The sequence below is a fragment of the Arachis hypogaea genome, chromosome 7, assembly GCF_003086295.3.
Source record: "Arachis hypogaea cultivar Tifrunner chromosome 7, arahy.Tifrunner.gnm2.J5K5, whole genome shotgun sequence".
NCBI lineage: Eukaryota > Viridiplantae > Streptophyta > Magnoliopsida > Fabales > Fabaceae > Arachis > Arachis hypogaea.
Genome location: NC_092042.1, coordinates 415,608 through 531,409, shown reverse-complemented (window position 1 = coordinate 531,409; position 115,802 = coordinate 415,608). Strand labels below are relative to the sequence as shown.

The following is a 115,802-nucleotide window of genomic DNA, read 5'->3' as shown; positions in this document are numbered from 1 at the left end:
AGGCAGTCAGGAGTTTCTTGAGTCATGCAGGATTTTATAGAAGATTTATAAAAGATTTTTCAAAAATTGTTAAACCTCTAAGCAACCTGTTGGTTGCTGATGTTCCTTTTGTCTTTGATTCTGATTGTTTGCATGCTTTTGAAACTCTAAAATCAAACCTTACCTCTGCTCCCATTATAGCTCCCCTGACTGGGATCTACCATTTGAATTAATGTGTGATGCTAGTGACTTTGCTATAGGAGCTGTTTTAGGACAGAGGCATGGTAAGCTTGTACATGTCATTTATTATGCCAGCCATGTGTTAAATGATGTCCAAAAGAATTACACAACTAAAGAAAAGGAATTATTAGCTGTTGTGTATGCTGTTGATAAGTTTAGGTCCTATTTACTTGGTTCTAAGGTTATTATTTATACTGACCATGCTGCTTTGAAGTATCTTCTAACCAAACAGGATTCTAAACCAAGATTAATCAGATGGGTGTTGCTCCTTCAGGAGTTTGATATTTCCAGACAAATAATTGTTCCTCAGTCAGAGGCAGACATATGGGTTTGCAGACTTGCAAATTATAGTGAATTTATCCCAGGGAGTACAGTAGGCAACAAGTGAAGAAGCTATTGACTGATGCAAATTACTACATTTGGAGGAACCATACCTTTTTAAAGGTGTTCAGATGGAATCATCCGTAAGATGTGTCAGATGAGAAAAATGCAGATTCTTGGCTGTCATGGTTCGAGTAGGAGGCACTGGTGGTGAAAGGACAGCTACAAGGCTTCAGAGCGGGTTTCTATAGCCGACTCTTTCAAGGACTCAAGAATTGTGAAGCACTGTGGCAGATGTGAAAAAGCTGTAAATCTCTGTAAACCATAAATGCCAATAGGGGATTCTTGAGGTTGAGTTGTTTGATGTGTGGGGTATTGATTTCATGGGAACCTTTTCACCTCACTTCAAAACTATATTCTAGTGGCGTTGACTATGTGTCCAGTGGGTGGAAGCTGTGGCTTTGCCCAATGATAAAAGTGGTAATGAGTTTCTTAGAGATATATCTTTAGCCGGTTGGTGTCCCAAGAACTCATAGTGATTGGAGGAAGCCATTTTGCACAGTAAGCTGGACTCTCTTTTGAGAGCTATGGAGTCGTCATAAAGTGGCAACCTATCACCCTCAGCAAGTGGACAGGTTGAGTTTCCAACAGGAAATTAAGAGATTCTAGAGAAGACCGTCAGTGTTCAAGAAAGGATGGTCTAGGAAGTTGATGATGCTCTCTGGATACCGGACAGCGTAAAGATCCATTGGCATGTCCTTACCAGTTGGTCTATGGCAGCGTATGCCAGTTGAGATGGAGCATAAAGCTTACTGGGCAATCAGGTACCTGAACCTTGATTCAGAAGCTGCAGGAATTAAGTGAATGCTTCGGTTGAATGAGCTTGATGAATTCAAATACTCAGCTATGACAATGCCAAGCTCTATAAGGAGAGAAATAAGATATTGCATGACAAGAAGATAGCCATTAGAGTCTTTGAGCTAGGACAGAGAGTGCTTCTGTATAATTCAAGGCTCAAATTCTTTCCGGGAAGCTGAAATCTCGGTGGTCAGGACCATTTGTAGTTACCAGAGATTCACCATATGGTCATGTGGAAATACAGGAGAGAATTATGACAGGAAATTCACAGTGAATGCCAGAAGTTGAAGCACTATCTTGGAGGCGAGATTGATCGCCAGAGGTCCACTCATCTGCTGAACTAGCAGAACTGACCGTCCAAGCTAGTGACGTTAAAGAAGCGCTTGTCGGGAGGCAACCCGATAATTTCGTATCCTTAGTTATTTTTTGTAGTAGTAGTTTTCCTACCTATTTGATTCCATTGAGTTCTTGCTAATTTTCTGATCATGCAGCTATCTTAAAACAGGAGCCGGATACTAACCTAAAAAAAAAATTAAAATTACAGAGAGTTGCGAGGGAGTGGCGCTGAATAGTGCTTTGGCACAAATTGATCCACGCGACCGCGTCGCTGACGCGTCGCGTCATGTAGGAAAACTGCCTCCCACGCGTCCGCGTCGCTCACGCAACGCGTGACCTCAAATCGACGTAAAATGGTGTATGGCAGTAGTTTAGCTGGAGTAGCACTGGAACCATGCTAGGAGCACAATTCACTCCACGGGTCGCGTCGTTTTTCATATAGGCCATCCACGCGACCGCATCACCCACAATTTTGGCAGATTGGGTTTTTTAACCAGAAGTCGTGCTGGCACGTGGCTGCCTTCGCGCGAATTGCACAAAAAATAGGCACGCGGACGCGTGCATGATGCGATCGCATCACTTTAATAGCGCGCTAACCGCGCAAACGCGTGACCCACGCGTCCGCTGTTGCTTGCGCCCACACTAGTTCCGCCCAGTCTTCTTTCTCTCTCTCCCACTCCTAATTTTCTCTTATTATTTTATCCTCTTCTTTTTCTTTCTTCATAATAACTTATATCTTTCTATTTTCAAGTTCTTCTTTGCTTAAGGACAAGGAAACCTTTAAGTTTGGTGTTGACGCTTCGCTTAAAGGTTTTCTGTTTATTCCTATGGCACCAAAAGGGAGGTGATCATCTTCACTGAGGAGCACAACCTGAAGAATAAAACGACCGCTAGGATAACTAAGATGGTTGAGTTCCTTTCATTTTTTATTCCTCCCCTCTTTTTCTATGATATGTTCCGGTTTCTGCTATTTTGCTTTGTTTGTTGCATGATCCTTTATTAGTTAGAATCCTAGGACTAGTTTAGTATTCTTTTTAATTGCTTTAATCCGAAAAGATGTTTCATGTACCACTTACTGAACTTGAATCTAAAAAAAAGAAAAGAAGTGATGTATTGCATGGAAAATTGAGTTAATTTTAAGAATAGTCTTATTTACTTAATGTGGTGGTATTAATTGTAATTCTGAATGCATGACATGAACAGTGCATATTTGAATTTGAATCAGAGAATGTTGAGTACAAGAAACAGGATTTAGAGAATTATATGGCTTCTCTGAAAATAAAAAAATTTAATCTTGAAGCAAAAAGAACAGCAAACATATATATATATATATATATTATATATATATATATATATTAATAAATAAAAGCAAGGTCCAAGGCTCTGAGCATCAATGACTAGGGAGGTCAAACATGATTAAAGCTCAAAGAGTTGTTTCCCTAGTCATATGCTTGTGGTGTGATTGTGTCAAGTAATTCTTGAGACAGAACACTTAAAGTCGAGATCAATTGCATTCAACAAGAGTATGCCAAAGGCTTTGAGCACCACTATCTGGGAGTAACTGAAAGAAAAATCAGAACTCAAAGAGAGTTCCCCAGTTAAGTGCTTGTGGTGTTTCTGTGTCAAGTCACTCTTGAGACAAAACATTTAAAGTCACGGCTAGGCTCAAGGTGCAAAGCACTAAAGAAAAATAAATTAAAGTAAATTTTGCTGTGTTCAAGGATTAAACTGAAAAATAAAAGATCAGAGAATTTATAATATTATATGGATTCTAATTCCGAATGACAATAACATTCTTCTGATTCAAAGGAAAGTGAGATGCCAAAACTATTCAGGATTACAGTTATAAACCCCACTATAAAAAGAGACACGAGCTTAATCGAACTCTCATTCTCATGCAAATTCACATCCTAAGCCTATATTAGTTTTGGTTGCTTGAGGACAAGCAACAGTTCAAGTTTGGTGTTGTGATGCGTGAACATCTTGTCTATCTTTTCCTAGTGAATTTGCATCTAATTTGTTGAGTTTAATTCAGAATTAATTAGATTTTAGCCACTATGGATGCTATTTTGAGTTTTGTGCAATTTTATTTATTTTAGGTAGCATTCGGATGGATTGATGAAGTTTCTGCAGAGAAAGAGAAGAAACCAAAGAGATGACCAGCGAAGACCGACGCGGACGCGTGGCTCACGCGATCACGCAGAATGGAGAGATCGCAATGACGCGATCGCGTGCTTGACACGAACGCGTAGACTGGAATCTGCGCAAACCACGCGAACGCGTAGACGACGCGGACGCGTCACATGCGCCACGTGCAGAAAATGCAAAAAAACGCTGGGGGTAATTTCTGGGTTGTTTTAACTCAGTTTTCAGCCCAGAAAACACAGATTAGAAGTTGTAGAATGGACAGAACAAGTGGTCTCCACCCATCAACTGAAGACTTGTTAAATAATTCTAATTTAAATTCAAATCTTATCTTTTAGGAAATGAGATGATTATTTTTAATTTTAGATAATTAGATTTTTAATTTATTAGGATTAATATAAAAGGAATGCCAACAGGGTTATTCCAGAACAACATTATTCCATTCCAATTTACAATCCTAATTTTCTACTCTGAATCATGAGCAACTAATCCTCCATTATTAAAGTTAGGAGCTCTGTCTATTTGTATGGATTGATTTTATTACTTTTTCTATTTTAATTCATGTATAGATTTATGATTTAAGAATTGTTTTCGCTCTTCATCTTATGAATTTGGGTGGAACGGAAGTATGACCCTCTTTCTATTTGAGTTCTTATAAAACTTAGAACAGCTCTTTACTTGAACAACAGCTTGAAAACATATTCTCTTAAATTTTAATTATCTGAATTTAACAGGATACATGACATATAATCCGTTTATTTCTTGGGTAATTAGAGTTTTTGTGGCATATAAACTAGAAATTGATTATCACCCTCTAATTGGAATTAATTGACCAAGGAATTGGTAGTTAATGAATTTTAGAGGAGACTAGAAAGGTCTAAGAATTAGGGTCTAGTCACATACAGTTTGCCATAAATTAAATCTTGCATAATTAGAATAGTTAGTAAGAAAAGTCAATCCAAAAAATAGATAACTCTAAAATCTTAATTGTTTTCTTCCATATTTTCTTCCCAATTTATTTACTTACCTTCCTTCAATATTCTTTATATTGTTTAATATCTTTATTATTGCACAAACATTATTTTCTGTTTGTCTAACTAAGCCTATCAAACACTATTGTTGCTTAATCCATCAATTCTCGTGGGATCGACCCTTACTCACGTAAGGTATTACTTGGTACGACCTGGTGCACTTGCCGGTTAGTAGTGTGGGTTGTAAAAACCGCATCAGGAACCGACCAAGAAATATCTGGATAGGTTCAATGATGAATGCTTGGAGATTGACGGCCTAACCGACTCGGTGGCCAGTTTATGTTTGACAAATGGGTTACTGAACGAAGATTTCAGAAAGCACCTTACCACAAAGCCCGTGTGGACGATGCAAGAAATTCAAAATGTGGCTAGGGAGTATATCAACGATGAGGAAGTTAGCCAAGTCATGGCAGCCAACAAGTGACAGCCCCTATAACCATTCTCGTCATCCCGGTAGCGGGGAAAGGCCGAAAAAGCAGTCCAAAGACGGGGCACCAGCTAAAGCCTTCAAGCCGATCCCCGGGTGGGGAAGTTTACTAACTACACTCCCCTGATAGCCCCGATCATCGAAGTCTACCAATAGATTGCCGACAAAGGCATCCTGTCGAAGCCCCGACAACTTAAGGATAGGACTGGAGGGAACAAAAACCTCTACTACGACTACCACAAGAGCTTTGATCACAAGTCCCAAGATTGTTTTGATTTGAAAGATGCTCTGGAGTAGGCAATCCGGGAAGGTAAGCTGGCAGAATTTTCCCACCTCATAAGGGAGCCCAGGAGGCGGGATCGTGACCGATCCGGCGACGACAGGAGCCGCGCTGTGAGGCAGAGACAGGAACCCGAGGAGGACAATGAGCGTGACCTCACTATTGTAAACATTGTAGTCGGTAGAGACAAAGTTTTGGCATGTAGGAAAGACGCCAAAGTTTTGGCTGTGTCATCATCTAGTTCCGTGCCTCCCTCCAGGAGGGTACCGTCAATATCATTCGGACCTGATGACCAATGGTTTGACGACTTGCCGGAGAACCCTCCCATGGTGATCACAGCCAGGGTGGGAACTGGCCTAGTAAAGCAAATTCTGGTAGACACTGGAGCTGATTCGAACATCATGTTCCGTAACGTGTTTGATGCTTTGGGCCTCCGTGACACCGACCTAAAGACCCACTAACACGGTGTTGTTGGGTTAGGTGATAACTTTATCAAACCTTATGGGATAGTCTCCTTGCCAATATCCATAGGAGGTGGACGAGGGAAGAGGTCAGTAAAGGCGGAGTTCGTGGTCCTAAGAGACTCCATGGCTACAACCTCATCTTGGGAAGAAAAACTATCAATGAGTTCGGAGCAGTGATTTGTACAAAGCTATTGATGATGAAGTTTGTTGCTGATGATGGGTTAGTTGGATCCATCAGGGGAGATTTGGAAACGGCAGTCGCATGCGACAACGCCAGTTTCTCCCTAAGAAAGAAATCCAAAGAGGCATCCAGGGTCTTCCTAGCCGATCTAGACGCCAAGGTCGACGACAAGCCCATGCCAGAACCTGAAGGGGACCTCAAGAAGTTCAGGGTTGGCGATTTGGAAGAAAAGTTCACCTTCGTGAACAAAAACCTCCCTCATGACTTGAAAGAACAAGTGGTCGAGATGATCCGGGCAAATGGCGACCTGTTCACCTGGACACCAGCCGACATGCTGGGGATTGACCCCCAATTCATGTCTCACCACCTAGTTGTGAAGGCAGAAGCTAAACAAGTGGCACAAAGGAGGAGAAAAATATCCCAGGAAAAAGCTGACGAGGTCGCCAGGCAAACGGCCAGTCTACTGGAAGCGGGGTTCATCCAAGAATTGGACTACTCGACTTGGCTGGGGAACGTAGTCCTCATCAAAAAAGCCAATGGGAAATGCAGAATGTGTGTGGATTATTCCGATCTCAATAAAGTCTGCCCCACGGATTCCTTCCCCCTCCTCAACATTGATGCCTTAGTGGACGCGGCCGCGGGGTATCGGTTTCTGAGTTTCATGGACGCATACTCTGGCTACAACCAGATAATGATGCACCGACCAGACGAGGAAAAAACGGCGTTCATAATGCCGGGGGTACGTACTGCTATAGGGTGATGCCGTTTGGACTGAAAAACACGGGAGCTACTTATCAAAGGCTGATGAATAAGGTGTTTAGTGATCTTATCGGCGAAATGGTGGAAGTATACGTAGATGACATTTTGGTGAAGACCACCCAGGCCGAAGCACTCATTAGCGATTTGGAAACCGTGTTCGCTTCTCTTCGGTGACACAGGATGAGGCTCAACCCTCTTAAATGCGTATTCGCCATGGAAGCCAGGAAGTTCTTAGGCTTCATGATAACCCAGAGAGAAGTGGAAGCCAACCTGGAGAAATGTGAAGCAATTTTGCAGATGAAGAGCCCGGGATGCGTAAAGGACGTACAGAGACTAACGGGAAGGCTCACGGCACTATCCCATTTCCTCGGTGCATCGGCCACCAGGGCTTTGCCGTTCTTCAACTTAATAAAAAAGGGATAGTGTTCGAATTGACCCCAGCGTGCGAGGAAGTCTTCAATCACTTCAAAAACATAATCTCAGCACCACCTGTCAGCAAACCCAGAAATGGAGAGGCACTATACTTGTACTTAGCAGTAATCGAGGAGGCTCTGGAAATTGTCCTGGTACGGGAAGAAGGGAAGATCCAGCAGCCGGTCTACTTTGTGAGCAAGGCACTACAAGGAGCAGAGTTGAGATACAGTAAGCTGGAGAAGCTGGTGTATGCGCTCCTGACCTCCTTCCGCAGGCTATGACAATACTTCCAAGGGCACCAAATAATCGTCAGGACGGACCAGGCGATCCGCCAGGTACTATAAAAAACCCGACCTAGCGTGCAAGATGATGACCTGGGCAATCGAACTGTCTCAGTATGATCTACAGTAGGATCCTGGACATGCAATCAAGGCCCAAGCAATGGCCGACTTTCTAGTCGAAGTGACGGGAAACCCCTCTGGGACACCAAACACTCGGTGGAAGCTCCATGTGGATGGAGCCTCCAACCAAACGTTCGGAGAAGTGGGTATAATTCTGGAGAGCCCAACCGGAGTCGTGTACGAGCAAACAATCAAATTTGAGTTCCCGGTGTCCAAAAACCAGGTGAAGTATGAGGCCTTCCTTGGCTGCCTACTCTTGGCAAGGAAGGTCGGGGCCACTAGAGCAAAAGTATGCAGTGACTCTCAGGTCATCACATTGCAGATTAACAAAATGTATTAAGCTAGGGACTCGCTGCTTCAAAAATACTTGGAGAAGGTCAAAAAGGTAAGTGATAAGTTTGACGAGGTCACGGTACAGCACGTTCCAAGGGAGAGAAACACATGGGCTGATCTCCTATCAAAACTGGTGAGCACAAAGCCAGGAATGGGTAACCGATCTCTCATTCAAGGTTTGACGAAAGAGCCCACAGTAACATTGCATATAACCCGGGCGGATGACTCCCCCTCATGGATGGACCCGATCAGCGACTTCCTGGAAAATGGTAAACTCCCTAGTGATGAAAAGATGGCGAAGGCACTGAGAAGGGAAGCGGCTAAGTATACAATAATACAAGGCCATCTGTTTAAGAAAAGGCTCAACCAACCTTTATTGTAGTGCCTACGCCCCGACCAAACGGACTACGTGTTAAGCGAAGTCCACGAGGGGTGTTGCGGCCACCACATCGGAGGGAAAGCCTTGGCTCGAAAACTCGTCAGGGCCGGTTACTACTGGCCCTCAATGATGGCAGATTCCAAAGAGTTCGTGAAGAGATGCAGAAGATGCCAGGAGAATGCCAACTTTCATAAAGCACCGGCGGCTGAACTGAGCCTACTGATGGCCTCTCGACCATTCTCTCAATGGGGAGTTGACCTGTTAGGGCTTTTCTCGGTCAGACCTGGGCAGGTCAAGTACCTCATTGTCGCCATTGACTACTATACCAAGTGGGTGGAAGCCGAGCCATTGGCCTGCATATTCTCGGAAAATTGCCGAAAGTTCATGTGGAGACAAGTAATAGCCAGGTTTGGAATCCCAGAGGTCATCATCTTGGACAACGGGACACAGTTTGCTGACAAAAAATTCGGAGAATTTCTTGTCGGCTTAGGCATAAAGCAGAAGTTCTCGTCCGTTGAGCACCCCCAGGCCAAGTCGAGGCAGCCAACAAGGTCATCTTACAAGGCCTCAAAAAGCGACTTGACTAGAAGAAGGGAGCCTGGATAGACGAGCTAGCATCGGTCCTCTGGTCCTATCACACAATGCAGCAGTCATCTACTGGGGAGACGTCCTTCCGGCTCACTTACAGGGTGGACGCAATAATACTAGTAGAGATTGGGGAACCGAGTCCACGACTACTCTTGGGAGGAGTCAACGAAGCCGTGGAGAAGGACTTGGTAGATGAAACTAGGAAAATGGCCCACTTATCAGAGACTACGTTGAAACAAAGGATGGCCTTGCGTTACAATGCCAGAGTATTAAAAAGAGAGTTTGAGCCAAACAACCTAGTCTTGCGACGCAATGACGTGGGTCTCCCGACACCTGGGGAAAGAAAGTTGGCGGGAAATTGGGAAGGCTCATACATGATAAAGGAAGTGGTCGGCACCGGGGCCTATAAGCTGGAACGACTGGATGGCAAGGAGGTTCCCAGAACATGGAACGCGAGAAAACTAAGAAGGTTCTACTCCTAAAGGCCGAAGTACACCCGAGGGCAGGCGATGTGCCGTTTTAGTAAGCCCCGTTTCGTTTCATGTTGCATTACCTCCCATTAGTTGTTTCATTTCATGTTTATTTGCATTTCATCATGATATAATCGTGTTTAGGCTACGCTAGTTATCTCCTTTTTTCATTTCATATTTCAATATTATTCAAATTATTCAAATTACTTTACCAAGTAAAGGTAACCAATTCCATAACGACACGGCATCCTGGGATTGATCACCCCGGGAACCACTGAAGTTGTAAGCGCTACAACAAATGGCTGTTAAATAAGGCCAAGTTCCAAGCACTCAAACAAAAAAGCCACAATCTGGCTTTGTTAATTACCAACGAAACGATAAACAAGTGCAAGCAAATAGTTAATTACCAATAAAATGGTAAGCAAACACAGCCAGCAAATCCTTAAAATGGTAAACAAGCAATTTGTTATCTACCGACAAAACGGTAAAACAAGTTCGCTAAAACTACTCAAGTGTTCAAAGATCTACACAAATTACAAAAATCCAAACAAAATACAACAAGTGAGGTTACATCACTTATTCGGGATATTGACGATCTTGCCATCCTTAATGGTTTTAAAAATGCTGACAGCCGAGTTATCAAAATCGTGAGCTAACAGCTTCACTTGAGCCTTGATCGCTTCCTCGGTCACCAGGATGGCATTCTTACCTTGCTTCACGGTCTCTTTATACTTTTTCTTTAGCTCAACAGCCTCAGTCTTGGCAGCGATCACCGACGAGAGGGCCTCATCACGCTCTTTTTCGAGTTTCTTCACCTGACCTTGAGCAGCATTAAGTTGGCTTTCCAGAGTAAGCTCTCGCTCAGTGAGCCACACAACCATCTCGTCGGAGGTCTTAACCTTCTCTTCGGAAGCAGCCAACTGAGCCTGCAGTGATTTCACCTCAAGTTTGTACTTCTCATTGACGCTGACACATGATTGAAGCTTGTTTTCCATATTCCGAGCTCCCGCCAAGACGGGCTCCGCCTTCCTCGCTATAGTAGCTGCCCAGAGCAAGGTGCGGTACACCCACTTAGCTTGAGAGGCAAGATCCCCGCCAAGGAAGAAGTCCTCTGTGCCAGGTAGGAGATGGAAATCAATGAAGCTACTTGCATCAAAGTTCTTCTCCATCACTGTGAGGACCCTCTCAGGGCTGGAGGATGGTTTCCTCTTCCTCGGATTCTCGACGACGATAACCTCAGGTCCTCCACCCTCCGTCTCAACCTCTAGTCGGGGACTCAGACCAGAGCTGGTCCCAGCCACCTCTCCTTGTGTAGGCTGAGATTGGGCGTCAGCCTCGACAACAGAAGGGGGAGGCACCTCGTTAGTACGGGTGGCAGAGTCATCATCGCTACCCCCAAACAGAAATGTGTTGAATAAAGCATCAAGTTTAACCTGCTCGCCAGCCATTGATACTGAAACAACGCACCAAAGCTTGTTAGTCGGTAAAATGGTTAATAAAATAAAAAACAAAACAAAACAACAACATGAGCAAACAACCAAACGACCACATACTTATATAACTCCTAGCCACATATTGATCACCCATGAGGAGTGATAAACCACTATTTTATGATTTATCTTGTGCTCAATTGAGTGTTTTTATCAATTCTTCACCCACTTATTCATAAGATTTGCATGGTTTTATAATTCCTTCCTTATTCTATGATATATGTGAAAACATGTTTCCTATGCCTTAAAAAATTTTATTTTAATTATTCTTTATTACCATTTGATGCCGTGATCTGTGTGTTAAGTAATTTCAGGTTTCATAGGGTAGGAATGGCTTAGAAGACAGAAAGAAAACACGCAAAAATAGAAGGAACGCACAAAATGGAGTTTTGAAGAAAATGGCAGCGACGCGCACGCATGGAATTGACCCATTGAAACACAGAGAAAAAGTTAGGGAATATAATTAATTTTTTGCCACCTCATTCCTATTATATTTAACTAGTAGTGTATCCTGTCACGCATAAATAGTATATTTCTTTCATAGGCACCACTTAAATAAAGATCCTAAAAACAACTTTATCTAAAGACGCCTACGTGGCAAAACCTAAGCCATACATTCTAAAGTCACACTTTTAACTACATAACACTTAAAACCATAGCATAAAAAGTGTCACCTAATGGAAAAAAGTAAATTAGAAGATTTAAGAGAAGAAATAATTAATTTATCAAAATTAATAGATCAAAAACTAATGATTCTAAGTTCTAACTAATGTTAATTGTAATGACACCGAATTCTTAAAATCAATCCAAAATGATTTTTCTCAAAATCTTTATTTTACTATAAGTTTTATTGAAGGACTTCAAAAACCTGAAAAAACTTATACTTCACATGGAATTTCTAAAAAATGCTACCATGGAAATGATTTCCCACATCTCTATCACACTTTTAACCCACAATTAAATTCTATAGTAGATATGCTTGAAGAAATTTTAGTATTCATAAAATTTCAAAGAAATAAGGAAAAAGAGAATCCCAAAGAAGAAAACATTCAAAATATAGTCAACATAACGAAACTAAAAGTAAAACCACCATTGAAATTATGAATATCGAAGAAAAATTAGAAGAAGTTACAATGCTTTTTAAACAATTAAAAATGGCTCAAGAAAATAACATTATGGAACAAGAATTTCAAATAGAAGAAGAATTAGTAAATTCTGAAAATATAGAAAATGAAAAACATATCCTAGACTATTCAAGTGATGAAGAACCAGCAATTCCAATATAAGTGAAAAATGAAGCCGAAACATCTAAGGATAATCAATCTCAATTTAAATGGGAAACAGGTTTTGAAAATTATGCTTTTAAAAAGGGATTTATAAATAAAAATTTAAAATATACAAAAATACCATCAAAGTACGTTCCTAAAATTCAGGAAACGGAAGAAGAAAGAATGCTCGATTTAGACTGTAAAAAGAATGAAAAAGAAATTTTCGAGAACTGGTTGAACTCCTTCTTATTAGAAGCCTTTATTAATCCAAAACTTAGTGAATTATCTGGAGGAGATATCTGGAATTATATAGGGTTTCATACTAAAGGAACTGTAAGAGATTTTATGACATCAATAGAAAACCAAATAATAGATGAATTAGCAACAAAAATAATAGTTTATGATAAAATATTATAGATCATAGACAAGAAGTCTATAATAAAGAATATCAAGAAGCAAAAAATCATTTAGCTAATATTCAAATACATGATTTATGTAACGTGAAATCTTATATATGTGAATATAGAATACATTATTATAAACTAAAAGAAGAAGATAAAAACCATTATCTTAATATGTATATAACAAAACTTCTATACCCTGCTAATGAATTTATAATGGGAAGATTTATAAGAGAAATAAATAGAGGAACAATTGAAAATAATTTTGGCGGAGCAACCTCTGCAATAAGAGAGGAAATAAAAGAACGTTGTAAGCAAGAAGGAACTCAAAAAAGATTTGAAAACATAATTAGAATTTGCTGTCAGGATCATGAAGAAATACCTCAAAAATATGGTCTTAATAAAAATTTTCAAAGAAAAAGAAAATATCAATTTAGAAAAAAAATACTATCCAAATTGGAGAAAAAAGAGGTATTTTAGAAAAAGAAATAGCAATAAAAACAAAAAATAAAAAAATAACTATTGCCCAAAAAAAAAATTGTAAATGTTGGTATTGCCAGGAAGAAGGATACTATGCAAATGAATGTCCAAAAAAGAAGGATAAAAAAGATCTTACCAAACAATTAGAAATTGCTAAGTCTTGTTTCATGGAACCATTAGAAGAATCAGATGATAATTTAGACTATATTTTTGAATATGTCTCAGAAACAGACTCAGAGACTGAGTAATAATGCCACTTTTATTACTATAAAAATAACAAAAAAGTTTATAAATGCTTTCATAGATTCTGGAGCAACACAATGCTTTGCTAGTACAAATATAAAACTTGATTGGAAAAAATTAAAGAAACCATTAAGAGTTAGAATAGCTGACAAATCAATACATAAAATTGACCAAAAAGCAGAAATAGTTGAAATATTTATTCAAAATTATAGATTCATTGTTCCATCCATATATATGTTAGATTCTGGGATGGATTTTATCATAGGAAATAACTTCTTAAAGCTATATCATCCATTCATTCAAGAATTAACATATATAGTTTTAAAAGCTCCACACGATTCTTCAATAAATCAAAAATCAAAACGTATAAAGATACCAACTACTACCATAGATAAGATTTTAAAATTTAAAATATTTTCTATATTAGAAACATGTTATTTAAATATATATTTTCAGATAAATATCCCAAAAAATAATCTTGAAATAAAAGTAGAAGAACTTTTGGATGAAATTTGCGCTGAAAATCCTTTAGATATTAAAAATACAAATAAAGAATTAGTAAGCATTAAATTAAAAGATCCTACAAAAGAAATAAATGTTCCAAATAAAATTCCTTATTCCGCAAGAGATAGAGAAAAGTTCTCATTAGAATATAAAGATCTTTTAGAAAAAGGAATTATAAGATTAAGCAAAAGTCCTCGTGCGACTCCAGCCTTTTATGTCGAAAACAATAATGAAATTAAAAGGGGAAAACGAAGAATGGTAATTAATTATAAGAAAATGAATGAAGCAACTGTTGGTGATGCTCATAAACTTCCAAGAAAAGATTCTATTTTAGAAAAAATCAAAGGAGCAACTTGGTTTTCATCTCTTGATGCAAAATCAGGATATTGGCAACTTCGTTTAGACGAAGAAACAAAGAAATTAACTGCTTTTACTTGCCCAACAAAAGAATCAACAAGTGTATTGCTCTATGAATGGAATGTTTTACCATTCGGATTAAAACAAGTCCCAGGTATCTATCAAAGATTTATGGAAGAAAATATAAAAGAGTTGAATGAATTTATCTTAGTTTACATTGATGATATATTAATTTTTACAAAACAGAATAAAGAAGATCATCATCAAAAATTACTAATAGTTTTAGAAAGATGTAAAGAAAAAAGATTAGTTCTTAGCAAAAAGAAAGCAAAAATAGCAAGACAAGAAATAGAGTTTCTTGGGTTAATTTTATCCACTCAAGGAAAGCTAAAACTTCAACCAAATATTTTAGAGAAGGTAAATTTATTTCCTAATAAAATAGAAGATAGAAAATAATTACAAAGATTTTTAGGATATATAAATTATATTTCTGATCAAGGATTTTTAAAGAATATAACAGAATACACTAAAAACTTATTTCCAAAAATAAGTACTAAAAAAGAATAGAAATGGGAAGAAAAAGATAGTATGCAAATTCAAAGAGTCAAAGAATTATGTGAAAAGCTTCCGGAACTTTATATTCCAGAAGAAAATGACTACTTAATAGTAGAAACAGATGCTTCAGACATAACCTGGTCAGGATGTCTAAAAGCTAAGAAAGCTATAAAAAGTTGGGAACAAGAAAAAGAATCACTAGATTCTAAATATTCTCCAAAGGAATTACTTTGCAGGTATATTTCAGGGATTTTTACACCAACAGAGCATAGATATACTACTCATGAAAAGAAAACTCTAGCAGCAATTAAATCTCTTAAGAAATAGAAAATTGATTTACTACCCAAAGAATTTACATTAAGGACAGATTCTAGTTACCTAACAGGTTTCATTCGATACAATTTAAAAGTTGATTATAATCATGGGCGACTGGCAAGATGGCAATTATTTTTGTTACAATATCCAATAAAAATTGAATATATTAAGGGTAACAAAAATGTTATTGCAGATACATTAACAAGAGAATGGAGTTCGTTTACAACGCATTAAATCAAGAAATACAAAAATATCAGCAAGAACTTGAAGAATGCAAGCATTGTCAGCAAATAAGGACACAGATCCAATCCCTCAAGAAGGCCATTAAAACAATAAAATCAACACAACAAGCAAAACCATCAGAGTTCAGCCAGCTAAGCATGGTGGACAAATCAGGTGAAGAAAAAATTTCAGAAAATAAAACAATTGCTGAAATTATTAAAAAATCCACACAAGATAAAAAATATTATGTAATTTATAATGGCCCCATGAAAGGAGTATATGATGCCTGGGAAAAAGCAGCACCATTCACACATCAATCAAAGATAATTCACAAAGGAGGATTTTTAACACTGGCAGAGGCAAAGGAATCCTTCAGGGAATATGAAGCTCTTCATCCAGAACAAACCCTAAAAAGAGCAGATAAAGCTCCAATTCAAACCCAGAGAACATGAATAATAAGAAGCATTCCTACAAGGGCTGAAATCAAGGAAAAGAAAAGGGTCTGTAGATCAAATCTCAGAGAAACCCTTAATATAGTCCTGAATTGGACTGAAGAAAAAAGGGCAAGTTTGGGATACTATCCTATTGCCAAAGAACAGCTAACAAAGCTGGTTATTTTTCCAGAAGCTTCCCCATCTAACACTTATCAATTTTTTCAGTATGGATTAATTGATACAATTTTAATTTTTAATGATTTAAAAATTATTAGTGAGTTTCCTGCAGGATTTGTTGATGCAGTAAAGAGATTTAAAAATATGATTGACAATGTAAATCCAAGGGATATATCCCTAAAATTTACAAATAGTCAACCTATTTTTAATGAAGAAGAAGAATGCTTAGTTCCAGCACACCAAGTAGTATTTATGTCTGTCTTCCCACGAAACTTTCAACCAATTGATCAAATTCAATATTTACCAATCTACAGTCATGAAGGAATACTAGCCAGCACATTAGCAAGGGTCTTTGAAAGAACTCAAAAAATAACAAGGGAATCTCACACAAGAATTAATTATAAAAGCAGAAATACTCTGCTTGTGTCCAGTAAAAGAAATGAAATTGAAGAAAGAGAGATGAGACTCTTGGTAGAATTTGAATCTGCATTCTACAATTTATTCGGGCTCTTAGAAAAGCTCCCTGAAGGGATAAAAAGGAATCTCTGCTATTTGATAAAAGACAGAGAAGACCACAAGTGCCAGCTATGTGTCTCAGAAATATCTGAAGAAAGCAATAATGAAATAAAATCCACCCACATGATAAAAGAAGAGGACAGCACATCCACCCACATGATAAAAGAAGAGGACAGTACATCCACCCATATGATAAAAGAAGAGGACAGTGCATCTGAAGCATCCCTCAACATTATTGTATAATGACGTAAGCGCTTAGGTCATAGAGCACCAACAATGTAGCTGGTGCAAAAACAATGACATAAGCAATGACGTCATAAGAAGGGTAAGGATGGGAATTGTCCATCAAACCCAACCATTATAAATAGAGTGCTTAGGCAAATGTAAAAGCATCAGAAAACAGAAAGCAGAAGGCTAAGAGTACTCATATGCTAGGAGAGCAAGGAGGAAGCTGCCAAGGCGATTCTGTAGTCTGACAAAAGAATTTTCTTAGGAAAAAATAATTTTAAACTCCCCTCTGGAGTTAATATTTACAATCTCTCCTCTGGAGATAAAAACACCTTATATAAAATATACTAAATAAAGGAAGTTTTTCTCCAGAAAAGGTACGTCTTTGTTCTAATCTCTTAGTTATGAATTATTTAGAAAGCTTAGAATTAACGGAAGAATCTGATTATTATAGATTAACTGCTTTATTAGATAATGAAAAACAGGCTATTCTAAAAACAGAACTAAATCTCAAATCAAATGAAAATTTTAATAAACAAAATCTGTTAAAAGAAGTTTTTAGTAGAAAAAATATAATATATTATGGAAAAATTCAACTTGAAGCCCCTGTAAAAATAAAATCTGCTAATGGAGAACTTGAAATAGTTTTGATAAATGATGAAGAATTAAGTAAACAAATTGAGAAAATTAAGAATCAACTGAAAAGATCTAAAATTGGATGGATCCATATTAGTACCATACAAATTTTAATCAAATCTACATATATGAAAGGAATTAATTCACCAATAAGTTTAGCAATCTGTGACAAAAGAATTACTGATGACTCAATAGATCAAATAATTGGGATTGTTCATAGAAATTTGGCAAATGTAAATGTTAAATTTAATGCCCATCTTGGAAATGCTATACCTTTATCAACTGAAAATCTTGGTAGATCTATAAGTTTAGCTTATAAATTCCATAGAAAAAGTTTAATGGAACAAGATGATGAACCATTTTCAATTACATATGCAATAAATTATGCTTTAACAAATAGCCATCATAGTATAATATTTAAAAATAGAGAAAGAATTTATGTTGATGAATTATTTCAAAAAATCGTAAAAACAGAAATACCAAAATATAAAGCTATTGAAAATCCAGTTCTATTATTAAAAGAACCATCAAAAAGATCGGTTTCATCAAATTTTCAAATAAGAGAATCTAAAATCAATAGTCCCTTAAGTTTATCTAAATTAAAAATTAAAGAAGAAGACTCTGAAATAAAAGAACTAACAAAAAAGGTTGAAAAATTAAATAAAACTCTAAATATTAAATTATGACAATAAATAAGGAAGAAATATATGTAACTTATCAAGATAAGAAACAAGAGCTCTTTGAAAGAGAGAATCGTTTGAATTATTTGCAGTTTTCTGAAATAAATCAAAGAGCATTTAAGGCTCTAAAAATAATCTATAACAAGCTGAAAAAAGAAGTTGAAGAGCTAGAAAAATTAATAGAATCTCTAGAAAATAGTCACGAATCGATGATAGAATTTGCAGAAATTCTAAAATAAATAATGCTAAACAAAACTATTTTTAGAATAAGATTACCTAATTTATGAAGCATAAAAAGACTAAGAAACCAGAAAATAAAATAAAAAGGATAAGAACGAAAAAATTAAAAAATAAAATAAAGGAGTATAAAAAAGAATTAAATAATCTTCAGGTCAAAATTGATGATCTTATAATAAAAAAGATAGAAATAAGAATAAATATAAACAAGTTGGAACTAAATTTAGGAAATTTATAAATGTCTGAAAAATCATATTACGATTTAAAGGAATTAAAGCTGTTGAAAGAAAAGATGGAAAATGAAATTGAAAAATTAGGAAGATATTTAGAAGTAAGAGAAAGTGTAGAAATAAAAGAAGTCTTTGAGGATTTAAGAAATTATATAAAAGAAAAAGACAAACAGATAAAAGATTTTACATATAATAATTCATGTAAAAAAGAATATTATAATTATGATAGAAATTAGAACAGAATTAAAAAATTATAAATATGAAATTAGAATTATAAATATACATCAAGGACTAGTAATAAATTTTTTTTTTTTTTGGTTTCCCACGGTATCCCCCAACCCGACAGGTCAAGGACTAATCCGTCGCGGTACTGAGCTCCATTTAAGGGTTTGCCGCTGGCCAATGGGTTGCTGCATGCACAAGGCGGGATTCGAACCCCCGACACTTGCTTAAGCGGACTAGTGAGCTAACCACTAGACCAACCCAACTTGGTTAGGACTAGTAATAAATAATCATATAACAAATACAAGAGAAATTGTAGAAATAGTCAATACTTTAGATTATGAAGTTGCAAATTATTTTTATCAAAATCCTTTGAATAGGGCACCACCAAGACAAATTATAAACTTATTCGAATCAAAATATGAAGAGTTAGTAGAAATTTCAAAAGAAGAATTAAAAGAAAAGTCGAATTTGAAAAATTGGTATCAAAGCCAAGTTAACGATTAAAGGTAACACTTTCTCTTTAAACAACACTTTTAACAATACGCTTTTAAATCAATAACAACCATAAAATAAAAAACATCTTTACAAAAAGATGAAATTGACAACTTCATCGTAGTATCTCCTACTTTCATTGTATGTAAAATATTAAAATTATAGTATATTAATAATTAAAAAAAGTTGAAGTAGCAAATATTTAAAAAGAGGAAAATTATGATTCCAACAATATAATAATGGATGGAATAAAGGTTAAGAGGCACATGCATATCGGATGGGTGTGATATATATGCGGGGACATGGATATTGTTCTACAAATAGGGCGTTGCTTAGAAGTAGTTGGTATAGACTAAGGAGAAAGAAAAAGAAAAATGTAATACTCACTTAAAATGCCATTTTAGGATACTTTGATTATCAACAATATTTCTTTTATTCAATTGGCAATTTTACTATGGTGGTACAGGATGATTAGCAGAGCATATAAAAGTTGGACTGCCTCGAAACATGTTTCATTTTGTCAGGTTTATCTATTCTTTATTGGCTTCTTGACAAAAATCATATCATAATTTTTTTTTTCATACCACATAGAAGAAGTGACAAAAAATTTGTTGTCTAAACTTTTTCGATGCTTCAGCAGTCAATTTTTGGTTGGATATTATTTTTTAATTTATCAAATGTATTTATTAATAGTTATTTTTCTACTTTTTATCCTTTATCACTTTATAACTTTATATTGATAAATCATATAATCTTATATAATAAATATTTTTTTAATTTCATAAAAAAATTGTATTTTAACTAGCATTAAAAGTGATTTGTACTAGAATAATAGTTATTCATGACTTACGCACAAAATTAAGGCGAATAGTAATATATTATAACGATAATTTAATAATATAAATATGTATGTTTTATTTTTTATTTTTTTATCAATCACTTTAAGAATAAAAGATATTTATTCTTTAAATTAATTTTCGAACAAAATTTTTAATCAAATTTGTATTTCAAAAATTTTAAATTAATCACATTAGTTTTTTAATCCTAATTAATGGCTAACATGACAAATTTATAAAATTAGATGAAATTAACACAAAATTAAAAGATTTTAATTCCTCAAAATCTCTCTAATTTGGGACTGATTTGATTTAATTGGATAAATTTATCAACTTGACAACAATTAGAATTGCTAAGTGTGTCTTGTGATCAATATGATATTATTTAATATGCCGTATTAGCAAATTTTGAAACCATAAGCAATAAAAATAACAAGAATTAATGTGATTAACTTAAAATTTTTGAAAAACGAATTTAATTAAAACATCTTTAGAAAACCAATTTGAACAATGAATAATTTTTTAAAGACGAATTTGACTATTTACAAAGTAATGCATATATTAAAAACTAAGTAAATAAAATCGAACCCATTATTTTCTACAAGGTCTACTAGGCTATCACCAACTAGTCTAGACTTTGGAGATAAGTGTTTTTTATCTTTTAGCAACAATAGGGGGATTAAATTGAGCCTGAGCCAAAATAGTGTAATGTCTGCCTCCTATACTTCAAACCTATCAAACGACTCGCCTGAGCTCTCCGGTTACCAGAGCATATTTACGGTGCTGGGATAAGATTGGTGCTACTTGAACTGCACTTAGAATTGATGCCATGTCCTTGTTAGGGTGTTCCTGTTGTTGTATAGATTCAAGCAGAATTGTCTGCAAGATTTGCAGGGGATCCCCGTGGCTCACAACCAAAATGGCACAACTGCAGGATATGGCAAGAAAACGTAAAAGCTGATAGAATACGGAGGAGGACAACACATATATATACAATTCTCGAGAAGAAAAGTACTAATTTGTAACTGTCCAATTAGATCACAATTAAGAAAGTGTATTGGCATTTCAAAGTGTGTCTTAAGTCTTTTGGCAGCAACTAGGGAATATGCTCAGGGATCCAATAGATTTGTTGTTGAACTTATATTATATGCGCTACAAAATTCATGAATAGTGTAAGACTTCCTAATGAAGATTAAGATAGGAGTCATTACCCTTCATATTCTGACTCCATAATTGTCACCGCTCTTGTAAGTCTACAGGCAACATCCTTGACACTTTCTCCTCCTTCTGGCCCAACAAGTGGATCCTTTTCATCCATTTCCCAAATCTCTGCATACTATTGATGATGGAAACAAGTAATCAATGAGTTGCTTTGGCGCACCAGAATATCTAAACGGACCAAAATAGCGCTCACGGAGATCTTCCACCACCTGCATAGTAAAATGGACTTCAAGTGTCAACTGATAAATCAAAACAGATGGACGTGAAAGAGAATAAAAGAAAGATTATAACTGAGGGCTAAAAACATTATGAAGCAGGCAATGAAATTAAACAGCCTTCCCCGCATAAATTGGACCTGAGTGGCTAACCTTGCACTGGGGGCCTTCAAAAGGAAGATTGAGCGCAGCTGCAACAACTTGAGCCGTGTGTTTTGTTCTTGAAAATGGAGAATAGCAAATGCGTACATTGGCAAGTGGTATATTATTTGCTTCCAGCTCCTGTCCACATGAATTAGACTTAGACTAGTTGTAATTTAATGCATATGGGGTAGTGTGGAATTTTCGAAATAGAATCGGATCAAATAATAAAGCAATGATAAAAATGAAATTGAATGGCAGGGTACTACTGCAGACCTACCAACCTGTTGGAAAAGTTTTGCAGCAACGTGTGCTTGTTCAATTCCCTCGGTAGCCAATTGGAATTCAGGGCGCGTACCGTTTTCTTGCGATGAGAAGAATCATTCTAACTAACAACTTAACCACTACTCGTGCCATAAAACTATATTAATCCATTTATTGGTCGTAAATACACAAATTTTCTCCAAAAAAATTATGTCCGGTTAAATTTTACTCAATCTGATCAGATCTTACTGAATATGGTTAGCTAATTAGCTTGTCTGTTCAACCAAACCTGTCAACCATTTATTTTTTAATTTTATTTTTTTTTATTTATCCTTTTGGCATTTATAAGCTCTTAATTGAAGTAAATTGTTTTTAAACTATAAAATTTAGGTATACAATAAAATCAGGCTATTTTTTTAGTGATAGAGAATGAGTTGTACTCAACTATAGATTAATAGTGTGTTTCTTATCAATATAGAGATTTTTTTTTTAAATTCTAAATTGTAAATCTAAATTCTAAAGCTTAGATTTGGCTAGCATGAAAAGATCGAATGTCCAATTTGTAACAAGAATTTAATTTTGGAAAAAATAAAATTGAGTCTTCGATTTGTGAAAAAAATTATAAGTAGATTTTGTGAAAAAAAAATTATAAAATTTAAAAAACTTAAATTGGAGAGTTCGATTCGTGGTTTTCTAAATCTAACCTTTCGATTTATTTATAATCATCTTCTATGTCTAAAAATAACACACTCAATTTATAAAAATTAAAAAACAATAAAATCAACTATTGAATAGCTTTTCTCACCACTAGATATTAAACGTATCAGAAGCAGTATTGTTACACACATTTGATAGTATTGTTACACACATTTGACTATGGGTTACACCTAATTTTGAATAATCGCCAGGCAAAGGCGAGTTTGTACATATGCCCTCTGATCAGTAAAAATACTCACATATTTTGTTATAACCTTCAAATGTATCGTCTAGTGTCTTTAGTTTTCCCCTTGATAATGCACGCACTGCAACAAATAAGACGGAAACTAAAGAATTTGGAAAAAAAAGAAAGAAAAAAGATCATTGAGTACCTCTCTTAAATGGAGATCACGTTCCTTCTTGCTTTCGAATAGGTTTCCACAGCAGCAAGAAAATTTACAGTCCTCGTGCTTCTTTCGAGCGTGCCTCTTCAATTCGTTTGGATGATTAAAAATCGCTCCACCCTTGCAATGAACGCACATAAAGCGCTCTTGCAAGGGCCTTGAGCTGGCTTCTTGAACAAAAACACACTAATATAGAATATTAAAGAAGAGTCATTGAAATTTTATAGAGGTAAATGAGGTAAAAATTAAAGAACTGTACCTGATTCTGATGAAATTTAAGGTTTTTGTTATTTTTGAATCCGTTTCCACACAGTTCGCAAACAACAACACATTTTTTGTGCTTCAGCTTTGAATGGGAAACCAATTTGATTTTACTTGCAAAAGACTCTTCACAGTTAGTGCAGGGATACATTGTTTCTTCTTCCATATGTTCTTCAATTTGAAAGAGTTGAAAAGAAACAGATTAAATTGGAGGCACAGATCAACATTTCACAACTGAGAAAAGTTTTCAGAAAGTTACCGATTGCAATTCGGATTCGGATGGTGCAGTGATTAAAGCCGATCGTACCAAAAGCTATGAAGAGAGATGGAAGGAGAAGAAAAAATGACGTTTGAAATTCGAAGAAGTGAAGAAAAGCATGTTGAGTTTGTTACTCTGGGTTTTATACTCTAACGAATTCTGCTTAGCTGGCATATCACTAACAACACATCGATAAAATTGGCGTTAGTGCAACTCTTTCTCACACTTTAAAATTGGCGGTTTCTTCTTAAGGTGATTTCTATGGTGGCTTTTCTCTTATGGTGACTATGGTGACTAAATTAAATCAACCAATGCAATGTTGGCATGTGGCATATTTAGCACAAATGGAAGGCAGGCTTTGACATGGTTGACCATGATAAATTAGCTAATAAAAAAAAGTGAAAAAAGGTAAAATTTTTGAATATTAATTAAGAGTAATAAACAAATAATAAATCATCCCAGAAAAATGTAATAAATTGAAAAATACAAAAAATAGAAAGATTGGTTCAGAAGGTTCCACAACATTCAAAAATCATCAAAGGTAGGCTGAAAAGCCTTCCATATTTCTCCACCGCGAAAGTCACGGTTTTCTCAACTTGTTTCTCGTCTCTAATAAGCTAATGAAACTTGCAACTGAGTTCATTTTGAACATCCGCTGCATTTACAAATGCACCGTTTTCCACAAATACCCTCACTGCTTTTTTTTTTTGTCATGGCCTTCATGAAGACATGCCTAAATGAAAATCTGGACCTGATGAGAACACGCCCCTTCTTCCTCATCAATCCGCCGAAGACGCTGATGAGCTGCCGCTGTTCTTTCAGACACTTCTAACTGCCACTTCTTCCAGTGGCTCCAAGTCCCAACATACGGTGCTTCGAGTTTCAGTAAAAGAGCATACGCATTCATTTTCTGCTGGTACGGTGCTCCACCATGATGATGCTTCTTATCCAATAGAACATCAAGACTTTTATTTAAAAAAGAAACAAAAATTATTTTTCGGATGTAAAATTACATAAATACCTTCCCAGCAAACTTACTAAAGTTACTGTATTTATCTTTAATTGCATATTCCTCAGCGACGTCGTTTCGCTCATTCCTAGAGAATTCTTTGGGCCAGATGTTATGATGTTATTGGTGGGTCAAAACATGGCCACCGTTAGTCACCGGTATCCAGGCACCAGAGAACTCACCTTCTTATATCATTTCTTTTCTTCTTTTCCCCCCCTCATGCATTAGTCTGTTCGCGTTTTTTTATGTTTTGGTTAACTCTTGCCATTTATTTCATTTTAAATGTAACTAATATCTTTTTTTTTTCTTTCTTATAAAAAAAAAATACCACTGTAAGTCTTCGTTTTTTCTTTTTCCTTTTTGTTTTGTTTTAAAAAAATATAGTTAACTAGGGACGATAATCAAACCATCAGATGTGTAAGACATTTTTGCGCTACTATTTTTACTTTTATGTGCCTTTTAAAAATTAAAAGATTTATTGGTTTATTTAAATACTTTATAATGTTATTGTTATTGATTTGCTTCTGATTTGGATATCAGCTGTTTTGTTAAGTAATTAGCGTGTTTAGTTTCTGTGAAGTGGGTTGGGCAACACCAATCTCACAAGATGTCACAGCTACCATAATCTTCAATAAGATGCACTTCTGCATTTTTCGCGCTCCAATGGCATTCTTTGATTCCACTCCAAGCAGCCGAATTCTTAATAGAGTATGTCATGCTCATCTACAAATCCATTCAGTTTTTCCTATTTTGTGATATAGTTAGCTTCAATTTCGACAGCTATGCAATAGAACGCGTTTGACATTTTCTGTTTCTGACTGGTCTGGTCTGTTCTGTTCTCATGTAGGCTTCTACTGATCAAAGTTCAGTGGACACTGAGGTTCCTTATCAGTTTGCTTCATTTGTTTTTCCACTGATACAACTTGTGGGAATTATAGCAGTGATGTCTCAAGCTGCATGGCAAGTTTTTATTGTCTTTATACCTGTGATTGCAATCAGCATTTGGTATCAGGTATTAATTAGACCTTAATGATAATAACAATAAAGAGACACATTATGTACCAAGAATTGAATCTTTTATATTATTCTTCTTTTTTGAATCATAACATATTTGGCTCATACTTCTTTTATATTATTAGTTTCATATTCTTTTCCTGAAATCTAGACTGCTGATCAAAGCTTCTGATGGTTGATGTACCAGAAATTGTTTCAGAAAAGTTCTGAAGGATTGGTGCTTTGCATACTCTAACTAAGCGCGATAGCTCTCGAGCTGGTGGTAAGTAATATTGCTGCAACATTATAAGGTTGTAATGTTCTAGTTAAATATGATCCTATGATATCATGAAATATAGTCTAGTTTTTGGAAATTAGTTCAACTAATACCTGATACCAAATGCTGATTGCTATCACAGGTATAAAAACAATAAAAACTTGCCATGCAGATTGAGACATCACTGCTATAACTCCCAAAAGTTGGATCAAGAGAAAGGCAAATGAAGCAGCTAGATAAGGAATGTTTGTGTCTACTGCACTTTGATCAGTAGAAACCTGCATTAGAACAGAACAGCAAGAAACAAGAAGTGTCAAAGCCTCAAAGGCATTGTATTGCATAGTTTCTGCAAACAACAAAATAGATGAAGACGACATACTCTATTTAGAATTCGGCCACTTGGAGTGGAATCAAAGAATGACATTGGTGCGCGAAAGATGCAGAAGTGCATCTTATTGCAGATTATGGTAGCTGTCTTATATACAGCAGTGGCAAGAAGTGTTGTCCTTGCAAGAATGCAGAAAGAACTTCCAATGGCCAAAGCAACATAGACAGCTATAAGAGTTGTTTCCAAAACAGGTGGCTCCACATCTTCTGAGATTGGTGTTGCCCAAGCCATCCAATAGTTGCTACCAATTTGGAGAACTTGGAAGAGAATATGAGCCAATAGCATGAAAGGAACAAGAGCACCTCCATATGCCATAGTGATAAATTGCCAATACACTGAAAATCCAACTCTACCTCTCTCTCTTTCTTCTTCTTGAACAAGTTGGCCTTTTGCCTCATCACCTTTGTTATCAATTTTACCATTTTGCTCATCTTTCTTTTCCTCTTCTTTCTCTCCACCCCGAGAAACAGGAACATCTAAATCTTGTTCCAAGGTACTTATTTCATTGGATACTATTCCTTCATCTATTGAATCAAGTGTAGACAAAGCTTTTTTATGTGCACCAACAAGTTCCATAAAATCAGTTCCATTGTTAAGAAGATCAGCATACTTTCCACAATGAGTAATCTTCCCATCTTTCATCACCTATACCAACAAGGCATAATAACATCATCTTATTAATTTTTTTTTTAATTGATGGCAATTAACTATGATAAATACTCACCAATATAAGGTCAGCAGCAGCTAAGAACTCAACTTCATGAGTAACATAAATTACTGTCTTTGATCTTAAAAGGCCTAGTAAACATTCCTGTCATACACAAAAGACATTGAAAATGTTAACTATTTAGCATTATACAAGTTCTGGATATGAGTCTAATAAGACTAATTATAATAAAAAGGCTCTGTTTTGTTCTGTTTTTGCTTCGGCATTTAACCTTATCCTATGTCTCTTTAATTACTTCTATTGGTATAGAAGTGGTTGGTCAGAAGAAGAGCTCGTGACTCTTTTGGATTTGGCACTCAAAGCTCTTGCTTGGGGTGTTGTTGGTGTTTGCTTACAAAAAGCTTTCTTCTTCTTCTTCAGTTCAGGTGATAGAAGATTTCCATTACTCTTTAGAACTTGGTGTGTCTTCTACCTGTTTGTTTTTTGTTATTGTTTTGTAGTAGACATTGTTCTTGTGTATGAAAAACATGTGGCTTTACCTGCTCAGTACTTAGTTTCTGATGTAGTTTCAGCTTGTGTGGGTTTATTCTTCTGTTACTTTGTGTGTTTTGTGAGGAATGAGTGTGAATTTAGCACTCTTGAGGAGACTCTATTGAATGGTGATGCCCATGTTAGTGATAATAAGAAAGGGGCTGAAACTGTTACCCCTTATTCAAATGCTGGAATTTTCAGCATTCTTACATTCTCTTGGGTTGGTCCTGATGAGTTTGGAAACTCTTATTTAATTTTGATGATGAACAAACATTATTAAAATATTTAAATACAAAATTATTAATTTGATCTTAACTCATATTTGCTTAATTAATAATTTTGTTGTGCAGATTTTATGTTGGGCCGAAAAATGAATTTTTGGTTTAAGCCCAACAATCAGCCTTGATGCATGGTTTATAATAAATGGCTGAATTTTTATTGATGGCCAAGCTCAATGTTGTTACAACCAAGCCCATGGTTAATTTTCTCATGCTTGATCCGAAACAAAATTCATCAGGAAAACAAATGTTATCTAATTGGGCCAGATTTAACTTCAATGCTACAAACCCAAATCCTATTAGTGACGAATGGTTCCAAACTTGGTCCGAAACCAAGATAAAATGAAAGCAAAATGCTTCCAACGGATCCAAGCTCTTAACCATGTGATGGATTTCAAAATCTATTACATCGGAATCAACATCCTACGTAGTACGCGTCAACATCATGGGACACGGTGGTTGTGGAGGGTGGGCATGGGGAAGGGAGTAGAGTGTGTTAGGATAAGCGATGGAGTGGAGAGGGATGAGGATGAGGCAAGGAGATGAGGGGCAGCGTAGGTGGTGGTGGAAGAGGGAGTCAAGGGCAGGAGGTGGTTGGGGTTGGAGGTGGCTGATATGTGGAAGGATTAGGGCTCATAATGTGAAAGATTGGGGACTTGGGAGAAACGACATCATTTTGGGGGTGGGAGGACTAATATGTCCTGTTTTAAAAAATTACACGTTTTGGTGTGAGAGGACTAATATGTCCTGTTTTGAAAAGCTACATGCCACGTGTGCTTCCGTAATGGCCAGGTCAGTGCCACGGGAGCCACGTCAACATTTTCCGTTAAGTCTAACGGAGTCACTTCAATGGAAGGGTCAATTTGTCCGCGTTTTGGAAGGGTCAGAGACATGAATATATTTTCCAATCCTTAAGGACGAAAATGTCCGCGAAAAAAAAAGTCAGGAACCTATTTGTCCTTTACTCTTATTTTAATTTTTTGTTAAAAATATATAACTATTTCTTTTAGAACTTGTAAAATATTTGTAACTTACTTATTCAACTTATATTTGACTATGTTAGGCTTGCTATAGGATTATTTTCTTGAGCGCCGATCATGACTCTTTTTAGGCCGTGACACTAAAATTTTGTCAAGTAAACAATACTGCTGACATAGCATTAATAGGAGAAGAAAAATGTCTTAAAATTAAAAGTAATGTGGATAAACTTATGTATCTATTTTTATATATTAAAAATAGATTATCTCGTAAATTCTAACCCATCCATGACGCTATTTTCATATGTAGTTTCCAATTCCATTCATTGCATGCATGGACCTCTCGATGGTGCTTCTTTTGTCTTGGACGTCTTTTATATTAATTTCCACATAACATTTTTGTATTATATATTGACTTAGATTTCAGCTTATATAATTAGGTGTGCGGATGGTTATTCTAATATTAAGATTTAGATGGGTAATTTGAAAGTGTAGTGTATTTTAATTTGATTAGTGATTGTTCATATTGTTTAAAAAAATTATTGATTACCCATTATAATAACCCCGTCTTAATTTGTTCTTTTGGCCTTGGAAGAAGCACAGCAAACAAACATATAACTATTAACGTGAATTCATGGACAAAACGCTTGGTCAGTCAACCTAACTGAGGTTATCCACAAAATGTCTTGTATATATTATGGAAAATAAAAATTTTTCCCACAGAGAATTATTTTTAAATGGAAAATAAAAATTTTTCCCACAGAGAATTATTTTTAAATGAAAAATAAACACACATTTTCATTAACTAATTTTATAACAAAACTAGGTTTAGCAGTAAGTCAAGCCAATTTATAAACGAGTTTGAGATCGACTTATTAACCGTTCCATAAGTTAAATTCATGATTAAAGTATAACAGAAATTGATGGTAAAAATGCATCAAGATAAGTTCATATTTTCATTTCATGATTAAAGTATAACAGAAATGCTCATTCAAACTTATGAAAAGAACTTGCATTATTATATTGTTAACATGAAATCTTATATCATGGATTGCTTGGGGAATGGGGAAGACTTGGGATTGCGTTGTTGAAGGGCTGGGGAAAAAATGTTCATTTTGAAATAGTCTTTGGCATATATTGTTGATTATGACGAAGCTATGATGTATATATAAAGAAATGTTTGTCTATTATATTGAGTTAATATAATGACTGATAGAAATAGCCATATACATAACCACGTCAAAAATCTGCTAAAGAAGTAAAATATTGTACATATAAATGTTAAATACCATGCAACACACATCTCCTTGAAATAAACTTGACCAAGTTCCTTCCGGATAAAAGTTTAACTTTAGGTCTACTATTTCAATTATTATATGAAGCTAATCAATGGTTTAAGCAATAATGGTTTCTAAAATTTGATGATTGGAGTAAATATAAAATACCATTATGGCTTTATCCAAGGCCGGCCATGATAGAACAACATTTAATTGTACTGTAGGTTTAATTAATAGTACTCTAATTTGACAAGCACATATATACATCTGAGTATGACGTTAGAAGAAAACTTAGAATATGATTTGGTCTTTGGTATTGATAGATTGGGATATAGTATGAATATTTTTTGGTAGGTGTAGCTTTTAATATAGAAATTAGGCATATGGTTGTAATTCCAATTTGGGCATAAATACATGGATCATGATTCATTGATTCTTAGCAAAACCATCAAGCAATAATTAATAACTAATCATGTTGGTGGTTCTTAGAGTGGTGGTGTGTGTTCATATGTTTTTGTTATTTCACTTTGCATGTTTGTCTTCAGATTCATGTCATTCCTATGAAAGTTCTGCTTTACTTCAGTTCAAGACCCAACTCATTACAAACACTACCTTTTATGAGAATACATATTATGAGTATGTGTGCCCCAATCTTTATCCAAAGATGAGGACATGGGATAATGGAACAGATTGTTGTTCATGGATGGGTGTCACGTGCCACTCTGTGTCTGGTCACGTGATTGGCCTTGATCTCAGTTGCAGTGGGCTTGTAGGTAATATCCATCCTAACAGCACTCTTTTTCACCTTACTCATCTCCATACACTTAGTCTTGCTTACAATCACTTGATCTCTCTGGGAACTTTGGTTTGATGTCGAAAGAAACCACTTGGAAGAGAATCTTGCAAAATGCAACTGCTTTAAGAGAGATTGTATTGGATGATACAGACATGTCTTCCATTAGTGCAACAGCAAGTCCTTTGTCTTTGATTGCTAACATGTCTTCCTCTTTGGTTACTGCTCTTAGCCTTGCCAATACTGGAATAAGGGGACATGTGACAAGTCACATACTCTGTTTACCCAATCTTCAAAAGCTCTATCTAGGTGGCAATGAAGACATTCAAATTTATCTTCCAAAGTTGAATTGTAGCACATCTCTTCTGAGTGTCTTGGATCTTTCATTGTGTCAATTCCCAGGATCACAAATCCCTTCTTCCTTTTCTAACCTCACACATTTAACTTCTTTGTACTTGTCTGCAAGTGAATTAAATGCTCTCAAATCTTCAACATCTGACTCACTTGGACCTTTCAGACAATAGATTTAGTGGTCAATTTCCAAACGTACTTGGTCAATTAACCAGATTAAAAACACTCAATCTTGGAAGTAACAATCTAGGAGGGAAGTTGTTGTTATCTTCACTAGCTAACTTAACTCAAATTTCCCACTTGGATTTTCTGATAATAAGTTTCAGGGGCCTCTACCTAACAAAATAATAGGTTTTTCAAGTTTGATTAGATTGCTTTTAAGTGATAACATGTTGAATGAAACAATTCCATCTTGGTGTTTCTCCTTACCATTTTTAACATTCTTAGATCTATCAGATAATCTGTTTACAGGGCATATAAGTGCAATCTCATCCCATTCTTTACAGTATCTAGATTTATGCAGGAATAAGCTACAAGGAAATGTTCCAAAATCAATGTTTAACCTTGTCAACCTCACAGAGTTATGTTTGTCAAGCAAGTGGAGTGGTTCCCTCTACTTTTCACTTTTCTCCAAGCTTCAAAACCTTAAAGCTCTTTCTCTTTCAGGTTTTAATTCATTGTTATTAGCTTCTGAAACCAATGTAAGTTACCAGTTCACCAACTTGTTATCATTGCAGTTGCTACAGGTTGATTTAACTAATATTTCCAAAATCTTGTGGAAATTTCCAAAGTTGCAAACTCTCGTTTTGTCAGAAAACAAACTTGAAGGAAATGTGCCCAAATGGATACATGATATACATTCATTAGAGCGTTTGAAACTATCACAAAACCAATTGTCATCAATAGGCCAATTCCCATGGTATCAACTTAAATACCTTGATCTTAGTTTCAATCTGCTAACCGATGACAATATTTCCTTTATCTGCAATGCAACTTCTCTCCAGATTGTCAACCTGTCACACAATAAGTTTAAAGATACCATTCCACAATGCCTTGCCAATTCACCAGATCTTCAGGATTTGGATTTACCGATGAATAAATTTCATGGTACTTTACCAAGTACATTTTCAAGGGATCTCATTTCATTAAATCTCAATGGGAACCAATTGGAAGGACATTTGCCTAGATCTCTATCCAACTGCAAAGATTTGATAGATTTGAATCTTGGCAACAATCAAATTGAGGATACATTTCCAAACTGGCTTCAAAGTTTACCGTATTTGGAAATATTAGTTTTACAATCCAATAAATTGTATGGGCCGATTGTCAGCTTGAAAACTAAAGATATGTTTCCCCATTTACTTATTTTTGATATCTCATCCAATCATTTTAGTGGTCAATTACCAAAAGTCTACATAAAAAGTTTTCAAGCTATGAAGAGTGTTGTTGGAGTGCAAACAAGTTTTTATTACATCAAAAGTAGTTATGTCTTTATAACAAAGGAAATTGAGATAGAATACCATGAGTCTATGACTGCAACAATGAAAGGGCTTAGAACCAATTTTGAGAAAATTCCAGAATTTCTTGTAAGTATTGATTTATCAAGTAACAGATTTGAAGGAGAGATTCCAGATGATTTTGGGGAGCTTCATCGACTCATAGGCCTCAATCTTTCTCATAACAATCTCAATGGTCCTATTCCTCACTCTCTGGGAAATTTGTCAAACCTCGAATCATTGGACCTCTCCTCAAATATGCTTACAGGGAAAATTCCTGATGAATTGACCAATCTGATCTCTCTTGAAGTCTTGAATCTTTCCAGTAACCATCTTGAGGGATCAATACCTCGAGGGAAACAGTTTGATACATTTTCAAATGATTCCTATGAGGAAAACATGGGGCTATGTGGATTTCCATTGTCAATTCAATGCAACAACAATGTCCCTCAACAGCAATATCCATCTTCTGAGGCTGAAGACAAGTTTGGATTTGGTTGGAAACCAGTGGCAATAGGATATGCATGTGGAATGGTATTTGGAATTGGCTTGGGATGCTGTGTTTTTCTCAATTGGAAAACCTCAATGGCTTGTGATCATCTTTGGAGGCAAAAGAATTAAAAGGAGGAGCCGTGGAAACCGGCGTGCAAGAACAACTTAGTGGCCACAACTTCTGCATGAGAAATCTGTTTCAGGTTTTTGTTGTAACATAAATGTGCAATAATTAAGTTTGTATGCTATGCTGCTGTGTCCTTTTATATTTCGTTTGAGGCTTTAATTTGGTTGTTTCTGTTTCTGTCTTTTTATATTTTTAAGTCTATTGTTACATATATATGATGCTGCAAGTAAATTATGATATTTTTCTTTTTTTCATGCATATCTAACAACACTCATTGATTTTGCTTCATTCTACTGGTTAGTGTTCCAACTTCTAACCAAGCACACATTTGTCAATATCTTAAGAAATCTATTTCTCTGTTGAATTTAAACTTGGCCATAAAGACTCAAAACAGAGAAGATTATTGTTATAAAAACAGATATATTATAGTGATGAGAAGTTGAAGAAAAAAGCAAAGTAAGAAGCAGTTTTTGCAATAAAGCTAGGTTCTGCCTTCTTATTGATTTAGAAGAGGGTGCTTGACTTTTAAATAAAACAAAAATAGATTGGAACTCTTATTTAATGTTGATCCATCTAGATTTTTCATTTTCATGAATCTAAAAAATGGAATTTCAGATTGTACAACTAATCACTATTACTTTCTCGATAACTATAATTAATAAAATTGGACACTGGACATAAAAGCCCAATGTTAAATACATCACACGTGCAATTATGATGTTCTTGATTCCTATCATCTCAGTTTCTTGTGCACTAATCCAAGGTTTGATCTATTTAAGCACTTTGTGGCAGCATGTCATAACTCACATCTGTTTTAAAAAATAGAAAATAAATAAATAAATCATTTTCTAAGGCATAAGAAGAGCAAAGTATTGATGCTTGATCAAGCGACTGCATCAGTTGATACTGCTACAGACAATTTGATACAACAAACTCTTAGATTACATTTCGCCGACTCAACAGTCATAACCATTGCACATAGAATCACTTCTGTTCTTGACAGTGATATGGTTTTGCTTCTTCATCAAGGTAAGAACTAACAAATACCAATTATTCATAATTAAACTCTATTGTATCTTATTGATTACCACATTTTCTGATTTTTTCATTGTAAATTAATTTGATGCAGGATTAATTGAGGAATATGATTCACCTTCAAAATTGCTAGAGGATAGATCATCATCTTTTGCTCAACTTGTTGCAGAGTATACAATGAGGTCTAAATCCACTTTTGAGAAATCTGCTGATCACTGATTGAAAAAAGGTGCAAAATACCAAAACTTAGAAATTTCTTGACAATGACGAAAATTCAGGGGGAATTACAATCTAACTAGTAGAGTAGTAGTGCTCATGATTCTTCTGTCATTCAAAAGTTGTGATAGAAAAGTGTATTTAGTAAAACGGAAATATTTGGTAACCAAACATAATTAGCCAAAAAGTTCTTAAGCTTAATTTTTGTCGTACATATTCATTATTGTTAGAATTTGGTTGAATTAGTCCCACATTGCTTAGGATAGCAAATGGAGTGGGTGACCTAGACTATAAATATGAGGCTAAGTTCTCCATTTGTTTTTGCACCAGTTGAAAACACTTTAAGCTTGTACCTGATTTTTCTTTTCCTCTATACTCTTTGATTAGAGAGTGTTGTGAGGTGTAGTTAGATATTTGCTTTGAGAGAGTGTGGGTGTACTGGGGTGCCTGTGTTAGAGAGAAAGAAGTCTATGCGTTGTAACAATTTTCACATAGTGATATTCTCTGGTTGTCGTTTGACAACCGCCGTGGTTTTTTCTCCGGTAATTAGAGTTTCCACGTTAAATTCTTGTGTTGTGATTGTGTCTATTTTATTTCTCTGTCAAAGGTGTTTTCTCAAGGGGGAATGGTGTCTTATTCCCAACAAGTGGTATCAGAGCTTCGGTTCGGTGGGATTTATTCTTAGTATGCTCTGTGGTTGCAGACTAGTCTGACCTTCCACATCAGAAAAGAATTTTGTCCTGTGGCTTGAGGTTGTAGCTTGAGGTTGATCTTTGGTTGCTGTTGTTGTTGCTGGAAGGCAGTGTGACACTGTGAGAGTGCAGTTTGGATAGGTTCTGGCTAAGGAAAGACTTGGTATTTAAGTGTGTCCATTGTGACCCACCTCTCTTTCCTGGGGACCCTTCCTAGTGCACGGTCTACAGTTGAGTTATACTATTCCAGTATACGGTTGCAACAATGTCAGGATATTCAAGTGCTGTGAAGCTTGAAATAGAGAAATTTGATGGAAGAATCAATTTTGGCTTGTGGCAAATACAAGTCAAGGATGTGTTGATACAATCAGGTTTGCACAAGGCGTTGAAGGAGAAGATCTCTGGTTGCTCTCTCTGTGAGAGAAGATGATGTTCTCTAGAAGACAAGAAGTATCCTCATGGTATTACCACACTGCCATGGATAAGGATAAGTTGTGGCAATCGGGTCCACAATTGCACACGGGCATTGGTTGGCGTTGAGATGCAAGGTGTGTGGCGGAGTTAGGTCGATGGCTGAAGAACTTCCAGGAAAAGCCAATTTGGAAGTTACACCATGAATTTTCAGCAAGGTTTCGATCTATACCAAGGCGAAATGCTTGGAGTGATCTAATTCCAAGTGAGTATACTTTCATGGTGGAGTATGATAGTTCTCTGAACTATGATTGTCGGTATAGACAATGTCAGCAAAGAATTATCGGTGTTGACAATGGAAGCTGAAGATGTGTGACTATTTCAATCAAGGTGGAGATTGTTAGAATTTGGTTGAATTAGTCCCACATTGCTTAGGATAGCAAATGGAGTGGGTGGCCTGGGCTATAAATATGAGGCTAAGTTCTCCATTTGTTTTTGCACCAGTCGGAAACACTTTAAGCTTGTATCTGATTTTTCTTTTCTTCTATACTCTTTGATTAGAGAGTGTTGTGAGGTGTAGTTAGATATTTGCTTTGAGAGAGTGTGGGTGTACTGGGATGCCGGTGTTAGAGAGAAAAAAGTCTATGTGTTGTAACAATTTTCACATAGTGATATTCTCTGGTTGTCGTTTGACAACGGCCGTGGTTTTTTCTCCGGTAATTGGAGTTTCCACGTTAAATTCTTATGTTGTGATTATGTCTATTTTATTTCTCTGTCAAAAATGTTTTTTCAAAGAGGAATGGTGTCTTATTCTCAGCAATTATATGTTTTTTTTTTTTTCAAAACAAATTGCATTGAATAGATACTCTCACTCCAACTCTTTTTCTCCTTTGACTCATTCAAAGACTAAAATGAAATCTTTTTCTAACCCATCCATAACGCTATGTATTTTTATATGTAGTTTCCATTCATTGCATGCATGGATCTCTTTTGTCCTATGCCCATTAATTTTCACATATAACATTTTTGTATTATACATTGAGTTAGGTTTCAGCTTGTATTATAATAATAATATTACCGTCTTATATAATTTATTCCTTAGTCTTTGGAAGAAACACAGGAAACAAACATACAACTATTAACGTGAATTCATGGACAAAACGCTCATTCAGTCAACTAAATTAGATTAGCCACAAAATGTCTTCTATATATTATGAAAAATTATCTTCTCATTTATTTTATTCTTCTTTCTCCCCATATTTCAAAATATAAATCTTTCCCATTAAGACAAACTTGTGTTTTAAAATGAAAGAAGCATATTTTTTATTAACTAATTTTATAACAAGACTTATTTCTTTGCGAAAAACAAACTTAGTTAGTTGAGTAATTAATTTACACGTTTATTTAAGTAAGTGTTTGGGGTTTAAGTCACGTCTTATGTATGCAACAATTTATTGGCTAATCAAAAATCTTTAAACAAAATTTTGATAGTCTATTGGGATGTGAGATACTGTGAAAAATATAAATTGTTATTAAGAATATAGATTTGGTAGTCTCTTATCTAATTATGTGATAACTTTGTGAATTAAAATTTAAATAATATATTAAATTAATAAAATATCATATTGTAAATATAAGAGTAAATATAGTTGCATAAAAAAGTCTGAAAATTATGTAATTATTAAAAAAAATAAAAAAATTTAATCTACTCTTGTCATCTCGCTAACAGAAAATGTATCAATTTCTTCTCCTCCAAGTCCATCATCTGCAAACACCATAGCTTCAAGTCCATCATCCTATGTATCTTTATTCTTCTTCTTCAATATAACGCAAAGAACCAAGAACGGCTAAGCTAGTGAGTAAATAAGCCACCAAAGACAAATGATAAGTAGATTTAGGTTTTGATTTTTTAATTATTTTATTTTTAAATTTTGATTTGTTTTGATTTTAAAATATTTTAAAATTAAAAACAGAAAATCGGTTAATCGGGCCATAAAATCACAAAATCAATTGCAGATTTGCAGCCAACAAAAAGATTCGTCTCATGAACATCTAAATCGGGTCGGATTTGTTCGGATTCGTGACCGCTTTATCAAAATTCTGCACTGCAACACGCCGTCGATACGCTTGTTTGACGTATCCACCGCATGTCGGTATCGGATTCGCGTCCGACACGGATACGCTGGCACCATGAGCAAATCCGTGTTTCATAGATGTTAAATAAGGGAATTAGTTTTTTATGTTAGTACCGATTTGTTTGTTCAGCCCAAGACAAAAAAAAAATAATAACAGTAATAAATAAATTTAATTTACTTGATAACTTTTGATAGTATATTAACTGCACTTCTTACTTTATCTAAAGTGCACTAGCTTTTGCTATGCGCCTTTGAATTCAAATTTCACTTAGTGAAACGCATGTATGATGTGCTTAGTGCTCACAATATTAATAATTTAATGGGAAAACTATTCTAAAGGACCGTTAGGAAGATTTAATTATTAAAAAGGATCTCTAATACCAAAATTAGTAAGAAAGACCAAATCTTTTTATAATATTTAAGAAAGTGAACCAAATCTTTTATAATAAGGAGATAAATCTTTTTATAAAAAACCCTCTTGTCATGAAGGGTGCCCTTGAAACTTAGCCCATACTGCTGAAGAGGCAAATCCACCTTCCACTCCTCCATGATTTCATAGTCTCCTTTGGTGTAGCGTGGATAGTGAAGATGCATTTGAAACTCTAAACAAATAGTAGGATACTCTTGTTGGGTCAATCCTTCTTCAATAGTTTTGTCAATAGGGTAGTACCCCAAAACATGGCAAGCTGAGTGAACAAGCCATCTAAGAGTCATTTAGACAATGTAATCTTAGAGACAGTAGTGCTCCAATTTTTGTTTCAGGTGAATCTTATACATATTAAACATGTTTATATATAGGTGCACTGTGCACAACAATAGCGTATACATGAAATAATTTTGGACAAAATTAATAAAAAAATATTAAGATATTTGAATATTCATTCATACTCTTGCTAATAATTGAATGGTAGACATTTATTATTTGATTATTTTTTATTAATTATTTATTTATTTTTATTTATTTTTTTTGTTTTTGTGATCTTTATCTAACGAGAAAAAAAGACAAAAGATCATAAAAGTTACTAAAATTTTAGAAAAAATAAAAATTGTTAATATAAATATTATAAAAAATAAATAAATAAATAGTTAAGAATTAATATTTTAATAATTAAATCTTTCTAACGATCTTTTACAGTAATTTTTTTTAAATTAATTAACTAATTAATCTCAAGTGAATATTCATACATATCTATATAATGTTGAGAATCAAACAGCATATATTAAAGATTATAAAAAATAATTAAGGATATATTTATCTCCTTATAAAAAGATTTGATTCTTCTTCTTAAATATTATAAAAAGATTTGGTCCTTCTTACTAATTTTGGTATTAAAGGTCTTTTTTAATAATTAAATCTTCTTAACGGTCCTTTAGAATAATTTTTCCTAATTTAATATTATATTATTGAAGTAAGTTTAAGCCTTAACCAGTTGCCTAAGCCTAAAAGTCAGCTACTTCTCATACACATCATGTTTGTTTGCCTTTTTCATATGCATGGACATCGTTATACTTTAGCATTACCACATATTAAACTCATTCATATAGGCCACATTTATTCAATTCAATCTATGCATATTTAATATGCATGGCAAATTTTGTGGTGCCTATAATTTTAATGTCAAAATTGTCAAACTTATTTTTTGTGATAAATTTTAAATATTAAAAAATTATTTATTTTTATATTTTTTAATTTAAATATTAATTTTTATCTCTTTTTAATAAGTTAGATAAGTATATACGAAGAACATCGCATGCACCATTTAATATTTCATACACTAACTTTGGACTTTATTTCCGTCTTTTTTTGTTCGACAGCACGGTTAGCAACTTAGCATAGAGCAAAAATTGTGATACCAAAAACTATAACAGCGTGCACTTGCTAAGCCCAAGTTAAGCCCAAACATTGCATAGCCGAGCCCATCAAGCGTCTCATCTTTTCCATACCTATTATGAACTTATGATATCTCTCTTCCTTTGCAACCCAGTAAGCCCCTACACTAAGTCTATGTTTGGTTAGAAAGAAAGAAATAGAAAGAAAAGAAAAGAAAAAAAAAAAGTTGAATGGATTTTTATTTTTTTTAGATGTGTTTGGAGGAAAGAAAAATAAGAAGAAAAAAAATATTATAAAAAGATAATTTTATTCTTATAATATAAAATACATTAAAAAAATGAAGAAGTAATATTGGAAGTGATGAGAGAAAAAAAAAATTTCCTTTCTTTTCTTTCTAACATTTGAGAGAAAAAAAATTGATAGATCCCATCAGTTTATTTCTATCCCTTTTCTTTTCTTTTTAATTTCTCTTCACAACCAAACAATGAAAAATAATCATTTTTCTTCCTCTTTTCTTTCTTCCTTTTTCTTTCCTTTCATTTTCTCTTCAAACAAACATAGCATAAGGTTTCGACGAGCATGTGTGAAATTTAGAAAAGAGGAAACCACCAAAAATTACGTTGAATTATCAAATTGTTGATAAAAACTAGTGTATGTTTTCGTATCCTGCACGGGATAATATATAAAATTATATAAAATTTTTTATTAAAATTTAAATGAAAATTATATATATATATATATATATATATATATATATATTAATTATTAGTATTAATATTTATTTTAATCAATTTGAATTGATTAAATGGTCATCTTATTTGTCCGTTTAAAAAGTATTTAGAGTTCGAATCTCGTCTAGTGTGTATAATAATTCATTAGTTAGTAATAAATAGAGCATCAATATGTGGTGAATTAGTCCTCGGTTTGCCGAGTTAGAAAATCCGTAGAAAAAAAAATTGTATTTGTCTTTAAAATAGATTAATTTTTCATTAATAACAATACTTATGGACTTTTGTCTTTGTTAAAATTTACTTGGGACAATTTTATTTGTTGGTATCATATTCATTCTTGAAGTCAAAACAATATGATCAACATTGTTATTTGTTAAAACTTCCCATTTTATGAAATGAATTTTAAATTTTTAAATTTATAAACCTATGTCATTACAAAAGTTATTAGATCGATTAATATTTTTTGGTAACATGGTGCACCGAAACACCATCGTTAAGTATTAGTTAGTGTGAAGAGAAATTAATAACAACTTTTGTTATTCAATATATAATTTATTCTATTGAAAGATAAATTAATATTTCCTAAACTTGTAAATACATTTTCTTCTAATTTCTTACATAATTTTATTTGACAATATTTATCATTAAAAAATAACGAATGACCATACTATCTTAAAATATATATGATGTACAAAGTAATTTCTTATCTTGAAATTAATTTTAGTTAGTGAGATAAAATTTAAAGTATTTTTTTATTTTCTTACTCAAATTTAAATTTAAATTTAAATTTGATTAACAACTCATCTTTTTTTAATTTCAATAAAAAAATTAATTAGTTAGATACAAAATATTCATCATTTAATAATTTCAATCATTTAAATTTTAATTATAAAAAATTGGGTTAAAATTAATTATAAACTTAATATCCAATGTATTGATTTTTTTTTGACAAAATTAATGTATAATGTATTGAGAATTGATTTATTATCCAAAATTTTTTTATAAACTTTGTAATATGTAAAAATAGTGATCTTATTTTTTATTATTATTTAAAAAATTATTTATAATTTTTTAATTATGTAATTAACTTAATTAATAACCTTTATTATTGTTTTTATATTAAAAGATATCAATTTATACTATTTATATATTTTTTCACTACTAATAAATAAATAAGTATTTGTACTATTATATTTATTGTCCTAGATGATGACTTAAATTATTTATTTTGTATGTTAAATTTATTAAATATTAAGATGAAAAAATTATTCAATAAATTATATAAATAATTATTACAGAAAAAAAATATATATATCATATATAATAATCCTTGATATATATATATATATATAAATAATGTGAGTAATTATTGTTATTTTCACTTTTTCGTTACATTAGAAAATAATATTTAAAACTAAAAAGAGATAATTAATTTTTTAATTTGAATTAAAAATGTCTTATAATATATCTAACTTTTACGTATATTAAGTGTTATAATATTAAATAGTATAGTATTTTCTATAACAATGACTCAAAATATTAATCTAAAATATATTTGGGCCTAATAAGACCTCAATGCAAGCAAGATCAACTAAAATTTATTGTTAAGGTGCCTAATCCGACTTAGTTTCATTACCTTAAAGGCCGAATGCAGATGAAGTCCATGCGTCCTCTCTTAAATCGGCTCAGATTGGATCTCCGTTGTTAGTTAGATATGGTAATGAGTACTTAGGGGAGAGTGAGAAGCCCCCTTCCCATCTCTTACTCCTATTTAAAAAAAAAAATCCACATTCTTTCTTCGTCATTGCAAGTTCCTGTTTAATTACCGCTTAGGGAATGCAGATCTCCTCGGGTATCTACAAATATTCTTTGAAATTTAAAAAAAAATTTAACACAAAAAGACATAATATAATAATCATAAAATAATCAATTCATCAATATAATTTAACATAATTTATAACATATTCGTTATGAAAAATAATATTTCAAAAGGAGAAAACATAAAAACATATTCCAACATAATAACATATCATAATTTTTTAGGACGATACTGAACGACGTAGTGACAGACTTGAGAGGCAGAGAAAGTGAGTTAGAGAGAGAGGATCGAGGCTGAGAATGAGTTTGAAAGAAAAAGGAATAATTCGAATTGAAGGCAGAAATTAGGGTTACTAAATTCAAGAAATGGATTTATGTATAAATAAATTAGGATAAATTAATAATTTTATATTCGCGCATATTTAATAGGTTTCATGGGGCGAATACTTATGTCTGTGTCTCCATTAGAGGTGGCAAACGAAAAAGTCCACCCTGTCTTACCAAAAACCCACCATCTGGTAGGTTGGCCCACCCCACCCCACCTCACCTAGTAAGACGATCTTGAATTTCTCTCCCGCTCCCCTAATGGTAGGCTGACGGGTTGGCGGATTCTCCCCTTTTTTATAAACCATTAAATATTAAATAATATATATAATTTCACAACAATTTCAATAAATTTTTAATTTCTAAAAATATTAAAAAATTATAATTTTTAAATTCACACACATTAAAGTCTTTATAATTATAAATATGTAATAAACATAATTATAAACCAAATTTTTTGAAACAAAATAATAAAATCAATATTGTCCAAAACAAAACAAATATTGTCCAAAATATATAATTAAACATCTTCAAGTTTATAATCATTCAACCATAAAATATAATCCAAAATATAACTTAGAACATCTTCAATTATCATCTTTATCCTCTTGTAGATCAATAACATCATAGAAATTTATAAAAAAAAATTGCCCTGACAAAATAAAAGTTTGGCCCAGTGGAAAAGTCTGCCCCGCCCCGCCAAAGCTCATTTATTAGGCGGTGTAGGGTAGGCGAATTTTTTAAGTTTGGCGGTTTCAAATTTCCAGCCCAAGTCGCCTTTTTTTTGGCTGATTATGCGGGCCAACCTGACGGATGTCGGCCCGTTTGCTATTTCTATAAGAATCTATTCTATTATTAATATATATTTAATAATTTACTTCTAATTTTTAATTATAGTAAAAATGTAAGATATGATACCAAAAAAACGGTTAAAGCGACATAAATTTTTTACTAATAAAAAAATATATCTTTTTTTTTCATTTTTTAGACACGTATCTATTCTTTTAAGTTATACATTTTAATTTATATAAATTAATGTCAATTAAATATACAAAAATATACTAATTAATAAAGAAATAAAATTTAAGATAAACATGTCCTGAACAAATTGAAATAAAATAAAGACTTTTAATTATGATCATTAATTATAATTACATATATTTACTTCAAGATTTATACTTCGAAAATTCAGTATATTAATATTTTGTATTTTTATTTCTTAATTTTAGACTATCACAAATATTAGTTACTCTCTAATAATGACAATGCTTAAAAAAAAAACATAATTAAATAATCTTAAAATTATATAATAATTTTCAAAAAACAAAAAAATATACAATTACCTAAAATATAATATTTGTGTAGTAACTGAAATTTAATTTCTAATATAAAAGTAACATATAATATCATTTCATAATCAAATAAGTGTTTAATCAAATAATTTAATATTTATATAATAATATGACAAAATAAATTAAAGTTTGAGTTTAACCAGAGCAAGTGCTCAAGTTTAAATTTTCATAAATTAATTTATTTTTGTTAAAGTGAATTTTGCAATAAAAAATTCATAAAAAATTTATATATTAAAGTAGAAAATAATTTATTTATAAATTCAAAATTAAAAAAAATATTCTTAAAAGTTGAATATGCAGATAAAAAAATAAACTATAACTTGCAAAAATTATCTCTAAAATTTATTACAATAAATAATAAAACTGTAAAAATCATGTATCTATATAAATTAAATTATATTAAATTATAGGATATTTAGATATTTAATCAATCTAATTAATTAGTTTGTAATTGATTTGATTTAATCATTTAAAAAGATTTGAATAACCCCTTTTTAGAAATATTACAATCTAAATAATATAGATTGAAGATTAGAAAAATATAACTAAATTATATAATACAACATAAGATTTCTAAAAATTTGTTTTATAGCAGATCTGATGTCAAGATATTTATCATCATTTGTGGTATAATCTAATTTCACAATTATTTAAACATTGTTTTTTATGAAAAAATTGCATTATTTATTTTGAACAAAAATATTTACTTACTATTATAATTTAAATAGAATATAAAATAGATATAAACCAATTTCTTTTAATAATTACTCAGTCACAAATATCCATCAAGGACATGAGATTTAAGAGCATATAAAGTAAATATAATACCTACAATTTTTATAAATTAAACAGAACATATAATAATAAAAAAATAATTAAATCCAAAAAAGTTATAGAACACCTATTATACACTACAACGGTTAGTATTGAGAAAGTTTTAACCATTTATTCTTTTTATTGGCTCCCTTTTTATATACTCTACACTTCATCTACGAATATGTTAAGGATTAAATTTATGCTTCAAACTTTTAAAATCCTATATATTCTTACCAAATACAATATTATTATGCCTTTTTTTTCTTTATAGAAACCATTGAGTGGAAGAACCGTTGATAAGAAAATGAGGTTCTCTTATAATATGTCTGACTTTTTATGATAATAAAATAAAAATAAAAAGTATGAAATAATATTGTGTATATTTAAGTTAATTTTAATCTTTTTTAATAACCAGATTTGTCATAATAATGTAATTGATAACAGTTAATACGGATTGGATATGTTTTAAGTATGCTATACATTTTATGATTTTGTACGAAATAATATTAATTTTAATTTATATATTTATTATTGGATATTAAAAAAAAGTATTTGTATTATTAGCATCTTTCAAATCTTTCTCAACTCTGACCGTGATTAGGCCTAAAAGATCACCTACCTCGTTGGAAATAAATGTAATCCAATCAATTTTCATCTGATAGTACTATACATTCACATAATCATAGGAGAATTAACTTTAGCGAAATAACAATATGGTATTTAGTTACCACATGAGTATTTTTATATATAGAATTATCAATCAATTATGTATGGCTTCTGATAAAAATAATATATTCAATATGAATATTATTTGTTATGTCAAAGATAACAAATTGGCAAAGACAATTAATTATAATGGATATATTCATTTTAAAAAATATTTTTCTATGTAATACTATAATAAAAAATATCATGGTCACCCTGAATTATTACAGGTTCAACTTCCATCGATAGTGGTAGAATGCCTAAATTGAGCCATCTTCAAGACTATAATATTTGTCAAACAAACACTTAATGAAACACCATCCATACCTTCTCATTTTGAGTACATTTATAAATAAAAAAAGAGTTAAAATAGGAAAAGCGATAAAAATGATGATTTTTATAATTTTGTGTGACTATCTATTTAAAGAAGACCATAAGACCATGATTGTCTACCAAAATTAATTTTATTTATTGCATTTAATTTGAATAAGTAAAAAATCATCTTATTTTAGTTTGGTCCTTAATTCACATGATTTAAATTTAGCTCAATATATATTATTTAATTTGATTTAATTATTAGTGAAAAAATTTTGAGAACCTATTTTATTCATAGATTTATTATTTGAATGATTAATTAATCTAATTAATTAATTAATTAATATAGATAATTATTATAATTAATTTGGTTTAATAAATTAAAAAATACTAAGAGAACATTAAAAAAATAAATTAAAAAATACTACCAAATCAAATTGATATAAATTATAATAAATTATGTGATATTTAAATATCTAATCAAATTAATTAGTTGATATAGTTAATTTATCATAATAAGTTGTATTTAATGAGTTAAAAGAAACAAATCGCTAAAGAGTCTCATAAGCATGTCACGTCAACTCCATTATTAAGTGCAGAAATCTGATTTTTATATAAGAATAGATAATAAATAAAATATATGAGAATATAATATGTGACATATTTTAATTATAAAATTGGTATTATATAATAGATTTTTTCTGAATCCCTATTCCTTGTTTGTTGCTAATTTTTACGTAATTACTTAATATATAATTTTCTCCTATAAAACTATCAACTCCTTAATATTATGATTTAATTAATAAGAATGATGATATTAATATTTTTACATAAGTCTTGTTATTATTTATAATTAGGAAATAGCCATAAATAAATTTATTTCCTTAATGAATGTTAATTTTATTATCAAATTCTATATTACCTTTAAAATTTTAGCGTAATTGAGTCTAATTTCTATATTTTAAAATGAATTTACTCAAAAAATTAATATGTAAATCACATTATTATTACAAAATTACCTTTTTAACATAATTAGTGGTGCTTGTTTGAACCATTAAATTTAGCTTCTAATGATATTAACGTCAACCTATTTTATTATCTTGTACCTTTAAAGAATTTACACCACTAACATAAAAGTATAACAATTAAAAAAAAAATTATTACAATGGAAATATTCATTTTAACAAATATTCTTCTATCTAATGCTATAAACAAATACACTGGGCACTTTGAACTACTACAGGTCAACTTTCATTCGCAGTAATAGAATGCCTAAATTGAGATATACAAACAATCAATAACACACTCATCCGTACTTTTTTTATTTTGGATATATTTATACATAAAAGAAATTATACATAAAGAAACAAAGAAGAAGAAAAGAAGAGTTGAAATAGCAAGAGCGATACAAATCACAATTTTTATAATTTTGTGTGGCCATCTATATATAGTAGACCAGACAACTATGATTATCTAACAAAATTAATTTGTATTTATTGCACTTAACTTGAATAAGTAAGAAATTATCTTATTTTAATTTAGTCCTTAATTCACATTATTTAAATTTAGCTCAATATATATGATTTAATTTGATTTGATTATTAGTTGAAAATATCTCAATTGTCTATTTTATTCATAGATTTATTATTTTATTGATTAATAAATTAATTAAATTAATTAATTAGTACACATAATAAATTTAGTTTAATAAATTAAAAGAAATAATTAAAAATACTAACAAAATATTAAAATAAATAAATTAAAAAATACTACTAAATCAAGTTGATATAAATTATAATAAATTATACAATATTTAAATATCTAATCAAATCAATTAGTTGATATAATTAGTTTATCGTAATAACTTATATTTAATGAGTTAAAAGAAATAAATTGGGAAACACTCTCGGAAGCATGCCACATCAGCTTCATCATTAAATGCAGAAATCTGATTTTTATATAATAGAATAGATAGATAGATAAATAGATATTATTCAAATTTGTTAACAATAAAAATAATCTAAAATAGGATAAGATAAATATATATATATATATATATATATATATATATTCAAAAGACTTTAGTTATAAAATTTTGATCGGTTATTTTCCAAGTATAATAATAAAAAAAAAAAAAGATCATTTTAAAGGAAAGTACATATGATACCGTGCTAGGAACCCATCCAACGTGTGGACTTAGAATTGGAGAGATGAGGTGCACCGCCCAATGAAAGGGTGACACATAAGAAATACCTAAACTAGCTGAACGACGACGTTTTCAGTTCAACTTAACAGTAACACGACACTTCACAACTCCGAGGTAGAATCGCAAGCTCAACGTTGTTGCCTCTCTCAAACAGAGACTAAAATCCTTCTTCTCTCTCTCTCTCTCTCTCTCTCTCTCTAAGGTATCTCGCTTTTTTCAACCCTCTCTCTTTTAAATGTATTTATATTTATTGTAGATTGGTGTTTTTGAAATCAAATTAGGATTATGAACTGATTGAAGGGAACTTGATTGTTGGATGCAGATGGGGTTATGGCATGTAATGGTGTTGGCGCTAATTATGGCGTTTTGGAACCTAAAGGGTTCAGAAGGGATCCGATTCGTTATAGACAGGGAAGAGTGCTTCTCCCACGATGTGAAATACGAGGGTGACACCGTTCATGTTTCCTTCGTTGTTATTAAGGCTGATTCTCCCTGGCATTACGGTAACGACGGTGTTGATCTCGTGGTATGTTTCTTTTACTACCTTAATGTTTCTTAGGCATCAACTTCTCATTCGAATTCTCTCTAGTTTAGGGTTCTATTGGAACACATAGTCACTCATCACTAATGCTTTCTCTTAACTATGCCTGTTGATCCTAGTTAGCAGTTGATTTTGAGGGACTCAAACACTTTAACTTACTTTTATTAAGCAAATAAGGCATACTTTAGAGCATTATGTGTTGGACTTTTGATGTTAGATGGTGTATATTCTGGTAGCTATATATGTTTTATAGGGTTTGAATCTTGTTACATATACCATAATGTTTGAATTTTCAGATAAAGGGACCTTCTGGTGAACAAATTCATGATTACCGTGACAAGATCAGTGAAAAGTTTGAGTTTGTGGCTCACAAATCAGGTGTCCACAAATTCTGCTTCAACAACAAGTCTCCTTATCACGAAACCATCGATTTCGATGTACATGTAGGACACTTCTCTTACTTTGAGCAACATGCCAAGGATGGTAAGTGCTCCTGCTATTAGGTTCACTCATTTTTACTTGTTAGTTGTAAAAAGGGATTTGTCATGGAAACTGCTGTGATTCCTTGCAGAACATTTCAACCCTTTGCTGGAGCAGATACAAAAGTTGGAGGAAGCTCTTTACAACATTCAGTTTGAACAGCATTGGTTGGAGGCACAGACTGACCGCCAAGCAATAGGTATTGTTTTCATTTTTATATCAAAAGATATCGCGCATTTTCAGTATATAACAAGCTTTGTAATTCCATTCAACAATCAAACCATAGAATAGACCACATTGTTATTTAGGCTAATGAATGAATGAGAACCACATTAGTTTTGCTCTTTCTGTTCCCTCCTATGTTTATATCCATATGGCATCGATTCAACGATGTACTAGAAAGTGATCGCGAAAGATAATAATATTAACAACCCACATTTGTTGGTGCAAGATATCATGTTCCCTGATGTTTCTTATTGGAATGCAGTGAATGATGCAATGAGCAGAAGAGCAGTACACAAAGCAATTTTTGAATCAGCAGCACTAATTGGGGCAAGTGCACTACAAGTCTACCTTCTGCAGCGATTATTTGAACGAAAGCTTGGAACCTCCAGAGTTTAAAAAACTAAGATAGGATATATCGTTTTGGACCCTGTAATATTAGAAATGAACACCTTTTATTTTGTTTCATCTTATGGATATTTCTATTTCTAGATATTCACTTCCTCTTAATACTTTGGAAACATGTTATTTATTTTTATCAATACAGTAGATTCTTTGCAAAATTACAAATGACAATCATGGATGCTCCCTTCCAATACACAATAGTACTCTAATCTCTGTTCATCACTTGCTACTCACTTTCAGTCTTGAGGTGTTAGTTATTTGAACATTTGTTCTCTCCAGAGTTGTTTCAGAATGATATTTTCATCCTGAAACTACTGTTAGTAATCAAATACTTTTCAACCTTTTTAATGCAGAAACAGATATTATTGTTATTGAAATAGTAATAACCAAATGAATAACATTCAACAAGTAGTGTAACAATTGGAAATGGAAACTGATGAGAGGTTTATTGATAACAATAAATAAGGTTACACACACCAACAAGTATTGAACAGATACGATATTATTGATTTGTTCTTATTGGTATTATATTATCTCTCAACCATAATATGCAGAGATCATGATACTCTTATTCAGAAGAGTTTATGCAGCACAACCATTTTCTATTCTGCAAGGGGAAAGAAAAAGTTGAAAGAAGTGAGAGTTAATGAAAGAAAGGAGATGAATGAGAGTATAGATAGGGAAGAAAACATACAGGATGGGGCTTTCCAAGAACAACATGATGAGGGGGTTTGGGAGAAGAGAGGGATTTGGGAGCAGTAGCAGCCTTCTTCTCGTTCCTTGCTTTGTTGAAGATAACAGTGAAACCATCGGCAGATGCAGGGTCGTTCACATCCCATTCTCCGAACTTGGGCAATGCCCTTCCACCTTCCTCTGAATCCTGGATATCAAATGTTTATCAATTGGATCATCAAAACAACACCACAAGAATAAGATCAAAGGGATAGATAGCGTACCGCCATGCGTGAAAAATCTTGAAAGGAAGAAGAGGAGATTGACAAGAAATTGTTATTGGGTAGTGGGTACCGTATACTATTAGTATTAGGATACCCTCCACACACTTTCCAGCTATTAAGTACCCTGTCTTTGGAGGGTCGAAACTAAACTTGTAACCACAGAAGATGTCCTCCGTGTGACAAAGTACCCTGTCTTTGGAGGGTTGGAGTACCACGTAGGGTATTTTTGTCGCACAGAAGACATTTTGCGTGGGTACAAGTTTAGTTTCGATCTAGTGTGAGTACATATGTCAGTGTTTTCATCTTTTATAGATACAAATGGTTATTTATTCTTTTATCCACCAATAAAATTTTAAGATGAGATGTATTACTTTCGTCACGGTTTGGCTTAATTAAAAAGGTGTTTTGATGATTCGCGATGGAAGGAACATATGCGTTGCTTAAACAGAAATGAGGTTTGTTCCCCACATTGACATTGACCGGTTATTGAATTGGGAGAGACGGATCCATGTGATAAGATTTTCATTTTAATTATGGCCGATGTTCAAAAGCGTTACATACATAAATGAAAGTTGATTGAAAAGAGAGAGAATTAAAGGAATGTGAGATGTTACGTTATTGGATCTCAAAATACAACATACAAAGAAACAAGTACAATTATGAATAATAGTTACACCAAAACCAATAGTTTGAGTGTGCAACTTAACAAGCAAGCACAACACAAAGAAAAGAATGACGGATTATCAAACGTTGGCAGAAGCATTGTCTGGCTTGAAGTAAGGCGGAGGAACTGCACCGGCAGCGGCACCGGGGGGTGGAGTAGGCATCCCATAGACTTGAGGATTGGTCTGGACATCACGCCTTCCCCTGTGCCTTCCGAAGAAGTAACATCCAAAGCCAAGAATGAAGCAGAACAGAATAAGAGGCAGAGAAATCACCACCACCATACCCATTGTGTTACTATGTCTTCCTTCAACAACAGCTGGATACGCATATAGAATTATAGAGTAGTGAGAGTATTTATTCAGCTACACGCTGGCATCGATCCCCTTAACGTTCAAGTTTCTAACGGTCGCCTCTTCTTTGTCCCCACCATCCTATAAACAAATATGTTCCCTTTCTCTAATTCGCATTGTTTAACACTTCCTTCACTTTATCACTTATAGCTTCTACCCATCCACCTGCACCGAATCATATTCCCTTGCATTTATCATTTTCTATCCTACTTAGTATTTACTTTTCTTTTATTTTCGGAAACAGAACTACTCTACTATACTTCATGTGAACTCTACTAGCCTTTACAGTTTAAAATTTATGTAAATTGACTCGTCAAGCTTTTTTCAATTCTCAATTTGATTTAAACTAAACATAATATATTCTTTCATCTTTAAGCCATATAAACTCGATATTCATATCCTAAACCTAAACTATCTTAGATACATGCAAAGTTCAATTTTTACATCTTTCTAAATACTAAAGTATACATAACTTTTAATTTTTAAGAGGAATGTATTGTTTGGGCTAACTTCATCAGCTCAAATACAAGATAAATCATATTTTTTTCTCTCTTCACCAATGGCATAGCCAAAAGATTAAAACAAATGAAAATAAAAACATATTTACTACACATATTTGCTACGTTTACTTGGAAATTAAAATGGACTGAAAACTTTACTACTATTTAGGAAACCCTTTCTCATCCGTGCCTAAGCGATTTGACTCAACAGTTTTTCAGGTTAAGAATTAAGATAAACCATCAAGAATTTATAACTTTTCTCCCTCATTTGTTTATGTGGTTATGTCCATCCCGTTCCCGTCCGTGATTAGGACATCGTTTTGAATATCTTTTGATATTAGAGCTTCGTACGAGTTTCCGAGTAGCATTAGTTACCAAGTATGATAGTAGATAACTAGAACAAATTACTACACTCATCAGCCATTTCAGTTCCAAACACATTCATAAGAAGCAGAAGCATCTATTTAATCTTAGGTATGAAGAATGATCAATCTAAAGCAAGATACACCAGAAACTTATTGCAGGAAAACAAAAAATGTAGATAACGTTGCTCCCTATTCTACTATGCCACAAACAACTTAAATTTCACACAACAAACATTTCTTTAGCTAAATTTCGCTCCACTCTATGCTTTGTGTTCTGGTGGTCAGTTTGAAACTTGCGTGTACCCTTGCTAAAGAGGAAGTAATAGTTTGTAGAACTATGCTCAAATGCTGGCTCTAAAAGGACATATACTGAACCTGCAAAATGGTTTATAGAAGCTCCACAACAAGGGCGGATCCACCACCACCTCCATTGCAAATGCCACCAACTCCGTATTTCCCATTTTTCTGCTTCAGTACCTGCATGCAGAGTGCATTTAGACCAACTGAGTTCTGAAAAACAATATCAAATGAAGTTATAAACAGAAGCATACCCCCAAAAGTGTCACCAGAATACGGGCACCACTGCAACCTAGAGGATGACCCAAAGCCACAGCTCCACCGTGAACATTTATCTTGTCCTGCAAAATAATAGTTACTTGAGCGACTGCAAGAAACATTTAGAGTTGGCTACAATGAAGGCAAATTATGGACTACAATGTATCATCTTCGACACTGTAAAGAGGGTGTGCTACAAAGACGTGAAAGAATTACTATCTTAACATTATAACAAGGGGTAATAAGTAATAACTCACCGAAGGAATCCCAAGAAGCTTCTGATTTGCAAGAGCCACAACCTAAACCCAACAACGTGAAGAATTAAATTTAAAGCAACAAGAGTTGGTAAGCATAATAAGATTGAATACAGTCATGAAATCCTACCGAGAAGGCTTCATTGATTTCGTAAAAATCAATTTGTGATGCCTCCAACCCCGCTCTTGAAATAGCTTTGGGAATTGCAAGGGCAGGAGCTGTTGTAAACAACTCTGGTGCCTGCACAGATCAACCTCATATGAGCATTAAGTTATACTCGTAATATACAAAATACAACAAGAGACAAAGTAAATACCACAAGTTTTTGGCCAAAAGGTCTAGTTCATATTTACAAATATTTTTTTTTTATGTACCTGAGCAGCATCAGCATATCCAGCGACCTTTGCAATAACTTGAAGCCCAAGCTTCAGTGCCTTCTCTCCACTAACCAAAACTAATGCAGCAGCACCATCACTGTAAGCAAGAGCAATCGCATTTTTATTAGGAATCAAGGCTCAAATCATACTAGAGCTTTCAAGAAACGTATGTGATATTTCAGTTAAATAGTTAATAGCAACTGGTAGCTTAAGCTAGGGAAAAAATCAAGTTTTAGCAGATTAATACTCAAGGAAGCATATAATATTAAACAAGTCATTATTACAACTTTGTAACAGGCTTCAAGCTTCAAACAGTAGTGTCCAATGGAATAACTTGTGGTTCAAAGATGATATAGGCAGAAAAATTGTCTATATCAGTTTCTGGTTCCTTTATATTCCCTACTATATCACCTGAGTCTAAATGGCAATCAAATCATTACAGTAAACTTTCCTGAAGATAATGGATTTTTTCCCAAAATATAATTGGCAAGGAACCCAAATCATAGTACGTATAGGAAATAAAGCAGGAAAGAGTTCAAGAAAGAATTCAGATAATAATATTAACCTTATGCTGGAGGCATTTCCAGGGGTGACAGAACCTCCACTCTCCTTGAAACTTGGTCTGAGTTTGCGTAACTTGTCAGCATCAAACTGGCATCATAAGAGGAAATAAATAACGATATATTGGTTTACATTCAAATGAATATTGACGAAATTAATGACTAGATAATTAAATAGATTAGCAGCTAGAATGAACATGGACAGAATGTGTTCTGTATGCGAGATAAAACAAAACTACAAATTCCAACCCTGACTTCTCTTGATGAATTGTTCACATGCATATCACTCTGCTTAGAAACCCTATATTCTTCTAACAAGCTTTTAATGACAGGAAAATAGGAATTGTTTGCAGATACAAATATATCTACAGACATGTATTTCATAAGTTCCTATCAGTATACAAGGAATATTACCATAGCTCAAGTAATTTGGATAATTACCTTTCCTGGTCCTTCATCCTTATCGACAAGGGTTGATGGTTTCCCCCTTCCACCAGGGACTTCAACTGGAACAATTTCCCATGTAAAGGCACCACTTTGTTGGGAAGCAATTGCCCGTTCAAAACTCTGAACTGCATGGTTATCCTGAGGAAAAGACAAAGCCATCAGAACAAATAGAAAAGGCTCCTATAATTATGACCTGATGAAACCTGTCTGAAGAGTGATCGGCTATAAATTACCATTTCCTCTCTTGTTATTGAATGGTTCTCTGCACAGAGTTCGGCACAGGATCCCATGTGAACATCCTTATAGACATCCCATAAACCATCCTTTATCATCCCGTCAACAACTGTATCATGTCCAAGGCGGGATCCTTTCCTGAATTTACAGTATTGAATCAGTTGAATCCAGAGGCAAGAAAATTCGAATAAAAAGGCAATAGGTAGTACCTTGCTTCTGTCAAATACTTAGGTGCATTAGACATGCTTTCCATACCACCAGCGACAACAACATCGTTTAAGCCTAATTGAATACTCTGTGCAGCAAGCATTACAGCTGCAATAGGCAGAAGGATCTTTTTAATATCCATGTTGTTTTGTCTTTGCATGTAGTTTAGACAGGGAAAGGAGAGCACAGAGACAAAGAAACAAACAGAATGCATGCACCTTTCATTCCGGAGGCACAAACTTTGTTGACAGCGGTGCAGACAACTGAATTGGGTATTCCTGCTCCTAAGGCTGCTTGTCTTGCAGGAGCTTGCCCCACATTAGCACTAATAACATTCCCAAAGAAGACTTCTTCCACAAGTGATGGATCTACATTGGCCCTTTTCAGAGCACCTACACATGTGTTGTTCCAATTCAGTTTCTAACAAGACAGATATAGAGAGAGAGGTTTTCGTTGCTACTTACCTTGAATAGCAATCGAGCCAAGCTTGGTGGCAGAGAAAGAAGAGAGGTTACCAACAAAGGCGCCCATTGGTGTGCGAGCAACACCAACAATGCAAACATCTACACAGAGGAACCATATTCAATCAAATTCAGATCTCTCCATTATATCTATCAATCAATCAATATATAACTTAAACAGAGGCTGACCTCTGGCTTTTATAGACTCTGCAGATGCGGGAGCCATTTTTGATTGAACTGGAATATGCAACTGATAACATAAAGAGAAGAAAAAATAAATATGAATTTTTGTTTTGCGCAGATCTAATCCGATCTGATCTGAGCTAAAGAGGAATGGATGGATGGGTTACCTTAGTCAGTTAGGGGGAAGAAAGAAACAGACGAGTGTTCAAGCGCACAGCATGTCCCGGATTCTGCTCTCTCTCTCTCTCTCACATTATATATACATGGCACTTCCCTCAGCTGTATCAGCCACCGCACGAGGTACACGCACATTCCTACCTCTATTTCATTTTTCATTTTATATTCACACACTTTTCATGCCCAATCACTAGTAAATTAGATTATTTTTTTTACATTCCCGTATAACTAGGAACATTTTGCCATAATGAATACTAATTCGTTTTATAAAAGAGGTTCAGAAATATAAATAAATAAATAATGCAAAGTCATGTGCATGCACGAGCATAATTCCAATCAGATTTGTGATTTACACATCTAATCTAACTATTTCTAGCCCGTGAAGGAGGAGATTATTTTCTTAATAATTTACAATAATCTTTATATGACTAGCCGGCTGCTATATAGGATGGTCCTTTTCCTTTGGAGTCTGCTATGTTTATATATCATGTCATATAATCATGTCATATTAATTCATATGCGTAGCCAATTACTCTTTATTTATTAGCTTTTAGTGAATTAGTTAAACGCAAAGGTAGTTGGAGATGGTTGGACGTATCAACATTTTTAAAATATCTAATCTAATTTTTTTTAAGAGTAAACAAACTTAACACACTAAGTGAAATATATAAGACACAAAACTAAAGTAATATTTATGTCATTTTCGGCATAGTCATTAACAATATGGGTTACTTTTGCACCATTTCTTAGAACAACAAAATGATTTAGCAATACAATCCACTATATTTTATGACTTGTTCTGAAAAATTAACTCGTTCCTACACAGCCAAATATTTCATATAACTGAGAAAAACCTTACTAACTATGTTTTCTGTGCGTCTTTTTCTCAAAGGCATTGTTCTCCAGCTCTTAAAGTACTCTTTTATGGACCTTGGAATGCTCCATATACGATCCACATAAGTAATCCACACGCACCACACTTGCTATGCATATTCACATGTAACAAACAGATGTTCTACAGTTTCAATTTCCTTTTTATACATAATACAGATATTATCACTTTGTTCAATGATACCCAATCTACTCAGTCAATCATTTGTATTAACTCGACCTACAAGTACAAACCAAGTAAACAACTCTACTCGAGGGGCACTAATCCTTTCCAGATTCTATTTGTAAACTTGTAGCTGAGAATATCTTCCGTCACCGTCTGTACCTGCAACACCTGCATAAATGAGTTAGTAGTATAAACGTCTTCCTTATCAAATTTTCACATCACTCTATCTTGTGCGCCTTCTATCAATCTCACAGCTTGCAAGATATCTAGAAGTTGGTTCAAACTGTCAGTCTCCCATTGGCGGAGTTCCCTCCTCCACTGAAAGTTTCATACCCACTCTATCCCATCCTAAAATTCATAGTCCCCAATCACGGATCATTTGTTATTTGAAATCAAGTAGAGCCTTGAAAAGGAGTCTTTTAGCTTTTCCGACTGCAGCCAAGTATTTTCCCAAAATCTGGTTGATCTGCCATCACCTACTTCCATAGCCAAACCGTCAATCATCTTTTGTTTGACATGTTGCTCTTTAATTTGCAAGTGACAAATATCTCTCCACGGACTTCTTTTTGCTGATATAGTTTGAGTAGATAATAACTGTCCAGGATTCAGATTATTGTATGAGCACACAACCTTCTTCCACAAAAGGCAATCCTCCTTAGAAAATCTCCACCACAACTTAAACAATAAAGCGGTATTACGAATCATCCATCTCCCACACCCAGCCCTCATAGTTTCTTCGGTGCCTGTATCAATTCCCACTTTACAAGAGCCATCCTAGGGCGCCCATCATTCTTCCCCCAAAAGAACCTCCTTTGCAATGAAATTATTTTTTTGCCATCGCAGCCGGCATTTTATACAAACTCAAATAGTAAGTAGACAGACTATTGATCACTGACTTGATGATGACCAACTTCTATGCTCTACTGAGCACCTTTGCTTTCCACAAACTAAGTTTCTCCTCTACTTTATCTATTACTGGCTTCCATGTTTTAACTAGCCTCGGGTTTGCTCCTAGCTCAATGCCCAGGTACTTCACTGGTAGACTCGCCGCCTAGCACCCTAATAATTTGCACATTCGACCAATCCACCCCTGACTACAATTCATCGATATCAAACTAGACTTATCAAAGTTAATACTCAACTCGGACATCACTTCAAAGCACCTCAACAGTCTCTTGTCATTTCTGACTGTCTCTTCCTCCGGCAAACAGAACAATATAGTGTCATCAGCAAATTGAAGATGTGATAGTTCTATATTATCCTTATCGACTAAGAGAGGGGTTATTCTCCTATTTCTTACCGCCTCCCCGATCATCCTGTTCAATACATCTACAACCAGCATGAATAGAAATGGTGATAACGGGTCACCTTGCCTGAGCCTCCTTTCCATTTTAAATGGTTTTGATGGTGTCCCGTTAACCATTATGGAGATAAATGCTGATCTAATGCATTCAGTGATCCATGCCCTCCATCTTATACCAAATCCCATCTTTTCTAGCACCATATCAACAAAGTTCCATTTGACTCTGTCATAGGCTTTCTGAAAGTCCAGTTTGATGATTGTCGATGCCTTCTTCTTCAGTTTTAGCCATTATACAGTCTCACATGCTATTAGCGCTCCATCATGTATCCTTCTTTCCTTTGACAAATGCACTCTGTGATTCCCCAACTAACCCTGGCATTACACGCCTCATCCTTCTTGTCAACACTTTTGATATGACCTTGTAGACGCACCCAACCATACTGATTGGTCTAAGATCCTTTATCTCCATTGTGCCCACAAACTTCGCTACTCAGGTAACATTGGAGTCTGTTGGTAACCTTGTTGTCTCAAAGAAATTCATCACAACTTTAATAAATTTCACTCCAATCTCATTCCAACACTTTTTTATGAAGTTCATGTTATATCTATCATTTTTCGGAGTCTTAGATGATTCACATTCCCAAACTGCATCATTTACTTTCTCCTTTAACGGTAACACCTCTAGTGCTTGAGCTTCCTCTAATTCTAACCGATTTATTAGGCCGTCTCAAAAACTGATGTTTGGCAAGGCTTCCTGGTAGTATAGATTTTTATAGAAATTTCTGATGGCTACGTTGATTTTTGTATGATTCCTTACTAATTTTTTATCAATCACTAAAGAATCAATCCAATTGTTTTAGTCTAATTAAACCTGATAAAGACTTGGTGTTGGTTATATGAACTGGTCCTGTGAGTAACAGAAGTATAAGACTCTAGATAAGTTTTAAGGTTAAAAAAAAATAATACAAGTAAGAATAAAATAAAATAAAATGAAATGGGAAAAGAAAACGGCCATATTCGTTGCACCAAATGGAAACTTCGCAATCTTAACCTTTTTGGAAGGGCAAACTTGATTTGGCATCATTCTCATTTCCAAAAAGCCCAATAACCTTTAAATTGATGCCCAATTTTAGTCTCCGTTTGGGTCTTGTAATGCCATTTGTTCATCCAATATTTCCGTATATCGTCAGGACAAGCATGAATTTGTACACGTTATCTTTCCGTATAGCTGTCAAGGATTAATTTTTGCACACAATTTGTGCCAGTCTTTTGTGTTATAAAGGTAAAAAGGGTAAATCAACACATGCTGGGATGATGTCCGTTTATTTGACGAAGCACACGATTATGGGATCATTTATGAGTAACTCTTGAGAATAGTACTAAACATAACTCGTCCTAAGATATAGAATTAACAACTAACATATTTGGAACTGTGTTTATTTTATTTATATAAAAAAGTCTATAATTTATGTTTCACAACTCTATCTAAAAATTATATTTGACTAAACAAATATTGTCTGGATTATATTATTCAACATCACGTTTATATAAAAAAATTATTGAAAAAGGCATCTATTTATCTAAATCATAATTACATTGTTTAAACACTCTTTAGGATATAGCTATTTTTTTAAAAATAGAAAATAAAACAGGATTATCATTTATCGTACATGAGAGATTTGTCTATAATTTTTTTCTACAATACCATTTAGGATACATAATTCATGAAAAAAAATATGTTTCGCTTTCTTTATTATTGCTTAGAGAATAATATATTTATGATCTTGTTTAATCTCGTTTAATATTATTATTGTTAACGTTATTATTATTATCATATTTATTTTATAAAACGTGAATTAATAACCAATTTTTTTCAATATTTAAATATTTATAATGAATAATAAAAAATATTTAATATTTAATATTTTCATATTATTTTTTTATACGCTTTGCTATATGTATAAAAAAAAATTTATTATTCTCCTAAGCCATACATCTTCCTCCAGTACTTTAAATTTCTGGATTCTTTGCTATTTATTACCCTTTTTAGAAATAAGAAACTAAACTGGAAAAAAAATTTGTGTATTATTGAGTGTAATCAACTTGTTTGAAATGATACAATATAAAAGGGTATTTATAGGTGCTAAGAGAATCGTAATAATAAAGACGTAATATTCTATAATAAATATTCAGATATACTAAATAACTCTAATTGATTCTAATTATATTCTAACATCCTCCTCAAACTCAAGTGACAACTTGAGTTTGAAACATATTTAAAACAACGAAATAAAAAAATGCATAAACTAATAGAACGGATGCAGACGAAATTGTCGAAAGAAAGCGCAGACGGAACTGCTGCTGTCGGAAGGAAGCGCAGATGGAACTGCCGCTGTCTGAAAGAATCGCAGATGGAACTGCCGCTGTCTGAAGGAATCGCAGATGTAACTGCCGCTGTCTGAAGGAAGCGCAGATAGAACCGCCGCTGTCTGAAAGAAGCGCAGATGGAACTGCCGGAAAGAAGCGCAAATGAGAAGGAAACAAAAACGAAACCGCCGAACGGGAAAGCAGACGGAACTGCAGGACGGGAAAGCAGACGGAACTGTCGGACGAGAACGCAGACGGAACTACCGCAAGAATGGCCGAAAAACTGCTGAAAAGATGGCGAACTGCTGGAAAAAAAAGCATTGACAAAAAAGAAGGGAAAAAAATGGCACAAAAAAAAATATGGTGATTTCACTAGAAGAAAAACAACCTATCCTCCTCAAGGAGGATACCATGGCTCTGATACCATGTTAGAAATAAGAAACTAAACTGTAGGAAGGATTTGTGTATTATTGAGTTTAATCAAGTTGTCTGGAATGATACAATATAAAAGAGTATTTATAGGTACTAAGAGAATCGTAATAATAAAGACGTAATATTTTATAATAAATATTCAGATATACTAAATAATTCTCATTGATCCTAATTATATTTTAACAACCCTAATAAATTGATATTCCAGCTTCAGCGAACCTTAAATTCTTCTAGTAATGCTATACCAAGACTAAAAAAATAATGAGAATTTATCTTGTTTAATATTTATTAATTGTTAAAGATAATTTTAATTATTAAAATTAATTAATAAAAACTAAAAAAATTAGTGTGCATTATTTTAGGTTAATTATTTTTTGGATACACTATGTTTTCGAAATTTCTCAAAATCCAAAAGATCATTACTAACACATAAAAACTTAATTTCAACATGAATCCATTGCGCCTCTTCCTATGCACCGTATGGGACAGAGACACAGAGTGCTATCAAACCCACTCCAATCTACTGTTACAACGCATTAAATGCTACGATTTGCCTATTCAATATGGGCTTGGAGAATGTTACTTCTTCACTAATTTGAGTAATGATGAGGTATTACTTTAGGAAATATCAACTGTCAAGACTTCATTATTGCCACTGTTACGAGAAACATTCAGCTGACAGGTTAAGCTATGACATGATGGTGGTGCTAATCATTCAGGTGCATCAATTACGCATATTTTACCACTTAAAATACAAACCATCTTTTTTAAACATTGTACGAAAGCAAACTTGCAAAAACAACTGAGTTCCATATTAAAATCATAACCATCACCAACAGTCATTTTAATTACTCTCACAGAACTATCATTAATTTGGCACTAAGTATGACATCAAATAAATTATTTTATTCAATAAATTATTGACAAAATATTTTATTTACTTATTCAATTTACGTTATTTATTGACATAATAATTTATTTTCTTATTTTAATGTGTCTTAATTATCCTTCACTTAATCAATAACTATGAAGAAACACGAACTATATAAATCTCAAAATCCTAGTCGAATGATTTGTAACCAGTAACATATTTAAACGGAATAGCATCATAGTGATAGGCATTACGTGAACAAAATAAATCACAAAGAAAGAAGATACATAAAAAAGATTTACCAAAAGAAAGAAACATGTCGGTAGAGGTTAATTATGTGTGAAATACACTATATGAAATTCTCAATACAATCGCAAGAACACGGGAAAGATTAACAAACATATATTACAAAAATATTTAATATGATAAAGCAAACGTAATGCTATTTTTCGTATGGCATATGAAAAGAAAACTGGTTGCTCTGGAAATAGACCTCTTGCACACTTTATTACAAAAATTTAGATTAACATATTAAGTAATTAAATTCAAGAATATTACGATTGATTCTTATTGTTTTATGAGTTGATCTTGTCTTTTTATGTAATTTAAATAAAAAAATATTTTTTTTGTCCGAATAAATTTAGAAGTATTTTTTTATATATAAATTATTTTTAAAAAATATATCTAAATATTAAATAGGGATCTGCTACACATATAAGTAAAAAAAGCTTACAAGCCTTACAAGTTAACTCAGCCCAATAATTTGTCCACGCGCACTCACTTCCTTTGAATGGAGTGTCAACCCATGTGTGTCACTCAAACGGTTACTCTTTGGAATAAGCGCTCGTCATGGCTAACTCTTCCTCTTCTCCTTCAAACAAAACACAAATCACAAAGTTTCGAGCAACATTCCAAACTGAAGAGACATTATTCAAGGTCGAACTCGTCGCGAAGATAAAACTCTCCATCAACAATCTCCAGAAAAAACGAAAAAATATTATTCAAGATTCGTTACTATTTTACTCATCTTGTACATTTTTCACATTTTTGTTTCTGATTTCGAAATCGAAGAACTAGGTTTTACTGTTCTTCCATGTTCTTCTAGGTTTTACTGATTTTCTTGTTCTAAATCTCATATCACTGTTTTTACTGTTTTTCTTATTCTAGGTTTTACTCTTCTTGTAAGCTCCTCTAGGTTTTATTGTTCTTCAAAGTGGTTCTAGGTTTTACTGTTCTTCTTGTTATAGTTCTTCTCGTAACTGATTTTTCGCTGTATATTGCTTAATTTGTTGGGTGTATATGGAGTAATTTGTATGGGTGTATATGGCGTAATGTGTTGGATGTATATGATTGATTGTTGGGTGTATATGGCGTAATTTGTTGGGTGTATATTCCTGAACCCATATCATGTAATATAATCAACTGTTGCAACTGTCCTAATATTGATTGTCCTTGGGTGTATATTGCTTGACATTGTAATATTGCTTGAACTTGTATATTTATCCATGTTTTAGTGAATTAAACATAATTTTAAACTTATCTAATTAAATACTTATGAAATTGGTTTGGGTGTATGTACCTGATCTAAGTTTTTATCGTTCATCTTGTTCTAGCTTTTACAGTTCTTCTTGTTCTAGTTCTTCTCCTAACTAATTTTTGTGTGTATATTGCGTAATTTGTTGGGTGTATATGGCGTAATGTGTTGGGTGTATATGGTTGATTGTTGGGTGTATATGGCGTAATTTGTTGGGTGTATATTTCTGAACTCATATAATTTAATATAGTCAACTGTTGCAAATGTTCTAATACTGCTTGTCCTTGGCTGTATATTGCTTGACATTGTAATATTGCTTGAGCTTGTATATTTATCGATGTTTGACTCAATTGAACATCATTTTGAACTGATCTCATCAAATACTTATGAAATCGGTTTGTGTGTATCTGGTTGATCTATGAGTGTATCTGACTGATATCCATGGGTGTATTTTTCATTGCAGTAAAAATGGAAGGCAAAAAACAAGCTAAAAAAAATGTAAGAACAAATATATGTCTTCTATTCCATGAAATGAATCAAGACAAAACTGAAGCCATTAGCGGAAGTCATGCAATAAGACTGTCTAGACTATCCTTATTGTTATTGAGTCCATTTTGTCAGATAGATTCTAATGATATTGACACTGATTACTGTAACTATTATATACTCTTGTAAGAAATTGAACACATGCTGTAAATATATTTGATCCAATTATAAGTAAATTTTTTTCCATAATTAAACTTTCTCTGATGTATTGAAAATGTCTGATTTACAGGTACTATAATATGAAGGAAAACATCAAACCAAATATACACCCATAACCTGACATTTTACACCCAAAGAATGTTGATTAGACACCCAAACATCTATTCCCCTGATGATTTATCCCCAAAAATCCTAAACCATAAATCCTAAACACTACACCTAAAACCTAAATCCTAAACACTAAATCCTAAACACTAAACCCTAAACCCTAAACACTAAACCCTAAACCCTAAAAACCTAAACCATAAACCCTAAACCCTAAAAACCTAAACCATAAACCATAAAAACCTAAACCCTAAACCCTAAACACTAAACATTAAAAACCTAAAACCTAAACCCTAAACTCTAAAAACCTAAATCCTAAACCCTAAACCCTAAACACTAAACTCTAAACCCTAAACCCTACAAACATAAATCCTAAACCCTAAACCCTAAACCCTAAACCATAAATCCTAAAAACCTAAACACTAAACCCTAAATCACTCAACCTATTATACACCCAAATCATTAATTTTTACACTCATAAAATCTCATTTTACACCCAAGAAAAGTTAAATATACACCAGACTCTATCCTCTGATACTTTATCCTTAAACCCTAAGCCCCTAAACCCTTAAACCCTTAAACCCTATACCAAAATAAAAAAAACAAACAATAATTTATAACATAAACAGCAGATTCTGAAATATATATATATATATATATCAAACACAAGAAAATTCAGAAATACACTCAAGAAAACTATGGTTTACACCCATATTCTGTAATTATACACCCAAAAAACTATCCACTGCTGCTGGTTCCCTGAACTGATAATTCATAACACGTCCTTGATATTGGCTGGAATTTGGATGTACCACTGATACAACATGAAAGATGTTTAACTGGATATAATAAACCTGCAGCCTTGGCATAGTGCTTATAAAATTTTGCAGCATCTTCAAGGTTTTTAAAAGTCATTCCTACCTTGGGAACAAGTTGCTCATCAACAACAGAGAGAGACTGCAAAATACAACATGTTGAAAACAAGAAAATACTATAGAATTTCTGCACCTCATAAAAAAAAATAACAATCAAACTAACATACACCAAAGGACTCCTGATATACACCCGAACGACAACAAGTCAATTAAAACTAACAAGAAAAACCATAAACTGTAAATACACCCAAAACTCCATAAAAATACACCCAAAAAGTTCTGATCTACACCCGAGCGTTTGCTATAAATTGCAGATAATTAATCAAAACTAATACATTAGATTCAATCCACAGATTATGTTCACGCATTAATTTCACAGTCTAGCTTCACGAATTATTCAGCTAGACAATCAAAATTAACTGAAACTAAATCAAACCTCAGGAACTTCGTTCGATTCAAATTCAAAATCCACTTCGCTGTGATTGAGCTGACAATCTGAGATTGAATCCACTTCGCCGTGATTGCGCTAACAATCTGAGGTTGAATCATCCATTATCTTCAAAAGGACTTCAAAATTTGATTTCAGAAACCAGAAAATCAAAATAAAACGAAACTAGCGTTACAGTTCGCAAAACTCAGGCGAATGACGAAGACCAAAGAAGTGATAAACGCAGAAGAAAGAAGGATCCAAAAGACCAGGGGAGAACGCGAGAAGGAGAACGAAGAAACTTGGCAAGAGATTCGAAGAAGGTAAGGAAATCTTTTGAAGATTGGAAGAGAGATATTCGCGCGTTAATTGATTTTGATTGAAACTAAAGTCTGTTATATAACGCGTGACTTGTATATATAAATTGGAGCGCGTTTAGGGTTTTAATAAGTTCCACACTTGTAAAATTTATAAATGCTAATGACTTGTATGCTAAGATTAATTCTATTAAATAACTTTTTTATTAAAAAATCTAAAATATTAACAAGTTAACATTTTTGTTTTTAAAACTCAATTCAAATTGACTCTAATTATTCTGATTAACAACCGATTTAGTGTGGGATATGGCTATATGCATTGTTTATATAAACAAGTTGTGTCATTTATTTCTTATAACTGGTTCGATTTAATATTTTCTTTACAACAAATTCGTTGACATATATTATATTCAATTGTGTTATAGCATAGTAGCCAATGAATTATAACTCAAATAGTATAATCTCTCCATACTCATTTAAAAAGTCGCGAGTTCAAGTTTTTCATAGGTACTTATACCTACGAGACACAATTAGTTTCACCTCTATATTTTCAAATTTTACAACAAATTTTTTATTTTTATAAATTAAATAATATAATAATTATCGAAATAAATAATTTTAAAAATATTTACTGAAATAAATATCTCTCTTATCTCGTTTATACTGTAAATGAGATAATTTTGCATGTATCTCAATTACAGTATAAACGAGATAAGAGAAAAATATGCAACATGTATATATCTTGTTTCCAGTGTAAATGAGATACATGTATTTTTTAAAAAAAAATTTGAAAATAATAAAAAATATTAATAATATCAATAATATAAATTTTTAGCATGTAATTAGTACATTAAAAAGTTGATAGAAGAGATTAAAATGGATATATTTGATCAATTTTAGTCCATTTTAAATTATAGGGATTAACATGTTTATTTGAAAACCATTAAATGCCCACTGTTAATACAGTTACCTCTCTTTTAACTACCCACTATTTAAAAATTTAAAATATAATTTAAATACAAGTGATTTATTTAATGATCTAGTTAATGCATGTCACTACTCTATTGGTATATAATATGAAATATTTTTACTTAAATTATATTTCAAATTTTTATGAATTCCTATACAACAAATAAAATTTTATGTACTCTCATACAACAAACGAAAAAAATAGATGAATATAAAAGAAACAAATATATTTGTAACTATCCATTATCAACAGTGGTCAGCACATTTGTTTTCTTCCATATTCACTCATTCCTTTTGTTTTTTGTACGGGAGTACATATAAATTAAATTTTATTTGTTGCATGGGAGTACATAATAATTTAAAATATAATTTAAATAAATTTTATACATTCACTCTTTTTTATTATTAATTGATCAAACATATCTATTTTAAAAAATTTTAGATTAAATTATGACTCAATTGAATTGATTTAAATTTTAAATTTTAAATTTAATTCTTCTCGTTTCACCTAGAACTAGTCGCACTTCAAGAATGGACAACCAAACCAACCTGCTGCCGCTGGCAGCTGTATCCGTGCTGTAACTGTGATAAATTTTTTCAGGACAGGATGCCTTTTATAGCAGGTAGAAATGGAACGGCATACAAGATTGAATCACTCTAAATATGAGATAATCTGCTATCCCTGTGCTAAAAATCTAATATTGTGGAGTTGTTACTTAATGGGTCTAATAATGTGATAACTGCTTTTTAGTGAGTTTGTTTAGAAAAATTTGGAGAGAAATTCTTATGCTCATCTGGATTGGCACGTAATTATTTAATTTTATAAGATAAGTCTATTAGGAGAGCAAAATACGTACTCTCCACATACTCCTGATATAGCATGTGTGTATTTAATTTTAACTAGATTCTAATTTATAGTTTTATTTGAGCCGAATTATAGGCAACAGATGGATTAAGAGAAAAGATCTCATTATTCACTAATCAGAAGTAATTCTTTTATTTTCTTTTCCTTATCTGAAAATTTTTTCTAACATTTCCCTTCTTTTATTTTATTTTGTTAGTTCAGAGACTGGTACTAAAATTTCTGTCTCTGTCTCTAAAATTTCAGTATTTCAGTACTTCCAAAAAGTAGGGACACAGGGGACTAAAATTTTTAGAGATGGAGACTGAAACTTTAATAACATTTTATACCTAAAATAGTTTCATTTCAATTAATTAATTCCAATTTTACCCTTTGTGCAAATTAAATTAGAGTTTCATTCTTGTTTCAATTCCTGTCTCTCATTTTGCACCAAACAGAATACTGAGATTTATTTCAATCCCTGTCTCTTAGTCTCTGTCTCTCAGTCTCTGTCTTTCCGTCTCTGTCTCTCCACCAAACGCTACGTAAGGTCTTGTGCGGTAGACATATAAGGTCTTGTGCGGTGACTGGTAATTTGTTTGAGAAGGCAAAAAAATCTTAGTCTTTATCAGCGTGAAGTACTTTTTTTTATTTTTTTATTTTTTTCTTTCTTTCGATGATTGAAAGTTTTATTTGCTAATTTCTTCTCTTTCTCTCACTTTTTAATTTAGGTATGAAAGAAAAAATAGTGTAAGATATAGTTATGGAGTATATTGATGCTTTACGCAACTGTGGTGTTAGAAGTTAAAATCAGACAGTGGACCGTTCGATTTTTTTATATACAAATCGGATCCTCTGATTTATGTTAAAAAATTTAAAAAATTTTGAGTACATAAATCGGACCTTTCGATTTGTGTACTCCAAATTTTTTTAATTTTTTAAACACTAATTGAAGAATCTGAGATGTGTACTCCAAATTTTTAAAATTTTTAATTTGTGTACCTTTTACAATTTTTAAAAACATCTAAAATTATAATGATAAAGTATATCAACATCTCACTTTTATATTTAAATTTTTTAACCTCTTTCTTTTAGTGTTTTCATTATAGATTGTAAGAATTTCAAAGTAAGAGCTACTACTAAAGATTCATAAGTTTTGGGTATATAATTGAGTAGGTAGAAAGGTAATTTATTCTTGTCATATAATCTTGGGCATATAATTACTTAATTAGGAACATTTTACCATAATGAATATTAATACGTTTTATAAATGTGGTTAGACTTTGGTGAACATGAACATTGAGCAAGTAGTCTAGGGTATGTGACACATCTAATCTAACTATTTCCAGCCCGTGAAGCAGGAAATTATTTTCTTAATAATTTGCAATAATTTTTATATGATCAGTCGGCTGCTATATAATATGGTTCTTTCCTTTTGGGGTTTACTATGTTATATATATCATGTCATATTAATTCATCTGCGTAGCCATGTACTCCTTGTTTATTAGCTTTTAGTGAATTAGTTAAAACAAAAGTAGTTGGGAATGATTGGACGTATCAACATTTTCAAAACATCTAATCTAGTTAAACTTGAAGTGGATTTGATAGTTTCAGAACGTTTAGACTATTAAATAGTCTATAATAAAATATATTTTTTAAATTTTTTAATAACTGTCAAATAGTCCTTATCTAATTTTAATTACAAATTAATTTTTTATAAAATTATATAATTATAAAATTTATTTTTTATTTTATAAATCATTATTTTATCATTCATCTATCATGTTTATTAATAATAAAAAACTAAAACAATAACAAATTAGATCTTTCATTAATCGTAATAAATATTTTGCAATCTTAATCGATCATAATTTTATCATTGATCCATTACATACGTATTGGATTGGGAAAATCATGTTTGTTAGAAATTCAATCTATTGGAATTGATACACAATCGATTGAATTTTGTAAGGCTTGTGGGGTTTTTCCTATTCAATCGATTGGTCATATTACCCAATCGATTGAAATCATCAAAGCTATCTGGGTTTAGTTAATTCAATCGATTGAGTTACGCTATTACTTATTAGAATGATATATGAAAGTTTAATCGATTGGTATGATAATACAATCGATTAAGTTTGTACGCGACTAATGGTATTTTCTAGTTCAATCGAAAGTTTTTTCCTGCATTCAATCGATTGGTATGATAACACAATAATCGATTAAATTTTTATATGCGCTCTATATTAAGCCTCTTAACCATCCGTGTTTAGCCTTGCTCCCCTTTTTAAATTTTACAACTTCATTTCTGCATAACCTCTCTTCTCTCTCTAAATCCACAAAACTTCTCTCTTCTTCTTCTCCAATCTCAACAATATCCACTCCGAACTACATACATATTATTAATCCTCATCCAAATCCTTATAAAACCCACCGAAGTAATATTCCAAAATGGCCAGAACTAAAAATGCAAAAAGAGCTGGGATTGAGGATGAAAGTTCTGCATTCAGCAATTTATAACCTTAATATTAAAGAAAAGATAAGATTAGAGTATCTAAATCAAAATAAAAACTTAAAAATTGAAGATAGAATTTTAAAGATAAGATAGATGGATAATAAAATAATAATTTATAAACATGAGTAGTGTTCTGTCCGAGATACCCAGGCCGACCTCCTAGCGATCCGAGCTTTTAGTAATTTCAGATTGGTAGTGCTGCTATTCGTCGGGGCGAGGTATAGGTCGGCTCTCTTTCAAAACAATGCGGGTGGAACACCTGCAAAAGAATCTCCGACGCTCAAGTCAGAAGAGGTATTCAAGTAAACCGCAAATAAAGTAAAAGAAAGAAGAATTAGTGATATTGTGTTGTGCTTATGTGTGTTTTACTCTGTTGCTTCGGTGTTGTTTATATAGATAGAGAGGCCGTTGTGCTCAGCATCTGATATCTTGTACTCTTCCGCAGATCTCTCCGTGGTTAGTTTTTAGAATCTTTTCTGTTATTGGATGATCTGTTTCCTGATTCCTAGCTTTTGTGGTAGCCGTTGTGTTTGTTTGGGCCGAGGTTTATGGTCCACATCACAGCCCCTAAACTTGACCTGTTAAAGAAAAAGAGGGGGAGGAAGGAAACGGGTCGAGCTTCGGAACTATCTTGGCCCTAAAACTTTGTTAGACTATATTGGGTGGTTCCTCAGCCCCCAAGCTGGGCCTGTTTCCTTTTAGTGTTTGTTTTTATTTGATATGTTATTTTATTTATGTTTCATTTGTTTATTTATTTGTTTATTATTATTATCATGTTTCCTAGTTTTTCGCACCTGTAACACTTAATGGACATGACCGTGGCACTTTCCTCTATGTATCCCTGACCGCTTGATCTAGCTCCTTTGATTTTGAAATTAAATGTTGAATGGTTATTATTTTTCAAGTCTATTTCTTGTCAATGAACCGTTTTTGTCATATTAAATTTTTGTGGTGGTTTAGTGGACTCCTTGCCAAAAACTGAAGTCCCTTTGTGTTAAGAAGAAAATGAGCAGAAAAGGTTAGTCTATTTGACTAATGTCTAGTTTCTTTTTGCTGAATCCATTCTTTGCATGCGTTACTGTAAATGGAGAAAACTCAAGTCATTGTTAGCGAGAGCGATCCGTATAGTTGGGTGCATGAAAATGTTAGGTGTCACTCTTCTTACTTTAATGATGTGGAGTCAGTAGGGGTTCTTGGTTCTAACATGTGGGTTAGGGAAGGGAGTGAAGTTAAAATTGAGGTGCTTCCGTGTGGGGTTGATGATCGTGTTTGTGAAAAAATTTGTGACTGGTCCTATTTCTATGTTTATAGTTGTGTTCTTACAGAGCTTGGAGTTAGGTTTCCTTTTACCGATTTTCAATGTGGTGTATTGCGTTGGTTGAACTGTGCTCCATCACAGTTACACCCTAATTCCTGGGGTTTTGTTAGAGCGTTCGAGGTGTTAATGGATTTTCTGGAGCAGGCTCCTTCTCTGAGGGTTTTTTTTCTCTATTTCAAGCTAAGGGTGTTCGTAGGGGTTTGTGGGTTAACCTAAGTAGTCATCCTGGTAGGTCCCTTTTCGCGTTGTACAAATCTTCTTTCAAAGATTTTAAGAAAATGTTCGTTAAGATTAGGAGTATTCCTGAACAATTTTCCTTTTTTATTAATGAGACATTGGAGGAGAGGTTTCCTATTTCGTGGTGTTCGGAAACGGTACAGGTTTTAGATGTGGAAGATCGGTGTCCTAGTGATAATGACATTTTGGAGTTTTTAGTTAGTGAAATGGAATCTAAAGAATTTTTATCTGTTTCTGAACTTCTAAAATGGGATTCTGATGAGCAATCAGTATTGGATTACCTAGGTAAAGCTTTTTTCAAAAAATGGAAAATGGCTTCTTGTTCTATTATGTTTTTAATAGCATGTTCTGTTTTTTTTGTTTTGTTAGGTGAGAAGGTTCCTACTATTACTTTGGCTGGTTTGAAAACATTTTTTAATCAAAGAAAAAAGGCTGAAAAAGAAAGTTCGACTACTAATGTTGATAAAGAGGCCGGAGGTGGAGTTATTCAATCAGAACTTCAACCTAGAGTGAAAAGGAAAAGAGTAGGGCCAACCAAAGGGACTAACCTGAGTACCTTAAAGAGTGATGACAGGGTAAATTTTGAGTTGATAGAATCTTCGTATAAGTCTCAAGAAGAGCTTCATGGGTACTGTGTTGATGATCACGCCAAGTCTTTATGGAGCAAACTGTTTCCGTTTGTCACTCTCTCTGAACAGTTTGGTCAATTTCCTGTTGATGTTGAGATGATCAACAGGATTGGTTCGGTTGGTGTTAGTCGCTTTTTACAGGTAAATTGAATTATTTTACCTTTTTGTTTATTTCTTTCTATCATCTTGTCATATGTTTTTGTGCATGTTTCACTTGCAGGTAATCGGGGCTCGGCTTGTGTCTATTGGGCGGACACAGAAGGTTGCTTTAGAAACAGAAAAGAAGAATGTTGTCGTTGTTAATGAACTAACAAGAACTATAGAGGAAAAGGAAAAGTTGGTGGAGGAACTTTCCTCTTCTTTGAAATTAAAATGGTCTGAGGTTGAGAATCTTCAAAGCCGGCAAGAATCCCTTGGAGAGGAAATAAAGGATCTGAAGACTCGTAATGACCAGTTGGCTGCTCGTGTGGGAGAATTGGAGACGGAGGTGTATGAGTCGTTTGCTCAAGGTTTTGAAAGATCGGTGGCCCAGGTTAAAGTATTGTTTCCTGAAGTTGATGTAGAGAAACTGGATGCTACCAAGATTGTTGTTGGTGGAAAGTTAGTTGATGATGAGACTCCAGTTGAAGAGTTAATAGAGGATTCTAGTATCGGAGAAAAAGATGATTGAATATGTTTTTTTTTTTTTTGTATTTTGTTTTTGTACTTGTGAATGTTTGATTCCGAGATTTACTATCATCGGTTATTTTGGTTTAATGACTGTGTACCGAGTAAGAAGCTCGACTTTATTTGACTGCATATTGTAGAATGGTAGGATTTGAATTATGTTTTCCTTATGACTTTATTTCTTTATTGTAAAAGACGTACAAAGTCTGATGTTGGCGTCCGGCCTCGTTAAAACCTTCACTTGAGCAAAAATCCAATGTGGAAAAAAATTCATGAGTAGGAAAAAGAGTACCATCATGCGCCTATGTGATTATGATATGTACAATTTTAAAGATGAAACATTCCAGGTTCCAGGGATTGTGCTTCCCTTTAGTGTTTGTAGTGTATAAGCCCCCATGCCGGGTACTTTGTCGATTCGATATGGTCCGTCCCAAGTAGCCGCGAGCTTCCCATGTCCTTGAGTTCGTCGTGCTTCTTCTATTTTCCGCAAGACTAGATCTCCTGCTTGGAAAGCTCGGGGGATCACCTTTCTGTTATATTGTCTTTGAGTCAATTGTTGTAGAGCTCTTTGCTTCAGCGACGCACTGTTTCTTACTTCTTCTATTGTATCAAGTTCAGTTGCTCGAGCTTGATCGTTTGAGGTCTGTGTGTGGTGTTCGGCTCTGATTGTGGGAGTGGCGATCTCTACTGGAATCATTGCTTCTGCCCCGTATACTAGTTTGAAAGGGGTTTCTCCCGTGGCCGAATGGATAGTGGTGTTGTAACTCCATAGCACCTCAGACACTAGATCTGCCCATTGGCCCTTTGCCTCTCCGAGCTTTTTCTTTAATGCCATCAAAATAATTCGGTTAGCTACTTCTGCTTGTCCGTTTGTTTGAGGGTGTTCTACGGAGCTAAAATGGTGTTTAACATGAAAATTCTGTAGAAAAGAAGCAAGTTTTGAATCAGTGAATTGCCTTCCATTGTCAGTAATGAGCTCACCTGGAATTCCATATCTACAAATGATGTTTTTTCAAAGGAAAGATTGTACCTTTTCTGCAGTGATTCGTGCCAGTGGCTGTGCTTCAATCCATTTGAAAAAGTAATCTATACATACTAAGAGGAATTTTACCTAACCTGGTGCTGTTGGAAATGGTCCTAAGATGTCCATTCCCCATCTAAAAAATGGCCAACTTACCTCCGTGTTGTGCAACACCTCGGCAGGGCTGTGCATTATCGTTGCGTGTTTTTGACAGTGGTCACACCTTTTTATTTTGTCTATGCAATCTCTTCGTATGGTCGGCCAGTAGTAACCTGCTCTGAGTAGCTTTGCCGCTAGGCTTCTCCCCCCTATGTGATTTTCGCAGACTCCTTCATGGACTTCATCCATGGCTTCTGCTGATTCCTTTTTGCTTAGGCATTTGAGGAGTGGTTGTGAAAATCCTCTCCTGTATAGCTCGGCCCCGACCAACACATAAAAGCTTGCTTGTCTTCGGAATAGTTTTGGGTTTGTCTCACTGGTAGGTATTGTTCCGTGGAGGATGTAATCTGTAATGGGTGCTCTCCAATCTGGTTCCTGTGACATGCTTAAAATATATGTTAGGTTCACGCTAGGTTTTTCTAGCGTTAATTGTGATAGTTTGGGCGAAGTGCCCGTTCTGCTTGTTGCCAACTTAGATAGTATGTCTGCTCTTTGGTTATTTCCTCTTGGGACATGAATAATTTTGAAATTATCGAAAGTCGAGATAAGATTTCTTACCATATTCCAATATCGTTCCAGTAAGGGGTCTTTTACCTGGAAAGAGCCATTCACCTGTTGTACTATTAACAGCGAATCACAATGTACGACGATCCTTGGTATCTGTAGTTTGATGGCGAGGTTCAATCTGGCTAGTAGAGCTTCGTATTCCGCTTGATTGTTGCTAGCTTCAAAAGAGAATCTTACGGACTGTTCTATGATTGTGTTCTCATATTCAAGTATAATTCCTGCTCCGCTTCCTTTATTGTTTGATGCTCCGTCAACATACATCATCCCTGTGCTCGGCCTGGTGATGTTGTGTAGACAGGTGAACTCAGCAATGAAGTCGGCCAAGATTTGTGACTTCAAAGCTGGCCTGGGTTGATACTGGATATCAAATTCTGATAATTCAATAGACCACTTGATCAACCTTCCTGCTACTTCCGGTTTTGCTAATATTTGCCGAAGTGGTTGATCTGTCCGCACGATAATGGTGTGGCTTTGGAAATAATGTCTGAGCCTTCTAGCTGTGGTGATCAGTGCCAGGGCCAATTGCTCTACCATTGGGTATCTTTGCTCGGTGGGCTGCAGGACCTTGCTGACGAAATATACTGGTTTTTGTGTTTTTCCTGTTCCAAGCACAAGAGCCAAACTTATAGCGTGACTAGATACAGATAAATACAAATATAATGGTTTACCAGCCTCCGGACTCTGTAGTATCTGGGGAGACGTCAGCATTGCTTTTAGCTTCCTGAAAGATTCTTCACAAGCATTTGTCCAAGTGAACTGTTTATGCTTCGATATTGCTTGGAAAAAATGATAAGATCTGTCTGATATTGCTGGCAGGAACCGCGACAAGGCCGCTATTCTTCCCGTGAGCTTCTGTACCTCCTTCACAGTCTTCGGCGAGGTCATGTTAAGGATTGCGACACATTTCTCAGGATTTGCTTCGATTCCCCTGGATGTCAACATGAATCCAAGAAATTTTCCACCTTGTATACCGAAAGTACATTTTTCCGGGTTTAACCTCATGTTATATGCTCGGATCTGACCAAAGACCTCGGTTAAGTCATCACAATGTGAGTTCCCTTGTGACGTCTTGGCCACCATGTCGTCGACATAGACCTCCATGTTTCTCCCAATTTGTTTTCTAAACATTTTATCCATCAGTCGTTGGTATGTTGCGCCTGCATTCTTAAGGCCAAAAGGCATTACTGTGTAACAATAATTTCCAAATTCTGTTATAAATGCAGTCTTATGTTGGTCTTCAGGATGCATTAGAATCTGGTTGTATCCAGAATAGGCATCCATGAAGCTTAGACAATTAAAACCGGATGCGCTGTCTACCAGCTTGTCAATACAAGGTAGTGGATATGCATCTTTGGGGCATGCCTTGTTAAGGTTTGTGAAGTCGACGCACATGCGCCATTTACCTGTGTTCTTTCTTACCATTACGACGTTAGATAGCCATGTTGTGAACCTTCCTTCTTTGATAAATCCTGCTGACAATAGTTTTTTGGTTTCCTCTAAAGATGCTTGTCGTCTTTCCTCTCCCAAGTTGCGCTTCTTTTGAGCCATGGGCTTGACTGTTGGGTCCACAGCTAGCTTATGGCATATAATGCTGGGGTTGATGCCTGGCATATCCGTTGGTGTCCACGCAAAGAGGTCAGCGTTGTCTCTGAGGAGATTTATTAGCCGAGCTTTTTCCTTACCTGAAAGTGCATTACCTATGTATGTAAACTTGTTAGCGTTTCCATAAAACGTTACCTTCCCAAGCTCGTCCAATGCTTGGGGTCTTTCTCGGAATTCCTCCCTTGGGTCGAGCTCATTAAGGAGAGGGGGGTTGTCCGAGCTGTACACGGCTTGTACCCGTGCTGGAATTGCTTTGTTCAATTCTTGTTGTTTTAAGCTAGTATGGTAGCATTGCCGTGCTTCTTTGTGGTCGGCGTGTACTGTAGCGATGAGCTCGTCCTGTACTGGAAACTTAACGCACAGATGTAAAGTAGATACAATTGCACCAAAAGTATTTAAAGCTGGTCTGCCTAAGATGATGTTGTATGGGCTTATGCAATCTACTATGATGTATCTAATATCAACCGTTTTTGTGAGGGGGTTTCTCCCAAAACAGTTCTTAACCAAATAGTTCCCATTGCCTGTACCCTTTCTCCTGAGAATCCAACCAGATCTCCGGAGTAAGGTTGAATGGCCTTGTCGGATAAGTTCATTTTTTGAAAAGTGGAGTAAAAGAGAACATCGGCACTACTACCTGGGTCTAGTAAGACCTTTCTTACCAATAGGTCTCCCACTTGCACTGAGATGACAACAGAGTCGTCGAGGTTTGGGCTTGCTGATTTGCAATCCAAGGCTGTGAAAGTGATTTCTCCAGTGGGTGCATCCTTGGGTATAAAGGTCGTCCCCTCAACTGCCAACATTGCTCTGTAGCTTCGCTTTCGAGCCGAGCTTGTTGTACCTCCACTGGCGAAGCCACCTGAGATGCAATTTATGACTCCTCGTGGCTGGCTTTGGTTTGTCCACTGTTTTTTGTCATTCTCCTCCTTCCCTTGGTTAATCGTTTCTGGTGTCTTGATTCCTCCTCTATTCTTCCTCCCATCAACATATTTGTCTAAGAGTCCTTGCCTTGCCAACCGTTCCAGTAGGTCCTTTGCTGCTACGCAGTCATCTGTTGTGTGGCCGAAATTTTGATGGAAGGCGCAGTGCTTTGTTCTGTCCACAAACCTCTGATCTTGATAATTACCTGCCCTGTTTGGAGGTTTGATCATCTTGGCGTGTAGAATTTTCTTTATAATGTCTTCCCTCTTTGTGTTGAACCGGGTATAGTTGTCAAACTTTGGGTTAAGTTTGAAAGGCTTCTTCAGCTCTTTGCTGCTTTGTGATCTAAAGGTCTTTTCTTCTTCCCTTCTGGGTTGTTGTTTGTCTGTCTTCCTAGCTTCCCGAAGCTCTTCAATCTCCATTTGGCCAGCAGCTTTTTCTCGGAATTCGTCTAATGTTTTCGGCTTTGATACTGCGATCGTCTCTTGAAACTTGCCAGGTCTGAGGCCGCTTTTGAGGGCGTGTAGGTGGACCTCTGGGCTCAAATCTGGAATCTCCATGGTTGCCTCAGCAAACCGTGTCATGTAATCTTTTAGGCTCTCGTGCTGCCCTTGCTTGATGGTGCTCAGATAGTCTGTCCCATGCACATATATTCTTGACGCAGCGAAATAATCGATGAAGGATCTCGCCAGTTCTTCAAAAGAAGAGATTGAACCTGCAGACAACTTAGAGAACCAGAGTAATGCAGAACCATTTAAATAGGTAGGAAAAGCTCGACAAAGTATGGGCTCAGAGGCACCATTAAAAAACATCATAGATTGAAATTTTCTGATATGAACGCGAGGATCACCGAACCCCTTGTATGGTTCAAGGGCAGTAGGTAGCACAAAATTTTTTGGCATTTGAAATTTCATGATGTCTTCTGAGAAGGGGTTGTCTATAGTCAGCTTCTCTTTTGGCGGGGTGAGCTTTTGAGATTCCGTGTCATTCTGGTTTGAGCTCTTGGGGTCTCCCTCACCATGTTTTACTGTCCGGTTGTTGGACGACAACTCGGCTATCCTTCGGACTTCCGCTTGGAGCTCAGAAATCTGGGCTAAGAGCTCAGCTTGCGTGGGTTGCTGCATTCTGTTGTCAGCCATTCTCTGAGATTCGAGGAATCCTGAAAAAAGAGAAGAGAGAGAGAGCACAAAGCTAAAAAAAAGAAACTTAGGTTTAGTGGGGTTGTTATTTCCTCGGCCCTACGGTGGGCGCCAAATATTCCGTCCGAGATACCCATGCCGACCTCCTAGCGATCTGAGCTTTTAGTAATTTCAGATTGGTAGTGCTGCTATTCGTCGGGGCGAGGTATAGGTCGGCTCTCTTTCAAAACAACGCGGGTGGAACACCTGCAAAAGAATCTCCGACGCTCAAGTCAGAAGAGGTATTCAAGTAAACCGCAAATAAAGTAAAAGAAAGAAGAATTAGTGATATTGTGTTGTGCTTATGTGTGTTTTACTCTGTTGCTTCGGTGTTGTTTATATAGATAGAGAGGCCGTTGTGCTCAGCATCTGATATGTTGTACTCTTCCGCAGATCTCTCCGTGGTTAGTTTTTAGAATCTTTTCTGTTATTGGATGATCTGTTTCCTGATTCCTAGCTTTTGTGGTAGCCGTTGTGTTTGTTTGGGCCGAGGTTTATGGTCCACATCAAGTAGAAAAATTGAGAACGGCGTAACATATAACGTAGTGCACAATTCAATCGATTGGATAACACAACCAATCGATTGAATTGTGAAAATCCATATTGCTTTGAAGACTTAAATCAATTGGGTAACACAACCAATCGATTGAATTGTGAGACCTCATATTGCTTTGAAGCCTTCAATCGATTGGGTAACATGAACAATCGATTGAATTAGAAAAAATCCACATTCTAATCATTGTTCAATCAATTGTGTAAAAGTTACAATTGATTAATTTTTGAGAAAATTATACTATCGTCCAACATTCAATCTATTGTTTTGTGAAAACTTGAATTCCAATCGATTGAATAATGGAAAATCTGAAATTCAATCGATTGTTTTATTAATCCAATCGATTGATTTTATAGGAAACACGATTTTATAGTCCTATACGAATGTAATGGATCAAAGATTGCCAAAAAAATTATTACGATTAATGGAAGATCTGATTCGTTATTATTTTTGTCTTTTATTATGATAGATAAATGATAATATAATAATTTATAAAATAAAAAAAAAGATTTTATAATTAAATAATATATAAAGATTAATTTGTAATTAAAATTAGATAATGATAATTTAGCAGTTATTAAAAAACTTAAAAAAATATGTTTTATTATGGGACCATTTAATGGTCCATAATCCTTTACCATTAATCCTGATAAAGACTTGGTATTGGTTATATGAACTGTCCTGTGAGCTGATTTTGGAGTTCACTAAGGATTAAATTCTTGACCTTTTAAATCTAGAACTCTGACACCATATCATGAAACCACTCATCCCAAAAGTTTAAGCTGATAGGAAAAGATAACACTAATAGTTATATCTCTAATGCTAAATCGAACGTTCCTAAACCTTCATTGTACGCATTGTACAGATATTCCATCAGTTCTCTATACTTCCTCAAAATAAAATGGGATTGGAAAACGGCCATATTCGTTGCACCAAATGGAAACTTCGCAATCTTAACCTTTTTGGAAGGGCAAACTTGATTTGGCATCATTCCAATTTCCAAAAAGCCCAATAACCTTTAAATTGATGCCCAATTTTAGTCTCCGTTTGGGTCTTGTAATGCCATTTGTTCATCCTTTAATCAACGTTAATATTTCCGAATATCGTCACGACAAGCATGAATTCGTACACGTTTTCTTTCCAAAAAGCAAAAATATATAGAAGCTCTTTTGCTTGATGAAGCTTTTATTATGAAGCTCTACTGCCAAGTTATCAATGATCCCCTGCTCTTATTTCTTAAAATGCTTAGGTTGTGAGTTCCAAGTTCCAACCAAATGGCTGGAAATTTGAAAGTCGAAGATTGAACCTCATCAACAATATATTTCTTATACAAAGACTATTTGTCATGGTTCGTGTTATATAGCTTGGCAGGCATGCTTGTGTAAAATTTATTTGAAAGGAGAAAAAAAAATTTAATGTTGTATATAAGAAAATGGAGACCAAGCAAACTTTGCATTAGCCCAAAGAATGGAATGTGTTGGTAAAATAGGAAGCAGTAATCATATCATTTTCTCAAACTTTTCAAGCTTCTTCACCCTTTGCATGGATCTCAGAAATAGTGTCATGAAAACACCTGCATAATATGAGAAAGTTGTTACGAATGAGACACATGATTGATTTGGTGATTTGAACAATAACGTATAATATACAATGAAAGTGACCTGCACCAATGAATGATCCATTTGCAATAGCCCCATTGCCTTGGCTGCTTAAAGTGACTCCAATGTTGAGCAGTGTACCTCCAAATACAGTATACATAGTAGCCATTTGTAAAATTGTTGCTTTCCTAGCTGCTCTTTCAGACTGCCATATCAAGTTTAAGAAATCAGCATAACCGTCTACCTCCTAATTACAAATACTTCTTCAAAGTGTGTCATTAATTTGCTGACCTCGAGCACCCGCACTCGCAGTTTGAGATCCCCAGTTTCAAGTTGGTTTGTAAACTCTTCTATTTTTTGAACTCTGTATGGCATTGACATGGTGTAGGATCTTGCCTGCGGATATTTCAAAAGCCTCATCATTGTCAATTTAAAGCGGATGAACAATGGCATTATAAATTAGAATGCTTCACATCATATGAGAGTGGTTGCAAGTAAGTTGTGATACATCATCTGCTTGCTTCCTTATCTGCTCTACGATTTGTGGCCCGGTTTGCCGCCTCTGCCTTAAATCTAGAAGTTCTTGTGCATAGGGTGCAGCAATCTTTGCAAACGAGAAATCTGGATTTAGTGTGTACCCTATGCCTGTCATAAACTTCCAAAGTTAACTAACTATTTAAAAAAATCAAAGCTATCATTAGCGTTTGTTTTGAGGTACTGGGACAACAGAGATTGAGAGACTGAGATTCAGTATCATGTTTGTTGGTTCAGAGACTGGTACTAAAATTTCTGTCTCTGTCCCTAAAATTTCAGTATTTCAGTACCTCCAAAAAGTAAGGACATAGGAGACTGAAACTTTTAGAGACAGAGACGGAAACTTTAATAACATTTTATACCTAAAATACGCTCATTTCAATTAATTAATTCCAATTTTACCTTTTGTACAAATTAAATTAGAATTTCATTCTTGTTTTAGTTTCTGTCTCCCACTTTGTACTAAACAGAATACTGAGATTTATTTCTGTCTCTGTCTCTTAGTCTCAGTCTTTTAGTCTCTGTCTCTCCACCAAACACTACCTAGAGATGTATGATTATAAAACAAAGGAAAAAAAAAACCTTCAAGCGTTGAAAAGGCCCTGAGAACAAAGGTGAAGGTAGATGGAAAACGGAATGGCTGGTCTTGTGCTATAGCAAATAGATCCTGCCACAGAAATATAATTTTGATTTCGAATAACCGAGCAAGAACAATTATTTTTGCATCAATAAAACAATCAGCTGAAGGAATAATATAATATTGAGATACAAACCTCACCAATGGCAGAAAATGTCTGTGCCTGATCTGGTGTCTGGTTAAGCAGATTGTTCAAGAAAAACTGGACAGATCTTCTTACCTGCAAGCCAAATGCAATTATATGAACCATAACGTACACCTCAATTGCTTGTTAAACTAAATAATCAACTTAAGTTTCTTACTGATGATAAGTCCCCTGTAGGTTGAAGTGCTCCTAGGTCTATGAGGCTTTGCATTACCTGCATCACATATATGTAAGATTCTATTTTCTTCTTGGTGAAGAAAGAGCATCACCGGACAACAAGTACAAGAGTTCAAGACCTTTTTGGCGTCTTTTTCGTAAACTGCATAGAAAAGTTCTAGCAGTCTCTCTCGAGTAAAAGATTTTATCTCCCCCATCATCCCAAAATCATAATAAATAAGTGCTTCATCCACATCAATAGCCAGATTTCCAGGATGAGGATCCGCATGGAAAAAACCAGTCTTCAGTATCTGCAAAACAAAACTGATGATTCATTCCCTCATTAATCAAAGCCAGTTTAGAAAAAGGGTGAAGATTATGAACCTGAATCAAGTATGCCTCAATAGCACGTGATGAGATCCTTATCGGATCACAGCCACGCGAAGTTAACACATCCACTTGATTTATCTTGATGCCTGTCCCACAAGTAACAGTGTCATAAAAACCAATTTCATTTGACTTAAAGAAAAGAAGCCAGAGGTCAAGATAAAAACCTGGTACATACTCCAGTGTCAGCACCTTCTTGGCAGTGTAATCCCAATATACCAACTACAAAGGAGAAACTTGGTCAAGTTAAAAGAATTTGATTACTAGTTATTTTTAAGTCTTTAGTGTTGCTGCAAGAAACATACAGGTACTCGAACCCACTTCACGTTCCGAAAATCTCTGCGGAACTTGTCTGCATTCTTCCCTTCGTTTATGTAATCAATTTCTTGATACAGAATCCTGCAAAGTAACATGTTCTACACATTATATGTATTACATAAAGTGATGAAGGGAAAAGGCAAAATTTGTTGTACTAGATGAAATATTGTTGATAATAATATCTGTCCCTCCAAGATTATTACTTACGTTGAACATTCTTCATATATACCAACCCAATCTCTAGTTGGACCCCCTAGAGTCTCACTTCTCTGAAAATACTCTGCAATCAGCTTCAAGTTTTCTGAACAGAACAAGAGAACTTATCAAAAAATAGCAAACTAAGCAATGCACTAGAGAGTAGAAACTCCATTACTGTGTTTTACACCAATTGACATTGTACAAACAATTAAAATCAGGACAACTTACGCAAATCAATGTCGAAAAGCTTCTTCAGACCAGGCCTTTGAACTTTGATGACTACTTTTTCTCCATTATGCAGGATAGCACGATGAACCTAAACAGCATTAAGATCATTACTGGTTCATATCAATCCTGAGAGAAAGTAAGCAGCAGGCTGATCTTATGCTACCTGACCAAGACTAGCAGCGGCTATTGGCCGATCTTCAAACTCCCTAAACAGTAAGCTAATGGGAGCTCCCAATTCACTCTCAATGAAGGTTTTTGCTTTCTTTGGAGAGAAGGCAGGGACCTTGTCCTGTCAAGAACAATCTTATATTCAGAATACATTGATCTAAGCATCAACACTTACCATTTCTTGTCAAAGAATCTATACCTGCAACTTTGCTAGCTCATCCACAAATTCACGTGGAAATAGATCTGACCTTGTTGATGATAACTGCCCAAGCTTGATGAAAGTTGGACCAAGCTGCAACACACGCTCCCTTAACCACGACGCTGTTTTCCGCCTTCTGCTTTTCTAAATAAAAATGTAACCAAACAAATTCCAATCAGCAAAAAACAAACACAAGTAAAACAGTCTTATGTCTGAATCTGAGTGATGCAAGAAAGTTAAAATTAGTTTTCTAGCAGCACTGATTAATGAAGTGTAAGAACCAACCTGTTTATCTTCTGTGAAGCCTCCCACATATGCCCATTTTGCATTGTCCAATAGAACCCGAATACGCAAAGAAATCACAAAAGACCAAACATCAATAGATCTCTGCCAAGAACTGTAATTCTCATTAGCCCAACTGAAGCCTTCGTCCGAGGGCAAGACCTTGAGCTCCTCCAGGGGTGGAAGTTCTTCAGAGGTTCTTGATTTCACTGCCTTCGTCAAGGGTGCGTTAACATCTCTTTTTACAATAGTTGCTGCTCCATTAACTTTTTGTTTTGCACCATTCACTGTCTTCACCTTATTATCTGACAGTGTGCTTCTCTTCACTACCTCACTTGAGGGTACCATTCTAACAGCTTTTCCATTGGTACCATACTTTGAATTTGATGCAGGCAATTCTGTCTGACGCATTACAACCAGGAACCTAGGATATGCATCATTCTCTGATGAATCACGCTGTGCCCTTTTATTCTTTGGAAGCTTGGGATTCGAAATGGAGGATGAGAAGCTGAAGGAGTCTGGTGTTCTTCTATGATTTGTCAACTTTATATGGTGACAATAGCAACCATGCAAAGCCATTCTTATTAATGAATTGACCCTTCAAGAAGCATCAGCATAAACAAACAAGACTTAAAGGATGATTAGGTGAATGCATCAAAATCAAAATCAAAATCCAAAATAATTTAACAAGACAGAATTTATCATTAGCTGAATTTTTATAGCATATTTTTATTCAGTGTCGCAGCAACAAGCTTTGTACAATTTAATTGGGGTGAACATGATTTTGGGGTTATAAGATAGAACATGTAATCAAATAACTAAAAATAAAAACTCACTTATTACTTAACTAAACTAATATACCATTACTATTTGATAATAATAATAATAATAATAAGGTTACTCACGTTGACTAAAATGTTAACATAAGATACATGTGTCCACATCTTAATAACATGATACATAACAGATATTGATTTATTTAGAATCAAGCAATGATGTTTACCAGAACAGCCTTTGGATCTGAGTGAAGACGGGCTTAACAGGTAGGTGCAGAAAGGAAAAGGTTGCTCAATTTGCAGAATGGCACTGAAACTTGATCATTTGCGTTGACTGCTATATACGTGGGCAGAGGCAGACGAAGATTACTGGGAAGTTGTTGCTTCAAAGTTTCAACGCCAGCAACAAGAAGAAGTGGGGGGAACTGATATTATTTTTTCTCAAATTTCGGTGGTGAGTGGTAACGACAAAGAGGAAAGGTGGGGTCTCAACTACTACCAGTCATGACCCTTGCTGCGTGTAAAACTCTTACACCATTTCCTTCCATCGTCTTTCGTGCAAATCTAGCCACTCTTTTACCAAATTATTCTATTTTCTTTTATTGACTCAGAAACAATATCAGCTCAGTTTTTTGTTTTTATTTATTTATATGGTTTTGTTAGAAACCTTTTTTTTTTAATTAACAATCTGTCAATAAAATAATAAATAAATAAATAGTAAATATTAATTAAGTATTTAAAAAATATTCTTTTTTTCTTTTTCTTTTTTTTTTTTGTACTACGTGGCCTGCAGTTAATCAGAGATTGAAGCAAATCCAAACAGGAGGTAAGAAGTTAAGAGAAACAGAAAACATAGGAAACAATTATCTAGTATGTAGTAGTACTAGGAATCTAAGATATTTTTGTTTGTCAGAGTATTACTATCTAGTATCTACTATGACATTCTACAGACTACTAGGTCTAGCAGGGCCGAATCATGGGCTTGGGCTTTAAAAAGTGAAAAGAGAATAAAAATAAAGCGGGTAAGGAGTCGTGTATGGCTGATATGCAAAGGGAAGTGGTTGTAAACTCCAGATTCCAGAAATGCACGTGCGGCTTAAAATGATTAGTATGAGTATTGTGTACAATGTGAAGATAGATACTAGATTTTTTTTTTAGTTGCCACGATATCCCTCAGTCCGATAGGCCAAGGACTAATCCGTCACGGATCGGAGCTCTATTTAAGGGTCTCTCACTGGCCAATAGATTGCTACATGCACAAGGCGAGATTCGAACTCTCGACACTTACTTAAGCGGACGAGTGAGCTGACCACTCGACCAACCCAAGTTGGTTAGATAGATACTAGATAGTCCTGAGTCCTGAGCATTAGTCTCATGTTATGAATGGTATGCAATTGGCAACTCTCTGACTCAATGCTGTTGGTGTAGAGCTCTCAGGACTCAACCATGATTACCACTGCTGCACCAACCACTACTATTCCCCACCAGCAACCACCACCAAATTCCATACCCTTCAAACGCAAGAGACTGATACCTCTCACCTTCTTCTTTTCTCTTCTTACCCCTTCCAAATCCTCCTTTCCTTTCTCATTCTTTCATCCCATACTCTTTCAATATGCCAATGCTCTCCCCATCTTTTCTCACTCTTTCCCTTCTCTTCCCCATCACAGCCCTTGCCCAAAACAATGCAGAAACTACCTGCCAGAATACAAATTATCAGATTTTCCTCCCTCCACCATACCAAAATATATCCTCTACCATATGCAAGCCTGTTTGGAATACCTATGAAATGAGGGTCAGTTCATCTTCCATTACAATTTTTTTTTCTTTCTTTTTTCATCTAACCAAGTATATATACTCGTTTATTTTACACCTTAGCAGTGATTCATGATGAGCCAATTCTTTTTACCTGATTTCAGAATGTAGCAATAATTTGTTTCATTTAAATGTTGACTTGGTTATACAGTACACCAAGAATGGTGATATCACAACTATCATACTATCTGCTCCCTACACCGTTGGGTGGGTGGGAATTGGATTTTCCAGAAATAGTTCCATGGTTGGTTCAAGCGCAATGGTGGGATGGATTAACAAGCATGGTCACACTAAAATTAAGCAGTTTTATTTAAAGGGTAAGAAGCAATCAGAAGTTATAGCAGGCAAAGGCGAACTACCTCTAAATACTGTGTCTCCTGCTGTTGCCACAAATGGAGCTGAAATTTATTTGGCATTTCAGCTCAAAACGGAGGTTCCATATGGAAAGCAGCCGATTTTATTGGCCTTTGGTACTAAGACTCCACAAAATCATCACCTCTCAAAGCATGATGACAGAACATCCATCATATTTGATTTTTCTTCAGGTGCAATACATTTCTCTTTCACTCTACCAGATAATCATACATTAGGAATCATAGTGAAAAACTATTTGACATAGAATTGAATTAGCCACTATCTTGATATGACCTATAAAATTGTGTAGCATATCCTGTGCAATAACTTTGAAGTAGAAACTTGATCAGAAACTATATATACTAGTGGCAGGTCCACAAGATCCAGCATCAGATGGGTTGATTCTGATGAGGAGGAACCATGGAATAGTGGGAATAATAGGATGGGGACTAATCCTGCCAGTAGGGGCAATTGTTGCCAGATACTTGAGGCACAAAGATCCCCTTTGGTTTTATCTCCATTCAGTTATTCAGTTTGTTGGATTTGCATTTACACTGGGCACAGTCCTTCTTGGAATACAGCTCTACAACAACATGCATGCTCACATACCAGCTCACAGAGGCATAGGCATCTTTGTCCTTGTGCTAACTATTCTTCAGGTCTGCTACTCATACACAATAATACTCAATGATTAGTCATCTGTATCTATTACTGTTTCTAATTGCTATGTGAGTTCAGATACTGGCCTTCTTCTTGAGGCCAAACAAGGATTCCAAGTATCGGAACCTTTGGAATTTGTACCACAGTTGGTCTGGAAGAATGGCACTTTTCTTTGCATCCTTGAACATAGTACTGGGAATGCAAGCGGCTGGGGCAGGGAGTGATTGGAAGATAGGTTATGGATTCCTTGTTAGTATCATAATCATTGCAATTGTCGTTTTGGAAGTATTGGCATATTTGAAAAGGTCAGAGAAGCGTTCACTTCATGGGAGTTTCCAAATGGACTCAGTTCCAGATCCTTCCTTTCCAAATAATTTTTCCAAAGGTAAGTTCTTCCCTTGCTTGAGATATGTAACTGAAATCTCTGCTAAAGAACAATCATGTTAGTTCTTTAGTTCTCTATATCTTATACCACTTTGATGAAGCAGGGTGAATGAATCCTTTACTTGCAGTGTCAAATGTTCCCATTCAAGCACAAGCAGGCTATGGAATATGATCAATGGTCTGTAATTGTTGACCTATTCTTGATGTATATATTCAAACAGCTACAAGTTTGACAAGGTGCAGCAATGTTAGGCTTCCTCACTTGAATTTGGTTTGTTTTTGTGATTGAGTTTTCTGCTATTGCTTGGTCAGAAATGTAATGTTGTGTTTACAAAGCTCTTTTGGCATTTTTTTGGGATGTAAACATAGAACAACTTAAGAAGCAGATTGGTCAGTGATAATGTATAGGAGCAATAACATATATTGCTTTTGTTTTGTTGAAAACCTTTCCTCTAAACAATTGGGGAATTATGTAGTTCCGATGCTGCATTAAGAAATGATGAATTTGATTACCATGTATCATCCATCACACAGTGTGTATGTAAGATTATTAAACCGTTTGCTCCTTATAATCAACTAGTATTTTTACCAATGTTCTGAAAATCGAATTAGACCGGCCGGTCGAACCAGTTCAACCGAAAATCGACAAAGAAAATGATCCAGTTCAATGTGTAAAACCGCAAAATTAAAAACCGTTCAAAAGTTGCTGAACCGACCAATTATCGACAGGTCGGATCGGACCGGAACCTGGCCGGTTTGCAGAAAACGACGTGGTATAGCCGTGGTATAAGCTAGGTGTGTCATAGATTTTACATTTAGATAAATAAATAAGTGTAATTATCCGTGCATGATAAAATTAAAATTATAATTTTAAATTGTTTTGTTAAAATTAATTTAAATTATAATAATTTGATTAATAAAAAAAGTAATGAGTTATGCATTGTTTGTTTTTTCTTAATTTAGTGTTAATTGTATTAACTCTAAAATAGTTATTAACCGATTTAGTAATTTACTTTTTTCAATAAATCAGACATATATATTGTATGTGACCATAAATAATCTAGTAATACTTAAATCCACCAACAAATTATTATATGTGTAAGAAGTAAGAACATTTTAAAATCAGCTGAAAATAAACAACAAATTATTAGAAAATTCTAATGCAGAAAGTTCTCCAATAAACAATAAAAAATTTAATTAAACCCATTAAATAACAACTCAACATTATCCTTTGATGCCTGCAAAATATATACCTGAAACAATACTATATCAATGTTAGTATACAAAATTATATGATTAACATAATTACAAAAATTATTTATTAGGAAAATAAAATAATACGGATTTTCGTGATAATTCTAATGTTTTCAAGTTATAAATGTACAATAAGAATGCATTATCATTAGCATCTAGAATTTGTCAATTTTTTAAATTGATAATAATAAATTTTAATAAATTAATAAATTTAATTAAGAGATTTCGTTATTACCTTTTCATTATAAGTTCTCAAAAACTTCTCTATATACCACATTTATCGTGCAGTTATCTTCCTAGTGTCGGTGATCTTTCAAAAGCATTCGCAGACCATCTTTACTCGTGATAATCAACGTATGACTTATATATTAACTATTTCATATCATATGACTTATATAACCGTGCTCCCAATTATTGTAGCTAAAGAAGTCATTATTATTTTTGATTTGAAATTAAATGAGAATAAATTTAGAGATACTATTTTATTTGGATTTTAGGGTTTAATTGGTGCTACACTCAAATATAAATAGTAACTTTAAGGTTTTAGTTTCACACATCAAAGCCGCCTCCGTAGCTTTTTTTTATTAGAGGAGTTGTGATTCAGCCCTATCAAAAATTTTGGTTGAGGAAAATCAAAAAATTAAACTCTCTCAATTATACTCACGAATTCAGGTACGGTTTCGTGCTCACAATTATTTTTTTTTAATAATTTAATATGAATAGTCTTGGAGTTAAAAAAATCAAAAATTTCGAGCACGAGTTACTACAAAAAAATACCTATATTTTTGCATTTTAATTATTTTTTTTGGAAGCACTTCAACAATATGAAAAATCCTAGATTTGAGATTATAGACCGATCCAAAAAATTTTAGGAGTGAGAACAAAAATATATACACTAAAATAAATTTTATCAAATATTATTAATTATATAAAAATATAAAAATAAAAAAAATCAATAAACATTTTTATTCTTAAAATATTATTTATTATATATAATTTTTAAAAAATATTTTTTTATTTTTAAATTTAAACTTAAAATATTTTAATTAAATTATAAATAACTTGCAACAACAAACACAAGCTTTATTTTAAATTTATTGATTGAATAGTAAAGGAGTAACTCTTGGGAAATTCTCATTTTAGATCAAGAAAAAGATGAAAATGGTGTATAAGACACAAATGTAATATATATATATTGATTTGGTAAAAAATGTAACGTGACGGAAGCCATTTTAAAACTGAAAATGCATAGAAATTTGATTGGAAGTGGATGTGATAGTATTCATAAAATAAGAGAATAAAACGCGGGAGTATTGTGGTGTTGTATGACGCAAATTAATTTTGTTATGGAGAGTGAGTAAGTGTTGGACCACGTTATGGAAAGAAGGAGAGTTTTACCGGCATGTGGTGTCAAGCACATAGAAATTGGACCGTGCGAGGGGTAGGAGTACAACTCGGACCCAGCGAGTTGTTTACCTTATTCAAAAAAACATATAATAATCAAAACGTACTCTCCGATTTCATTTACGGTAATTATTAAAATTTTATTCATTCACAACTCGCAGGGTCCGATAACTTTGATGTGAACTTCATGTACTCTCTCCATGCAAAACGGACCCTCCGATTTGCTTAAAAAAAATTTAACAATACTAAAATTAGATGGTCCGATTTCTTAACACCAAATCTAAAAAAAACTGTTCCACAAATTAGTCTAACACCTTTATATACCATAATCACGCACAACACAATTACAGTTTTCATATCCAAAAAAATCAGCCGTTGTATGAAGCTTGAGATTATTTAAGAAAGAAAGAAAGAGGCAGCTAAAATGAAACGGAAAAGGCATTCATTGATGATGAAATTGGTAGCTCTTTTAATATTGTGGTTGGTGGTCATTCATTTCGACGCTCTTTCATCTTCATCTGTTAACAAAAACGTGTCCTTCTCTCCCTCTCCCCTTCACTCTAATCTTCAATTTCATTTACACGTAGATACACAAGTTTTTCACCAAATTACCCTTTCCTTATATGACTATCTGATCTTATAATAATAAATTAATAATATTCATTTTTCAGCAACTTCAATGCTTTTTCACTGCGGCTTCATTTCTTCCACCGAGGAACCTTCTTGGCTCTGAACCTCAACCGCCAGCCGCCGGAGCAGGTTAGTCTTATTCAACAGTCATGTCAACGGTCTTCATTTTCCGTTATTCTTCATCGTATATAAAAAGGTAATTTTGCATTTAAGGTGTGTTCATTCCAACAGCTAAGGAGAAGAAGAAGAAGAAAATGGGAGAAGGAGGCATTGAATTGCTTAAAGCAGAAGAGGATAAACACGGCGGAGTTGTTGTCAACGTGGAAGTGGAGGACCCTATAGAGCCTCTGAATTTCAGTTCTTGGTTGCAAGCTTCAATCTCGAATTGGAGCCAACAGGGAAAGAAGGGCGTGTGGATTAAGCTTCCCATAAAACATTCAAATCTTGTTGACACTGCGGTGAAGGCTGGATTCAGATACCACCATGCCGAACCAGATCACCTCATGCTTGTATACTGGATTCCTCATTCTCCTGATACCATCCCACAGAATGCTTCGCACCGTGTTGGTATTGGTGCTTTTGTCATCAACAACAACAGAGAGGTACTAACAATCTTTCTTTTTCTTTCTTTTCCACTTTTGCATTTTCTGGATTCCTCTTGACTTGTTCCATTCAAACTTCAAACTTCTATCTAAAAGACCATAAACTATGTTGGTCCTACAAGCTGACACGTAAGCGTGTGTACTTGTCAAAATTATGCGGCAGGGTCTATCTAAGTCTTGTATTTGATGAAGTCGTAACCTATATCTGTTGTACTTTATTTTCTGAATAATTTTTCTTGTTTCATTTGAATAGATGCTTGTGGTTCAAGAAACTGATGGCAGATTCAAAGGCACCGGTATATGGAAGATGCCTACAGGAACTGTTAATGAAGTAAAACAAAATGATTATTCATGTAATCATGAAATTTTCTATAGTGTTTTTGTACTTTTCTTAATACATTTTAATTTTATTTGCAGGGTGAGGACATATGTGCAGCTGCAATTAGAGAAGTGAAAGAAGAGACAGGGGTAAGCAACATGCACGCACACAAATTAAATTTGAGAAATGTTAGCCTATAATTAGGATCAATTATCATTACTTAGCATATCTGAATATTTATTATAGAATATTATGTCTTTATTACGTCTTTATTTGCCTTCGGAACAAAATTCTACAATAAATACACAGATATACTATATAAATATAAGTGATCCTAATTGATCCTAATTACACGCTAACAAAAACAAAAGTACTCACTATTCAGTAATTTAATGTGGTTTACTAGCATACAAAAACTATGAGGCTTGCTTTTGCTTACCATGTCCATGTTGACAAACTTCAATGGAATCCTAATGCCACTGATTTTTATCATCCTTTCAGATAGAGACAGAATTTGTCGAAATCTTAGCATTCAGGTAAGAAAATTAGACTTCATCAACCAGCATCTGCATGTTCATACCATTTTGCTGTCCAAAAACTTAATTTGATAATATGTATGTATGGCGGCCTTCTTATTCACTGTGTTTTTCTTTTTGGAATGATTACCAGGCAAAGCCACAAATCATTCTTCCAAAAGTCAGATATGTTCTTTGTTTCCATGTTACGTCCTCTCTCCTTTGACATCCATAGTCAGGCTTCAGAAATTGTGGCATCTAAGGTATATATATATGCTTTGGTCAATTGAAATGAAATTCATTTTCAGTGGAGTTCACAATTTAAACACTCTAATGTCACTTTTCTTTCTTTGAATTCAGTGGATGTCTATTGAAGAATATGCAGCCCAGTCTTTTGTGCAAGAACATGATCTCTTTCGCTTTATTGCAGAGATATGTTTATCAAAGTTGGATGGAAAGTACACTGGTTTTTCTAACCTGCTTACTACTACATCTTCCGGTAAAAATACCTATCTGTACTTCAATGGCCATGATGCTAGCAACCTGGTAGATTCCAAGAATCAGCAAGCTTGATTAGCTCCAAATTACTCTCACATAATGACTTTAGCCTTCACTTACTAGTGACCTTTACTTCAAGTTAGAGACATGCCTGATACAGTGATACTTACAATGCAGACTTTCTGAATGTTCAAATCTAGCTCTAGTCATCATATTCAAAATTTTCATTTGTCCATCAATCTATATTCTTTCACGTTACTTTCTTTGCATTATTGTTTATGATATGTGGAGGATTGATTTGTTTGTTTACTTAGATAAAGAAACAAATAATTGAAGTGGCAACCTTTTACGTACAACTTTGGGATTTTTATAATTGAATGCATGTTATTATAGCCAAGAACTAATTAATGCTAAAGAAAATTCATTGCAAGGCCAATTATGCACATAAATGGAACTTCAAATATACAATACATTCAAATTAATAAAATTGGTAATCTTAAAGAGAGATGAAAAATAAGTATTTATATGTTGCATCACAACACAACACAATTCTAAGATTTCTATCCTGTTCACAAGCCTTAATTCTCTGCGTATCACATGTAATGAATTGAACCCTTGACAAGCAACAAAAAGGAGTACTATCACATGTAATGAATTGAACTCTTGACAAGCAACAAAAAGGAGTACAAGTACGGCAGGTAGAATTGAATATGCTAGGCAGTAGGCACAAAACATAACAGAATGCTGCAATAATACATGGAGGCTACCTTGTCAAGATGCAGGCTACCTTGTCAAGATTATTGCTTGCCTCAACATTGGATTACAGTCCCAGTCATCTCCCTATTTTTTTTTGTTTTCTTCCTGCCTAATAGATCACTTTCGTTATTTGAAATGGTTAGAGCCTAAAAAGTTCACACCATTCAGTTATCATTCTTATGTACTCTTGTCTTTATTTACCTTCTATATTGTTTATCAATGCTTTGATTAATTATGATGCAGTTAAAGTCACTTAAAAGTCCAAAACTAAAAGAGACCCCAAAGTTCAAATGCATGAGAGGCCATAGAAAGTGACTACAATGACTCCTCATTAGTATATGAAGGGTTTCATATACTAATTAATTAGTATACGCTTAATAACCCCTTCCAATAATGATAGCAAATTCTTAAGTTCTAGTATAATATATTTTTTAATTTCTTTTTAAAAAAAAAAAAGAATACTTGTTAATCAATAATCGTGATGATTACTTTAACATAGCTGGAGTCTCCAAAGTCAAAAGCATGGGAGATCCTAATAACTATGATTGCTTCGTGTATCTAAAACGACATAATCACCTAATAATTTGACATTTTTGTATAGCGTTTAATTAACTACTCTGCTTTTCTATTTCTTTACTCCAAATTATTTTTCTACTCATTGTGATAGGTTTTGTTATGAAATGATAGAATATAATGCATGGCGTATTGGTATACTATGACGATGTCTTTTGACTAAATTAGAATGAATTTATGGCAAAGCTAGAAGTTAGTGGTGTGTGCAAGGGCAACAGGTAAAAGGCATTAAAAATTAAAATAAAAAAAAACTTTGTAAATGTTTATATTGATACATCCCAGCTGGCAGCTAGCACAAACTGGATCTACCCACACACAAAAGGACCAATTAAATAAAAATCATAAAAACAAACAAATATAAACCTAAGAAAAAAAGAAGAAGAAAGAAAAGGAAAAGGAAAAGGACAGTGCCTCTCAAACATGTGGGTATCACTGTTTTATTTCCTTCACAAATAATATAAAATTAAAAAAAAAAAGAAAAAGGAAAAGAAAAGAATCTTTCTCACATTGACATGGGGGCTTGGAAGCTGCCGACACTCCATTATGCAAAATGCAAATAATAATTAATTAATTAACTATAGAACCAAATTTGCAATAATTAAACTGAAAAACAGCATGCTGAATCTGGCAGCATTGCTGTCAGCAGCGTTATCATCAGCAGCCTTCTGATCTTCCGAATCGGACTCTGGCCCATCTGCCGGGGCATCAGCCGCCGGCGACGCCTTCTTCTTCTTGCCCTTCTTGGAGGCCTTAGGGGACTCTGCCGGCGCATCGCTCTCCTCCTCCTGACTCACCTTGAAGAGTTCCCTCGGCATCAGAACCTTGCTGATCTTGTACGCAACAAAGGGGTCTTGGTCAATCAGTGTCCCCACTATGCTCGCCGTATCAACCTTGGTCTCAAGCTTCACATCTTCCCCGTCATTCTGCACCGTGAAGTCGAACTTGTTCGCTCTTTCTGTCGCCAAAGTGTTCATAACCCCGTTGTTTGACTTGAGCATCTGCAGCGACTGGTACACGGGAACTCCGTGGTACAGCAGCACCGATATCTTCTGCGCGTCCGTGAGGTTCTTGTACTTGGGCATGAAACCGCTGACGGCAGTGTCGGTGGGGCAGAACACGGTCAAGCCACCGTCCACGCTGTCCTGAAAAGTTGGAAGAGCCTTGGAAGGTCTGAGCAAGTCTGCGAATGACTTGCAACCTTGCTTGGACATGATGTTGATGATGTTGATCTGGCTGGGGGCGGCGGTGGGTGCTTCTGCTTCGGCGGAGCTCAATGCGCTGCTGATTTCGAGGATGGAGATGTTGTAGGGGATTTCTTGGACGGACTTCACGTAGAAGGAGTGGAGTCCGTCGTTGTCTTCGGAGGCGAAGCCTACTTTGCCGCCCTTGAGGTTGGTGATGTTGACGTAGCCGGCAGTTCCGGCGGCAGTGCCAGTGGCCTGGAACATGGAGGAGACGAGGGTGGTGCCGTTGGTGATCTGGTGGAGCTTCTTGGCGCCGAAGTAGTCGACGAGGACGTGGAGGGAGAGGACATTCTTGAGGGTGCCGATGGAGAGGTGCTTGTCGAGGAGGGAGGACATGGCGGAATTGTCGAGGGCGAGGACGGTGATGGTCTGGCGGCGGTTGATCTCGGCGGCGAGGTGTGTGAGTGTGAGGTAGTGGTTAAATGTGGAGAGGCTGGGGTGGGATGCCAGAATGCGTGTGATGTTGTGGCCATTGGCCGTCGAAGAAAGCAGTGAGAAGAGCAGCACTGTGACTGTGAGGGAGAAGAACAACACCCTTCCTTGCTTCTCCATTTTGGAAGTGAAGAAGATTCAGGAAGTGGTGTGTGGTGTATATAAGAAATGAAGAAGCTAAGATTAGTGATGACTGATGAGTGAATGAGTGAGTATGTACTGACAAGCATTGCCAGCTTGCCATTAATTAGGTCCTACATGGACATGCTTCACATTCACACTGCACCCTTCTTCTAATTACCATTACCAAATAATGACGTGTCTAGCCTCTCACATTTTACGTGTAGTATGTATTTCCCTAATCATAAAATCAATAATTCAATATATATCATTTAAAAACTTTTAGATTTAAATATAGAATTGATAGATGAAAAAAAATGGAGTAGAAGAACTAACGTTCCCTCCACCGACGCTCTTAGACACCTACCCCACACCCGGCCCGCATAATGCTCTAGATAGCAGCATCTAGCTGTGACATATTCTTTTTCTTTGTTTTGCCTGCATTATTCAATTTGTAACCAACCAACCTTATTAATATAATTCTTTTACTCCTTAGCTTAGCTACAATTACCGAACCATGCATGGTTTTCTGTACCTTTCAAAATTTTATTATATTTGCTGCAAGTATTCTCAGGGTTTTCATTTTCATCTTCAGATTTTTAGTAATTTCGATTTTAGACCACAAACTAGCTCGTGACCTATTTATTATTATTGCACCCAGCCAACCAACCAACCAGTTCCTATGGACTTTAACGAAGTAGTTCAAACGTACACAGCAGAAAGAAATTTTATTATTCTTGTTCACGCCTAATATTATGTTATACTATTAGCAAGGGGATCATAATAATGCATTTGAAGTTTGTGATAAAACAAAAAGGAAAGTTTTATGAGAAAGAATCGGATGGAACATTTTCAACTTGCTGCTGTTAAAATGAATGTAACATGCATTTGTGGAGATTCAGTTAATTATGTGTTGAACATGTTAAAAGCATTTATACTCATGTGTTGGCGACAAAATCATCTCCGGGGACCGACATCTTTTGCCAGCTGGGATAAGTTTGGGTCAAATTTGATGAATAATAATAAATAAAAGACTAAACTTGAGTGAATGAGATGGACAGCATCAATAATTGTTCAAATATATATAGAGAGAGATAATTAAGTTGGTTGATGCATGGTTGTCATGGTCATGGAGCCACCACATGTGGAATACAAAACCATCCAATGGCACGAGTGTGGGACCCCCATAATTGTACTGGTGTCTCAGACTATTCAATAGTGAGCAATAGAGTAAACACTTAAACAACAGAGTATGACCCAAGAAAGTACCAAAAAGCTTAACCCAAGGCAAGAACAAGTGATGTAGATCAGATAGATAGACGATGCGTTTCTTTGTTTAGGGTTTTGGGATAAATAATGAAATGTAAAATGAGGTGCTGCAACTGCAACAATGTCAGCCAAAAGAGATAAGGTGGTTAGGATTTAATAAAGTTTGATGACTGCAACAAGGCAACTGCCTCTCACTAAAATACACATGAAACTTGTGACCTACATCTATCTAGCTTTCATCACTTTGCAAAATGCACTTAACTTGCTTTCACATTATCTGAATAAAGGGATCCTTTTTGGTTTTTTGGACATTGTTACATGAATTGAATTTGACCAAAGCCTTTTGTTTTTGGTCAGGGGACCGAAGCCTTGACCGAAGCCTGGAAGCACAATTTTTCTATGTAACTCACTATTTTTTATTTTTTTGGTCCATAACGCACATTTTGATGTAACGGAGACCATAGTGGGCTGTCAATGGCAAAATTAGAATTTAGAGTACCGGCCCGATTGGTTCGGTACATAAGCATAAGCTTAGATAATTTGGGCTTGAAGTCCATTATTTCACTGAGATATTATTTTTACATGGGTTAAGCACCCACATCCCAGTCCATAAAAAAAGGGACCCACATTTTTTTTTTCAGCTACGTCCTACTGGTTAAGGTTGATTTATAATTTTATATTGTAGTTTAAAAAATAGTATTTTATAAAAAATATATTATATAGATAAAAAATATTATTTGTACACCAAAATCAACCACTAATATATTTGTGTATAAATATATATGTGATTTAATTTATTTTTAATGTGTATTTGTATTCTAACATGTATTTTATACTGGTGGCTAATTTGGTGGCTGATTTTGGTGTACACGACTACACGTATAACTCTATATAGATTGCTTATGTTTGTATACAAATATTATTTTAAAAAGAATTCCGCTAGGAAGCCAATGGAGTATTTGTACAATGTGTACAATGGGCTATTTATTTGGCCTAATATGAGTTAAAAAATAAACATCTAGGATAAAATATTACTAATTTCTCAAACACAATACATTCATACTATCCAGAATAACCATCCAAGTACAAGGAATAATAAACATCTAATATCCTACTGAATCGAACATCTCTAAACCCCTATTCTACATACAGATACTTCGTTAGCTTCCTATACTTCATCTTTTAAAAATCCTCAAAAGTGGTATTTTTATTTGGTAAATATACTCTAGCTATCCCTCCATTAACTGTTTTGAAGGCGAGTTACTATGTGACATATGTGCATGTGAGGAAGACAAGTAGTAAGAATTAGGGTTTTGAGTAGATGAATGAATATATGAATTTAAGCTAGAAAAGGGTGAATCTCTGTGGGTAAAGGCAAGCTTGTAAGAGGAGTAGTATTAACCTATTTGTAAATCCTTTTAGAATATAATTTAGAGAAAAGCTGCAAGGTGGCCAAATGCTGAGAAGATGGTCGATCAGATATATATGGGAACTACTTTAAATTTAGACATAGTTGTGGTGTTTTCAGTTTTCACACCATGCAACCACATATTAATTCATTGTGACAAGTGTAAGTGTAACACCATCTTATCAAAAAGTCTCAAGTACCCGGATTTAATGTCTCCCTCCAAAATTCAACATACATATCGTAACTTAATAATTAAACAACAGGAAATAATAAACTAATTAACTAACTAAATCATCAACCAACCAGTAGTTGTTATTGAAACCAAATCCAGGATTAGCTACTAGTTAGCACCCGCATCATGCATGATGATGATGATTAGTTGGATAAATATGTTACTGTAGCACTAATTTAGGGAGTAGTAAATATGTTTAGGAAACGAAATTGATGATTGAAAAGGAAAAAAGAGTATGAGAGGAAGCAAGTGATGGGGCCAGGGGCCGGGTCTGAGCTGGAAGGCAGGTTCGATCACTCATTCCTTTTGAGGATTTCCCCTTTTTCTTGCAGTCTAGAATGTTTTCAAATAGAAATTTCATTATATGCTGTCTAACTCATCTATGTGCTTGCATCTCATTCTTGCTGTATATCTATCATTCACAAACTCATTGAATTCATTCAATCCCATCAATTAGGAACAACATACATTGCCTCTTTCAGTTATTACTATAATTATTGCCACTATTTACAGCTAATTAAGACCGTGCTTTAATTTAATTCGTATCCAAAGTTTGTGTGGCGCAAAAGTAGCTCACAGTAGTGTATATATAACAACATTAAAACTTATATATAGTAAGTATTACACTGCAAATGGAACCAAATATATCCACCAGATGAATATATAAAAAAAAAATGAAAAAGGAAAAGGAGTAGTAAAGGCAGTTACTCAAGTTTGAAGAGTATATTAAACTTGATCAGGCTTTAATTTCAAACCTGGAGGAGTACTTAATGGAACCCATGGATATGTCAATCTCTATCAAGTTTTCTTCCTCACTCACGTCATTATTAAGTTCAGATAAGAACTCCATTAGACTCTGATGATGGCTGAAAAGGGCCTCCCTCCTCTTCTGCTGCAAACTGTAGTAGTTCCTGTACAGTGGTTCTTCTTTGTGAAGCGCAATTTCTATGAGGCTGTCCTCATCAGAGATTGATCCATCTGAGCACCAATCCACTTCTTCAGAGTCCTCACAAGTTGGCACCTCTTGTTCTTGTATCTCATCAGCATCTTCTTGAGGAGGAGGAGGAGGACTAATAAGAACCTTTTCTTCCACTACTACTGGTTTGTGCCTTGAGAATAGTAGAGTGTAGAAAAGAGTAGAAGAGAAAAGCAGTACTAGAGATGTGTAGAGGATAGAAAAATATCCAAATGACAGCAGCACCAACAGCGAAAAAGCAATAAGGATCACCATCCATGAGGGAGCAGTAGTACTACTCTTGATGAGTATAGAGCAACAAGAAGATAGCATTTGATTGCTCATATGATGCACAAAAAGCCTATTACTCTTTAAAGATAAAAGGAAAGAAACAAATAGTGATATGAAAGGCACTTTAATGAACTTAGATTAATCAGTGGGATCAGATCAAAAGATAGAGAAGTATAACTGTCCTATTAAATGTTCCTGAACATCAAGCATGGACTCATTAGGGTACTCCCTAGCTACTAGTTGGAATGATCTATCTACTTTACACAACTCAAGTCTATTCTCTATTTGATCTTCCAAACTGATGCTATGGACATAGCTAGGGCTACCAAACACTGCACTTTAGTGTATGTTGAATTCAGAAACACAAAAGAGGGCTAATTAAGCACATCTACTAATAGTGAAATACGTGTTTAGGAGGTTGGAATGTGAGAAGCCATGTGCTAACATCTGAGCTCACCACATGGCATCTCTTCTCCATATTCCAATGCCACAAATTAAAATGTAACCTAATCTATCTTCTGCAACCCAATTAGCTAGCTAGCTAGAAATTACTATTATAAGGGTTGCAAATGGTTACATAGTTGCATCTCCAATACTCTCTGTCGTCTCTTCAATTTCCATCAAGTAAGGGAATACTACTTCTTTTTCCCAAGATATTAAAAACAACAAGTTTTATTGATATTTTTGCATTATTAGAAACAGAAATGGATTTAAAATGTTTAGGGTTTAGTTGATGATTGGATCGTTAATGAAAGTTGAAGCATAGCTAGTACTAATGCTTCTCTTTATTGCAGCAAAGTACAACCAGCAACCTCCGCTTTGGATGGCACCACAAAATAAAAAATGTTTTTATTACGGGGACCTTGCCTCCTCCTATAAATAAATAAATTAAAATAAATGCGAGTTTTTGTCAATATTACATCAACTGCTTTCCAAACATTTAGAGTGACAAAGTTGAAAATAAATACATAAATCATTTATAAGTACTACGTACATACAGCTAGCTATACTTTCTTAATGAATAATTCGATGAGATAGGTTTATTCATTATTCTTGGAAAAGGCAAGAGATTGCAAGTAGACTGGCTAGGGAATGTTTCCTAGTAATTCATTGTGACTTTCAATTCCATTCATTACAAGCTTAGCTTATATATGTGAGGGGACCATACTATAATCACAATAATAATAATAATAATGCTCCATGCCTCTCTGCATTGATCAACGTTTCCTTTCACCCTTCACTCTAATAATACTCGTTTTTGAATTCAGAGCTGACACATGTAATCCTATATAATAAAATCAATAACAACCATATATCTTCCTTTTTTAGCATTTGCAATTATAATGACAGTAGTGCAGTGGAGCCAGTGGATCGGAAGAGAGCAATGCAAGTTAATGAAATGCTAGCGAACCAAGAGGATACCAACAAAAAATTAGCCAAATGTCTTTGAGTGAATCTAAAATCTCTATGTGGATGGTGTTTATGTTAGGCATTAGAATGTTTCTTTTTCATACTAAAGATGTTTTTTTATATATTTTATAAATTTTTTTATATACTAAGAATCAGAATTGTTAGAAGTTCTGTAATTTCTACTCCTATTTTTCTAACATATATATCATTCATAATTTTAATTTGAAGTGAAAAACAATTAATATCAAATATTATAAATCAATTAAATTATTTATTTTTTAGCTGATCACCTCTTGATTCTATATATTTTTTCCAAGTTAATATACTGTTTATATATATATATATATATATTTCTCTGCCAACCTTTATAAATACTTATTAGGACTATACTCATCATGAATATTAGTATATACTATATATGCTGTTGCTCTCTTCTTCTTGTAAGAGTTAAATTATGTGTTAACACTTGCTGCTTCTAATAATATATGTTTATCATATCTATCATATATTACTAATTTTATAACTAAAATGTATCATATATTATTTTTTATATTATGATTAAAATCAAATATTTTTTTCTAAAATTAATAATTTTTTTCCTTTTCTCTTTTTTTATTTCTCTCATTTTTTCACCGACTCTAACTCTTTTATATATCATTATCAATAACTAATTAATAATTATAAATTTAACAATCAAAATATGTAACATGACATTCTCTAATTGTAATTATAATTAAAATTGAAATATTTGATATTAAAATTGCAATACAATTATATTATATTATTAATTTAACAATTAAGATATGTTATATGACACTCTCTTATTAAAATTAAAATAAAATATTGTTTTCCAAAACTAATAAACTTTCTTTATCCATCATCTTATCTACCTCTCTCTCACTCTCTATTTCTCTCTACACTTCTCACTCTATATATAACTTATAATTTACATTTTATATTAATAGTTTGATAAACTAAAATATGTCACGAAATATTTTTTCATTACGATTAAAGTAAAATATTTCTCTTCAAAATTAACAAACTCTCTCTCTCTCCTTCTTCTTCTTTATCTTTCTCTCTCTTTTCTCTCTCATTTTCTATCTCTCTATATTTTTGTTATATCAAAAATAAAATAATATAATTTAAATAAATTCATAAAATTATAAAAAATACATTAAATTTATATTTAAATATAATTAAAAATATCTCATAATATTATTTTACATAAAAAATATATTATTATTATATACATACTTTTTAAATTTTTATATTTAGTTTCAAATTTTTATTACTTATCTTTTTAATTTATATTTTTACTTCTCTCCCTTCAAATATTTATTACATATAATTTGGAGAGAATATTAATATTGTGATTAATAATTATAATCAAGATTCAATTGTTTAAAAAAAATTAATTTTGAGTTAATTTTATAACTATCAATATTAATTTTTTTTAATACTAAAATATAACTATATATATGTATATATATATAAAGAGAACATATATATTTTAAATAATAAGAATAAAAATTAATTATTTTTATTTATGCAATAAAATTAATACTTAATTAAATATAAAACATAAACATTAAATTTTTTTAAGATTTAAATAATAAATATTAAAATTAATTTTGAATAAAAAATTAAACTTTTTCATATAAAAATAATAACTAAAAAATTATTATTTAGTATTTTTTACCTACAAAAATTCTATTTTTTTTAGCTGACTTGAAAGTTTTGTCTCCTACAAGGCTACAACTTTAGTCGGTTCATCTTGGATAAAGTTTTACGAATCCTTTTATTTATTTATAGAGGAGTGTTAGGACCAGCAGAATTTGTGATGTTTAGCTATTAATTAGTCATCATCAATATTTTTAATGGTATAAGATGAAATCTAATGATATAAAATTAATCATTTTTTCTTTGATAGTTAAGTAATGGCTAAATTTCAACAAAAGTGCTAGTCCCTAGACTTTCTCTTATTTATATTGCTTAGAGGATTGATAATATAATAAAATCTTTTTATGTATATCTGATCTCTAATATTAGCATTTTTTTTTGGTAGTAATATTAGCATTATTTTATGCGAATATTTTTTACAGTAATAGTTTGTGTGGGTGGTGGTCCTATATATATACGGACCAGCCCCAGCTATGACACTGGCCCAACAAAGGGCCACACCAATAAAATCAAATCATATCCCATAATAATAAAAGAGGATATGAGAAATTACCCAAAAAAAAAAAAAAGAGGAAATGATAATACCAAAATAAATAAATAAATAATGGATACGATAAAATTTTCTTTTACTGAAAGGCTATAAATAGTGCGGTAAGAGCCTGCAAAGTTATTTTCAACCTTAACCACAGTATTTTTTTAGATTTTAGAGTTTCTATAAATATATCTTTTTCTCTCATTGGAGTCAGAGATTATAACTAATCAGTGGCTCTTCAACTCAATTCCTCAATTCCACTATAAATAATTCTATTTCATAAAAAGAAAAACATACACATATATATAAGCTAATATGATTCTGCATTGTTTACCTTGGAGATAACAATGAAGTAGATTGTTAGAGAAAACTGATCACTAACCATAGAACCGTTCTAAGAGGGAAAAAAAAAAAAGTGTATATACAGTTATACATACACACATCTCAATATTACATTCACACATGGACTGAAAATTCAAAGTAAAGAAACATACTCTTCATTGATTTGGAGGTTAATTGTTATTTCTAATAAGTGATAAATAACGTTGAAAATACTAAGAAGAAATAGGAGAGCCAATGGTAGAGTAATACTATACACATAATAAAATAATCCTTGGGAGGGCTACGAGACAAGCATATATATATATGTATGGTCCTCAACTTGCTTGCTTCTTCATCTTATTCATATTCATATTCATATCTATATATTTGTCTTGGCCATCGCAATCAGTGGGTTTCTTTTATTTGACCCATCCCATGGAGCAAAACCATATTTTATTTGGTGTCACATTTCTACCATATATATTTTTTCTTTACCATACAAATGCGCTTTGAAGACTTTAACAATAAACGAAAAGAGGAGGGAGAATATTTTAATAACAAAAGCCTTCATCACTTTGCCAGCAAACTGACAGCTACTTATTAAGCTGCTTATTCCTTAAGTTAAGATAGTGATGGCCTTACAACATTTTTACCCCTTTTTTATTTTAATTTTTATACGTTCTTATACTATCTAACATACATCATACCGGGAAGATTTTAGGAAAAAATTAAGTGAAATAACATAATATAAGAAGACACCACATCCAACTCAAAACCTTAAAGTGTCAAGTTGATGGGTCTCTCATCTTATAAACTTCCCACTCTTCCTTGCTTTCTTTGATATGGGACTAACTTCAACACTCCTTTGATTGATTGAATTGTAAACTATGAAGGTAAAACTAAGTATATATAGAGTATTGGCCTATGAAAGATAAAAGTAGATAAAGATAAGATAGAGATAAAGATAAAGATAACTATAAGATAAGATAAAGACTAAATTATAATTTAATTTGTGTATTCTGTTGGGCTGAATTTGTGGGCCGTGAGACGTCTTTATTGTTGTCATGGGCTAAGGTGGAAGAGTGGTTTAATACGCCCCCGCAAGCTGGAGGATGAAAGATGTCAAAAACACTAAGCTTATTCAGATTAAGATGGAAGGGTTGAGGAGACAAAGGCTTGGTGAAGATGTCAGCTAGTTGCCCAGAAGAGAAAATTGGGAGAAGTTTCATCACTCCAGCTTGAACTTTTTGTCGAACCAAGTGACAATCAACCTCTAAATGTTTGGTCCGTTCATGAAAAACCGGGTTAGCAGCAATATGAAGAGCACTCTGATTATCACAATATAAAACTGGTGGGCGGATAGGAGAGATGCGTAAAAATTGTAACACATTTAATATCCATTGAAGTTCACAAGTTGTGTTGGCAAGTGCACGATATTCTGTTTCCGTGGATGAGCGGGCAACGGTGGTTTGTTTCTTGGTCTTCCAAGAGACTAAAGAACTGCCTAAGAAGAAACAATAACCTGTTAAAGATCGTCGAGTGTCAGGACATCCGGCCCAATCAGAGTCACTAAAGCCGAGAAGCTGAATTTCTGATTCCCTTGGAAAGAAAAGTCCTTTGCCGGGACTAGTTTTCAGATATCGTAACACATGCTTGGCAGCTTGAAGATGAGATTCAGTAGGAGATGCCATGAATTGACTTAATTGTTGAGTGGCATACATGATGTCCGGTCGAGTAATGGTGAGATAGATAAGACGGCCAACCAAACGACGATATATAAAAGGATCGGATAGCAGGGGACTTTTGTCTTGATATAGTCTTGTGGTATTATCCATTGGAACAGAGGCAGGTTTAGCACCTAATAAACCAGAATCCTCCAGAAGATCAAGACAATATTTTCTCTGAGATAAGCAAATTCGCTTCTCTTATTGAGCAACCTCAATACCCAAAAAATATTTTAATGGGCCCAAGTCTTTAATTCGAAAGTGTTGGTGCAAAATAGACTTAATGGCAGCAAGTTCAGAAATAGAATTACCAGTGAGAACAATGTCGTCAACATAGACTAAAAGGATAGAAATTTGATCACCAATGAATTTGACAAATAAACTATAATCAGATGAGGTCTGCTGATATCCATGAGATAGCAAAAGATGAGAAAGTTTGTCATACCACATACGACTAGATTGTCGTAAACCATACAGTGACTTTAGTAGCTTACAGCATTGATTCGGTTGAGGAGATATAAATCCGGGTGGCAGAGTCATATAAACATCTTCAGAAAGATCCCCATGTAAGAAAGCATTATTGACATCCAACTGATGTATAGGCCAACGCTTCATAGAGGCCAATGCCAAAACTAATCTGATGGTGGCAGGCTTGACAACAGGGGAAAAAGTTTCCAAGAAATCAACACCTTTAGTTTGAGTGAACCCTTTAGCCACAAGGCGTGCTTTATATCGATCAATTGAACCATCAGGCTTGCGTTTGATGCGATAGACCCATTTACAGCCAACCGGCTTAACCCCTGCAGGGCAATCAACAAGACGCCAAGTTTTGTTCTGCTCAAGAGCATCCAACTCATCTTTCATAGCACTACGCCAATTAGAGTGTTGATTGGCGTCCTTAAAAGACTTTGGCTCAACGTCAGAATGTAGAGATAAAAAAAACTTTTTATGTGAAGATGAAAGAGAAGAAAAAGACATGACTGAAGATAAAGGATACTTGCACTTTGAGGGAGATTGATTTGTAGAGATGAGAGAAGAATTACACAAGTAATCAGAGAGATATGCTGGAGGTCGGTGAGGCCGGTCGGAATGACAAGGATGGGGTTGCTCAGGTGGTGAAGAAGGTGACGGGGGATGAAAAGGTGATGGTGGACTGATGTCTAGTGTTGAAAGTGATTCAGTGGTCATGGGTTCAACTTGGTTAGGAAACGATAGTGTGGAAGAAGGAGAGGTTGTTGGAGAAAATAAAGAACTAGGTGGAGTTGGGTCAATGGGTATAGGTGAGGGTTCAACTGGAAGACTAACTGAATCTTGTTTTTGAGAAGGTGTGTTTGGCAATGTTGGGCTGAGTGTCTGGAATTGGACATTTTTTGTGACTAAGGGCAAGATCATTTCATAAAAAATCACGTTTCTAGAAATCTCAATTCTTTTATCTTCTAAAACATAAACAATATACCCTTTAAAACCAAGTTGAAAGCCAATAAATACAGCCTTTTTGGCTCTTTGGATCAAATTTTGATCTGTTTGCCATTTGGGTAGAAACAAAACATAAGCATCCAAAAACTTTAAGGTCATGATAATTTGGTGGATGATTGAATAAAATCTCAAATGGTGTTTTAAAATTAATTGCGGATGATAGAACTCTATTAAGTAAATAAACAGCATGTCCAACAGCATAAAACCAAAAAGATGATGGTAAATTAGATTGAAACATAAGAGCACGAGCTATATTCAAAATATGTTGATGCTTGCGTTCTACCCTTCCATTTTGTTGAGGAGTTTCAACACAACTACGTTGATGAATAATGCCCTTTGAAGCATAAAAATCAGGTAAAATAAATTCTCGTCCATTATCGGAACGAATAGTTTTGACTTTGGAGTTGAATTGTGTTTCAATTAAAGTAATAAAATTTTTTATTTGATTTTGCACTTCTCCTTTTGATTTTAATAAAGTAACCCATGTAAAGCGGCTAAAATCATCAACAATAGTAAAAAAATATTTATGATTATGAATAGAATTTTGTCGAAACGGACCCCAAATGACAAATGTCACAAGCCTCGTTATGATGCATAGAGATAAAAGGAAATTGTTTATGTAAATGATTAAGTCTTTGCCCAGAAAGGTGTCCTAAACGAAAATGCCATATATTGGAAGGTGTAATGGGTGGAGATTGAATGGAATTTATGGAGTGTGTAGTGGATGAATTTTTACCGAAATTAGGTTCAAAGACATATAATCCCTCTCTCATTCTGACCAAATCAATCGTTCCCAAATTGTTGCTCTGTAGAATGCAAGAAGAAGATGAAAAAGACTAAATTATAATTTAATTTGTGTATTCTGTTGGGCTGATGAAAGATCCAAAAGAGGCTCTAGATGATGTTGCTGGTGTGTCCTTTCTCCTTGATCCATGGATGTCAGCAGAGCTCAAGAGGAGCTCTGATACCATAATAAAATTGTGAAAGAATAGGAAAATAAAAGAATTGTGAAAGAAAAAGATGAAGAAAATTTTATTGATTGTTGATTGATTGAATTGTAAACTATGAAGGTAAAACTAAGTATATATAGAGTATTGGCCTATGAAAGATAAAAGTAGATAAAGATAAGATAGAGATAAAGATAAAGATAACTATAAGATAAGATAAAGACTAAATTATAATTTAATTTGTGTATTCTGTTGGGTTGAATTTATGGACCGTGAGACGTCTTTATTGTTGTCATGGGCTAAGGTGGAAGAGTGGTTTAATACCTGCAACACTAACAATTTATTTATTAGCAAAGCAAGGAAATGAAGCGTGAGATTAGCAAAACATAATCTGGCTATCATCTGAATCACTTTGAGGGTTTGTTGTTGTTGTTGTGATGATTGATTGGATGCTTAAAAGGAGATACCCACGCACTTGCTCCATAATTTGCTCTCACAAACTTTAGTGGACTAATAAGACAATGCTCAAGTAGCACCTATTATGCTTGCTGACCCCCTTTCACAACAAATATAAAAAACAAACCACATGGGAACACTCAACATACAAAGAGAGGGAGCTATGCTTATGCTATATGTGAGGCCCCGTGCTAAAGTTGGCTCGAATAATTGATTAAGGCCTTATTTGGAGCTACTTATGTGGCCTAAACAAGAATCTATCTTGCTTTAACTCTTTGCTTTTTCACGTGCTTGTTTTGGAATCTTGGCATGCTATTAATTCTTGCATCTTAACTTGTCAAAAGCATACGTAAATATATGCTTCAAAAGTTCCATAAGTATCTCTGCTTTTCCTCGTTGGAGAATTTTTTTTAATTTCAGTTTGGCACCACCTTCATTATTATGCCTATATGCTTGCTTCAGAACGGAGATATAACGCCGTTTATTACATTATTAGAGACTAAAAAAATTATCAAAATAATAATCTTACTTATTGGCATTTGACTGAACTAACAATAATAACAAGAGTGTTACTAAAAGCTATCCTGATAATATTTCTTTGGTTGCGTGTCTCTGTCATCTTAATTATATACTTAATTGGCACAGCTACGAAATTCTAGAACATAAAAATGTGTCAAAGGAACTAATCTTTTTTCTTTAAATTACTATAAGTTAAATATAACATAACCGAAACCAGCCATAACATCCAACAAGGGATTTTGTCACCACCTGATGGCGCAAGTTCTTGTTGGTTTCATGGGAGCAGAGGCATAAGAGAAAAATTAAAGAATCCTCGATTAATTCGATAACACGAACCTAGTGTCTTGTATCAAAAGAAAGTCCTCTTGGTGTGTTGTTGTTTATTTGACATGACGCCAAAGATAACATAAAATATAAGTATAGGGTGGTATAAGTTATTGCCCGGTATCAAATGTTACTTATTTAAATAATAATCTCTGCTTTAATTTAATTTCAACCAAACCCTACAGCCATGAATATTGAATAGGAGATGCAGTGTGCCGCTTCTTGTTTGGTTTAGAGGTATCAGTCCCTTTCATTTCAACACAAAATATGCCTAACAAAGAATTTATTTTATATATAGAAGCAATGGAATTGAAGTTTCAAAATGAAATAATTGTTGATTACCATCTTTTAATGAATAACAATGAATGGCCAAATTAGATGTATTCCTAATAATAGAACTCCAATTATGTCAATAGTTCAATTTTATGACCAGACAAAAAAAAAAAGGATTTATAATACATAACAATTTTGTTAGGTAGTATTTATTGGTTGTTGAATTGCAGCAGTGTTGTTATTGGTAAAAGAATTGCTGTAGCATTGAAAATAATTAAAGTTTAATAATAAGAAGAAAAATGAGAGAGAGTAAGGACAAAGTTGAAGGCGTCAAAATCTAATTAACAACTCATGATTTCCTGTGTAGAGTGTAACCACAATGTTATTTTTAGAGTAATAGCTATTTTTTTTAGTGTGATCTCACCTTTTAGAGCAACATCGCTTTGCTTTTTCTTTTGACTTCACCTTCCACTTGTTGGATGAAAAACAACTTCACTCACCTGCTGCACCCCCATCATCATGGTATATAAATTAAACCAGTTTTATTTGTACCCTTTGATTTTTCTTTACAAAGACGAATGATGTGCACAGTTGATGACACAGTACAGTGTGTGGTTGTTAAGTTGTTCGTGATGGCAGGGGAACATTCTCCCCCTTAAACCGGGTCACAGTCCTGAGCAGAATCTTCCAAACTCATTGGAGAATATAACATTACATAACATATAGAGAGAGAGAGAGAGAGAGGTTGATGATCAAAGATTCAAAAGAAAAGTGGGTATGTATGTTGTGTAGGAAGAATGGCAGTTAGGGAGGTTGGGTTGCTTCTTGAAAGGGTTTGTTGTATGTTATGTAGACTGTAGAGAAATGGGTGTGAAAGTGACTATATATTGCTTTCTTATTGTTTGTTTGTTTGTTGTATCATGTATGCTGTGATGTATCTAATGGATTCGATTCGTGCTGTGTCGCTGGCAGCTGTAGCTTTCCTTGATCATCTTGTTTACATCACTTTGATTGCAATCAACTTGTTCCGTTTTGGGTGATGGGAAGTCACGGCAAAGGAAAAGACGGCGAAGGCACTTCTGGACTTAAAGATGATGACAAGTATGAACCACAATTGAGATTCCATACCCCCACAGCAGCAGCACCACAGGTCAGATGATCCCTTTTAAATCTGTTATTGTGTTTTGTGACAGGACAAAGGGATACTGCTTGCTCAAGTGTATGTTGCAGGGTGTTCAGTTATGATATGTTTAATTTTGTGATTGTTAGTTGATGTATGAAAATGAAATTAAAAAGCAAAGCTAAGCTAGTGTAACTGGTGGTGCATGGCCCAGCGGCAAATGCAAGATGGATATGTAGAAAGAGTGGTACATCAGAGATTGAAACGTGTGAATATTACTTGGAACCATCCAGTAAGCAGGGATGTTGCTGTTATAGGATCATGGGACAACTGGGAAACCAGAGACACCCTGCACTTGCAGTCTCCCCCTCATCCTCATGCTTATGCCATTGTTAAAGCACTCCCAACAGGTATCTATCATTACCGTTTCATTGTAGATGGTTATCTCACCCATGCTCCAGAATTCCCCTGGGCTTTTGATCATTCTGGTTTCCCCTACAACATCTTGGATTTGCAGGTACTTGTTTTCTTTTCTTTCCAATTCTTGAACACTTGTTGGACTACTTCTCCTCTAATATCTACTTAATGCTTAACCATATTTGCAGGATTATATTCCAGAAACGGCTGCAAGGTTAGGTGATGCCCAAGATCCTCCATCCCCACCATGGACTTATGATAACATGCTCTTAAACGACGACGAATTTGGCAGACCTCCGCCGGAGTTACCACCACAACTACCACTGACAACAAGAGATGACCCTTCTTCTTCATCCACGGTTCTCCCTAGACCCTCCCATCTAGAACTCAATCATCTATACATCCACAAAACCGATGGGGGTGACTTCGCCGCCCTGCGTTCGACGGAGAAGTTTGGACAGAAATATGTGAGCATGGTGTTGTACAAGTCCCTGCCAAGGGAAAGATGATCAAAGATTTTTGAGTTTGTGTATTGTGTTTGAACTATGTTGGGCTCATGAGACCATTTATTTGTTTGTTAACGTCAGTAATGTAGTACGTAGGTAATGAGCATTCAGCAATCAGCAATGTATTCCCCTCTTAAAAACTGAAGGGAATGTTATTTATTTATTATAAATGATCATTTATATCCATAAAAGATGAAAACACTGACATATGTACTCACACTATATCGAAACTAAACTTGTACCCACGCAAGATGCCATCAGTGGGTATAAGTTTAGTTGCGATTTAGTGTGGGTACATATGTCAGCATTTTCATCTTTCATGAGTACAAATGGTCATTTATTCTTTATTTATATACACAAATACAATACATATTCATCTCATGTTCTAGAATTGGCAATGGTTAAACGGCACATACACTGATGTTCAGCCTAATGCCTACTCCTCTCTTGCATGAACGCCTATCTTTCTTTTTGAAATTATAACATACTATCAAGTGTCATCATCAAAACACTTTGTATGATTCATCTGTTACAATAAGAAAGGAATGAAAATATCTTGTTAATTTTACATGCTACAATTGGTTAGGGAGCAATCCAAGGGTTCTCAAGTGGTAGGACATACCAAAGACGATGATGTATTATATCAGCGCACGGAAGCTGTTTGCTGAAATGCCCCAAAGGAACACTGTTTCCTGGTCTTGTTTGATTTCAGGATATGCACAAATCACTATGCCATTGGTAGTGCCCTTCGAGCTTGCCAAGACGGAAGGCTTAAACTCAGGCATGGATATTCATGCCTTAATTTCTAAGTCTCCATTCTCTTCAGACATGCCCATGTATGATGATGCTCCTCGTGTCACATCATGGAATTCTATTGCCATAGGGGGGGATCCAACTTCTTGTGTCGTGGAATTCTATGATCTCTGGCCTTGACCACAATGAACAATTTGAGGAAGCAGTTGCCTGTTTTAATACAATGAGGAGACATGGAATGGTGCCCTCAAATTTCTCAGTTATTACCACTTTGAGTTCTTGTGCAAGCTTGGGTTGGATCATGTGCGGAATAGGGCAATTGCCAGATCAGGTACGGACTAGAGACTTGAATAGAGCACTTGTCTTGTATGGCAGACCTCCTTGGACGAGCGGGTGATGTCACCAAGCTAGATGACTTTATCAAAACAATGGCAATGGATGGAGAACAGTTTTAGGAGCATGTTGCCAAGATGCTTATTGAGCCCCAGAATGGTGTGAACTATGTTCTACTTTCAAAAATAAGGGATGCTGGATATGTGCCTGAAAGCAAATACGCACTCTATGATCTTGAACTTGAAAACAAACAAGAGCTGCTGAGCTATCATAGTGAAAAGTTGGCAATTGCTTTTGTTCTCACTCGAAACTCTGAACTACCAATCAGGAATTCAGGATAATCAAGAACCTTTGGGTTTGTGGGGATTGTCACACTGCTTGAAGAAATATAGAAATAGGCAATAAGATGCCATTTTCAGAAACTTTGACTAATAAGAAAGGAGAGTGTCCTCAAGGACAGTTAACAGGTTATGCTTTCAGTTTCTATATCTAATTTGCTTACACCAATCTGTTTGTGGGGTAGGGACCATGAGTCCAAAATAAAAATGTTATTCGTTAACAATTTAAGCTACAGAGTTAATAATATACTTTGATTTTGATTATTGGGAAACACACTATGCATGGGAATAATAAGGCCTAGAAATCAAAGTTGTTGGATGTCGCCGTCCTTTGAAGGATAATCAACTTCTGCCCTGAAAGCGATTCTTATATGTTCCTGTTCGTGTCAAGGAGGAGGATGGACAGAGTGTAGGCCCACACATTCGTCCAGTGCCTCTATGTGTGGTGACCTGGTCAATACGTAGTTGCTTCGTATCTTCCATTGCGAACATGCCACGTGACTACGCGAAGAATACTTTTCCATATATTAATATATTAACTCTTGAGTTTTTATAAAGGAAGCTACAAGGCAGGACTCTTCTTTCTCCTCCATGTTTGCATTAATATAATGTGCCTTCTTTTACTTTCTGAACATATATACAAGTGACAAAGCAATGATTGTTTGTTTGATTTTGATTCAGTTAGAATTGCACAAGACATTTTAAATCGTGTGTTAACAAATTATTGGTATTGGTAAAGGCAGAACCAGAACCCTTTTCTAGGGGGAAAAAATCTCTAGAAGTCTATATCCAAGATATTGGTAAAAAAATTCAAATAATAATTATGTATAATTTTATTATTTTAATTCAATGATGATTAAATATCCTGTTTTATCTTTGAAAAAATATACGTAGACAATGAGAATACTAAGATGTTCAATTCAATAGATATATAAATAATTATATTTATTATTTTTAATTGGATGATTATTTCTTTTTTCTACTTAACAAATCCGTCTATCTTTCTATCTTTTTGCATAGCTATAACTAAAGTTCAAAAAGTAAGCTTGCTTTTCCAACCTTGCTTACGCTCTGAACACTCCTTGCGTGACAAGTCAAACAAAGTAAATTATGTTTATTGCATTAAGCTCCGTTGGGGATCTTATGACAAGTAAAACAAACTCTATACTTTGCTAAATTAGAACAAAATAAATGCTGAATAGTTGGTTGTCCGGAAACAAAACAAATCCTTCCTATGACGTGATAGAAATCCAGAATCGCATTGATGATCCTAAGGGTGTTCACTTCAGTGAATGCTGCTTCCATTATGGAAGGTAAACATTTCAGAAACAATACTAATTAAGGAGAGTTAACATACTTCATTCATAACATGGTCCATAGAACAGAAGAGGGGAGATTAATAATACATACTCCGGCAGAAGCAGCTGCAAACATGCAAAAAAAAGTGACCAAAAATTTCTACAAGTAGGACACCTATCAGTTTCTTTTAAGTTAGAAGAGAAAGAGGAGGATAATTCAGGGGGAATGGATCCTCTCAATTTTTTTTAACAATGGAGGGAGTAAAGTGTGATCTCTCGCCATTAATTATTATAAGTGGGACCAAGAGAAAACATGAGAAAGAGTGTATTGAAGGGTTATAGATTACATTTTACTCCCTCAATTTTTTTTAACAATTGAGAGGATGCATTCCCATATGCAGGGACCAGCCACCGGTTATCTCTTGCTTCAGAGTTGAATGCTGCTTTCATCTTCTTAATGAATTCTTCGCATTTCTTGTTTAACTCCTCTGTGTCCACTGCACCATGTCCATCAACAATCACTATAGCATTATTTGGCTCTCCCTCTCTCTCAACTTGTTGTTCTACCATGGTTACAATCTTGTCTTCAAAGTCTTCTTGTTCAAGAGTGTCTTGCAATGAATTCTCACGTTCCACTATCATCAAAGTGTTTTCTTCTTCTGGCGGGGATGCATTGAGACCAGAGTTGATGGCTATGAAGAACATGAGTCCATTGCAGAGAAGGAAGATGCAGGTCTTGGAGAACTGCTGGAGGAGGAAGGGCTTCAAGGAGTAGAAGATGAAGAGAAGCAAGGAAAGCAAAACACTAACAAGACAAAAAGAAAGCACAGGCTTCATCATCATTATCTTGCCTCTCGGGTTTGGATACTCCATCATGCTATGAAGTGCGTTGTGGCCATCTCTCTCTATTTATATATTATTAGGCTTTGCCATCGACGTGGGTTTGGGAGTTACAACTTACTTTACGTAATTTTTTGGGGACTTTTCCAGAGTAGACTCCAAAGTCAGTCAACCCGTCAACCAATCACCAGCACACGGTAAGGCCCTTCATTTCATTTTATAATATGATTATATGTTTAATAAAGGTGAAA

At 34.3% G+C, this 115,802-nt stretch overlaps 13 protein-coding genes and 1 long non-coding RNA gene across 24 annotated transcripts; 7 read left to right on the top strand and 7 right to left on the bottom strand.

The window, feature by feature from the left end:
- The first annotated feature begins 7,332 nt into the window (after nt 1–7,332).
- LOC140174531 (uncharacterized) lies at nt 7,333–7,716 on the top strand. Its single transcript, XM_072199820.1, has one exon. It carries the CDS (start codon nt 7,333–7,335, stop codon nt 7,714–7,716), a length of 384 nt encoding a protein of 127 aa, XP_072055921.1.
- Nucleotides 7,717–9,189: 1,473 nt separating this feature from the next.
- LOC140174530 (uncharacterized) lies at nt 9,190–9,618 on the top strand. The gene has a single exon (XM_072199819.1). The coding sequence runs from the start codon at nt 9,190–9,192 to the stop codon at nt 9,616–9,618; it is 429 nt and encodes a 142-aa protein (XP_072055920.1).
- An 11,055-nt stretch (nt 9,619–20,673) lies between these two features.
- LOC112765581 (uncharacterized) lies at nt 20,674–22,124 on the bottom strand. Its single transcript, XR_011864241.1, has 4 exons — nt 21,994–22,124; nt 21,722–21,850; nt 21,344–21,562; nt 20,674–21,060 (listed from the first exon to the last, which is right to left on the bottom strand). It is a non-coding gene; the product is annotated as an uncharacterized lncRNA (long non-coding RNA).
- Nucleotides 22,125–25,637: 3,513 nt separating this feature from the next.
- LOC112765577 (ABC transporter C family member 3-like) lies at nt 25,638–27,934 on the bottom strand. Its single transcript, XM_072199818.1, has 5 exons — nt 27,926–27,934; nt 26,985–27,071; nt 26,252–26,905; nt 25,986–26,150; nt 25,638–25,891 (listed from the first exon to the last, which is right to left on the bottom strand). The coding sequence occupies exons 1-5, from the start codon at nt 27,932–27,934 to the stop codon at nt 25,730–25,732; spliced, it is 1,077 nt and encodes a 358-aa protein (XP_072055919.1). The 3' UTR covers nt 25,638–25,729.
- Nucleotides 27,935–30,408: 2,474 nt separating this feature from the next.
- LOC112766113 (receptor-like protein 49) lies at nt 30,409–33,456 on the top strand. The gene has a single exon (XM_025811972.3). The coding sequence runs from the start codon at nt 31,524–31,526 to the stop codon at nt 33,249–33,251; it is 1,728 nt and encodes a 575-aa protein (XP_025667757.2). The 5' UTR covers nt 30,409–31,523; the 3' UTR covers nt 33,252–33,456.
- A 14,343-nt stretch (nt 33,457–47,799) lies between these two features.
- Nucleotides 47,800–49,642, top strand: LOC112765184 (transmembrane emp24 domain-containing protein p24beta2). Of its 2 annotated transcripts, XM_025811065.3 has the most exons (5): nt 47,800–48,038; nt 48,159–48,362; nt 48,674–48,860; nt 48,949–49,056; nt 49,345–49,642. In XM_025811065.3, the coding sequence occupies exons 2-5, from the start codon at nt 48,159–48,161 to the stop codon at nt 49,476–49,478; spliced, it is 633 nt and encodes a 210-aa protein (XP_025666850.1). In that variant the 5' UTR covers nt 47,800–48,038; the 3' UTR covers nt 49,479–49,642. The 2 variants fall into 2 exon arrangements, with proteins under 2 accessions (XP_025666850.1, XP_025666849.1); XM_025811064.2 differs by lacking the exon at nt 47,800–48,038 and having other exon boundaries at nt 48,153–48,362.
- Nucleotides 49,643–49,904: 262 nt separating this feature from the next.
- Nucleotides 49,905–50,631, bottom strand: LOC112765185 (protein NOI4). Its single transcript, XM_025811066.3, has 3 exons — nt 50,441–50,631; nt 50,179–50,364; nt 49,905–50,091 (listed from the first exon to the last, which is right to left on the bottom strand). Exons 1-3 carry the CDS (start codon nt 50,444–50,446, stop codon nt 50,053–50,055), a joined length of 231 nt encoding a protein of 76 aa, XP_025666851.1. The 5' UTR covers nt 50,447–50,631; the 3' UTR covers nt 49,905–50,052.
- A 401-nt stretch (nt 50,632–51,032) lies between these two features.
- On the bottom strand, nt 51,033–51,539 carry LOC112765186 (uncharacterized). Its single transcript, XM_025811067.3, has one exon. It carries the CDS (start codon nt 51,391–51,393, stop codon nt 51,184–51,186), a length of 210 nt encoding a protein of 69 aa, XP_025666852.1. The 5' UTR covers nt 51,394–51,539; the 3' UTR covers nt 51,033–51,183.
- Nucleotides 51,540–52,379: 840 nt separating this feature from the next.
- On the bottom strand, nt 52,380–56,013 carry LOC112764736 (acetyl-CoA acetyltransferase 2). Its single transcript, XM_025810498.2, has 13 exons — nt 55,768–56,013; nt 55,607–55,667; nt 55,421–55,519; nt 55,175–55,348; nt 54,959–55,064; nt 54,749–54,887; nt 54,510–54,653; nt 54,074–54,159; nt 53,506–53,605; nt 53,261–53,371; nt 53,134–53,175; nt 52,873–52,959; nt 52,380–52,798 (listed from the first exon to the last, which is right to left on the bottom strand). Exons 2-13 carry the CDS (start codon nt 55,641–55,643, stop codon nt 52,709–52,711), a joined length of 1,215 nt encoding a protein of 404 aa, XP_025666283.1. The 5' UTR covers nt 55,644–55,667; nt 55,768–56,013; the 3' UTR covers nt 52,380–52,708.
- A 24,139-nt stretch (nt 56,014–80,152) lies between these two features.
- LOC112764819 (protein ACTIVITY OF BC1 COMPLEX KINASE 7, chloroplastic) lies at nt 80,153–85,269 on the bottom strand. Its single transcript, XM_025810616.2, has 17 exons — nt 84,797–85,269; nt 83,797–84,391; nt 83,512–83,655; nt 83,308–83,433; nt 83,145–83,232; nt 82,926–83,019; nt 82,706–82,799; nt 82,568–82,622; nt 82,398–82,489; nt 82,154–82,324; nt 82,015–82,071; nt 81,849–81,932; nt 81,658–81,742; nt 81,050–81,186; nt 80,833–80,937; nt 80,605–80,746; nt 80,153–80,516 (listed from the first exon to the last, which is right to left on the bottom strand). The coding sequence occupies exons 2-17, from the start codon at nt 84,370–84,372 to the stop codon at nt 80,443–80,445; spliced, it is 2,124 nt and encodes a 707-aa protein (XP_025666401.1). The 5' UTR covers nt 84,373–84,391; nt 84,797–85,269; the 3' UTR covers nt 80,153–80,442.
- Nucleotides 85,270–85,658: 389 nt separating this feature from the next.
- LOC112765856 (cytochrome b561 and DOMON domain-containing protein At3g61750) lies at nt 85,659–88,297 on the top strand. Of its 4 annotated transcripts, none has more exons than XM_025811718.3 (5): nt 85,659–86,364; nt 86,536–86,929; nt 87,111–87,397; nt 87,477–87,783; nt 87,911–88,297. In XM_025811718.3, exons 1-5 carry the CDS (start codon nt 86,185–86,187, stop codon nt 87,952–87,954), a joined length of 1,212 nt encoding a protein of 403 aa, XP_025667503.1. In that variant the 5' UTR covers nt 85,659–86,184; the 3' UTR covers nt 87,955–88,297. The 4 variants fall into 4 exon arrangements, with proteins under 4 accessions (XP_025667503.1, XP_072055949.1, XP_025667502.1 ...); XM_072199848.1 differs by having other exon boundaries at nt 87,887–88,297; XM_025811717.3 differs by having other exon boundaries at nt 87,105–87,397.
- A 2,489-nt stretch (nt 88,298–90,786) lies between these two features.
- Nucleotides 90,787–93,262, top strand: LOC112766292 (nudix hydrolase 2). Of its 4 annotated transcripts, none has more exons than XM_025812203.3 (8): nt 90,787–90,920; nt 91,112–91,199; nt 91,284–91,672; nt 91,926–92,003; nt 92,090–92,140; nt 92,493–92,527; nt 92,661–92,769; nt 92,867–93,262. In XM_025812203.3, the coding sequence occupies exons 3-8, from the start codon at nt 91,325–91,327 to the stop codon at nt 93,077–93,079; spliced, it is 834 nt and encodes a 277-aa protein (XP_025667988.1). In that variant the 5' UTR covers nt 90,787–90,920; nt 91,112–91,199; nt 91,284–91,324; the 3' UTR covers nt 93,080–93,262. The 4 variants fall into 4 exon arrangements, with proteins under 4 accessions (XP_025667988.1, XP_025667987.1, XP_029150532.1 ...); XM_025812202.2 differs by having other exon boundaries at nt 90,787–90,972; nt 91,302–91,672; XM_029294699.2 differs by having other exon boundaries at nt 90,790–90,920; nt 91,302–91,672.
- Nucleotides 93,263–94,568: 1,306 nt separating this feature from the next.
- On the bottom strand, nt 94,569–96,831 carry LOC112764030 (fasciclin-like arabinogalactan protein 2). Its single transcript, XM_025809547.3, has one exon. The coding sequence runs from the start codon at nt 96,127–96,129 to the stop codon at nt 94,909–94,911; it is 1,221 nt and encodes a 406-aa protein (XP_025665332.1). The 5' UTR covers nt 96,130–96,831; the 3' UTR covers nt 94,569–94,908.
- A 13,060-nt stretch (nt 96,832–109,891) lies between these two features.
- On the top strand, nt 109,892–112,422 carry LOC112766057 (SNF1-related protein kinase regulatory subunit beta-2). 4 transcript variants are annotated; one of them, XM_029294724.2, is made up of 4 exons: nt 109,892–109,910; nt 110,919–111,096; nt 111,281–111,583; nt 111,672–112,422. In XM_029294724.2, exons 2-4 carry the CDS (start codon nt 110,986–110,988, stop codon nt 111,990–111,992), a joined length of 735 nt encoding a protein of 244 aa, XP_029150557.1. In that variant the 5' UTR covers nt 109,892–109,910; nt 110,919–110,985; the 3' UTR covers nt 111,993–112,422. The 4 variants fall into 4 exon arrangements, with proteins under 4 accessions (XP_029150557.1, XP_025667693.1, XP_025667692.1 ...); XM_025811908.3 differs by lacking the exon at nt 109,892–109,910 and adding an exon at nt 110,258–110,468; XM_025811907.3 differs by lacking the exon at nt 109,892–109,910 and adding an exon at nt 110,480–110,721.
- Nucleotides 112,423–115,802: the final 3,380 nt, after the last annotated feature.

What these genes read in the sequence shown, in the direction of transcription:
- LOC140174531 (XM_072199820.1), top strand. Translation starts at nt 7,333, where the DNA reads ATGCGTAAAGGACGTACAGAGACTAACGGGAAGGCTCACGGCACTATC.
- LOC140174530 (XM_072199819.1), top strand. Translation starts at nt 9,190, where the DNA reads ATGCAGCAGTCATCTACTGGGGAGACGTCCTTCCGGCTCACTTACAGG.
- LOC112765577 (XM_072199818.1), bottom strand. An exon ending in CTGCTGCTGACCTTATATTG is followed by an intron (nt 26,906 to 26,984) that starts GTGAGTATTTAT and finishes TTGTTGGTATAG; the next exon opens with GTGATGAAAGATGGGAAGAT. An exon ending in CAATCAGCATTTGGTATCAG is followed by an intron (nt 25,892 to 25,985) that starts GTATTAGTTGAA and finishes ATAATGTTGCAG; the next exon opens with CAATATTACTTACCACCAGC.
- LOC112766113 (XM_025811972.3), top strand. Translation starts at nt 31,524, where the DNA reads ATGTTGAATGAAACAATTCCATCTTGGTGTTTCTCCTTACCATTTTTA.
- LOC112765184 (XM_025811064.2), top strand. Translation starts at nt 48,153, where the DNA reads ATGCAGATGGGGTTATGGCATGTAATGGTGTTGGCGCTAATTATGGCG. An exon ending in TGAGCAACATGCCAAGGATG is followed by an intron (nt 48,861 to 48,948) that starts GTAAGTGCTCCT and finishes GATTCCTTGCAG; the next exon opens with AACATTTCAACCCTTTGCTG. An exon ending in GACTGACCGCCAAGCAATAG is followed by an intron (nt 49,057 to 49,344) that starts GTATTGTTTTCA and finishes ATTGGAATGCAG; the next exon opens with TGAATGATGCAATGAGCAGA.
- LOC112765185 (XM_025811066.3), bottom strand. An exon ending in TTCTTGGAAAGCCCCATCCT is followed by an intron (nt 50,092 to 50,178) that starts GTATGTTTTCTT and finishes TTCCCCTTGCAG; the next exon opens with AATAGAAAATGGTTGTGCTG.
- LOC112765186 (XM_025811067.3), bottom strand. Translation starts at nt 51,393, where the DNA reads ATGGGTATGGTGGTGGTGATTTCTCTGCCTCTTATTCTGTTCTGCTTC.
- LOC112764736 (XM_025810498.2), bottom strand. Translation starts at nt 55,643, where the DNA reads ATGGCTCCCGCATCTGCAGAGTCTATAAAAGCCAGAG. An exon ending in TTGTGCCTCCGGAATGAAAG is followed by an intron (nt 55,065 to 55,174) that starts GTGCATGCATTC and finishes TGCCTATTGCAG; the next exon opens with CTGTAATGCTTGCTGCACAG. An exon ending in CAATAACAAGAGAGGAAATG is followed by an intron (nt 54,654 to 54,748) that starts GTAATTTATAGC and finishes TCTTTTCCTCAG; the next exon opens with GATAACCATGCAGTTCAGAG.
- LOC112764819 (XM_025810616.2), bottom strand. Translation starts at nt 84,372, where the DNA reads ATGGCTTTGCATGGTTGCTATTGTCACCATATAAAGTTGACAAATCAT. An exon ending in GCTTTTCGACATTGATTTGC is followed by an intron (nt 83,020 to 83,144) that starts GTAAGTTGTCCT and finishes TGTTCTGTTCAG; the next exon opens with AAAACTTGAAGCTGATTGCA. An exon ending in ATATATGAAGAATGTTCAAC is followed by an intron (nt 82,800 to 82,925) that starts GTAAGTAATAAT and finishes GTTACTTTGCAG; the next exon opens with GATTCTGTATCAAGAAATTG.
- LOC112765856 (XM_025811717.3), top strand. Translation starts at nt 86,185, where the DNA reads ATGCCAATGCTCTCCCCATCTTTTCTCACTCTTTCCCTTCTCTTCCCC. An exon ending in GGAATACCTATGAAATGAGG is followed by an intron (nt 86,365 to 86,535) that starts GTCAGTTCATCT and finishes TTGGTTATACAG; the next exon opens with TACACCAAGAATGGTGATAT. An exon ending in TTGTGCTAACTATTCTTCAG is followed by an intron (nt 87,398 to 87,476) that starts GTCTGCTACTCA and finishes ATGTGAGTTCAG; the next exon opens with ATACTGGCCTTCTTCTTGAG.
- LOC112766292 (XM_025812201.2), top strand. Translation starts at nt 90,865, where the DNA reads ATGAAACGGAAAAGGCATTCATTGATGATGAAATTGGTAGCTCTTTTA. An exon ending in CTTCATCTGTTAACAAAAAC is followed by an intron (nt 90,973 to 91,111) that starts GTGTCCTTCTCT and finishes TTCATTTTTCAG; the next exon opens with CAACTTCAATGCTTTTTCAC. An exon ending in ACCGCCAGCCGCCGGAGCAG is followed by an intron (nt 91,200 to 91,283) that starts GTTAGTCTTATT and finishes TTTGCATTTAAG; the next exon opens with GTGTGTTCATTCCAACAGCT.
- LOC112764030 (XM_025809547.3), bottom strand. Translation starts at nt 96,129, where the DNA reads ATGGAGAAGCAAGGAAGGGTGTTGTTCTTCTCCCTCACAGTCACAGTG.
- LOC112766057 (XM_029294724.2), top strand. Translation starts at nt 110,986, where the DNA reads ATGGGAAGTCACGGCAAAGGAAAAGACGGCGAAGGCACTTCTGGACTT. An exon ending in CCACAGCAGCAGCACCACAG is followed by an intron (nt 111,097 to 111,280) that starts GTCAGATGATCC and finishes TGCATGGCCCAG; the next exon opens with CGGCAAATGCAAGATGGATA. An exon ending in ACAACATCTTGGATTTGCAG is followed by an intron (nt 111,584 to 111,671) that starts GTACTTGTTTTC and finishes CCATATTTGCAG; the next exon opens with GATTATATTCCAGAAACGGC.